The sequence below is a fragment of the Lipophrys pholis genome, assembly GCF_963383615.2.
Source record: "Lipophrys pholis genome assembly, chromosome: 10".
NCBI classification, from domain to species: Eukaryota; Metazoa; Chordata; class Actinopteri; order Blenniiformes; family Blenniidae; genus Lipophrys; species Lipophrys pholis.
This window is the reverse complement of record NC_137640.1, coordinates 15,802,660-15,911,679: the sequence shown is the minus strand read 5'-3', so window position 1 is coordinate 15,911,679 and position 109,020 is coordinate 15,802,660. Positions and strand designations below refer to the sequence as shown.

Below are 109,020 nucleotides of genomic sequence, written 5' to 3'. Positions count from 1 at the left end.
TTTTTTGAATGACTTTCATAAACTATTTTAAGTATTTCAGTTACTTCTTTTTACTATGCTTGGAGCCGCTATTAGGCAAGGACATGAATAAAGTGGGAGCAGTTAAGGTGAATCAAGTGAAAGAAAAGGCAGGCTGAGGATGCATGAGAAGAAAGTGTAATGGAGAAAACAGAAAGATAAACAGGATGTGCCAGAATAAGGTCCGTGTCACCACCATAACTGGCTTGGCTGCCATCTGGGGTCAGAAGGTGGTTTCTTACGTATATGATGATCACATGCATTGTCCTACACATTGAGTACTTCTTCATGTTTACTTTTGTTTAAATGTGACTTACAGGTGTGTGGCCAGGAAGAGGAGAAGAGGAAGAGGAGAAGACTGCTTCAGAAGAGGAAGAAATTATTCTAGGAATGGTGAGTAAAGCCGGCACTCAATTTTGCTAATGGCCTTGAATTGTTTAACTGGAAAAGCTGAGTCTCACAAATGTTCCGCAGAAATCTCTGCTGATGCCACGAAGGTTTGTGCATTAAACAGAAGCATTCATTATACTTTACCCACTAGGGGGCGCTGGTTAAACCCACACGTAATGAAATGTCAGCCACACGAACAGCAGGAGTTTATAGTGAGGGGGGCTTTTTGTGTTTTTTTTAGATATACAGTTATTTCAGTTCTATCAGATAATCCAATAGACAATGGGCTTATGTTCAAACAGTAATTTATATTGTGATGACTGAAGGAGGCTTTAGTTTTTATTAGTTTTTCTTTCCTTGTTTTAATGGTTTATTAGCTTGATCATTGGAGGCTGGAGGAGGATCCCACCCAATGCTGCTCGTCAGATGTGTGAGGAGCAGGAACGCATCTTTGAAAAAAATCCATAAAAGCTCCCTCAAGCATTTATTTGAACGCGTCACCTGTTCAAGTCAGCAAACTGGCAAACACATATTAGTTTATCATCAGATTATTTAAGAAAAAAACTGGGCAGAAAAGAAGATGGCATGTCAACACTGGCTTTCTTAAAGAAACAGCTTTCTCTCTCAGCCAGGATCCCATCAGGCCACATCAGTCTTACATATGCAATAAGTACAACCAGTTCTGTGACAATTTATAGAAAGTTAACAATTTCATCAAAATATAATTTAAACAATTTGGCTGAACGGGACCTCAGGTCAGGGAACTGAATACAGGAGGAGTCAATGTGTTGATGAAAACGGATAAGTTTAGATTTTCTGAAACATTTTAAGGCACACACAAGATGAGCCAAGGACAATCCTCGCCTTCTCCTACTTGATACCAACAGGACCCAATTGTCCGTTGATGGGATAAATTATTCTAAACAGAATTTGAATATAACATTATTGTTATTAAATCTGAGTACTCTGGGAGCACTGGGCTGCTACTGGGAGTCAGTCGGATTAAAAAACTAAAAAACTAAAAACAAAAACATTCTTCTGTAAATCCATACAGCCCATAGCCCATAGAACCCTCACCAGGTAGAACAGCATCTTCAGTAAAATAATAGAAAATAAAAAAAGAATTATTTGCATACATTTAAGATAACTTAGATTTTAGTTTTTTGTGCATGCTTTTTAGTTATTGAAAGACATTGCTGCCAACTGGATGAAGAATCCATCAAAAGAGTGAAAGAAAAGAAGAAAAAAGAAAGGAAAACTATGGAGAAATTGTGTGGAGGCAAGGTAAACTAAATATATATATACATATAAGGTAAAATAAAATGTTCCTGACAGTCATAAACCACAGAACTAGGGCACAAGTTGGATTTTACAGAAACAGGATTTTTTTTACTGTTTAGATAAATGTAATTCTTCTCTGAGTCCCAAAAAGAGGAGGAAGATTTTGGAAGTTGATGCTGACTGTTTTTCTGACCGATTTAGAAAGCGCAACACAAAGACAAGAGTGATCGAAGCGGAGCGTTGAGTGTGGCGCAGGCTGAAAGGCACAAAGCAAAGCAACATATAATCGTGGAGTTTTGTGTGATTTAGAAAACCTGCTTCTCACGGTGCACGTGGGAGCCTCCACTAATCTGCTGCGTTCCAGATGGATGAACAGATGAGACAAGAACATGAATATGTTGTAAATTCATTGGGGGTTGAGACAAAGGTGGCTGAAAAAATAAGCAAACACCAAAGTATTTAATTGAAAATCATTCTCACAATTCACGTTAAATGTAAACAGCTCTTTCCCAAATATAACCATGGTTTCCCACAGAAGATGAAAAGATCTAAAAGTGGGAAATGAGAAAGTGGAAACAGATCTGAAAGTCATGAAGGTGAGGCCACGCGTTGATGACGATTGACATGATGATCAGGACAGAATGAGGAACCAATTTATGAATGAAATGTCTGGGGGTGAAAAACAAGTCAGTGGAGAATCTTTCAGAAATCTTTAGTAAATCCTTGATTTGCTTTTTGCTGATTAATTGTTGGTTGATTGTGGAACAAAACAACATAAAGTCTAAACTTTATCAGGGGAGCGCCTATTAAATCATTGAATTGTGATGTACTGCCCTCTTCTGGTTTATAATGGCCACCACCACACTAATATCTGCTCTCACATGATGGTAAATGCAACGCTTCTGCCTTCATCTTTAGGTATTTGAATAACATTGTGCAGTCGATATCCCGCGGTGAGAATATTCCGGGTGTGTCTGAGCTTGAGGCTCTTCTGTGTGGGTTTTGCATGTTCCCATTGTGTGCCATAATCCTCCCTGTTAAGGTCAGACTTTATCTTCTCTGGGAAAAGTTTGTCTCTGCATTTGATCCATCCTAGAGACCAGGAGTGGTGAGCGGCCATTGCAGTGCTCGGGTAAGACGAGGGGCCCACGGTGATGATCAGCCTGCTGTGGGACTCAAACCAGCGACACTCATGTCCCAAGTCTGCGTCTCTAACCTATAGATCACCACTGGTCACCATGTACATGTGTTAATATTCCTCCAAGTACTCTGGCTCCTGATGGTTAGACTCTAGGTCACATGGCGAAGGCAATCCAGAGAGTTGTCACCCAGTTGAAGACCCCGGAGCAGGAAAACAGACTTCCTGGAGCTGAATTTGAGGTCTCATTTTCAGAGTTTCAGGTGTTTGATAATTAGGGTAAGGATTGTGTGAGTTTTATACTCTAGAACACTGATCCTTTCTGAACTATTTACCTTGACTACAAAACAAACAAAAAAAGTGCTATGTTGGATTAAAACCTCAAATAAATGCTAAACTCAGTCACTGGTGGCTAAAATTATTATCATTATAATTTCAAAAGACACATTCTATCCTGCATAGCAAGACTGTCCATTGCATGTTCAAGCCAAAAGGCATCTAATCTCATTATACTGTACTATTTCCATAGCTATAAATATACTTCAGGAATGTTTTCAACACATATAACGTCCACATTATAGTGCTGCACAGAGAAGTACCTGAATGGAATTTCATCGGAGGTAATCTGGTGTGGTCAAGCTGGTCAGACACTTTGTGATTCGGTCTGTACCTCTACATGAAGTTGCTCTATTGTGACCGCTGTCAGGTGTAGAAAGTCTCAGGAGTAATGTGAAACACAGGAGGGGGAGTGTTTCCAAACATGGACCCAGAGGCTTAGGTGGAGTGTTCAGCTGTTTTGTCGAGTTCTAAATTCACTCAGCGGTTCCTCATATTGCCTTGGTTCCTTTAACATTGCTCTATTTTTAGAGATTGCACTCCATCAGTAGGATGCTGCATGCACAAGGGTCCACATTTTAAGACGTTTATTTGACCCGTTAACCACCGTCACTGTCAGAGAACTTGATTTGAAGGAAAAGACACCCGATTTAGAAGCGAACACCTGAGACACTGTTCGATTATGCTGTCATCTTCTCTTCGATTCCTTTGAAAACCGAATAAAGTCTTGCGAGGCACAGGTGACTGAAGATCTGTAAAGTGAGAACCTTTTGCCTCAGTGGGTCACTGTTGTCCTTTCAGTGACGACAAGTTGTTTGTCGTACGACAGCAGGGCCGCACAGAGATTATCCCGTCGATAGAGTTTCACCGGACTTAACAGTGCTCCGTGGCACATGGGGCTGTCTATCAAACTGAGCTGCACACAATGCTGATGTGCCTCTGGGGGGGGCGGGGTACCTCTCAAACTTAAAAGTGTGCAATAATCATGGTTCTACAAGCCAAGAAACCCAGCTGGTTCACACTGGTCATTTCTGTGTAGAATGAAAAGTGCCATTGCATGGCGACCCGCTCGTGTCTTTTGAGCCGTTGTGAGTCAGTGAAAGTGTATTACCGACATGTGGACAGACTGACTCACTGCTTGCTCTGTTGCCCTAAAAAAAATGACATCACAGTAATGTATTGAAGAGGGACTTTGTGTGACCCATTTGTAAAGGTTTTCATATGTGGACTCACGATCAGTGACCCAGTGAAATTGGAGCTTTGTATTGCTTAATCTTGTGTGACCTTTCAGCTCTGGCAGTGCTGGAAACTCCCTTTGGACCTCCACAGACTTTGGTCTTATTAGCCTGAGCTTCAGGACCCTGACGGATGTGAGACAGTGTTGATGAAAAGGATGTGATTAAACAAATTATTCCTTATAACATGTCCAATTCTTAATCGCTGATCATTATTTCATTTCATTTCAGTCATTTTGTAGGAAGTTGAAATGTTGCAAGCGTTTTTATGTTTTACAGCGACGACGTGGTGAATATTCATCGGAATATTTTGTTCTTCTTGCAACTACCTTTCAAGCATGTGGATTAATGATAAATCAAACTTTGTGCATTTGTTCACTTGCTTATCGTGTTTATTTGTTTTTTGTAAGACTTCACTACTGTCGGTGTTTCTTCACATTCGAAATAAAGATCTCAATCGATCAGGCGTGAACTTCACTTCCACTCGCACCGTCAGTCACACTGATAAAACCATCACGCACACTAAGCTTGTTGTGTCCATCTTGATCGTTTCAGATCATTCTATCGATGCCGAACACGAGTTCCCTCACACGATTAGAGTCAAAGCTATCTTTGCCCTCATACTGACAGAGGGCTATTTTGGAGGGTAGTATGTGAGGAGAGATATGTCAGCTGTTCAACACCACGCTCCATCACAGAGAGGAAAAAAGAGAAAGCATTATAGTCAATGTCTCGGACTGGGATGCAGCTTGCAAACCTAGACACTCTCTTTGTTGGCTGAGCATTGGTTGATAATCTTAAAGGCTTTATGAGAAACAAGATAATACTGAGACAGATCTGTTACCAGTGTGGAAGCTTCAGCCTGATTTTTTTTTTGTCATCTTTTTTTTTCAGGTGAAGGATTTTTTTTTTTTTTTTGTAACTGCAACGACAGGAGCACAAACATGGATGTATTCTTTCTAGAAAGCTCTGTTTTAAGTTAAAGGTAGGTGCACCGCTGCAGGTGATTCAATCGGGCTCTCTTTTATGATTGTCATTATCAATCTGCTGAGGTTTTGGGTCATTATTTGTCTTTTTTTTACAACCATGCAAAAGTCAACGTTAAAGTGTTGAAGACAATTTTCATGTAGTTATCTTGATTGCTCTTATTATTCTGTGCAATGTGGAGCTTTAACAGGTGAATAAAGTCTCATCTGGCACAGTAATGTCAAGAGTTGTCTAAAGAGATGTTTGCAGCATTCTATCCTCTCCAGTGGTAATTTTGCTTTGCAAAACAGGGTTTTTAATGTTGTGCCTTGGTGTCGTGTTGGATAGATTTATTGAATTGAGCACAACATATTCGGCCTCTATTAGTATTCCTAATAACTGTTCGGAGAGACAAAGTCATTGAGTGACGCATCATTAAATTGCTATTTTAGCTGATGAGACTGACGGAGTCCATTCTATGCATTGCTCAAGAGCACCGTGGCCTGACAGGAGCAAGCTCTTAACTATTTTATAACCGCAATATCTTATCATACATTGTACAGTGATTTGTGCAATTATTCTTTTGCCCTTTTTGTTTCTTGGTGTAAAAACTTCCCCCTTCTGGGCTGACTACAGACGAACCGATAGAGGTGGCATCACAGCTGAGTTTATATTGGTGGTGCTGAGCTCAGTCAAGTGAAGTGACAAAGATTACTCTGCTATTCATTACTTAGACAGGCTGGCATGCCATCATGTGAAAGAGTGATACCATGTGTATACATTTTAATGGGCCGGAGTTGCCATTTTGAAAGGGATAGTTTATATCTTTATTAGCTGCAGAAGAATTTGTTTGGTTTTTGAAATGTAAGGTGCCCAAAGTACTACAGAGGCGGATACAGTCGTAAAAAGGACACTTGTAAAAGTAAGTACCAAATCATTTTCTAAAGAGACAGAAAAAATTACTGGAACTAAAGTGAAAAGGATTTTTTTTTTTTCACTTCATTTAAACACAATGCTCTTTTATTTACACACGCCCACACGTTCTGACTATTTAATTGGATTACTGTTTGGTAGCATTGATACACCAGCTTAATCATTAGTAATGACACGTATTATTAAACTTATATCAAAGTTTTCAGCAAGGAAGGACACTATTTTCAAAACCAATAAAAACACAATGAAGAACCTGGCCGATCAATGCAACATCTTAGCATCATACAACTTTTATTTGGAAAGGAAACTCCTGATCCCAAGTCCACTTCTCTAACCTGGAGGCCACCACTGCCCTCCTCTGTTGCACAGTAAAGATACTCTACTCTGTTACTTGGCACCTCTGCAATGCACACAATGGCACAAGGTGGTACCAAAACGTTACAGGATGGTACCTAAACACCATGACAGAAAGCTAAAACAAAACATAGAAGGATTCATACAAATTTAGCCACACCATTGATTTGATATATGTCCTTATCACATATTTGTTGCAGACCTTCTGCGGCTGGCAAAAGCAAAAGTTTCCCAATCATTCTGAGATAAAAAAGCAAGGCCATGGGAGACAACAGGCCTGCAGGGATAGTAGCAGCAGCCAGTAAGTCTTCTTCCTCAAAGCAATCATACTTCAGTACTATACTTCACTGCTACGTTTATAGCGGGATTCTTTCTGGTCTCTGATGTTGAGCATGTGCTGGTCTGCCAGAGAACCGTCTGCAGGTGGTGAAGGGCCTGGAGGATGTGGAGGTGTCTGAGTGTGAGAGCTGCTCCTTCGACGTGACTCTCAACCTTGCTTACATTGAGGGCGTGTGGACCAAAGATGGGATGCAGCTTAAGTCCAAACCCAACTGTCGCATCAGCACACATGGAAAGAAACACTCTCTCACGCTGAACAGGGTGGCTCTGGGAGATGCCGGTTTGTTCTCCTTCGAGGCAAACGGCATTCAGACATCAGGCCGACTCTGTGTCAGAGGTAAGGCGACATTGTCTACTGAGCTTTCTCCATCATGCCACCAGTCTTGTTTTATTGGAGGTTCTCTCCTGGTGGAAAGGCCACGTTTTAGACCAGATGCTGAGTGAACCACCTGTCAGCAGTGGGTTTCAAACTAGCAAACCCCTGGTCACATGCTTGTTACTGTAACCTCTAGGTCACCACTGTTCATTTCCATGCAGGCACAAGTCAAATTCCAAATACTTTGGGGCGAGGTATTAAATGTAAATATAAAGCTCTTTCTGTTCACAATATAAGACTCACATGGCTTGTGAGATATTGGCCATTAGACAATTGACTATTTCATGTGAAATAAAGGCTCATTTTGAATTTAATAGCAGTGACACTTCCTTTAACGCTGGTCTGAGGTTTAACAGTTGAAGGTCTATTTTACCAGTTTAGCTTGAGTTTTTATAAAAAATATCTTCTCCTGTTCCTGTCTAATACAGGACTTTGCTATGCCTAACATTCAACGTCTACTCTGCTGGAGTTGTGATGCTATGCCTAACATTCAACGTCTACTCTGCTGGAGTTGTGATTTTATGACACTATGAATGTGATGAAAGGTCTGAACTACAAGCAGACCAGTTGAGAACGTTTACACTTAAATACGTACGGCCATTTCATGATGAAGTTTTAACTTTCACAAGTGGACTGCACCTGTGAGTCCATTCAGTGGTTTTCCAATCAGTAATCTGTACTTGATGCGACGCTGACTAATGGCCTTAACATTAACAGTATCCAATATTGGCTGTATGCAGGAGTGATGTGAGTCCTCACATCGTTTAATTAAAGTGGCACAAAACGGATGTGTAAAGAGTGGACTTCTTTAAAAGAGGATCGGATAAAAATGAGCATGTTTAACATAAAATGGATGAATTCAAGATGTTAAAGAGCGCTTAGTAAAATATCTAGAAGGAAGTGGCTTTTAAAAACCACATTGGGGTACCATCAGATGGGCATGTGGTGGATTTAGCATATGCAACAATGCATTCAAGAGTTCAGACCGAGATAGCTGAAAGGTTGCTCAGAGTTTGACACTAAGGGAAGGAGTCTGCATCACCTTTTACAATATCTGTTTTTTTTAGAGTGCGTGAATATTTGCAATATTGACAGAGTAGGTAGGAAACTTCACAGATATGTCCTTTAGGGGTTTGGTCAGATATAATAAGCTGATCAATGCTTCCGGCTTCCATTGACAAAAAGCTTTGTGTATCATCTACACAGCAATGGAAATGAAAAATGTTCTTTCGAAGGACATTTCCAGCAGGAGTGAATGTGAAAAGTATCAGTACTAAATGTCTATGCATATTCTCATTCATCCAGGTAGGAGGCATCTCAGAGTAAATTGAAGACATTTTGCCCCATATCTAAGCACCTTCTTCAGAGTGGTTTATGCCACATCTATTGTTCAATTCATTCTTCTCTGCTAAAAAAAATAAAAAAATAAAAAAATAAAAAATCAATAATCTAGCTTCCAAGGGCCAAGGTCAATCACAAATGACCTCCTCTGAACTCCATGGGACATCATGTGATTCCATTGGATGCAAAGGATTCCTGCAGGTGTTTACTTATTCCCTTTTTTTTTGCCATGCTGTAAAGACTTGTTGCACAAGTGTCACATCCATTAAACTGAAACTAATAATCTGGCATATCCTCCCTGCCTGCTTGGAAATGAGATTATATTCAAGGTGGTTATGTGAATCAGACAATTACAGTGTCTTTGACCCAGACCTGAGATTGAAATTATGGGAACCAGTAAAAATATTGTGGAACTTTTTAATTTACATACTTCAACATGAGCCGTTTGCCCATTAAACGTATTTATCTGTATGACCTGTTCTCAGTCTCTGAATGCATTCAGATCTTTTTGTTCTGAGTTTAGAATAGCTTGAATATCTTCTGCCAGCCAGGGAAATCTACATTGTGAAAGAGTTGGAGGATGTAGACACGATGGAGCGTCAGCCCGTCAACTTCTTGTGTGAGGTCAATCAGGTGGATGCGGATGGCCGCTGGTACAGAGATGACTGTAGGATCCGGCCTGGGGAAAGCGTCAAGATCAGGCATCAAGGTGGGAGATTAGCCCTTTTACTACTTGTTGTTTTGATTTTTAAATCAGCGCCTGGATTGTAAATCACAGTTGAGAATGCCAAATTTGTCCTTAATCAATTATCTTTTTTTTAATTTGTCGACTGTAAAATGTTTCCAGGTAAAAGTCACTGCTTGTCCTTCAAGTCAGTCAGGTCAGAACATGCAGGAGAGATCCGATTCACTGCTGAGCGTGTCTCATCTTATGCAACTCTCACGGTAAAAGGTGTGACCACCAGACTCAAAGACTGTTCCCAGTCTAATGCTCAAATAGAGTCAATAAATACTTGATGGATCTCAGATCCTACTATTTCGTGATCAAGCTCACTCAGTGAACGCTTTTTGTTTTCATTCTTATATTAGAGCTCCCAGTCCAAATAATACGTCCACTGAGGGTCAAGATAGCTATGTATCGTCACCGAGGTCTGCTTGAGTGCCAGGTATCACGACCAAATGCCCAGGTCAGGTGGTACAAGAACAGAAAGGAGCTCCTGCCCAGTAAGAAGTACCAACTAATCAGCCAAGACATCTACAGGCAGCTGACCATCGATGACGTCTGCTCCTCAGACGAAGACACATACACCTGCGATGCAGTGGATGACAAAACATCTTGTCAGCTTTTGGTGGAGGGTGAGATGCTTACGGTCACAGTAATCACATCACAATGTTTACTTTCTTTTGCCTGCAAATTGTTGAGAATTTGCATTGATTTGAACCTTAATTGCAGGTTGATATTTATCTTTAAAAAAAAAAGTTAACTTATCGGTTTATATGTATTTTTCCTTTGACTATAACACACATTGTGATAATATGAGCAATGACTTGTGCAGTGGTAGTGATGTGTGTTGTTGCTACACATGCAGAGCAGGCAATCACCATAGTGCGGGGGATGAAATCAGTAGAGGTGATGGAGCCGGAGCCCGCACTGTTCCAGGTAGAAACCAGCCTGAAGTCAGGGCGGCCCCCTCGATGGACTCTGAATAAAGAGGTTCTGGAGCCATGTGCAGCAGTAAACATTGACAGAGAGGGCACCCTCCACAGCCTTTGTCTCACCGCTACAGAAAGCTCCATGTCAGGCCCTGTTGAGTTTGTGGCTGGCAAAAGTCGCTCCACTGCTGAGCTCACTGTGAAAGGTGCGGGTCAAAGATTTGTGTGAATAAAAAAGCAAATCAAAGTATTATGTTTTTATTATTTTATCAGGTTTTATCTAATTCTTGAGAATGGCTCTACATATTTATCCTCTAGAGCGACCGCTTGAGGTCCTGCACCATTTAAAAGACGTGGAAGCAAAGGAGAACAGCTCTGTGACCCTGCGTTGTGAGTTTGCCCCTTCTCCCAGAGTGGTGCGTTGGTTTAAAGGCCGTACAGCTCTGAAGACCTCTAACAAGTACAGCATGAGGAGAGAAGGGAAACGGACCGAGCTGATCATCCATGGCCTGACAGGGATGGATGGAGGGCAGTACCGCTGCATGGCGGGGGGCTCACAGAGCACAGCGCATGTTAAAGTGGAAGGTAGGTAACACTTCACCTGATGCTTTCTCAAAAAAAAAAATAAAAAAATTTACTTTTAATGTAAAATTCATTTTCTGTATCTTTTTGTAGTGCGAACGTTGAAGTTAGTCAAACACCTTGAGCCAGTGGAAATCGAGGAGGATGGCGTTGCCTCTTTCTCATGTGAGCTCAACTACGTGGTTGCCAACGTCGAATGGCTCCTCAACAACGTGCGCCTGTACTCTAACGCCATCAACAGGATTCAACACATGGGCACAATGCACAGCCTCATAATCAAGAAGCCACGACCCCAGCAGAGCAGAGTCACCTTTAAAGCAGGGCTTCTTAATGAGACAACGACCTTAAAGGTCAAAGGTCAGTCATGGGATATTTAAATTGTCCAAGTTTCTCTGATTAGACAATAGGCAAAACTACTCACGGTCTCTGTTCAGGCAGATGTAGATAACAGTAAAAATGTTATAATAAAAGTTGAAGTACTGAAGTAAAGGTAAAGTACTGATTCTGATAAGTACATAAGTGCAAAGGAAAAACGTATTCTATTGTGAAGGTCTAATCTATAGAGATTAAATGAAGTAACAAGCCAGTTTGGAAAATGTAAACACTACGAAGAACAAATATGTGAGTTCAAAATGTGGAGGGTTCAGAACATCATGAGAAAAATTATCAAATACAAAACAGGCATGAGAAAAAAAAACTATGTATTGTACGTCTTTTCTGAGGTCTGCATTCAGGTTTAGTTTGAGACGTTTGGAGGTTCTTAACCAAAATGTCATAATGCTGCTTCAGAACACCCTGCAGTGTTCCTGAGATCTCTGGAGGACGTCGCTGGAGAGGAGCAAGGGGAGGTGTGCCTTCAATGTGAAATTTCCAAAGAGACAGTGACCCCTGTTTGGAGGAAGGACGGTATGGTTCTCACAGCTGATGATAAACATGAGCTCCTACAGTTGGGAAAATCCATGGCACTGATCATCCATGCACTGAGGAAGGATGATGCTGGGCATTACACCTGTGACTTGGGCACCAGTCAGACCAAGGCTAAAGTAACAGTACATGGTGAGCAGCTGGACAGTTCTGATTGAACCAGAAGTATTTGTATTTATACTGTTTGTATCGTATTTATACAAACAGTACAAATACTAAAATGCTAAAATATATTTTCATTTTCAGACTTACACATTACCATCATGCAACGTATGAGGACAACCTCTCTTCTGGAGGGTGAAAACTGTACTTTTGAGTGTCAACTCTCTCACGATCTCGATGGTGACCCTTCTTGGGCAATAAATGGCCAGGTGGTTGTGACGGACAAACGTATTCAAGTCATCAACAATGGTCGCAAGTATAAGCTGGCCATTAAAGGTACCATGCTGACTGATGCCGGAGATGTCGTCTTCACAATTAATGACTTAAGTTGCAGAACCATGCTCTTCGTTCAAGGTAAAAAAAAAACGAAACTATTGCACGTTCTGAGAATGTTGTTTTAAGTTGTTGGGTATGAACATAAGTGAATAAGGATTGTCTTTGTGTGTTTCCCTTAATTTAGAGAAGCCAGTGCACATTTTCAGGGAGCTGTTGAATGTCAAGGCGGTGCCTGGAGAGGATGCAGAGCTGAGCTGTGAAATCACCAAACTAGAGGTCACCATCCGTTGGTTGAAAAATGGGCACGTGCTCAGGTCAAGCCCTAAATACGAGATGAGTGTGGAGAAGCATCTAGCACGACTGGTGATAAAGAATACCACCATCAGAGACTCTGGAGAGTACTGCTGTGAGGCCGACGGCATTGCCTCACGTGCCAAATTGGAGATCCGAGGTAGATTTCATTCAAAGGTTTCATAATCCTGTAGTATGTGAGCAAAAATACAGCTGATGTATGGCCAACCAGAAACTTGAAAAATACATGCTATGGCTAAACTGCCCAAGTGGTTAAAGCTCATTCTGGGCTAAGAGGCCTTTCTGTGGGGAGTTTGCATATTCTTCCTGAGCAGCCATAGTTTCTGGTTAGTATGATTTCCAGCCACATTAAAAGACATGTATAATATGTGAACTGATGTCTGTAAACTCATTAGAGGTGCAAATGTATACAGATGATTGTTTCAGTTTGCCATGTGATGGCAGCTTAGGATATCCCTCCTTCTGTGTATAGTCAGGAGGGATCAGCTCCAGCTGCCTGCAATCATAAACTGGACAAAGTAGTATTCAATGAAAGTTATGGCTTAAATATGCTTTACATACTATACATACACTGATTATACTGCATACTGATTTATGCATCCAAATTGTTGAAAAACAATACTCATGAAAAAGTGCGTTAAAGCTTGTTGTACTGAAATTCATTTGGTCTGATGATGACCTAACTCACACACCTTTAGACAGGTCAGTGACCCAGAGGTAATGGAGCAGTCGGTTCAGAAAGGAAATGTTAAAAATAACTTCAACTGAACTGAAACAAACAGAATGCATTTATGTTCATTCATTTCAATCTTTACGTTCAGCAGTGTGAAAAAAGCCGCTGGTATAACTTCTCATTTTGCTATGTTTTTCAGAACTCCAGCACACATTTGCCAGAGAGCTGAGGGACACTCGCGCAGAGGAAAAGGGTAAAGTGACCCTTGAATGTGAGACCAGGCGGCCGGCCAAGCGCGTGACCTGGTTGAAGGGCATGGTGGAGCTGAGGTCTGGTAGGAAGTATGTCATCAGACAGAAGGGCGTGGTGTTGTCCCTAACAATCGCTGGCCTGGAGAAATCGGATACCGATATTTACACGTGTGACGTTGGTACCATGCAGAGCCGCGCACAGCTGACTGTGCAGGGTGAGGTCATTGTGTGGCGAGGGTGGAGTGTTGCATTACGGTATTTTTTAGGAGTTCAATTGAATTCTGAAACTTGTGTTCAGCGTACGCATGAAGTAAATAAACACAATGAATGGTCAAACTGATTAAACGTTTTCTCTATTTGAACTCTAAACGAATGCGCTCGTTAAAACTTCTTTTTGTATTCTACTCACCTACAGGACATGATGTTTATCATTTTAACATCCTCTTTTCTTTTAGATCAAAAGGTGTTGATCCTGGATGATTTAGAAGATGTTGAGTGCCTCGAGGGTGATACAGTCACGTTCAGGTGTCGGATTTGTCCCAGCGACTACATGGGGGTCAAGTGGTATTTGGACGAGACCCTGCTTTATACCAATGAGCTGAATGAGATCCAGATGGTTGCAGGAGGATATCACACCCTCACATTTAGACAGCTTGCCCGAAAAGACACTGGCACCATTTCATTTTCATCAGGAGACAAACGATCCTATGCCTCACTGTTGGTCAGAGGTGAGGTGTTTGATCTTCATGTGAAGAATGTAGACCCTCCTCTCACTTTTCATTGAATATTGATTCAGTGTCATTTCTCCGTGTTGTCAGAGAGGCGTCCCACCATTATCAAGACCCTGACGGACTGTGAGGCCATTGAAGGAGGTGGTTTGGTTTTATCTTGCATGACTTCCAAGCCATGCCACATCCTGTGGTACAAAGATGGTTGCCTGATGTGGAACTCCTCAAGATATTTTGCCAGCCGGAATGGCTGTGAGGCTCGGCTGACCATTCGGGAGGTCAGCAGCAGTGACGCAGGCGTGTACGAGTGCAGTGCTGGGTCTGTTACAACCAGGGCTGTTGTCACTGTCAAAGGTACGAAAAGAAGCATATAAAGTAAAAGGTGGAAAGTCACCAACAGGTGGACCTCAATAGAAAACTAGACCCTGTCCTTTCCGAACCCCGAGCCAGACCCAGAACTGACATTTTATGAGGGTTTCTTCAGTTTTAGCAGAGATTACATTTAGACTCGCAGCTCTTTTCTAACTGTGGTCTTGTATCTCCACTTAGTGTTTGTTAGGGTAAGAAATGTTGAGTTCTTTGAAGGCGGTCAGGTTGACTGTGAAACAAGTTAAGTCTGGGTACCTCTGCACGTACTGCAGTCAAGTTATCATTTCCTAGTTTTCCTTGAAATGTGAAGACTCATACATGATACAAGTAATTACTGACTACCCCAGAAATAAAGACCCTCCTTTGCAAAAGAAGGTTTTCTTTTCAATCTGACATTTCTGTCAACATAAATTAAACTGAAAGTTGTCACAGATTATGTTCAATGATTAAACTGAGCAATCATTTCCCCTTTCGCTATTTCTTTTAGCCATCCCTGCAGAGTTCACTCAGCTTCTGAAGGACATAGAGGCCAAAGAGGGAGAAGTTGTCACCCTCACCTGTGAGTACTCTCTCCCTGGGGTCCAGTTCCACTGGAGGAAAGGTTTTGAGAGTATCCGGCCCGGAGACAAGTATGTGATGAAACAGAAGAAGACAATCAACACTCTGACCATCAAAGCCCTGAAGCCCGAGGACTCAGGAAGATATACTTGCCAGTGCAGGGACCACCATACATCCGCAAGCCTCAAAATTCATGGTAAGAGTTTTGCAGAAATGTTAGGAACAAAACTATTGGAGAAAGTATTGTTTTATTTACATCGGCTGTAACCTTTTGGGAGTGTAAAAGGAGCCGTGATTATTTTATTTTGAACAAACTTGTGCTTACTTTGATAAAATACTGAATTATAAACTGTATAACATGTCTTTAAATATGGACGTTGGGTTTCTTATATCACAGTAATCCATGTAAATGAATTACTTTAAACTAACAACTTGACTATTTTTTACATTTTTAATTCAATGAAATTAAATAAAACCATATAGATCTTTCATTCCGGTGACAATGTATGTTTTCACATTTTCACCAGACTAATCATGGTAATTTGTTCTCTGCATTATATCTGCTTTGTCTTCCAGCCATTCCTATTACGTTCATACAACAGCTGAGGAACATGCAAGCAGAGGAGGGCAGCAGCGTCATACTGCGCTGTGAAATTTCCAAATCTGGGGTGCCGGTGGAATGGAGGAGAGAAGAAGAGCTGCTGAGGAATGGATTCAAGTTCCAGATAAGGAAAAGGGAGACCACTCTGGAGCTGCTGATATGGAAACCTGTGCCCGAGGACAGTGGGATCTACAGCTGTGTGTGTGCGGACCAGACGACATCAGCCACCGTCACAATCACTGGTAGGAAATGACATCAAGTGACTTTAAAGATAAATTCAGTTCCAACAAAGACTCTGTAGTTATACAAAAGCTATTTGTCTAACTTATGGTCGTACATGATCCTCCAGCTCTACCAGTCACCTTCAAGCAGAAGCTGAGAAATGTAACGATCGAGGAGGGCAACACGGCAACGTTACGCTGCGAGCTGTCTAAGTCAGGCCACACTGCAGAGTGGACAAAAAGTGGGGATGTCCTCATCAGAAACGGAGAGAAATATCAAATTCGACAGAGAGACATGCTTATTGAATTGCGGATCTTTGATGTGATGCCTGAGGACAGTGACATCTACACGTGCATCTGTGGCAGCATAGAGACCACGGCTACCCTGACTGTGAATGGTAACGTTATACTTTTCAATTAACTGAGTAAAACTACTTGAACGAGGCTTTTCATCGACTAACAACCTATTATCTCACATGAATGTGATGGAAAAAAAAAAAAAAAACTACAGTCGTGCACCAAGTGAGGTTGTGATGTTTTGCACTCGCACCTTCAAGCACTGTCTTTCATTAGCTTGATCTTCTCACTTTGCTTTGTCTTGGTAAACTAGCTCTCCCAGTTACCTTCAAGCAAAAGCTGAGGAACCTGCAGGTTGGGGAAGGACACAACATCACGCTGTCCTGTGAGATTTCAAAAGCTGGTGTCCCGGTGGAGTGGAGGCTTGGCGGAGAAGAGCTGGAGAATGGAGAGAAGTACCAGATAAAGCAGAGAGACTCAGTACAGGAGTTGATCATCAAAGATGCTGAACCAGAGGACAGTGGTGTCTACACCTGTGTATGTCGAGAGCAGAAGACAAAAGCAACTGTTAAAGTTATTGGTATGTTTTTGTGTTATATAGATAATTTTAGGCTTTTTCAATCCACTGATCCACATAGAAGTGCATGACTCCAGTTCCTTGAAAGTCTTGTTCTTTTCACGTGTTTTCTATGTGTTCATAAAGTGTGTTCTTGTTCCATCAGCCGTTCCTGCCACATTTCAAACAAGCCTGAAGAGCCAGGATGCTGAGGAAGGGAATAACTTTACATTACATTGTGAGCTGTCAAAGAAAGGAGTCCCAGTTCAGTGGCAAAAAGACGGTCACCTGCTGTCTGAGCAGATATCTCGTGGAAAGTACCAGATGACGCTTGAAGGAAAGATCGCACAGATGACCATATTCAATATCCGACAGGAGGATGCCGGGAAGTACAGCTGCATCACAGGAGATGAGAAAACCACTGCCGAAATCAAAGTCAAATGTAAGTTTGATGGTATAACCCCTGAGTCCATTTTAGACCTGTCACGACATAAACCCTATTTTGCATATGCACAGTGACCGAGTAATAATGTTAAAATCTCAATTATTTAAGCTAAATAACACTTTTAACTAATAATGTAATCAGGATGGAGCCTATAACATTTGAAATACATGTGTACATCATACACACATACTTGATTTTATATCAACAACTACTGAATGACTGTTTTCTTTTATACACTCAACAGCCCCCCCTGTCACATTCAAACGAGACATCCAGCACGTGGTGGTGAAGGAAGGGGAAAGTGGAATTTTCTCCTGTGAGCTCTCCAAACCTGGAGCTCCAGTGGACTGGAAGAAAGGCAGAGTCATCCTAAAACCAGGGGAGAAATATCAAATGAAGCAGGAAGGACGCTTCACAAAACTAATCATCAACAACGCGGAGGAAAATGATGCTGGGAAGTATATATGCAAGACCAAAGACAGTCAGTCAACTGCTCAGCTCACCGTTGAAGGTAAAACAAAACTTGCAAATACCCATTCTCAAAACATGTGGCGTGTGATTGTTAAAGTACATTTACCACCTTTGAAGTTTTTTTATTTACTATGTATTCAACAGCATCCTCTGAGCGCAGACGTCAAAGAGGTCAGCCTCAAATTAGTGACTAGAAATGAAACAGACCCAGTTAATCGCACTGTGTGAGCTCCATCACGTAGTCGGTTCAGTAGTTTCAGAAATCATTTTTAATTTGTCATTAATCTTTTTTTCCCATTTGCGGTTTAATGTTACAGTACTTTGTGTGTACTGTACATTAGTTTTCAAGTGCTGGGAAAAATTAGATGGAGATGCAGAGCAATATTCAGGCCAGAGGCCTCCTTCATTTAGCAGCACTTGTACAAACCTTTAGTTTTCTCATGGGAGTCATATTAACATCTCATATACACATTTTCTTTTTTAATCATTTGTCATTTTTTTCTTTTTCACGTGAGCTAGTTGATAATTAACTCACCACTTGAGTGGCGAGTTAATTTGGAATATCATTTATTCTATTAAAAGTGGATAGTAAGAAATTCACTTAGAACTATAGAGGTAAATGATTATTAGCTTTCATGTCATTAAATCAACTTCCATGTAACATCCATGGATTTCATGTTACATGACACACTGGACACTTCTGTCTTGTGTCTTATTGTCACCGCATCGATTCCTAAGTTGTTCTATAGTAGTAGGCCATTGCCTGCATAATTTCCCATTTATTTGTGGATGTTTTGTTTGTCAATAGATCATTTACATCAACCTATTTTACCCCTTCTTAAGCTGTACCATTAAACTGATGTTTCTTATTATTGCGGGAACTTTATCTTCTTCTTTATAATTTGAATGTGTTAGATTTGATGAAGATTGGTTTTAGAGTTGCTGTGTTCTTTCTGACGTTTGGTTGGTTTCTTGGACGCTATCAGAATTGCCACCGAGTTTCAAGCGACCCCTGGTTAACCAAGAGGCAACAGAGGGGAACAGTGTGGTTCTGCGCTGCGAACTCAACAAGCCCGCTCCATCGGTGGAGTGGAGGAGAGGAGGGGAGACGCTCAGGAATGGAGATAAATATCAGCTGAGGAAAAAAGACCTACAGGTAGAAATTAAGATTTCAGACCTCAGTTTGGAGGACACTGGAGATTATAGCTGTGTATGCGGAGAACAGAGGACTACAGCCACCATCACAGTGAATGGTGAGTCATCTGTACTCAGTTTTGATTTTAATCCTAAATACATAGGCATATCAAAATATAAGCTCTGAACATGGTGGACTTCATATGACCAAAATGATCTAAAAAAATATTTATTACTTCCTACTTCCAGTTTTTTTGACTACTAGCAAACAGATTTTTTTCCCCCTTTCCAACTCCAAGCTTTTCCTAATGTTGTTGGGATATAACTGTAAAGAACATTTATGTGGAGTAGAAATTCACAGAAATTCACTCCCAATAACATTTTTGGTGATTGAAGCTTTTGTTTTGCAATTCTTCTAGAGCGGCCGATCAAATTCCTCCAGGAACTAAAGAATATTCAGGTTCAGGAGGGCAATGCTGTGACACTCAGCTGTGAGCTCTCCAAACCTGGTGTGGCAGTCCAGTGGACGAAGGGCGACAAAGTGCTGACCAATGGAGAGAAATACCAGTTGAAGCAGAGTGGCTCCACTCAGGAGCTGCTCATCAGGAAAAGCCTTCCTGAGGACAGTGGCACATACACCTGTGTTTGTGACGACATGAAAACTACTGCCACCATCATCATTACAGGTGAAATATGCTGCATGTTACTGAAAGACTCATTAATTCTACAAGAATGTTTTTTTTTTAGCAATGACTCTGACCGTCCCTCCACAGCGATCCCAGTGACTTTCAAGCAGAAGCTGAAAAACCAGGAAGCTGTGGAGGAGGGTTATGTGACGTTACGCTGCGAGCTTTCAAAGTCCGGAGTCCCAGTGGAGTGGAGGAAAGATGCTCAACTCCTGAAGGAGGGAGAAAAATATCAAATAAAGCAAGAGGGCCGGGTGGCCGAGATGCTGATCAGAAATTTAAGCATGGCAGACGCGGGAGAGTACAGCTGTTTTGTTGGAACTGTTGAAACTTTGGCAGACATCAAAGTAAGAGGTATGTTTTATTCTGGACATGAAGGGAAACTGTACACATTTAAAGAGCCTCAATATTGGGTTCCAAATAAACAAAGCACACGCTTTTAAAATTATATGTAAAAACACGGTGTTGACAAATGCTGCTTTGCAAGTTCAAATTACTTGTTGTTTTGTTTGTTTTTCCCCTCCAGCACTTCCTATAACGTTCAACAAAGAAGTTGAAAATTTGGAAATAAAGGAAGGTGACAGTGGGGCTTTCTGCTGCGAGCTCTCCAAACCTGGAGCTCCAGTGGACTGGAGGAAAGGCAGAGTCATCCTGAAGCCAGGATACAAATATGAGATGAAGCAGGAGGGACATCTCACCAAACTCATCATCAACAACGTGGAGGAGAGTGATGCAGGGAAATATACCTGCAAAACTAAAGACAGCCAATCCACTGCTGAGCTCACGGTCAAAGGTAAATTATTGTTGCATGGAAAACGGGAAGGACAAATCTCTGAACTTTCTTGGATAAATGGATTGTCAATCTGGAATCTTTAACAAATAAATAATAATAAAAAAAAAAAGGATCATAAAAAAAAAGATGAAATAAAGGTAAAATAAATAAAAAAACAATAGAAAATAACACTTTGGTCACTCACCTTGCAGCTCCGCCTGTCACATTCAAGACAAAGTTAAAAAACCAGCAGATAGAGGAGGAAAACAGCATATCATTGAGCTGCGAGCTGTCTAAGCCCGGCCTTGCTGTGCAATGGAGGAAAGGAGAAGAGCTATTGAAGAATGATTTCAAGTATCAAATAAAAAGTCGAAACAACATCATGGAGCTTACTATTAAAAATGCACAACTGGAGGACAGCGGACTTTACAGTTGTCTCTTCGGAGACGTCAAGACCACAGCCAATGTCACAGTTACACGTAAGGGAAGCCTGCTAATGCAAACGTGTTGTTGAGCTATTGCTTTTTGTTTTTGCTTTTTTAACATTCATAGTCTCAGGAAATTAATTCATATTTGTCGCTGGCAAGTATGAAAGTCATGAAGTTCATCACGTATTCTTGAACTTAAAGAGACACTACAGCATTATTTATTTTCATGATTTGAATAAAAATGTTTTATTGCTTGAAATTTAAATGCTGGCTTTTTGCTTTATGTCTTGTCATTTTTTTTTTTTACATCATAAAAAATAAATGTAGACGTTAAAAAAAACTGTAAAGTCTGTATTAGGAGGAAGTCTGATGTTCTGTCTAATACATTTACAGCTATTCCACTCACTTTCAAAGTGGGTCTGAAGAACCAGGAGGCCCCAGAAGGAGGCAGCGTGTCCCTGCGCTGTGAATTGTCCAGGACCGGGGTCCCTGTGCAGTGGTGGAAGGGAGACGATCAGCTCTATCACGGAGCGAGGTATCACATGACACTGAAAGGCAATGTGGCTGAGATGACCGTCAAAAATGTCCAGCCTGAGGATGTTGGAGAGTACAGCTGCGTCTTCGGAGAGCAGAAGACAACAGCCGAAGTCAACGTTAGAGGTATTTGGAAAACTCTTATTCTGCTTGGTATGATTAAAAAACAAAAACTGTCTCACATGAATTTTATTTGTGGATTAAACTGCAATTGCACTTGCCAAAGCCTCCCTAATTTCAGTAATGAAAAGTGTAGTATTTCCCTTAGTGATCCCAGTGTTTCTGTTATTGAATATATATTGCTTAAACTTTGAGCTCTGTCAACATAATGCCCCTTTTCTTTACATCCAGCTGCTGCATCTGTATTCTTTGAAAAGGAGTTGGAGAACCAAGTCATAACAGAGGGGAAATCTGTGCTGTTTACCTGTGAAGTTTCCAGTGCAAATGTCCCTGTCACGTGGAAGAAGGGCAATACCACAGTGACAGAAGGAGACCGTTATATTGTAAAGAAACAAGGCCCCACACACACTCTGGAGATCAGAAAATTGCTTCTGGACGATGCGGGAGAATATTGCTGTATTACCAGAGGCAAAAAGACCATAGCCAAGCTTATTGTTAAGGGTAGGTGGATTTTGTGATAGAATGTCATTTACTTTTCATTGATAAATGTTGTAACTAATTAGAATAGATGCAAATCTGAGCATTGTCCCTTCAGAAGCTGTGTATATGCCAAAACCCACTCTAAAAATCCAGCACTTTCTATTTCCTTTGGAATTGACAGAGCGTGTTAGGATTGTCAAAGGGCTGCAAGACATAAAGGTGACAGCAGGCGAGGACGCAGTGTTTGTCTGTGAGCTGAGCCATGCAGACGTAAGTGAGGGGGTATGGTGGCTTGGCGCTAGTCCTCTGCAGAAGAACGAGATGAACCAGATGACATGCAGTGGCCGTCAGCACCGGCTGGTGCTCACCATGACAACACCTGATGAGACGGGCACCGTGGCATTTGTGATTGGGGAGGACAGGACGTCTGCAAGTCTGCTAGTTCTTCCCAAGTCCAAAGGTGAGCAGACACATAAGCAATGTACACCATGCATTTAATTTTGTTTCCTAAAATAGCTTTTTCCTCCAATATGAAATACACTCAAGTAGGACTTTTCTTTTCAATTTCTAGTTTTGTTTGAGGAAAAGCCTAAAGACACTGCAGTCATGGAAGGAGAGACAGCTACTTTGTGTTGTACCATCTCTGACTTCAACACCCCTATTACATGGAAACGCAACCATATTCCCCTCCAAAATGGTAATAAATACGAGATGCGTAAGGAGGGAAAAGTCAACCTGCTGCTCATCCATGACGTGGACCCTCTGGATACTGGCACATACTCCTGTGACACAGGAGACGTACAAAGCAGTGCAAAACTCACTGTGACAGGTAATTAACTAAATGAATACCTGATATAATTAAAAAAACAGTTATATGAGTTGAAATGTACAACCGAGAATTGTCATCATCCCAAATATTGTTAACTCCTTACCTCTCATTTTCCCAGAGCTTCCTCCATTTTTCCAGGAGGAATTACAGAGTGTGGAGGCTGAAGAAGGAGGTTCAGTCTCATTGTACTGTGAGCTGTCTAAACTGGGAGTTCCAGTTCAGTGGAAGCAGAACAGGCAGCTGCTGAGAGCCGGCAGGAAATACGAGATGAAACAGGATGGCTGCTTCCTCCAGCTTCACATCAGGGACCTCAAACCGGAGGATAGTGGTAACTACTCATGTCAAGCTGGGAGTGCGGAGACTTCTGCAGCCGTTACTGTGAAAGGTGCGGGAATCTAGATATATAAAGGACAGCTGTTTTTTTTTTTTGTTTTTTTTTAAGAATTGATATAAAATCCATTTTATCCGCCCTTCCCAATATTTTCCTCAGAGCTTCCTCCGGTCTTCAGTAGAGAATTAAGGAGTGTGGAGGGTGAGGAAGGAGGTTCAGCCTCTCTACACTGTGAATTATCTAAACCTGGAGTTACAGTGCAATGGAAGAAGAACAGACTACCTCTGAGAGCCAGCAAGAAGTATGAGGTGAAACAGGAGGGCTGTCTCCACAAGCTCCAAATCAACGAGCTCAAACCAGAAGACAGTGGCAGCTACACATGTCAAGCAGGAAATGAGGAAACCACAGCAAATGTGGTAGTGAAAGGTGGGCCGACAACATCTGACATTTTCCAGGAATGCAATGACAATATAGAGAGCAAATAACCAAAATTAGTAAACTTCCTAATCATATGATCATTTCTAACATTATGTATTATGTGTTTGTGTCCATTCTCTTTTGTTCTCCAGAGCTCCCTCCAGTTTTCAAAACAAAACTACAGAACACGAAGGTAGATGAGGGGGGAACCGCCTCCCTGTGCTGCGAGGTGTCTAAACCTGGGGTCTCCGTGCAGTGGAAGAAGGACAAGACACTACTGAAGGCTGGCAGCAAGTATAACATGGAGCAGGATGGCTGCTTGCTCCAGCTCCATATCGCAGAGCTCAAACTTGAGGACAGCGGTACCTACATGTGTCAAGCAGGAGCTGCAGAGACCACTTCAAATCTCACAGTGAAAGGTGTGTGCATGTATGGTATATTCTGCCTCTATCGCCTCAAGGTCTTGTCTTGTCTCTCCAAGACAATAAGTATACTCACTGAACTTAATACAAATCATTTATTAGATGATCATTACCAGGTATGCTGTTCTTGCATTGCATGAATGACATTTTCAAAAACTTCCATGTATCAGTGACAGATTTGTGAATTTTGGAAATCAGCCTTTCCCTCAAAAACTACTTTCAAATAATTCCCTTTTATTATCTTAACCTGCTTCAGCTTTTGACCCTCTTTATTATTATGTCTGAAGTTCTAACGTAAGATAATCTACCTGTTTTCTTCTCAAATTGTTTTGTTTGCCAGAGCTGCCACCATTTTTCACAGAAGACTTGGAAAGTACAGAGGCCGAAGAGGGAGAGACAGCCTCCCTGTATTGTGAGCTGTCTAAGCCTGGACTGTCAGTACAATGGAAAAAGAACAAGCTGCCACTGAGAGCTGGCAGAAAGTATGAAATGAAACAAGATGGCTGCCTCTTCCAGCTGGATATTAAGGACCTCAAACCCGAGGACAGAGGCAGCTACTCATGCCACGCAGGGGCTGCAGAAACCACTGCAAGGCTGTCAGTAATAGGTCAGTCCTTTTGGTAGAAACTGCAACATGCATTCCATTGCTACCATACAAAATCACACGCATAATTTGAATCACTCTTTAAAGATTGTTGGAACATTTTAGTATTTGATATGCTGTTTATGATATTTCACATCCTACACTGTGGGTCATGACAGTGTATGTCTGCCTCGAGATATGCCAAAAGCAATTTCTACTACTAAAAGTGACACTGTTGTTTTTTCAATATTTATTCACTAATATATTCAGAGCTACCGATCTTCAAGAGAGACCTGAAAAGTGTGGATGCTGAGGAGGGAGGCACAGCCTCGCTGTGCTGTGAGCTGTCTAAGCCTGGGCTCTCGGTACAGTGGAAAAAGAACAGGCTGCCACTGAGACCAGGTACCAAATATCAGATGAAGCAGGATGGATGCATCATCCAGTTGCACATTAAGGATCTCCAACCCGAGGACAGTGGCACCTACTTATGTCAAGTTGGAGATGCAGACACTTCTGCAACTGTGACTGTGAAAGGTGTGTATATCTTGACTGTGTGAATAGTCTCAAATGATCCTGGAATTGTTCCTTACCTTTCTAAATGATAAGAAAATAACATAAGTTTGAATGTATTTATTTTTTGCAGAGCTTCCTCTATACTTCCAAAAAGACTTAGTGAGTGTCGAGGCAGAGGAGGGAGAAAGAGCTATACTGTACTGTGAACTGTCCAAACCTGGGGTGTCAGTCCAGTGGAAGAAAAACAGGCTGTCACTGAGAGCCAACAGGAAGTATGAAATGAAGCAAGATGGCTGCATCATACAGCTCCATATCAAGGACCTCAAACTTGAAGACAGTGGCAGCTACTCCTGTCAAGTAGGAGCTGCAGAGACCTCTACAACAGTGACAGTGAAAGGTGTGACCACCTGAATACTTATTAATGTAGTATCACTCCTACATGGGGAATAAGCTTCTACTACTCTGATGATTTTGTCAATTTTATATTATAATTCCACCTACGTACATCTTGACCTTTTTCCAGAAACCTGTCCACTCTTTAAGAAAGACTTAGCCAGTGTGGAGGCTGAGGAGGGTGGGACAGCTTCCTTGTACTGTGAACTATCCAAACCTGGGGTATCCGTCCAGTGGAAGAGGAACAGGCTTCCACTGAGAGCAAACAATAAGTATGAGATGCAGCAGGACGGCTGCATCGTCCAGCTCCATATCAAGGATCTTAAGATGGAGGACAGTGGCAGTTACTCCTGTCAAGCAGGAGCTGAAGAGACCACAGCAAATGTATCAGTGAAAGGTCAGTAAACTGGTAAACAGGTTTAGAAAAAAAAATTAATAAAGAAAATAAGGCTATTGGCTGACCTCAAAACATAAGTGTGAGAGAAATAATACTGTAGTCATTATTTATACAAAGTTTCCTGACCTTCTTTATTCATATAAATGTATTTAAAAGTCTAGTTTTGGTCTATATCAGTGATTTTAACTGTGATTTAAATCAGGACGAAGGATTTCTTTTAACCTTTTCTTGCCTACTTTGTATGATATTGTTTGGTAGAGCTCCCACCATTCTTCAAGAAAGAATTACAAAATGTGGACACTGAAGAAGAAGGTGTAGCTTCTCTGCTCTGTGAGCTGTCCAAACCCGGGGTGTCAGTCCAGTGGAAGAAAAACAGACTGCCACTGAGAGCCAGTAAGAAGTATGAGATGCAGCAGGACGGCTGCATCGTCCAGCTCCATATCAAGGACCTTAAGATGGAGGACAGTGGCAGTTACTCCTGTCAAGCAGGAGCCAAAGAGACCACAGCAACTGTATCAGTGAAAGGTCAGTGAACTGGTCAACAGGTTATGAAAAAAAAAGAAAATTGTATGGCTAACTTCCAAACGTTAGAATGTTCTCAGTGATTAAAAAAAATTAAATTAAATACTGTTGTCATTATTTGTATAAGGTTTCTTGAGCTAATTTAAATGACTTTTCATACTCAATGTGTAAACATGTAGCTGAGTCTAACAGACGCAATAAATGTATTTAGCAGTCTGGTTTTGGTCAATATCTGTGGTTTTGATAGTGATTTACCTATGATATTGTTTGGTAGAGCTCCCACCATTCTTCAAGAAGGAATTACAAAATGTGGACACTGAAGAAGGAGGTGAGGCGTCTCTGCTCTGTGAGCTGTCCAAACCCGGGGTGTCAGTCCAGTGGAAGAAAAACAGACTGCCACTGAGAGCCAGTAAGAAGTATGAGATGAAGCAGGACGGCTGCATCGTCCAGCTCCACATTCAGGATCTCAAACTTGAAGACTCTGGCAGCTACTCGTGTCACGCTGGAAGTGTACAGACAACTGGAGCTGTGACAGTGAGAGGTTTGTTGGGTGAAGTTTTAAAATTGAGTTTCATTAATGTATGCAAATGTTGACGGAATAAACCTTGCTCAGTACCTGAAAATGTATAAATGAATATTAAAAAGTTGGAACTCACATGTTCAATTTTAGCTGGCTGAACAATTGAGATCCCAAATCATTTTATTGTGGCCCCCGAGATTTTCATATCACACTAAATATACCGGTTAATATTTGTCTATTGGTTCCATTTTTCTTAGAGCTCCCACAAGTTTTCAAGAAAAGTTTACAAAATGTTGAGGCCAAGGAGGGATGCACAGCCTCCCTGTACTGTGAGCTGGCTAAGCCTGCAGTGCAGGTACAGTGGAAGAAGAACAAGCAGCCACTGAGGGCGAATACAAAGTACGAGATAAAACAGGGTGGCTGCCACCATCACCTGTTTATTAAAGAGCTCAAAGCTGAAGACAGTGGCAGCTACACATGTCAAGCAGGAAGTGCAGAGTCCACGGCAACTGTAACAGTGCAAGGTGAGTACTTGGAGGCAGTAGAGATTCATGAGGGCAGTATTTTGTCATTGCATCTCTCAACTTTTCTACACTGGAAAACTAACAGTGTAAAGTGCTTTGGTGGCTTTGGGAGCCAAGTGTCTCATTTAGGCAAAACCCAAATTGCGAAAATAGTTTTAAAAACAGTCTTTTTTTCTCTCATTGAATCATTTTTTGTGTGCCGTATCCCGTTTCACCTAGAGCTCAATCCCTTCTTCGTCAAATTATTAAAAAATATGGAGTTTGAGGCAGGAGCTACAGCCTCCATGCACTGTGAGCTGTCTAAGCCAGGGATGTCTGCACAGTGGAAGAGGAATGGGATATCACTGAGAGCCAGTGGGAAATATGAGATGAAGCATGATGGCTGCTTCCATCAGCTCAACATCAAGGAGCTCACGCCTGAGGACAGCGGCAGCTACGCTTGTCAGGCAGGAAGTGCAGAGACCTCTGCAACTATTCAAATAAAAGGTATGGGCCACTTGATTCAAAAGGTTTCGCTGAATAAATAATTCATTAATGTTAATTAATTCTTCATTCACCCTTAAAGCACCACAACCATCTGAGCCCAAGGCAGAACCTCCATCAGTAATGCCCCGAGGAAAAGGCACCATTTCCAAACGATCTCCTACTCCCGACAAAGAAATTCTTGATCACTCAGAGACCAAACCGTTGCCCCCCGAGCCCAAAAAGAGAACAAGAAAAGCATCTATTACAGTTTCAGACAGTGATGGAGAGACAGCTTTGGACAAAAAGACACCAGTGTTCAGAGAGAATAATGAAAAGCAAAAGCATGTCCAACCTGCAGGGTCTGTGGACAAAGACTTGAATGTTTCAATAAAGGTACAAAAAGAAGACAAGAATGAAGACAGGATCAGTGAGGTGTACAAGAAAGCTGATAAGCCAGTAGGACTGCCAGAGTATGATTATCAGATCAATAAGAATGTAAAAGAGCAAGAAAAGCCTTCAGAAGCAGAGACTGTTGCTCCGGAAATAAGAAAACCAGGAAACAAACTTGAAGAATTAGTAAAAGTTAACAATGAAGTGAGTCAGCCAGACAAGGACTTAAGGACGCCTGTAGTTGAGCTTCAGACACAAAAGGAAAAAGGAATTGAACGCAGTTCAAAACAACCAGGAAAGCCTTCACAGAAAGTAGGTGAAATGGAAAAGAAAGTAGAACTGCCACGGTCAGAACAACGGAAGAGCAATGACGATGAAAGACACCGCATGAAACCACCGGAAAAGATGATCAGGAAAGAAACAACTGAACAAGATGTGAAAACAAGAGGAAGTGAAGATGAAGTAGGAGAGGAGGTTATGAAACCGCCAATGCGATCCAAAGGAAAGGCGACAGAGGGGAAGCAACCGGTCCAGTGCGTTCCAAAAGAAAGTGAAGAGATCATTCCAAAGGTGTTTAAAACTACTTTGAATGGCTCTGAGCCGGACCATAAACCTGGACAATATATGAGTGAGCAAATGTCCGCAGAGAGAGAAACTGAGAAAAGTGCCCTGAAACAAACTCTGAGTCAGTTGGACAAAGAGCCTGTGTTGAAACCAGAAAAATCAGTGGATAGAGAGCCTGAGTTTGTTCCTCCAAAACCACCCATGAGGACAAAAACTAAAACAAAGGGTGGGATTGAAAAACAAGTATCAAGGGACACAGAGACAGACCAAGATGAACAACTTCCAACAAGGAGTGTGAGAACAACTGAAGAGCAGCCGATAAACCAAAGAATACAGCCGGTGAGGAAGGACGAGAAGCCAGGATTAGAGGTGAACCAGTCAGTAACAACTGACAACAAGGTTCTTGAGAACTTGCAACAGCCTACAAGAGATTCAGAGAAAGAAACTAAACAGCCAATTAAACAGCCTGTAAAACCCCTTAGAAAAGAATCTGAAGTGAATCGTGAAATTAAACTGGCAGTCGAGCCAATGAGAAGACAGGAAGAGCAAGTTACAAAATTGGCCCAGGCCATTCCTCTTGTCTACATTTCTGAAGATGAAACTTTTTCAGAGGCTTTGTCCGAGATGCCAGCAGACCATAATATTTTCCGGCCTACCGGCTCTTTGATTGAGGGAGCCTCAAAAGAGACATTTCTCCAGCAGACCCAGTCAGGTACAGATGCTCTGCCAGAAACTGACATCAGCTTTGAAGATGAGCCAGAGATGCAAGAGGCTGCAGTTAAAATCCAGGCGGCTTTCAAAGGCTACAAAACCCGAAGAGACATGCGGCCGGTCTTTAAACAAGTGTTTAAGAACCAGGGTGCAGAGCTTCATGGTACCCTCTCGCTGATGTGTGTTGTAGAGGGGAAACCCACCAAAGTGCGCTGGCTGAAAAATGGCCAAGAAATCACAATTGACCAGCGATGCCGCTTCAAGACTGCAGACAGTGGAGAATGCAGCCTGGTTATCAGAAACCTGGTAAATAGTGACAGTGGAATTTATACCTGTGAGGCCATGAATAAGTTTGGCGTGACCTCTTACAATGGAAACATAACAGTAGTAGAGAATTTGCAGCTGGCTCCTTTAGTCCAGAAGCCTGTGCACCCGCCACTTGCAGCCATAACTCCTTTACAGCTTGCTCCACAAGAGCCCGAGAGTGAAAACTACCCTGAAAGTCAAGAACCAGGGCCCACCTCTGCTGGAGACGCCGCAAACTATGTAGAAAACATGAGTGTCTCCCTGTGGGAAGCCTACAACTTGACAACGCAAGACGCCCAGATTAGCCCTGATGACAGAAGACGATTGTCACTGGTTGCAGCCAGCTCCAGTGAGTAACATAAGTGTGCTTCAGTATTAAAGTCAAAATAATACTGTCACTAAGTATTCTATTTGTAATGATGATTTTCATTTTTCTCACTACTTTCAACAGTGTCGAGTCCCTCTGACTATGACACAGCTCCAGATATTATGGAACCTGTTGAGACGGTGCAAGTCATACCAAGGTTCGTACAATACAGACAAAATATCAAGTTTTATTTCCCCACATTATTGCTCGTCTGGAAATATTTTGCTCGTAAAGTCGTTGAGAAACATTTTGGAATTTTGTCACAGAAAAATGCAGAAACCATCGGACCAAGCGACTGGAAGGGACGATAAAGAAGAGATGGCTGCTTCACAACCTTCTACAAATCTACTAAAAGTGAAAGGTCAGCGATGCTTCATTTTACTTAATTATGTTTGTGAATCCATATGGTTTCACTAACTATTCTTTTTCACAACCCCAAGCAGCTATACTAAGACCTGTCTTTTACTGTCCTTTCTAGGGGCCCATGATAGTAAACTGAGGACGCCATCTCCAAAGCACCATCGCGCCCACACACCCTTAACAAGCACTATATCTGCATCAGAATCAGAGGGAGAGGAAGACAGGCAGGAGGTATATTCACATCCATATAACTTATTTCTGGATGTGATGTATTATATTCTTGTTTGGGCTTTACAAGCACCTGTATGACCAAAAGAACTCACTACATTACAAAGTTATTGTGTGAGCCACAAAGGTCCTGATGTATTTACTCTTTTCCTTGCTCAGATATTTGAAATGTACGTGGCTCGAGCAGACTGCAGTCCTGACAGTGGAAATAAGGACAGTTTTGTTCTGAAGGAGGGCCAGTTTGTAGAGGTCCTGGACTCTGTTCACCCTGACAGATGGCTTGTGAGGACCAAACCCACCAAGACCAACCCTGCTAGACAGGGATGGTTGTGTCCTGCCTACCTGGAGAAGAAGAGGAAGGTAAGACGGTCCTAAAGAAACTTCAGTTTGGGGTTCAACTATAAAGGTAATGCTACAAAAACCCAACTCCCATTGACAGTAACTTACCAGTAAGTGATTACTTTTATGAAAATAATAACACAGTTTAAATGAGTGAATTTGTCTGAGTTAGTTTCTCATCATTTTTGCCAGAGATGAAAACAGTTGGAAAACCAGTTTTTCGGTCTGACTGCCTAAAATAGTAAAATAGCATTATTTTGTAAATCTGTTTCAACAGAGCTCTGAAAGGTAAGAAGGTTGGAATGAAAATGCATGATTACTATTTTCAACAGGAGACATTCACCCAACTGAGAGCACCTCAAGAGGATCTTGATGGGATTGGGTCAACAGGAGAAGAGTACAGGAGAGCGTTGAGGTCTGTTCTCCTGCTTTTTCATACCGACGTGGTAGATAATTGGGGGGGGGGGGGGGGGTATGAATTGGTGATTATCATATTTGCATGCCAGAGTGATAATTATACTGAATGGAAAAAAATATATATTCTAAATATACTATGCTTTTGTTGTGATACAGATTTGTTTGGTTTGTAATAATACATCCTAAATGTGAACCAATAACATAAATTCTGATGCGTTTCATCCAGTCCTGCTTTATATTTTCCTCTATCTTTAGTCAACTAGTCCAAGGCCTGATTGCTGGAGAAGAGGAGTTTGTGAAAGAGATGAAGACATTCGTCTCTCAGCAATTAAATCGACTGGAATCCAGCCGCAACGTCCCCATAAACATCCTCAATAAGAAAGAAGTCATTTTCAGGAATGTCAAGGACATAGTCTTTTTACATGAGCGGTAATAATCACACACACGCACTTGAATAAAACATGTTTTATATATTAGTCATGTAATTCCTGTATAAATGTTGTCCGTCTTCAGAGTAGTTATGGTTTTTGTGTGTTTATTGTGAAGCCCAGTGCTGCATTGTAATATTTGTCTCCAGATCCATTCTCCCTGGTCTGAGAGAGTGTGCCACCGACGACGATGTGGCCATGCATCTGATCAAACATACTGAAGATTTTGAGAAATACCTTCACTACATGGTGGGACAAGCACAAGCAGAGGCCTGCACCACTGACAAGGCCGTGCAGCAATATTTCAAAGTACTTCATCTCTTCCATTTAAATATATGTTTAAGCTCAGCTCCAAGGAGTACAAAGTCTGTCTAATTTTTATTATTTTTTTGTTGCTTATGACTTTTCAGGAGTTACCTGAACCTGGTAAGACTGATGCTCCAGTCATGGATGTTCTCACTTTCCTTCAGCAGCCAGCAGAGAGGATTCAAACCTACCAGGCTTTACTCAAGGTCAGAATACAGTTTTACTTTGAAAATAGTCAGAGAGAGAGAGAGAGAGAGAGAGAGAGAGAGAGAGAGAGAGAGAGAGTCTTAAGATATAAAGCCTGCAATGCATCTAGTTCACATTCAGAGAGAGAGATTATACATGAAATGTATGAATCACACAAAATAGTGCATTTTGCAGAGTATTTAACGTTGCTTGCAAATCAATAGTATGTTGCGGAGCAATGTAGCTCAGGCTGCTGTTGCACAGATTATAATTGATCCTTGTCTACCTGAGATGTAAAATAACTATGTGATCGGCAGGAGTTGATCAAGAACAAAGCGAAGAGTGGGCAGAGCTGTTACCTGATGGAGGATGCCTTCTCTGTAGTTTCCTGCCTGCCCTGGAGGTCTGAGAACCTGCACCAGGTGTCCCTCATTGAGAACTACCCTGCTCCTCTGACGGCCCTGGGTGAGCCTGTAAGGCAGGTGAGCAAAGATGGCTGACTTGTTTTTATTACACTCACTTTAAAAAAAAAAAAAAAGATTGCATTTCACAATACAGTCTAAATAGGATATGCCAGTGAAACAAACCCTGAAGACCTAAAAGTAGAACAAAGAAGAAGAAGCATTCTTACCCAGTGCTGTCCTCGTTTGGCATGATCTTTTTATGCTCTTTGTTCACTTCAGGGAGTCTTCACAGTGTGGGAGGAATCTCCAGAAATCAAAACAGCCCCTAGAGGGCATCAGCGACAAGTATTTCTCTTTAAGGACAGCGTTGTGCTGTGCAAGTTGAAAAAAGACACCAGCATGACCCGAGACACCTACACCTTCAAGAACAAGATGAAGGTAATTTCCTCATAACTCAACCAAGTCTGGTTCTTCAGCCCTCCTTCACCCATGTTATCCTCCTGACATCTTTTAATCTGTCCAGCTGAATGACGTGGAAATAAAAGAGAATTTGGGAGGAGATGAAAAGTCTTGGGTGGTGTGTCACGAGCACAGGGGCTCCATAAGGAGGTACACCCTGCAGGGCCACTCCACCCTGGTTAAACTCTCCTGGCTGAAAGATCTGAGGGAGCTCCAGCAGAGGTCCAGCCTGGTCACCAACAGTAAGACTGGCTTTGTTCACATTATCCATGACTGGCACAAAGGGAAATAAGTAAACGTGAATCTAAAAACGTTAGTGTTCAAATATCTATCATTGCTATCATTTTGCCTCTGATGGACGTGCTTCCTTCATCCAACTAAAGCAAAAAAAAAAAGAAAAAAAAAAAAAAAAGCCCAGACTGTTTTTAAAACAAAACTGTTTGGATTGCATTGAAATGCTAAATGTTTTGCCGTATGAGTTTGTATGTTTGTCTCTGACAACAGGTCCTCCAGTGTTTGAGTTACTGTTGGCTGACTGCACCACAAAGACAGGACAGACCATTAAACTGACCTGCAAAGTGTCCGGATCTCCAAAACCAGTCATCAACTGGCTGAAAGGTGTGAAATATTCATCAGCGCATCTAGTATGTGCATTATGATTAGTTGAATTAAGAAAAAATTGCATTTAATTAAAATGTACAGGCTTGAAAATGCTCCCCTTTTTTAATTTTTGATCTCGTGTTCGTGAGCGTCTTGCTGAGTATTTTATTCATGAACCTGAATATGGAAATAAGATCAACTATGTAAAAGTTTATCTTTCAGACATAAATGAGTGAAACTAATCGTAATTTAATGAATTTGAGAGTCTTTCTGCAATTACTTTTGAGATATCTACATGCTCCTCTTACTTAAGGATAATTTCATCCCATATAAAACTCACTCCATTATTTTATTTTATTTTTTATCTTTTTATCTTTTTGCTGTTGTTAATTGTTGTGTTGCCAAACAACCTGACTCAGTTGTTTGTCAGCTTTTATGTTTCAGTCTCCGGGCTGATTTTGCCATTTAAAAATGTACACACCGATATTTGCCATAATGACTGTTCATCCATTCATTCTTCCACCTACTTAACCTGCTTCATACAAGTTAGTACCGAAGAGACCGGAGCCTTTCCCAGCTGCTATTGGGTGAAAGACAGCGATTACACTCAATAAAGAGTCAGACTATTGCTGTTAACCTTCTCAGAGAAAATTTTTTTTTTTTACTACTTTATGTAAGATGTCATTTTGCATAAAAATGCATTAATTAATGGGTACATCTGTGTATTTATTATTTTGTCTTTTTTAATCTTGCCTCTAGAAAAGCAAAGACGTTTGAGGACAATTTTAAACCAATCTCAGTTAGTTCAATGTAAAACATTTTGTCGGCTGGTCACTTTTGCACGTGTGCATTGTTTGGTTTCTCCACAATGTCCTCAGTTTAAATTCCTGACGTCTATCACCCAGATGGCCTTCCTTTGGAGGATGACCCCCGTCACATCATAACAGCAGACCGGTCCGGCAACTGCAGCCTCATCCTGGACAGCCTCTCTGCAGAGGACTCTGGACAGTATGCCTGCTATGCCACCAGCTCAATGGGAAGTGCTGGCACTCTGGCCAAGGTGGTGGTGCAGGGTGAGTTTGGGGTACAACAGTGTTGCTATATGGAGAAGAGTGTTTGTAAATGAACACAGTTGGTGCTTTGATTGAACTCCATTGATTATTAATATCTGGGTGTCACATATCCAGGACATTTCAGCGGTTTGCCTACTTATTGATACTACTATTATCACTGTGTTCATCTTTCCTAATAAATATAATTACAGTACAACTTCATCACTTCTATTACCAATACTTATCTATCGAATACTACTACTAACTGTTTTACTCAGTAGCACCACTCTACTTGTGCTTCATTGCTGATGTTACATTTGTTTTTATGATTATCTCTTTAATAGGATTTTCTATTCTACTGACCCATTTCTCATCTTTATAACCACTGACTACTGATAGTACTGGAAATCAATGTTGTTATTGTTACCAACCACTGTTGTTCAATTTCTAAACACATGACACAGCAATATCTGACTTTTTGTGTTTCTTCTTGTGTGCAGCCCCACCGAGGTTCGTGAGTCGACTGGAGAGTGCTTGTCTCATAGAAGGCGAGGATATCCAGTTTGTTTGCTCCACACTCACCACTCCGTTACCAAGAATCGGGTATGGAGGCACAGAACTCATGTCAGCACAGCAGCCGTTGAATGTTTTTGTCACCAGCCATGCTAAATGCATGACCGTTTGGCTTTTCCAGGTGGCTGAAGGATAGCAGAGAGCTGACTGATCCGCAGAAATACTCTATTGTGAACGACGCTCGCAGTGGGATCTTGTCTCTGACAGTCATGGGGGCAACTGTTGAAGACATTGGACAGTATGAGTGTGAGGTATCAAACTCAGATTTGTTATGTGTCCAATTTATCAAGAAAACCAGAATAATTAACATCAGAAACTTTAAGATACATAAAATGAAGTATTTTGTTTTTCTTTAGCTTTGGAATGATCTTGGCTGCGTTAAGTGCAAGGCAGGTCTTTGTCCTGTCTATGTGCCACCGACCGACATTGCGGGTGACCAGCCTCAGGACTTGCCTCCTAAAGGTACGACAATCAGAGCTGCTGAGGTAAATATCCTGCACACAGAATGGGAACCCATAGGGGGGTTCTCGCGTGGCCGATACGCGGTTTTCACTCCTTCATGTGTGTATGTGAAGGGACGAAGCACATGCCATTGTCCAGTTCTCACCTCAAATCCCATCAACATCATGTCATATCTTTTCACTTGACAAAAATAAAACCAAAAAAAACTGCAACAATATTGATCAGTTTCCCCATTCATCCATTTTATAAAATTGTCATCATGTCGAGACTTTACTTACATTTTCCCTTCCTTCAAAACTCATGTCATAAGTAGTTTCAATGACCATCGCAACTGCTGCTAGATTCCCAGACATTATGGCACAAAGTGCATGCTGCACCCCAGTGCCAAGGAATGATAACTCAAAAAGAATTAAAAAAAAGAAAAAGCTTTATAACAGATTGAAGCGACGTCATCTGTCGTTAATTGTATTATATGATAGATGCCATCAAAAGCTGTACCTCATATAATTTCTCACATTGCCATTTTATTGAAATTGCTCAACTAACCTACAGGTCTGCATGTAAACACAAATGTGTTCTTTGTAGAATTGTACTGTAATGTACTTTTTTTTCAAAACAATAGTTTCAGCAACAATTAACGTAAATGTAATCATATTAAACCATATTACCAACCTTGACATTTTGGTCTTGAATCGATGTTACGGCTCACTTCGCATATTATCCTAATGAACTATGAGCACTAGATTTTCATTTAAACCTTTGCATGTAATTTACACATGAAAGCCTATTAAAGTTGCATGGAAACTAACCATAACAATTCATGATGCCATAATGAATGGAATCTAGCAGCTAACATTCAACATCAACGCCATCCTGAACTCCCTACCATCCTGTTCTTTGAAAAGACATTGATACATCTGCTGTATATAATGTTTTTTTGTGTTTTCACCATGTTTTCATCTTCATAAGACAGCATGGATTGAAACAGACTCCATTTATTCCCATGAGACTCATGTTATCAGACAAAACTCATGACAACCAGTCCAGAGGTGCCATAAATGTATACTATTACCAAACGGTAATAGTAATGCCAATGATAATAATAAGCAAATAAATTGCAAGTAGCTGTTATTTTCATGTTCTCGTGATTTTCCAAACTGTTTCTTACAAAAAGTTTAAGTAGTGGAAGTAATTCAGGCCAGATCATTCCAACCTTTGATGTTCTATGAAAAATAGTAAGTTTTGCACATGATATACCAGGACTATTGATTATTATTTTTATTATTATTATTACTTTTTGACACCATGTTTTTGTGTGTGTCCATTTTCCATAACCTACATGTTTTTCCATCCTTCTGATACTCGTCCTAAAGCAGGAGATTCCTCGCATGGATCCTTCCATGTAAGTCATCATTGTCACGATAACCCATAACCACTCAACATTACCCTCTCTCCTTCTGCCAACGCATGCCCAGCTAACTCTTCACTCCAACGATCACAAGATGGTCATGTGCTGGGCAAGTGTTCCCTTTGCGTCTGTGCAAGAGTGGGCATGTGCCCGTGTCTTGTTGATGTGGTGGGCTAGTGGGGTCAAACCCATCAGTTCTCAGGTAAGAAATACAGTACGTACTGTTTACTGTTGGTGGACTGTGAGGTAAAGTACTTTTTGAGATTTCCCTTTTCAATGGAATATCATCACTATAATTCATTACAATTTGAAAATAGGTGCTTACTTTCAGTCTTGTGTTTGGGATTTTACAGACGCTGACTCGGAGGGCTGGTCCACTGCTCTTGTGAAAAAATGGTTGCAGGCTGATTTTAGCACTACGTCTATTGCCAAGACGATTTTTACTCCTGAAAATCCTGAACAGTAAGATTTGTGAAACTTTCGTGTAATGACTTCTTTTTCTTTATTTTCGTTTGTGACAATGTTTTCTTTTCTTAAATTCATTTGGTTTAGTTTCAAATAGAACATTTGTAAAATTAGATCCTCGTGATAAAATATGATTATTGTGATTTCAAGGTTAGAGAGTTGTGAATAATATTTCCTTGAAATCTTTTTTTTCCCCCGACTATATCATGTCCGCTTCATATCAACTTCTCTTGTCCTGTGCCCTGAATGTAGAGTTGAGGTGGATGTCCACACTGCTGCATTAGCAAATCAGACCATCCAGCAGCTGCCGTGTTACCAGGAGGAAGAGGAGGAGATCTACATCTCAGAACAAATGCAGGAAATTACGGACGGTATTTTATGTCTCATGTTAACCCAAGAGCAAGACATTTCTCATAGATTTAACGTTGATTCATCACTATTTCCTGTATGTTATTTGTCAGCTCCACCATTCATCCAGGTTGCCACTGAGGATTTGTATGTTGAGCCTGGCCAGACATGTACATTCACAGCCATCATCACAGGAAGACCTACTCCTGAAATAGAGTGGTACAAGGTATGAGCGCTGAGTCTGAGTGATTAATTTCTGCTTGTTTGCACTCGGGCAGTTTGCAACAGTGATATTTTTGTCTAACCATATCTAGTTGTTGTTTGCATGTGTTTATATCCTTTTCCCAACAATTACAAATTTTCAGTCTTGGTCTCCTCTTGCTTTCTGCTGAGTACACTTTTATTCTTTGAAATTCCAATGTCATAAGTGATAGTTATCTGCCTCCCATTGTTTTAAGAGGTCTTAGTCCAAGAGGTTTACCCACAGTGCATTGATCCATGAACCAAAAACAGTTTGTGATAAAAGTATATTATTCTGCGATTGGAGGACGGGGAGGAGCTCACAGCTAATGAGAACGTGAAGATTGGTCAACATGGTGCCCGCTGCTCGGTGACCATCGTGTGCCCAGAGGGGGAGGACAGTGGCATATACACCTGCTTTGCTTACAACGACTCCGGCCATGCCTCGTGCCAGGCCCAGCTGACCGTGGAGGAAGGTTAGAAAACAACGATGTGCACAATTTTGGGGGTGATTTCTAGGAATTAATTTAGCAAAAAAAATTGTTTTAAAGGTAAAATATACCCCAATGTTCTATGGCCAGAAAAAAGTAGGCAAATATTATGTGATTGGTGTGCATGTGATATGATATTAAAGCTTTTCTGTTCATGTTGGTGTATTATCTTCAGGTCCAATGGAATGTCAGGAGAGAGAGGTGGAGCTGGGCAAAAGAAGGAAGTTATTCTCTGTCTATGACATCCACGAGGAAATTGGAAGGTGAACCCCCTCTTCATACTGAGGAAGTTGAAGCTGCACTTCATATCTTTCATGCCGCTCAAAATCATTGCTCTTTGTTTTAGGGGAACGTTTGGAGTTGTGAAGCGTGTAATCCACAGAAGGACAGGGGAAGTCTTTGCTGCCAAGTTCTTGCCTCTGCGGAGCAGCACTCGGACCAGGGCCTTCCAGGAGAGAGACCTGCTGTCTCGTCTAGCTCACCCAAGAGTGGCCTGTCTGCTGGATTTCTTCTGCACCAGACGCACATTGGTGTTAATCACAGAAATGTATCTTTCTCATTGCATGCTACTGCATACAGACTTGTTTGTTCTCAGCATGAGATTTACTCTGGCATTTTACGTAAGAAACCTTCTTTAAGTTCTTTAACATCATGTATAGCTGTTGTTCTCATGGACTTGTGGACCATTTAATGCTCAGAGGATCCGTCTCAGAAAAAGAGGTACCAGCTCATAGTTTGTTTTTCTGATTTATTGTTTGTGTCGATACATTTAAAAAAATGGTTTTTTTTACAGGTTCAGTCATACATCCAGCAAGTTCTTGAGGGCGTTGGCCATATTCACAGCTTGAACATCCTGCATCTGGATATTAAAGTGAGATTTCTGGTTCAGCTAACTAGGCATTATTCGACAATGGTGTATTATATTCAGTTAATGATATTCTCTTTTTTATTTGTACGTCTATTAGCCTGACAACCTCCTGATGGTGTATCCACCAAGAGATGAAATCAAGATCTGTGACTTTGGCTTCTGCCAGGAAATAGACACATCCAGACACCAGTACAGCTTGTTTGGCACACCTGAGTTTGTTGCACCGGAAATTGTTCATCAGGAACCCGTCACTGTGGCCACTGATATTTGGTACGTTTAACTCCTGATCTAGCTAATAGAAATGTACATATGACACTGTCGAGTATCTCTGTTCTTGTTGAGTAAAAGTATTATTTGAAGACCTAACTCTGTGGGATTAAAAGTTGTTGATAGATCAAATGGTTTGTTGTTATTATTTTGCTTAAATGTAAAACAGGAAGTAATATTAAACCTTTCTTGTTCTTCCTGGCAGGGCTGTGGGTGTTGTGGCTTACTTGTGGTATGTATCGAAACCTATAATGTACAGAAATATGTGTGCGGTATATTTGTTTGCATTTTTGTTTTGTTTCATTTCATTTCCAAATCTTGCTTTATTTCTAAATTGACAGTTTGGTGTGCCGATGCCCTTTTGTGGGCGAGACTGATCGGGGCACACTGCTCAGGGTCGGGGAGGGGACTCTCAACTGGGATGCCCCTGATGTCATGTACCGGAGTCCTGAAGCAGTCAATTTTCTGCGTATGGTCCTTCAGTCAGATCCAGAGTATGGAGGCATTTTTTATTTCTAATTATTCTGCTTCGTATTACTTAAATTCACAACACTTCAGAACGATTGTCCATAGTAAATGTGTACGCATGTCAAACTCCTATTTTTCTGAACCCAGGAGGCGTCCATCTGCCTTTGAGTGCTTGAGTGATGAATGGTTCCAGGTGAGATGAAAAAAAGGACGTCATTTTTTATTGGAGCTCTGCTGTAAGACACACGTGTAACCTATTCACACTCAATTTCTTTAACCAAACTTTGATGACTGTGATCAGGATGAACATGCCGGTGAAGATACAGAAGACATCAACTCAAGGAGTTTGAAAGTGTACATCTCTAAGAGGAAATGGCAGGTACATGTTTTTGTAGACAGATTTGTGTTTTCCCTACGTGAGTGTTTTTCAGTCTCTGCATTGTTTTAGCTGCCCAGCTACACAAACACATCTGGTTCAAAAACAATAGGACAACAACGTCTAGTCAAACAGTATAATGTCCTCATATACAGTACTTGAGTCTTGAGCGTTGGAGTAAAGAATACATGCAGTTGAGAGATTACTGTAATACCAGTATGAAGAATCACTACTACAAATCTTCTAAAGTTATAAAGGCCACCATTCCTAAAAATATGATTTTATCAATATTGTTTTTCTGATCTGTCTGTGCAGCGTTCTTTGACATGCATCGGTTCAGTGTTGACACTGAGGCCCATTCCCGAACTCCTCGATGCTCCTCTCAGAGTGACTGCCGTGACAGTTTCCCGTGAGCCTCAGGAGCACAGCAGCTCCTCTCCGAGCAGTGGCTCCTCTTCGGAGTATGACGAAGCAGATTCTCGGGACTTTTTTCAGCACTACAGCCAGACCGAGGAGGAAGAGGAAACAGAGGAAGACTATGATCCTCTAATGGAAAGAGCACAGATCCCTGAGCCTTTTACCAAACTCCATGTAGATGGGGACGATGAAGAGGATTTGACACTGGGGGAGGAGGAGGATGCGGAGCTGCTTGGCAGGAGGAGTGTGTTAGAGCGGAGTATCAGCCGCCAGTCAGTTGTATCATCAGAAGTGTCATTCCAACAAACGCCTCAAAGGGAACGGAAGTTCAGCAAGGACAGCAGTCCCTCACTCTGCCTTTCAGAAGGAGATGAGGGTTCAGGAAGTGATGGAGGCCGCATCCCTCGTGGGAGTGTCATTCGAAGCACTTTCTATAGCTCCTCTCATCAGCTGTCACCAATGTCTGCCAGACACATGACATTACGAGACAAATTCCAGGCCAAAAAGCAGGAGAGAGGGCGTAAGCCACTTCGGAGGAGCTTTTCGGGTCGCCTCAATGAGCCTCTCATTGAATATGTGGAGGATGAAACAGAGAAAGACCGTGGACAAAGACGAGGATCCGTTCAGCCTACCATGCAGAAAGCTTGCTCCTTTGACAGTGGAGTGGGCCTTGCTCACGCCAATGTCCCCCCTCACAGAAGGAGCAGGTCTCTTGATGAGTATTCGCGTCGCTCTCCAAGCTCACCGCATCGTGAAAAGCTGAGCGAAGAAGAAGCTTCTCAGAGTATGAAGGAGGAATTTACAGATGATGAAGTAGCAGGGAGAAGATTTCTGACCATCCCAAACTTAAAGCAAGCCCCAAAAAGAAGAGGCTCAGGGGCTCCAGTTCAAGGGAGGCGCACATTTAGCAGCTCATCTGCTTCCTCAGATGTGTCTGTCCGAGACCGAATGAGCTACAGGCAGGATCAGGAGCAGACAGAAGGAAATCTCTTTGCTGGGTCCCAAGTCTCTCTGTCTGAGTCATTTGTCTTAGAACAGGGTGGGTCTGAGTCGTCAAGTAGACTCGGCTCCTCGGAAGAGCTGAGTCATGGTCATCTCGGAGGAAGATACAGGTCAGGAGAGAGTGAAGGATATGATGACCAGGGTGAGCCATTAATTTCACAATCCCGACGACCATTTCAAGAGGTCAAGCCTAGAAGCTCATTTCCCCAGGCACCGCCACGTAATCGCACTCGCTCCAATCCCAATTTATCAATGAGCACCAGAGGTCAGCTGTCGATGTCTTCATTGCCAAGCCCCAGCCCCAGCCTCTCATCTCTGCAAGCTCCAGAGAGGCCTCCCAGAGCCAAAGACAAGAAAGAGGGCTATGGCCTCCAGAGGCATGCATCCGCTCCTGCGCTCGAAATCCGGCCACCAACAGGAAAGTCGCCCAAACTAGGACTGCTGAGCATCTTTCGCAGACAGTCCTGGTCCAGCAATTCCTACTCTCAGCTGGATGATGCAGAGTTAGGACCCACGTTAGGAGAGATCATGAAGCCTGACACACCCACTATGTCTCTGAGGAAAAAAATGAGAGCGTCAGCGTCTAGCCTGACCAAACTGTTTTCTCGGTCTTCCAGTAAGGAGGACGTGAGTAAAGGTGAGCTATGGCTAACCTATTCCTCATTTTGTTCGACACAATAAGTCATTATTAGAAAGTGAAAATTGCATATTGTTGTGCAGTGATGAGTATATGTCTGACATTGTCTTGGGAAGTTTTTAGTTTTTTTTAGATCTGCTATGTGTTTATAACAGGGCCAATTGTGAAAGGATCATCTCCGGTCCCTCCTGAGAGGCATCGCAGTAAAGGCCTTGAGAGTACCAAAAAGAAAACCTCCAAACTCCTACCATCTTTCAAAATACCCGCCTTCAAAAAGACAAAAGGTAACTTTTTTTTTCAGCTGCATAGTAACTGTTTTACATCATATTAATTATTTACTTGTTGTCGTTTTACTTTGTCTCTGTATTTATTTGTGGCAGTGTGTCCCAGCAAACCTGAAGTGATGCAGTTGGATGGAGGTGGAGTCTTGCTGGTGTGGAAACCAGTTCAGTCAAGTGATCCCATCACCTACTGTGTGCAGTACTGTACAGACGGTGTGTTCACAGATACGGCAACACAGAAATTATTTCATTGTTGAAGTGGTGGTTTGTGTTTATTTGTTTATTTTACTGAATTACAATCTGAAAAAAAAATGGAGGTCTTCACAAATCCTCAGTTTCATGTTATCAATAAAATTGTCTTTAGTTGAAGGCAAGAGTTTTCCAAACTGGTGACTCTCTGGGATCCAAACTCCCATGGCGAGGGGGGATGAGAGGAGGAGAAAAAGAGTAAAAATTGGGCAGCGGTATCTGAACATAGTGAAAAGACACATTCTTTTGGTTGATTTTAATTTGGAAAAATAAATTCACAGAATTATTAGGAATTTTACTCGACCATCTGGTGACCCAAAAAAAATCTGTCCATGACCTACTGTGAGTCTTGAACCATAAACATAGGTTTTAGAGCATCATTGGTAGGTTTAAAGTTACATTTACTGCTATAGAGTAATCTATGAGGGCATAGATATACACTATCTGTATGCTTAACATTTGGATTTCTTATGTCTGTCATTTAGTGAAGTATTTTTAAAATGTCTCACTGAAATCATTGTTCTTCCTGATGGTTTGGAACATGAATAAAATGGACAGAACTTGTACCTCATGAGTCTTGTGTCACTTCAGGCGGGGACTGGACAGTCCTGTCAGACGAAGTGACAGAGAGCTGCTATGTGGCGAAGGACTTACCCAGAGGAGCGTCTTACGTGTTCAGGGTGGGCTGCGTCACAAAGACAGGAGCAGGACCTTTCAGTGACGCTTCAGCTCCAGTTGTCCTATCCACTCATCCTGAAGGCGAGAAACACACTGTTGCTTGCTTGTTTTGTATTTCTCAAATACCAACAGCGATGCCACAAAGAGTTACCATCTGTTTTAGTCTGTATTCGTTTTGTTTTACAGACATTCACATTCCTCTTATTCAGACCGAGACACTGGGTTCAAAGGTGACTGGATCAGAACAACAAGGAACACACAAGTCCTTTAACTTTCTCTCAGAGATCAACAGGTGGGTCTCTTTATTTTGTCTGTTGTTTTGTTATCAATATTTTTTTATGAACACATTGATTTGAATTAAACCTGTATTTAATTGTTCATATTTAAAAAAAAAAAAAAGGCTTTCTATACTACTTTGCATAAAATCAAAGACATTCAGGTTCACAGTCGATCAGAACTATTACCACGCAGACTGTTTAGTGATGAAATCAAAACTTCCTCTCTCACTGATTTTCTGTGTTTCAGAGGTCGATTCAGCATAGTGACCTTGTGTAGGAATGTAGAAACCAGCCAAGTGTTTGCAGCCAAGATCACTCCTTACCAGCCAGAGCAGAGGCAGCTGGTGCTGCGGGAGTACCAGCTTCTGAAGAGGCTTCATCACCCCCACCTGGTTGACCTGCACACCGCCTACATCACCCCGTCCCACCTTGTGTTAGTGGAGGAGCTCTGCCCAGGCAAAGAGCTGCTCTACAGTCTGGCTGCAAGGTAAACAAAGGCTTTGAAAACATCAGCTAAAGACCAGCCATCATTACCATGATTTTTAGTGATGACTGCTTTACAATACTGAGAACAGCAAACCTAAACTTCTGCTCATACGTAGTGTGTTCACAGTGAAGAAGCCCTCATAATGTTATTTTGATCAAATTTTGTAGTTGGGACATATAATACAAATACTTTAGGCATAACCAAAAGCAGTATGTAGTTACATAAATACATTTTCCCGGGTCGAGTTTTCTCCCACAGTCTAAATTTCTCGATGGTGTGAATGTGAGTGAGTGTGAGTGACTGCCTATGTCTCTGTGTTCACACCTGTGATGGACTGGAGACCTGTCCATCAACATGCTGTACGTGTGTGTGTTTGTGTCCCTCAGGGATCTGTACTCTGAAACCCATGTGGCAGAGTTGCTGGTTCAGATTCTGGGTGCAGTGGACTACCTTCACAGCCGTCGTGTTATCCACCTGGACCTGAAGTCTGACAACATGTTGGTAGATGATTGTAACCACCTGAAGATTGTGGATTTAGGTTCAGCTCAGTCTTTTACACCTGGACAGCCGCTGCAGATCGAGCACATCCAGGGTCTGTCAGACAGCAAAGGTAAAGACTGTTTCTCAGTTAAACTGTAGGAAAACTAAAGCGGGTCAGATCTTAATGCTTGCACTCCTGTAGATTCTTCTAATGTACTAAACCTTTGACTGTCGTGGCCTTCCAACAGACTGCCGCTGCAAAGGTACAGATTCTTTAAGGGAGGACGGATTGATGGATGGAAATAACTTGACCTAACTTCACCCACCTCAACTACCATTACCTAACAAATCCAAGTCTATGTTTTTGATCATTTACTTTTTTATCATTTGAACATTTTTCGGAAATAATACAATTTTGCATGTGAATATACATTACCATGAATGCAAGCGCACTTCTCTTTACAAACATTATCCTGTGTCTGTCTGTTTTGTCAGTTTATATTGTCCTTCCTAAAGCTCCGGAGATCCTGGAAGGTCAGGGTGTCGGACCCGAAACTGACATTTGGGCTGTTGGAGTCCTGTCATTCATCATGTAAGAAAAGAGAACAATTTACATTTTATAAAGGTTTCACAAGGGTTTACTGTTGGCATTTGGTAATGTAATGATAATAAAATCATATATACACTATATCACAAACATATTGTGTGGACAATGCAATTTTATTAAAGTTGTTAGTTTTATTTCCTAAGGGTGTTTATTAGTGAGGGTATATGAAAGAAATATGGTATTTCTTGATAAAATACATTGTGCTGTTCAATTAGAAGTTATGGTTCTCAGTCAGCGTTAATATCAAACACTTCTCTGCCTGTAAACACCAATCTGGACTTGTTACAAGGTCCTTAAAACAGTATATGTGGCCAGCGTCTTTGCTGTAGGATGTCCAAAACTTGTTTTGTTACTGCAATTCCAGCTTTTAAAGTGAATAGCCTCACAGTAGTAGTAATACGTTTGGTCAAATCTAAAAATAGAATACAACGGTTACTGTTATCTGTGTGTCTGTTGACAAGAGTTTTGGGAGGGTTTGTTTCTATTCAGCATGTGTTTCTATTAATGGGTCCATATACTGAAAAAAAAATTTGGGGTTTCTTTGGTTTTTGTGTCTTTCCAATGTACACGGACCTGAGTTTTACACAATGATGTACACACACTTACCACAACATTAGGCTCACCTTAGTAACAGGTACACAAACCTGTGATTGGCTGATGAGATATTTGAGCCTATGAACAGAAGGACATGTTGGGGTCTGTGAGTGTATTTAATATTACACATATTGTGGACAGTAAATGTGTGGGATTCTCTCACTAGGTTGAGTGCTGACAGTCCATTTCAAGCAGAGCTTGGCTTTGACCAAGACAGAAACATCAAGAAAGGGAAGATCCAGTTTGGACAATGTTACCCTGGTCTGTCAGAAGGAGCCTTAACCTTCATGAAGAGCAGCCTCAATAATAAATCCTGGTGAGTGACGCGCTCAGAATGTTTACTGAAATTCTTATTCAAGTAGAGCTACTGCTAATGTCGCCTATTTGGTTGCTTAAACCATTATTTGCATTTGATTCAATTTATGTGTGTAAGATGTTTTTTCTCTGATGATGTTTGCAGGGAAAATCACACTGTGGTAAACAGATGGGGACAGTAAGCAGCAATGTCCCAGTCACAAAAAAAAAAAAAAGAAAAGTGAATGAATGGTTTTGATATTCAAATTGTACGTATTTTCGGAAATGACTTCATCATTTTTGGAGGAGCACAATAGCTCATATTGTGTAAGTTGTACTTAAGTTAGAATAAAATGACATACAATATTGGTCCAAATATAAGATGACCCTGGTTATAACTCTTAGAAGGATCAAACATGAGCCCTTGACTAGATCTTGTTTTCATAAAACATGAACAGCATTTATGTATAATTAAAAAGAAGACATATAAGAAACACATGGAATTAAACAGCTGTAATAAACACTTTTATATACCTCTCATGGAACACTGACAAGCACACACACACACACACACACACACACACACACACACACACACACACACACACACACACACAGTAACCTTGCAGAACTTGTCAGATGTTTTCTCCTTTCATACAGTTTTAATACCATCAACAGTCTCTGGTCTCTGCAGTCTATTACTCACACAGATCTCCTACCTCACTGGTTTCTCTCCAGTTATGCTCCAGTTCCACCTGCTGCCCCGACAGTGCATCATTCTCACTGCCATCCAAAGCATTTCAGATACAACATCATAAAAACTATGGCTTGTTAATAAGAACAGAATGTCGCTGACTCTTCCTCCTCCTGGTTTGCTCATGAAGTGACTGTTCATTACGAGAACCTGATATTGGTCCTTTTCCCAACCTCTTTTCACTTTTCAGGGGGGGGGGCTTATTTTCAGACCAATACAGACCTAAAAATAAATTCAAATGACCCCAAAATAATAATTATTGACAGTTGTGAGTATTTGTGATTCATTACTTTCAGACTTGGTAACTGGTTATATGAAATATCTATAATGTGCTCAATTTATCTATTCTTCATGCAAATGGTATGAAAGATTATTAGTGTCGGAATCTTTTTTATTTTTTGCAAAGTACAAGCATAATTGTATTTCTTATCCTACTTTGTTGTTATGTAAATGTGTAGGGGAAGACCCACTGCAGCCGAGTGTCTCCAGAACCCGTGGCTTCGAGCCCATCGCGCCCCACACAAAGTCCGGCCCTCCAAAGTGTGTTTCTCCACCGACAAGCTGAAAGCTTACCTCCAGCAGAAAGAAGAGAAACGAGATCAGGTGCGCACAAAGCTGCAGGGAACCGCCTCTCAGTGAGGCGACACTGCCAATAAAGAGGAATTTCTTTCATTTGCAGCATGCAGCCTCACGACATTTCATGTTTTGTGTGTGTGTGTGTGTGTGTGTGTGTGTGTGTGTGTGTGTGTGTGTGTGTGTGTGTGTGTGTGTGTGTGTGTGTGTGTGTGTGTGTGTGTGTGTGTGTGTGTGTGTGTGTGTGTGTGTGTGTGCGCGTGCGTGCGTGTCGGGGGTGTGGGGGGGTTCGATTTAAAATATCATTTTGGTGTACCAATTTTTGAAGAATGTGATGTGTCTTAAATTGTGTGCTGTACCGATATATCACATTGCGTCTGTGCGTGTGCTGCCTCCTTTGTGCTTTGCTTTATATGAAAACCTATCAGGGATAAAACTTCTACTCAGTATTTAGTGTGCAGTGTGTCGTGAGTAGTAAAGTTTTGATTTGGAAACCGTTGTTGTGCTGTGCTTCACATTAAAGCAAAAACCCTAACCTGTGAACTGCAGAAAGCAGACAAATATGCAGTATTTTATTTAAAACGTTAAATGATGTGCCTTAAGGTTGCAATGTAAAAATGATTAATTGATAAACTTGTAGATTCTATTGGACATGTCAGTATTTCATAATGAGGGTGTGTTGGAATGAACTTCCTGCCCAAAACAGTTAATAAGTAAAGTATTAAATGACACAAAAGAGTTAAATCATTGTCCTCAATTATTTATTGTGTCTGATTTGTGTACAAACATGCATACATATGACAAATAGCACACCAGTGTTTACATCTAATTTGTGCAGTGATTTTAAGTCATATAACTCAGATTGACTTCTGTGATCTTTAAAATATATGTTTTTTATACATAATATTTATCCTGTATACAAACGGCATAGTTTTTTGTTTCTTAATTACTACACAGTTACACGCAATTTGGTTGCTAATTTTCTGCAGAATTTAACAAAAAACAAATATATAATGTTGAACCTTTAAACTACTTGGTCAGTGCCCAAACTGGACTTAATCACCAAATGTTGCACTGGATTTGGCAGTTTTAGAGTTGTTTCCTTTTACATGCCAGCTAAGCCAGCAGGCAGAAATGTCTGGATTATGGTTATTTTTAATCTATTAAAAAACATTCAATTCACTAAATCTAATACAACCTCTGATGCACAAAGCAGAGAACATAAACATTTCAGTCCAGGGGTCCTTTGTTTCTATGTGTGCGTCAGACTGAGTGAACCGTTGACTGAGTATACAGAGGAAAAGGGAAAAATACACCTTTCTCCAGGCGAGAGTTTATTTCAATGTTTGAAGTTGTCATTCGGTTCAGAATCGCAGGTGTTGGTTCTTCTGTCCAGAAGAAGTAAAGCCGGATTGTTGTTTCCTTGTTATGATTTGGCCTCCTGAACCTTTTGAATTTCCTGCAGGGTAAGAGATCATAAATACGTATACTACTGTTGTTCAGAGTTTTTATGATCCAAAAAAGAAAAAGAAAGAAAGAAAGGAAAAAAAAAGGCATTTTGAAGCTACGTACGTCATTGAGGATATCTTTTAATTCCTCATAGGCCCTCTCCAAGTCATCATTGACGATAACGATGTCAAACACCCCGGGCTCCTTGCCTGAAAATGAGAGTTCAATCAGTTTCAGGGATCTTTATTCTGCATTATGTACCAGCAGCAACACAAACTTACTGAGCTCCATGTCCATTCGTGCTGCCTCCAGGCGTTTCTGTAAACTCTCCTCCGTCTCCGTCTGTCTGTCCCTCAGACGTTTTTCCTGAGAAAGAGAACATGCGCTGCTATTGGCATACGAGCTGTACGATGAAAACAGAAGAAACCACATCTAAACCAACGTAATGTCAGAATTTACATGAGACACTAACACAGTCGCCTCTATAAAAGCAAACATAACTCTCCCATATAGTATGTAACTACACAACCAAACATGGAATATTTTATAATATGAGTGTATTTTTGAGCATTCACCAGTATCTCCATGGAAGGAGGCTGGATGGAGATGTAGATGGGGTTCAGATCAGTCTCTTTAATCCTTTTCACGCCCTGAATGTCCACGTCCAGGATGCAGATAAGATTCTTAGCTTGCACATCTTCAATAGCGGCTTTACTAAATAAAACAAAAGAAAGGGGGGTTTTAAACAGATAAATGTATACTTGTGAACAGAGCAGGTGTGTGTGTGTGTGTGTGTGTGTGGGAGACAGTGCCTATGGTTATACAAACTGTAAATGCGCAACACTGTGCTCGCTCATGTGTAGTGATGAAAGTAAGAGGATCGCAGCATTGATCCCAGCTGCTCAGACTTAGCGAGTGAGTGTTATCTTCAGAATAAGAGGAAGAGATTAAATGTGGCACACAAGGTGGTGAGCTGCAGTGTTGCTCTTTGTGACCTAATGGCCATTTAAGCTCCATCTGTCACCAGACTATTATATATCCTCTTCGTCCTTGTTAGTCAGAGGTGTTTCCTACAAGGCACCCGTCTTTACATCTATTGATTTGGGTTCAATCAATATTGATGTCACTGGCACACTGATGATCTATAGTATCTTCTGATTCGAGAAATCAAAATTAAACCATTGATGGCACATTTTAGCACCTTGTTCGTGCAGTACACGTATACTAAAGTGTGATCGAAAATAGTTTACTTTCATTGGAATCATGTATAATTAAGATATCGATACTCTTAGTGCGTAGCAGTAGTGTTTACCTTGTTCCATACAAGTTTCCAGAGAACTCTGCACTCTCAATGAACTCTCCATTGTCAATGCCCTTCTGCACGATCTCTCTCGTGGAAAAGTGGTAATCTGAAAGATGCAACACTTCCAGTCAATCAAAAATGACACAAGCCAGAGGATGTGAGTCAGACAGCAGTGCACTATAATTCAGTGAAAGATGGCCCCAGTGTTATCGTAGTGAATAATAAAACTCACACACACATTAAAGAAAGTCCACGCATAAAGGCAATCCCAACTTTGACGTGCACACGTCTCCATAGCTTGCAATATGTTTTTTCTAAATTATGTTCCCACTGAGAAAAGAAATGTGAACTGTTGTTGCAAAAGAAGAGGGAAATAGCCAGAAATGAATGCAATTTTGTACGGGAAGCACATGCAAAGATTAGAAATGTATAAGTTTTTATTTTGTTTTTTTTTGTTAAGATGTCATTAGTACCAACATAGTTACAGAACATATATCATCCATACCCCATCCACAGGCCTAAATCTTCCAAACATCAAAACCTCGGAGGATCTAAAACAGCAGAGTTTCAGAGGCAAACACATTACTACCACTACTACGGCCACTAATGACCACTAGGACAGCATACACTCATTAGCATGGCAACACGGAGAAATGTACTTGGAAAACTCTGGTCTCTGCTGTAAACAAATAGATAACACGTCTGCAAACAGTATTGGGAGGATATTAAAGTGATCTTGGGCCAAATGCAGAAAATGTCATATGTTTTTTTTTCCAGTTTTTTTTTTAAGGATAAAAGGCCATACAAACGTCTGATTTGCACTAAACGTATAAAGCACAGACAGAGCAGAAGTCTTGGAAAGGTCATCCCGTGTATATTTTCTATCTCTAATGGTCAGATGCAAACCATTGATGCTCTATCAGCCACAAGGGGAAATGGGTCCGTTTTGTTTCTCCATTCTATAGGGGCTAAAAACCTTTCGGGACAGGAAGCGGGATTTACTACTGAGGCATCACAGGGGGCTATTTTCAAAAGCTCTTTACTCCAAAGTGTAGACTGTCTTTATCTGATTCCTGAAATCTGTCTTTTTTTTCGTTTCTTTTTTTTTCATTGTTGTTATTTTGTTTTCAGGATGATGAAAGTAACCCCCATCCCTCTGATATATATATATATATATATATATATATATATATATATATATATATATATATAAAAAAAAAAAACTGTGATCAGGAATCACACTGAGATCACCTTCATCTGTGGTTTCTGATTCGTTTGGACACGAAAATGAGGTTGACATTTCTAAGTCTTCTGAAGATAAGGCGTCTGCTACGGGCAGTAAAGTAGCCCCCAGAAGCATGGGGAGTATGTTCAGCCCTATGGAGAAAGCAAAAAAGGCACACAGACAGTGGTTTATCCCTTTTTTCTGAAGGGAGCTATACAGGGTGACACTTGGGAGTTAAGAAGTGCTGTGGGTATCATTGTTGACTAGAGGCAGGGAGGGGAGATCGGGATGTGTGGCTCACAAACAAGAGTGTGTTTTTCAAATTCCCCGCACTACGAGATGTGTGTTTAACACAGTTCTACAGGGTTCGAATCCAAGTTCATGGCAGCTGCATGGTGTAAAACAGCCATCTGGAACTTGGACGTTGTAAGGACACTACAACATCTACAATTCAAGTAAAGAGTGTCGCCAACAGACCCATTTCAAGCCAGAAATACTCTACCTTTGCCATCTTCCTCTCCTGGTCGAGGGTTTCTTGTTGTGTCTGTGAGGAATAAGGTTTTCCATTAACAATCTGACAGGTGTATCAGACGGTGAAAAACGTCAGCTTCATAAGTCTTCCTGCACAAAATCTGCTCCCCCCCCCCCCCCCCCCCACCCTGTGCAGATTTAGGCCCTGTGGTCCTACATTCCCTCTTCAGCGGGTTGTACCAGAAATGCAAACGTACGTGACACACTGAATCCAAACACGCCTTCGTGATCCTTCATCAACCTCTTCATCAGGGTACTCTTCCCCGCGCCGGAGGGGCCGCTCAGCACCACAGGCCTCGGTCCTGGCATGGTTCTGGGTCAGACGGCGAGACAGAGGTAGAGAGAGAGCGATGGGCACAGAGTGAGTCTGGGTTTGTGCCAGAAGCAGATTAAATTCACTCCAGCCAGTGGAAATCCAGTGTTAGGATTGATGCTGCTACTTACCCAAGAAGATAGAATAATTACATGTTTTACAACTAAAACATGAATTCTACTCTCTGTGGAGTATTTTGCAAAGCAGACCTGTTTCAATTTGTGTAAACTTTTCCTGCACTGGCAGCAAAGCTCCTCAGCTCACCGGTAAACTAATCTGAAGTAGATCTCACCCTTTCGTCTCGACTTCCTAGAATCATCCCACAGAACGAAAAAAACATCCCAGCACACGGGGCGTTAAAGGAGACCTTCGCTCCTCTGTTATTGCAGCTGTGATCTCTACTAATGGTGAATTGACACTAACTATTGTTTACTTCCTATTTCCTTAATTAATCTACTAATATAGGTCTGTGTCCTAATTGCTGACTCGTCAGACAGCCAGCGGCCTGGAGGCCAATGCTAAGAATGCCAGTTAATGAAGTCATGACGGGTCAGTCAGCAAGATTAATTGGATCTCGACCAAGCGGCGCTCTGGGTCCGAGACAGGTGACCCATTTACCTGCTGCGCTACAGACAGGTCGATGTTTTAGAGATACTGCTGAGTCAATACACAGAAAAACAATTACTTAATATCACACAAGTCTGCCACAACAAGATAAGAGGTTTATTCAGGTGTGTTAAGTTTCAGTGCGCTAGTTCATGGCTTCACTCTCTCCACTCATAAACTCTGCAGGACATGATGCACACGCCTGTCAGATACAATTAGCACTTATTGTTACATGTTATATAACTGAAAACATACATAAAGGGGGAGTGTATATTTTTGTAAATCTCAGTAAGCAGTTTAGACATTACAATAATAATCATCCACAATGTGTATGTTTATAACAATGGAATTAGATAATCAATTGAGCAGCGGTGATACTTTTATTTTTGACTCTAATTCCATCCAAGAAGCATAAAACAATAACTTTCACTCTGTGCTTTCAGGAAAAACATCAATAACACCACCACCGATCATTATTTGCCCATTTGTCATATTTCTTTCGTGTTTAATCCTCCATAGGAGACTAATAGTTGTGTGAAGTGTAACCCCAACCTGTTTGAGTATATTTTTATACTTCAGGACTATAAATGAACATGAGACTACACCGTCACCATTACACATGACGTATTCAATCAAATTGCAAAGAGACAGAAAACTCCCCAAATTTACACATATTTCTTGTTTTCAGTATTTTTAGTGAACAATTTCGTGAAGGGGATGTAGCCTGCCACAAATATTGGTTTCACACTATTTAGTACGACATTCATCCAATAAAATGTTACTTCCAAAAAAAGTACATTCAAAATGACTTTCCAGACATACCTGTATTTGGTTCGTTTGAAAATGCAGCAGTTTCCTTGTACACTGCATATGTTCGAGCAGTTTTTCCACCTTTTTCATATTTTTAGGTTAATTCATTTAATTGCAAAAATAGCTCTATCTCAATAATGAATTAACAACTACTTACACGTATAGTATTTTATTTAATGTATTGTTGTTGGTTTAGAAAAAAAACTAAATGTGGCAAAATTTACCAAATATTCTTACTAGATCTCCCCAATGGAATGTAAGAATTAATCAAAATGTCTTTGCCCAGCAGTAATGTATGTTAAAGTTGTTGGTTTTTTCGTTTTTGTTCTTACAAAAAGAAGCTGTATTGGTTTATTTTTTCAAATATAATCTCTGATATAATGCAAATGTACAGAGAGATTTTCTTCTACTTATATATATGATATGAGGCTCACTGAAAAATCAAGGGACTAAAAAGTCAGTCTTACCTTTCTCACAGTGCCTGAGTCGTCTGTGTTGTGGAGACCTTCAATAACAGATGATTCTTCAACCAGGCTTCTTAATGGACTGTGTGTGTGTGTGTGTGTGTGTGTGTGTGTGTGTGTGTGTGTGTGTGTGTGTGTGTGTGTGTGTGTGTGTGTGTGTGTGTGTGTGTGTGTGTGTGTGTGTGTGTGTGATTCACTGAAGTAGCTGTCAGCTCTAATTACCACCACCTCCCTTCAGCTCACAGACCAATCAGACGTGTGCGTGCTGGCTTGTTTGTATCCGCAGCGTCCACACCGGTAAACGCTTGTGCAGGTCACAGGACAAGAGGTTTGTCAATAAAAGATCATGTCAATGAGCCAATATTCTGTAAGGACAGAAACAATAGTTATGTATTTCTTAAAATAAATGCAAAATAAATGTTTTATGGTTGCAACGATTCAAACTTGGCCTTTTTACGTATCCAAGCAAATCTCCTACAAAAGGAAGCTGCCGCTGTACATTGAGCCCACTGAGCAGCTGGGCGAGATGCTTAAGAGGTTTAAGTCCTTGCTCAAGGGCACAAAAGTGGTAGAAATTGGAGCCATCTGGCCCTGCTGACGCTTTCCACACATACGCAGGTACATTACCTGGTTTCGGCAAAATTCAGTTGTAAACTTGACCTGCTGTTCTCCACTCTGAGCGATGGTTGGAGCTGTAAGTGTCAGGGCCTGAGTGGCCTCACAGTAAAGGCTCAGAATAGCAGGGTTTAGTGTCCTTCAACTCCACATGAGCTGTGATGGGCTCTGTCTGGCTTATCCTGCACTGACCCACTTCTCGAAAGGCGAATACGCCACACAAGATTTATCATAACACAGATACAGGCAATCTCTCTCTTCACTCATTACCTCAACCAATTGTTTTTCAAGCAAATATCCATAAGGCAAAAATGGTGAGAAGATTTTGTGAGAAAACAACAACAACAACCTTTAAACACACATTTTATTGTTGTAATGTTGATAAAGTCAGATTGAATGATTCTATACAAAGAAATACACCAACAAGAGACTAAATGAGGCAAAATGTGATGAGATTATTGTTAACGTTTCCAACTTACAGGCGCTAAACAAATATTAGGTGATCTAAGCAAAGACAATCTGTGTACAGTAGATACAGCTGACCTCTTCTGCTAGCCATCATATACACACACACCACGCCAAACATACACATACAAACTATGTACATGTGCTTTGCAGTTCAATTTAATTCAACTTTTGTTTCTCATAAAACAGACAAAACGGATTATAAAATCGATAAATATTGTCCCAAAGTGTTTTTTCTGCTTGTTTTTTCAGTGCCTGAGCTCGCAGTTTCTTCCAGTCTGGTTGAAGAATTTACAGAACGGTGTAAAATGTACAATTCAGAGGTCGCACATGCCTGACTCCAGACGGTCTGGGGTTAGTGGACGTTAGGTGTACACTGGTAAAACAGGTAGGGATTGAGAGGACGAGGAAGAGGAGGGTTAATAAGGTGGCGTATGACAGGCCAGCTGTCCACACTTCTTCCACCCATGATTGGCTAAAAACAGAAGAAATCCCTCCGCCCTTCGTGGGAGCTGTGGAGTCACAAGTAAACCCGCCGCAGGTCACCGGGTGAAGTGATGGTGTTGCACTGAGGACACAACTTCTTTGCACCCTGAAAGAGTGAATGTAAAACTTTTAATACACATCATCTGCTGCACTTGGACTTTTTAAGCTTTTGAATGCAGCTTTTGTTGTAACGCACATTTTAATCCGTTAACAAAGTCCAGAAAAGACATAAAGAAACTTTTGGGAGTCGAATCGTACTGAACTACAATAGAAAGTAAAAAAGGACATCAGATACCACAGGGACAGCTGAAGGGCAGGATAAAATCATTACTTTCTTTTCAGAGAGTGAATAGCAATAAGTAAATCTGCACCTTTGGAAAAAAAAAACAATCAGAGCAGTCTGAAGCGTTGGTATGTGTTGCTCAGACTTTATTGCACGTCTGTGCTTGAACACTTGAGTAAAGTCATGTGAATGTAACCTAGGTGCATCTTAAAAGTGTGAATATCATTAATAAACCACTTGTTTTATTTCTACAGTCATATAAACTAAAAAGTTTGAAACTTCACCCAAAAACTAAACTACATTAAAAGTTTATTTTTAATTGTTATCAATGCAATATAGAAAGGCAATCTCCTCACACCTAGACTCAAACAAAAGACTATGAAATGGAAATGTGGGGAAGACGAGCCACACAGATGATGTCTGAGTAGTTAAGTTTAAGTTACATGAACATGTAACAGTCTTAATAAAAGTTTGTTGTTGATTTTTACCAGAGTTCGAAGCCAACACTCCTCACAGTGAACATGCCAGCACTGGATGGACGTGAGCGGGGTGGTGTATGTATCCTGCCAACACAGACACAACACAGTTGTAGTACCGCAGGCTGCCACTAGATGTCTGCACAGAGTTTCAGCAGAAACACAACCGGAGATGCAACTTTTAAAGTAACTTTTTTAGGACCATTTATTCTTTAATTACGTTATATTACATCAACCGGTGTGGTTCAGGCAGTCCTTTGTGTAACTTCAGGTTTGCATCAACACAAAGTCCATCACAAAAAAGAAAAAATCCTCCCCATTTTTTACTCTTCAGAATATTCATATGTTAGTATATTTACTCGAGTGTGTTGTTAAGTTTCAGTCCGCTATTTCAGGACTTCACTCTCTTAAGTTGTGTCAAGCTCTGTCTGAGTTTGACACAGCTTAATTATTGTATATATAAAGAAGCTTCACTTTAAAATTGCATATAAAAAAAGTAGTGACTGTTTTACTTTGTGAATTTTAGCAGCAGTCGTTGTGAACTTGCTTCTTCACAGCTAGAACACAAAAAGAGGGCTGATTTAAAAAAAAAAAATTTAAAAGCTGCTCCATTTGGATCTATTACAGGTTCAGTGAATTGCTCAAGACTCTTAAAGGACATAAGGACAGAGTGAGATGACGGATCAAACCAATAACCTCGCAATTGGAAGACCGCCCACTCTGAGCCAAAGCCAGTCTCTGACTAAATTCAAATTTTTGTTGCTTCAAAAAATGCGTGCTTCTACAAACAGTCCTAATAAAGTTAATAAATTAAGCATAAAGGCACTAAATTCACAGAAATTATCACATACAATTTTTACATTGAAGTAAATCATTAATTATTAACATTATTGACTAATCCCACCATGGATCAAGTCAAAAAATTATTGATCTAAGTTATAATAAGAAAAATGATTTATTTTGCACAATTGGCCTTTTTATTCATTCAGAAATTATGAATTAAACTAGTTCATGTAGCTGAAGACAATCAGTGAAACTGATCAGTAAAACTGCAATTTAGGCAGGATAAACACTATTTTTCTCAAGGTTTCAAAAGAAATTAAAGAATTTGTCACCTCTGTTAGTAAAAACATATCTATCTGCACCTGCAGAACACATTGCCATACAAACATCAAATATATATTCTCCAAGTAGACTATGGGAATAATATCACTAATTTACACATTTTTCTACTCTTTTCTGTGTGTGCTCTAATAAATTACATCCTCGAGTAGGTTTTCATTGCTGTTGGTTGGTTTGTTCTTTTTATTTTCTTGGTTTGTCAACAGGATAACAAAAAAAAGGGTGGATCAATTTTTCTGCAAAAAAAACAACAAAAAAGACTGGCTGTGAAATAATTAAGATAAGGAAGAGGAGATTACATTTTCGGAGAGATCTAGATCATGTTCTGGCCAGTCGGAGGTGTGAGTATGTTCCTGTTAAATGTGTCCTCGTACTCACCATGCAGATGAGACATTTAAATCGGTCTCCTTTAGACAGCTGTTTCTCCAAATCTCGTATTCGAGCTTTAAGTGCTTCCAATGTTGTCAGCGTGGAATCTTCTGAGAGCCTACACACACACACACACACACACACACACACACACACACACACACACACACACACACACACACACACACACACACACACACACACACACACACACACACACACACACACACACACACACACACACACACACACACACACACACCCACACACACACACGTGAGAACGAGGGAGACACTGGAGAGTCATTTATAAATGGAAGACAGATTAAATTGTTCGCCGGCCAACATGGACACTGAGCATGAAATTTAGCGGCAATCACATTGCCTGCATCCGCTGTCTCATTTATCATAGACGAGGGGAGGGGGTTGTCAGGTTCCTCACAGTTATAGACCTACACACGCACAAAAAAAATACTAGATAGACTATATGTGCAAACATGCTGTACAACGATACAATGCATTAAGTATGATGCATTGGTATGGTATGATGCCTGCTATGACCTTGATTGATGATATCATCGCATCGATACAGTATTGTATATCACACTGGTGGGAGCAGGGGCAGGTAGTCTGAACTGAGGGTGGGACCTGTACTTTACAGAAAAGTGATTGGCTGACACACAAATAAACATGCAGATGTTTCCTCCCTCCATCAACTCACAAATAGTAAAACTTTAATGTGGCAGGTGATCATTTTTCTTTTGACTTTTGAATGATTGCAGCTCGTGTTTTATTTTCCAGTTCAAATTTTTTATAATGAGTCATCAACAAGACTCACAAACAGATTGTACAGAAAGGACAATTTCACCTCTCCAAAGTTAGATATGTTATGTCAGAATCTTTACTGATCACAAGACCAAATGTATTGTACCATAATGATAATGAAATCATCTTTCTACCTCTGTCCTCTGGGTTCTCATGGAGGATCTTGATTCAGATTCCCTTCCTGATGCCCACACACTAACAAGCTTGCTGCTCTAATGCATTAGTATTTTACCATAATAACATGAATTTAAAATGTATTTGTCTAGCCATTATTTTAAAACCTCACCTTTACAAATGCAGTATATCATTATCTTATGAAGACAGCCTATTAGCAGGGGGATACCACAGCGATGCAGTACCACCTCACAACAACAATTTTCTGTGTCCGAACTCTTCAAGGCTTCAATGTTCTCCCTGGAACATGGATTTTCTCAAGGCAAACATAATACCTAAATGTGTGGCATATAATTTAGTTTTGAAAAGGCAAACAAATAAGAGTACCTACATGTTGACCAAGTTTCTGACCTCATAGATACATAGATTTCAGAGTCCCTGTGCACTAGGTCAAGTCCATGCTGGATTTTTCCAACAGGTGGTTCAAAGTGTATTTATTCTCTTAACAAGACCTGAAGTTAGCCCGTCCAGGGTGCATCATGCCGTTCGCCTTGTTTCTAGCTGCAGACCTCAGTCTAGTAGGTATAGAACACTAATGAATTTATGAATACAAACGGGATCCAAGCTGACAATAATGTTTAAACGCTATTCACAGAGTTGGGAATACATTTCCTGAGAAATGCCAACTGACGGGATACAAACTTACATCTCTATCTCAGTGTTTTTGCAGCTTTTGGGGAGACCAGCTGTGTTGACGTCCAGTTTTTCCCCACTGCTTGTTGATGGACTCCCTGTAGGAACAAAACAATTAAATGAGAGTCACATAAGCAAGCAAACTCCATTTCTTTCTATGAAATTATTTTAAGAAGTTTATTTACTTCTAACTGTTGAATAAAATAGTACATTCAAAGTTGGTTTAACTCACCATCATTTGACCACTTGGGCAAATCGATGCTTAATCTGGAGTCAGGCAGCATGCTGCTGCTGCTACTGCTGCTGCTGCAAACACAACAAAGCACACAGTTTGAAAGCCTCCCTAAAACATTTCTGTAAAATAGAATACAATTTTAAATTCCTCTGTTAACTCATAATGCTCACAACCAGGCTCCTTCATCCCTCATGTTCAGTTAGGGAAGTTAATACAGTCTCTACTTTTTAATGTTATTTGCGAGACAGGACAAGGACTATTCTGTGTCAATAAGCAATTATGAATCTACGAAAAACACCTGTGAAGTTCCTCAAGGCTCCATCCTTGGGCCTCTTTCATTTAATATCTCCAGGCTCTCTCTGTCGCGAATCATGGAACATTGCAACATCTCCTGCCATAATTAGGCAGATGACACACAGCTCTCTATATCAGCTCGAATAGTGTCCAGTAAACTTGCTGAGTAACTGCATATATAAAATTAATGAGTGGATGCACAAGAATTTATTACAACTTTCCCAATTGAATTTGAATTAAAGATAATAAATTCCCCATTTCATTATTTCAGATCAAAGTTGAGTAATCTTATGGTTGGATGTCAGTGGGTTGGATACATACTTCACCGTCATCTCTTTGGAGCTCTCTCCTGAACAAGGAATCACATCTGTGTCTGTGTATCTGCAAAATCAGGTCAGGAAAAAGAAAATAACAAAAAAAGGGAACAAAAACCATTTTTCCCACTGCTAAAAATCTAAGACAATTTTGTGCACTTGTTCTTTACTCTTATTCCCAGTGTATCATTTATCTTTTGCAAAACTCTCACAATGTGCTGACTATGAAAGTTCTACTTCACTCAGTTCACGATGAAAAGAATCTTAATTCGACACATGCTAAGCTTGAGCCAGTTTGTATGAGAGAGAGAGAGAGAGAGCGAGAGAGAGAGACTTCATATATGAAGCATGGAGGATACTGCACTCTGCCATACTCCAGAGTGTCGTCTCCATCCACGTCCAGATCTGCATCACTGTCTCGACACTCCTTAGAGGTTGTGCTCACCAACAGTGCACCTGATCCCCCAAAAAAAACAAAAGAAGAAGAAGAAATGTACATGAAAACAAAGAAACTGTTAGAGGAAGACACAAAGACACTTGTGAACCAGCTGAAGCACACAGCTGAACATTTAGGTCCAAATGAAGTGTCACGTTGTCCATCTCTCTGCCCCTCAGCCTGTTTCTGTCAGTCTGTGTGTAACAAGTTTGCAGGTCAGAGTTTCCTTCTCGGTTAAAGGAAACCGTTACTTTTAAGTTAACCTTCAAGGCATCCAGCTCGGCTGTAATCTGGACTGAAAAGTTCAGTGGTTTTTCGACTGCCACTCAGTCACATTTTTCACCCTCCACTGAGCAAGATCACACACATGGGTTCCTCGGGCACGCACACACGTGCATGCACACCATGATTTGTGCTTACCTTTAAAGCCAATAGACGTCATCTGTATCCTTCTCCTCTCGTTCCACTTGTCCTCAAGTGGCAGCGGGTCAGCTGAAGCCTCCTAACACACAGACACACTCGAGTAAACATACGAATGAAACACACAACTGCACTGTCTGTATGAATATGTCTATATATCCTCAATAGCCTCAAGCTGTGTATCTGCCTCTTCATTTTTATAGCTGCGAACTAACGCCGGCAGTGTTTTCACATGGATACACAGCGCGCTGACAGTGATCGTGATGTTACGTGAACAAAGCCTGTCAACAATATTTCGGGGTTTGGACCAGCGACATTCTCTGTACCGCAGCTCAGTTTGATTCATTCACCTCAGATTACAATAAAAATGAAAGGGAAATAAATGCTGAAAAGATTAAAAGTGTACCTGTCCATCCTCTGGTTTCCTTCTCTTCAGCTTTCCAATTCTGACTGTCAACAGAAAGAAACACAGGAAAACAAAAAGTGACTTCATGTTGGTTTTCAGTTCTCTATAGAAATTATAGAAAGTAACAAAGTTGGTTAAAGTTACATTGGATTTGTGAACTCTAAGGGATACGTTGCTTCATATATACCTGACAGATGGACTGCGCAACGGGTTTCAATGAAAACTTTTGTTTTTGTGACGTGCTTAAGTGTTTCATCAGGCTAACTCAGGATATGAACAGCGATGAACAGCAAAGTTATTGCAATAACTGAATTAAAAAAGTTATTTCATTTGTGGTGCATTAATAGAGGAAGCCTAATATAAAAAAGAGTTCAGAGGACTAGATAAAAAGTACCGTGTCAAAAAATGTATTTTTCATCTTACGACATATAATTTATACTGATGCATCATCTTCCTATAAACTCTAGGCCTCATCACTTTAATGTTGCTTTTAACATTTCTGTCATTTAAACAATTCTAATGCACATTTCGTCTTCATTCATGTTCATCATTACAGCGATCCAAACTAGTGAAAACATGTTAAAAGAAAGTTTTATTTATTTTTGAATATGGTTTTTTTTCTAAAACTGTTCAGAAAGAAATATAACATTCAATAGTAGAACCACTCAATAGAAATATAAGTGAACTAGCGAGGGCACACTTATACCCAGTTTAAAAACAATGATCAAATACTACAAGACTTTCATTGTCGTGATCATCAGGGCATTACAAAAATTATCACTTGTGTAAATAGGATTAGGGTTAGGGTACTCACGCAATTGTTTAATTACTCGCAGTGACTAATCAAAAAAATCTTCATTTTTTTCAAATTGGTATCATTATAATGACTCAGAAAAATAAAATACTACTGACTTAAATACAGTGAGTAGAAATAGCACTTTATTTTGCATTGATGATGTATTGATTTACCCTTTTTTTTTTTTTTTTTTGACTTTTATAAGTTCATGTGGAGCAGGAAAGGTGTGGCCGTGAGGGAGTTCTGTAGAGCCACATCAGATTAAACAAAGTGATGCACCTCTGAAAATGACCACGTTCTCCTCCTGACTGTGGTCATTCCACAAAGTGTATAAAGCAAATGCTCTCACATACAGATCCTTAAGAGTAAGGAAAGCCAAATATGAGTATTGCATACACTTTTTTTTTCAGCACTGGATGCAAACCGTTGCTTCCATCCCCATCCTGTCATCTCACTGTCCTCCCCCACTTTCCCCTCTGAAGACATAAAAGTTAACATGGCAGAACACCAACTGCTCCTCCTCTCTCACTGTGACCTGACTGACTGTAGATTGCATAAGGGGACATTAAGTTTTAGGACCCTCTAATTCTCGTTGGATGACAGTGGCCCCCTGAGAAGGCTTGGAGACGGGGGCACAGAGAGAGAGAGAGTTGGTGGCCGTGACCCGAGTGCCGCCATCCCAGCGAACATAATGAGGGTTAAAGAGATGGTCAAAGATGAGCAAGAGCTCATCAAACAAAGAAGAAAGCAAATGAGCGCAAGAGAGCAAGAGAGAGAGAGAGAGAGAGAGAGAGAGAGAGAGAGAGAGAGAGAGAGAGAGAGAGAGAGAGGTTGATTAATCAACAGAGGACCTCCTCCCTCCTCCTCCTCCTCCCTTCTCCTCCTCCTTCTTTCTCTTCCCTGGCGTGTATTTAGAAGCTCATTATGCTGTCCTGTTATAAGGACCAATAAAGGCTAACAGACCTCGACAGCACTGGCAGTTTGAAGAGTCAGCTAAGAGCAGGGGGATCTCAGTGGAAATAATAACGGCAGCAGAAAGTGTGCGGTGTCAGGAGGCTCAGTGAGCCCTCGTGTCTGCCAGCGCTCACACACTGGCTGATTACTTCACAGATTTATCACGTCAACTAGTACAAGTTTTTCCCATAAAGCCCTCCGCACTAGTGTCCACAAGTGCTATTTACTTATCTACTTTATTCACAGTTCAATGACTTATCAGCGGCGTATCAATTATTTACTGATGCTTTACAGAGGATAATGGCAATGAGAACCAAACAACACCTGTATAACTGAAACCCTGTATGAAGTTGGGGTTTTTTTTCAAAATAAAAGCTTCTTTTCAATTTAACTGATAAGATGGAAGCTACTTTATGATCAACTGCACTTTCACTGGGAAAACCATAAACAGTCATCAACCTAATTGTAATATAATATACATCAATCATTTTCTGGAAAATAGCGAAAAACTCCTCCTGTGGGAAAGTCAGCGTTTTCAATTTAAACAAAACAAATATTACCTTCCCTTTTGAAAAGCTGGTGTGGAAAAATAATTAGCTTTTTTAAAAATACCTTAAGTAAACCCATTAAATAATAGAAACTGAGGAGCTCTCAATCAATCATATGATTTTTGTTCCAATGCTTAAGTTGATTTGAAAGACAGAAGTGGGATGCAGAAAGAGTTTTCAGGATAAACAACAAAAGTAAAAACATTTTCCCGTGAGTGTGTCTTAAAACCTACCTCAGATCAACTGGATGACATGACAGCGAAACATGAAGGTGGGAAAGAGAAAAGTGCTTCTCAGTGTTTCTTACCAGCTTGTATGCAGTCTAGGTGGGCTCCTGCGCTGTGGGGGCGTAATGGGGCAGATTTGACGTAGCACCTGCACCAGCAGAGGTCATCAACTGTTAACATATCGAGAGGTCAAAGTTGAAAGGTTATTAGCTCCTCTGCTCGTGTGGGCGCTAGGCCGGTGTAGATGGTGTGGGAACGGGGGGGGGGGGGGGGGGGGGGTATCTGAACGACTGGTGAGGGAGGGGTTTGGACGAAACACATAACTGGGTGCATTAGTGCAAACAAAGGAAACCAAAACGTTGTTGGGTTTTTTTCTTGGTTATTTTAAAAGAAAGAAAAGCTGTGACAGAGTCGGCTGAGGTGAACTCTCTGTCAACGACAAACTGACTTGGCAGCGATGAAAAACAACATTTCGCTCAGTCAGCATGTGTCAACGTACCATTTAATCTGGTGTGCCTGTTGGCCCGCACACGAAGGAACGTCTGCAACAAACACAAGACAAACACAAAAATGTGGCTTTATTTACTTTTGTGAGTGAGACTTGAAACGCATAAAATTCCATTCAAATGTTTTTTTCTTTTATTTCAGGCAAGATCATTTTAAGCTTAAAAGATTTTTTCTAAAACTAGAAAATGTACAACCACCAGTGGAATTATTGTTTTTCTTCCTCATTGACTTATTATGATTGATGTACTTCTTTTGAGTTGTGATTATTTTCCCTGTTCAGGCCTTTGACACTTTGTATCTTTGAGAGTTTCTAGTCTTTAAGTAGTTGTTTTTTGTTTAATGATATGAGTCAAAGTCTGTAAATCCTTCTGAGTCAAAATTGTCTTTTTAACTGCACAAAAAACCCTGACTTGATTTGATTCCTGATGAATGTGTTTCTTTTAAGTGAGGCGCTGAATATGAGGCAGTCTTTCAATGAGGCCAGCCCATAATAATGGTGTCATTGGCATCAAAACAGTCCTTAACTTTTGTATTTATTTACTAAAGTGCACTATTACTAGTGTACCTTTGGTACACTAAATCAGTAGTGACTGCGCAGAAAACAAACAGTGAAAGAAGTCATGGAAGTACAATAAATCTGAGCCATAGTGGAAATATGAACGTATGCACAATCAAGCAAGTGTTGAGATTCAAACCATCCAACCCTGGTTGTATTACTCTGGTGAACCAACCTGGTATCGGTCTGAGTGGACTTCTTCAGGTGGTTGAGGGGGTGAGTTGGGAGACCCTCCTTCACGCTTGATGTGCAGAGAAAGTGAGAGTGACTGAGAGATGAAAAAGAGAAGCAAAAGCCAGACATTCAGTCGAAAGCATACAAGACCCTGCGTGACTAGGTGTGGTTAAAATCTTGGGTGGTGCAAAGTCGTCCCTAGGCACCGCCCTACTGTTCCCTATTGTGGAGTGATGTAAGGTGAGGTAAGGCAGAGAGGGTTCTGAGGGAGGGTGTCCCCCCGTCGCTAGGACCATGGCCCAGCTGGACCCCCCGCGCTGCCCCACCCCACCCCCGAGCGGCCAGCTTAGGACCCGGGGAACAACCCCCCCCCCCAACAAGGCGCCGTAAGGGGACCCGGGTAGGGAGCCCCCATCCCACCCAACGGCCAGACAGCAGAGTCTAAGACCCGCAGGGCCCAGTGCGAGCACACACACACACACAGACACACACACACACACACACACACACACACACACACACACACACACACACACACACACACACACTCTCTCTTTGTCCCCGTGGGCCAAGTTCAATTTGAAACCATTACTGTCCACGGAGCGGTCGTTAAGCAGATTTGGAGTGTAATGTCTTTATTGGAAGAATCATTCTTCGGGTGTAAGCAGCAGGTAACGCGCGTGTGTGTGTGTGTGTGTGTGTGTGTGTGTGTGTGTGTGTGTGTGTGTGTGTGTGTGTGTGTGTGTGTGTGTGTGTGTGTGTGTGTGTGTGTGTGTGTGTCAAAGCAGCCATTAGCAGGACATTATCCGTCCTCTGTATGAGTTGTCGCCTGGAGGCCGCGGGCTGTAATATGAAATATGTAGGGAACAATGAGGCAGCTTGTAAACACAGTACACAGGTGAGGAAAAAGACAGGAGATACTGAGGGGGGGGACAATAGAGGATACAGAATCTGTCAGCATTAATTATCATCTGAACATTGAATAGAAAATCTGGGACAAAGAAATAAAATGATGAATGGATAAACAGTCAAAACGTCAGCATAGTTAGAAGGAAGAGATGAAGACGTGTTCCCCAATGACGCTATTTGGATATCTGTTGGTAAAAAAAAAACGAAAAAAAAAAAACTTTATTGGCACTGTTTTTAATGTTTTTTCTGTGTGACCACTTTTGTCTCCAGGCAAATAGCTGTTTTTACTGATTTCATCAGAAGTGGAATCAGCTCAGAGAAGTCCCAGAGATTGGCTGTTGGGTCAGGGGGTCAGGGAGTGTGTGTTTGGTTTTTTTGCTTGTGGACTGGATTTGGTAAATTTGTGGTTTTTCCTCTTGCAAAATGGGATAAGGTAGCATCTCCATTTGAGTTATTTATGCTCGATAGTTGTTCCTGTGAGGTTTTCACTTGATTTTTAAGTAGTTTCGTTAATTGTCCTTTCCTTTCAATTACATTTAGTTTATTATTAAAATCTCTTTTTTCTGTTATCGCACTACCTTCTTTCCATCACATTTATCTTTGCTTTGTTGCAAACCTCATATAATTACCCCCGAACCACCTGTAGGATGTCATAACGGTATAGAGAAATGAAGATGAAGACAAAATATAAGGAATCTTTTATTTTGATCACAGCAAAATCAATCGACAGAGTAAAAGTGATACCTGATCTGCAGCTGGGCGAGTTTCGATAATTCTTGCTCCATGTGCTCCTGCAGCTCTCCTGGTCGCAGGATGGCCTGGCAGACTGGACACACGGGGGCCTGAGCATCATAGAGACACTTCACCTTGCCTGAAAAGGTACAAACAAAACCAGGCACTTTATGACACAGTGTGTCCTGCATTCTCATATTGGTCTGGTATTTAAACACGCAACAAGAAAAAAAACAAACCTCTTAGGTTTACTATGAAGAAGTGTTGTGTTGCATTTTTTCCTTTGCTCATTGGCTGTGCATTTATGGAAAATTAGTTAATGCTTACATCTTCAATATATTTATTTAATAGCCATAATCTTAATAATTAAGACCCTTTGTAGATCGTATAATTCTGTAAAATCTATTGATACATGTATTTTTAATTTTTTGACAGAAAGGTATGAAGTTAAAATATTAATTCATTCAAGGATATTGACTGATTAGATATTGAGTGATTTCACTCGGTTTTGCAAAAAGAACATTTGTTAAACTCTTCATCTACATAACAAAAATACAGGATCTGAAAAAAACATGGTTGGACAATATTGATGTGTAATAAATAACAATAAGGGGCACATAAAAACTTCACTTTATGCAATTAAAAACATAAAGGGACACAATTGTGCCAGTTTCAGTTCAATTTGGGAAAAAAATTCAATCTCAATGAATCTGAAAACAAAATTTTGCCTGAACTTGTATTTTACCCAAATTTTACCCCAGAAAAAGTATAAAAAAAAGACACTTCACCTGATTTTTTCTATTATGCAGCAGAAGCACTTTTTGGCACATACATTTATTGAAGTAACAGCTAAAGTCACAGTTTGAATGGCTAAAGTAGAACTAAATGGAATGATGTGAATGAAGTGAGAAAAAAACTTTAGAAAATATATGCAGTAATTTTGCAGTGCTGCTGCTAGTTAATACATGTATTCAGAGGCTGAGGCCAGTCCTGTATGTGAGTGTGTAGGTGGGTGTGTGTGTGTGTTCAGTGGACCTGTCTGCACTATTGACAGACAGTGTTAGTGAGAGTAAAATAAGGTTGCACACACTCACACAGACACACCACTGTGGCCCCCTGCTGTCAGCGTGCTGACATCATAGGCTGTCAATAGGAACATTACCCAGGAGGGCCACTCGGCCCATTGGGCCCCACTGATGGATTACTGCCATAAGCAGCCAGCTGGGAGCCTGAGGAGCTCTACTATATCAAGATTTTACCTAGTAGATGAGGTGATTTACTCCTGAAAGCCATCAATCATACGGACTGGGCTAGTAGGCAAGATGCACCTAATTTCCCCGTCTCCACACAGTCAAGGGGAAAAGAAATGACATCTTCTGGCAATCACAATTTAAGTCTTTTTGAGTAAAAAATTACAAAGTTTGTCATCTTCTCACACCCAATGTGGAGCACAGTGGACGGAACTTCCTCTAGGACCCTATTATCCAAGCGTTGGACACACACTATACCTGTTTCCGACTCCCAATGACCTGTGTGCCACATGACAAGCTTGTCTGTCGGCGAGAGCCGTCCCCTGACATCAGTTGAGCTATGAGACCCTATAATGAGGAACCAAATAGGACAAAATGGCCTCTAAATAAAACATGGGGTAGAAAATAGAAAGCAGAGTCAGGTGTCCTTGGGAGAGTGACAGCTCTCCTGGTTTCACACCCCTTCTCCCATCAACCCTCTTGTCTTTTTTGCATCCCCTTGCGGAAGGCTAAATGAGTTTTCCCGACACGCACTGAGCGTTCCCGAGCTTTCTGCGCTCTGCCGTCTGGAACATGCAGGCATCAGTAAACAATGAAATCTGTGGGCTGAAATTGAATTTATAACCACATTACCTGCACAGATAACGTCTCTGAATGGCGCCGCGATAAGAGCAATGGGATTTGATTTTCAAGTGTTTTATTGGTCCACTTTTTGGGTAAGCCCCCCTCCTCCTCCTGCGGCCGGCCGCTCACTCCTCACCTCTGCTCCACACAGACATCACATTTAATGGTGTGGGAGCGGACAGGTTCAAATGTACAAATGAACATTTGTGTGTTCTTGTGTATGTGTGGGTGAGCATGCGTGCGTGCATCTGTGTGTGCGCGTGTGTATGCGTGTGTGTTGGATACTTGTGCTGCACCCTCGTAAGTGACAGTTGTTGGCTCATGAGCACCTTTTTACACGTCTCCAAACCCCCACACACACCCCCCCCCGCACCCACCCTGCTGCCCTCCGCCCCTACCCACATAAACCCTGTCAGTATCAGTCAGCCTCAGCCCCTCTTCAGCCTGGGGGGTCTACGACACACAACAGGGGCTGTAAAACCTGCCTGTGGGGCTTGTTAACCGTTCCCTCACTACGGCAACTGGCTCAGATGGATCGGCCCCCTCTCGCCACACTGTGCAGAGTTTGACTGGCTCATCTCTTAATGGATTCACTGTCTCTCCGTCTGTGATTGTTTCCTTTTTCTTTCTTTGTGTCTCGCCTGTTCAGGACCTCCTGTCCTGACTGTCTAGCCTTTGGCCTGATTCCATTGTCATCCTTTACATGTAGAGTCCCGATGGGCGCACTCTTCTTTAGCTGTATTTGAGAGTGATGTCCATGAAAGCAAAATGTGTCGACTGCGACAGCACACATTCTGATTCATATATTACTTTGTGTCACTATTTTTTCAATATTCTTACCTAAAATTACAGTCAAAATTTGTCAAAATAAAAATGTCACATAATTTGGCAAAACCAAACATGTGACAACCAGAAAATATCTCTTAATTTGAAAGGAAACCAGCTCATGTGCAAAGGCCCCATACTAACACAGATTTATGTCTTCATCCACACAATCTAGAGCATCACGCAAACATCAAAGTTCATCTTTTGAAATCATAAATACGTTTCTGTCTTCTTTCTCATCATACATGATTGAGAGACAGATCTGACTCCTGCTGTTCTGCATCAGTGCGAACTGGGACTCTCCTGAGCTTAACACTCACCACCGAAACAGAGAGATCAGAATCTTGCTGACAAACAATTCTGAAAACATCAAGACCCCCTGAGGGCCCGGGTAATGGCCGATGCCAGCGTCCATATGACGGCTGCCAGTTCTGCTGATGCAGACAGAGCGAAGATGCCTAACGTGACCTTTAGTGAATGCCACATCACATCAGGCCTGCATGTCACCCACTGACATTATGCTGGGGCATGAAAAGGCTGTTCTGCAGGGAAGACACGGTGACAAACGTCCCCCTGGTGACAAACCTGTAGACGTGGTGTAATTCTGATTGACATGCCCAGGATTGGAAGTTTTTGAATGACAGGGAACATACGAACATGCATCCAGGGGAGGATGTGGAGGAAATAGAGCTTGTTTTGCTCAGACTGGGCCTGTTTTTCTGTGTCCACTGGTGATAAAGTGCTGAGACAACTCACTCCAAATGGCATCATTATCCCAATCATCAAACAATTCCCTAAGCACATCAGAAATCCTTCCATAAAGCCGTAACAAGCATAGACTCTATATAACCAGTAAGCGTAGAGATTGGTGGGGGGAGTGAAGTTAACGCTTGGCGGCTAACTCTGCAGTGGTGGGTTGTGTAGGCAGGACCTTGGCACACTTTCAGAGGAGATGGAGGGCTATAAAAGCCATTGGCTCCTGCCACACCTGAACCCCACCCTATCCCGCGGCCTGCTTCCTATTTAAAAGCTTCACATGCAGGATATTAGTCAGGGTTTTTTGCCGTCTGTGAGGTAGAGCTAACCTCTGAAGCGGAGGGGGGAGAAGGGAAAGTATGCAGGCCGCCGTTTGTTTTTTATTGGGGAAATAATGGCCTATTGAGAGGTTGGGTATTTAATGAGCAACATAATAGGCCCTGTAGTAACACATCTGCTATGAGCAGAGTCATTTCCTCAGCTTTCAAAGGCTGCTGCTCTAGCCTTTGAAACAGCGAGTCCAGTTCCCTTTGACTGAGTACTTCTAGATATCTGCTTCTTATTAATTGCGGAATTGCTACAGCGGCAATACATAAAAGACAAATGCCCTGCTCGCCTCTGTGTTCAATCCTAACCACATTCAGTGGCCGATGAAGGTACACTTGCTCTGCTGGCTTGACCTCAAATCGCTCACTGTCCAATCTAATTCTAGCATCCTTCAAAATATCCCTACGACTGTGCAATCAATTGTGTTTAATGTATTAAAGACACTCACCACAACCACCGCAACCTTTGGCCCTTACACAAATCAATGCCTCGTTAGACCACTAATGATCATTCATTGACTAATAAGATCTGAATCAACCTCTTGTAGAACATTGATTGGCCTTTGGCCTTAGTAGTGCTCTGTGCATTACATAGACGGGAGATGGCTGCTGTAAGTCCTGGGGAGTCAGATGATGAAAAAGCTCCTGGTGGGAGTGGACAGGAATCCTAAACCCCAAATAGACTCATTCTGAAGCACCTCAGGCCAAAGCCCTTTTCTTCTGCCCTACAGATCAATGGACATAACCCCTCTGACCACAGGTCAATCAGCACACAAACTCTGAATTCCTCTCCCTCTCCCTCTTGTTCGCCGTCTCCCTCATCGTCTCCATTAGTCACTACAATTGTTCCATCAGGCACAGGCGTGGCTCAGCATCTATGTGTCCAATCATCTTGTTGATGGAGACTAGACTGGGTTGCTCAGCCACTGTGTCCCTGTGACCATATTTCCCTTTTCAGGACCTTAGGGCAAAGATCGAACCCTGCCTCTGCTCTGTTCCAGCCAATCAATCTGCCCCCTCATTGAGATGCATGGCTCAATGATCTTTGATAGTGACTTCCTGATTGGCGAGAGAGAAAGGAAGTCAGAGGGAAAGTTAGCTCTGTCCTTGGGTATTTGCAATATATGAGGCTACTTACAAGCCACCTCACAGGAAAACAACATTAATCAATTCAAAGAGTTTTGTTCTGAAATCTGTAGCTTTGACCTTAATTTCCAAAGAGGTTTTTTTTTAGATGATACAGATTATATATTTTTTGTTCAATCCTTCTGCTAAAGCATCTTCCCAGTGCAGTTTCATTTGGTGTTTTTCAGTTGTATTTTGCATTTGTCTCATATGACTACAGCCAGAGCTTTTCTTGTCCTCATAAACATGTTGTACACTTACTGAAACCCATTGATACCATCACTAAGAGGACAATTCCCAATGTTTGAGTGGATCCCAGTAAATTCAGGTGTTATCATGAGGCGTATCTTGATTATCACGGGAGAAATACACAGTTTTAATAGAAATTCAATTCAATGACTTCCTTGACACTTCATTGACACCGGTGAGTGAATTCCTCTTGAAAGTCAAAAAAGCGTAACTACCTCTTTCCTCTCTAATTGGGTAACTGAATAATCCCTATTATGAACCGACTTTATATTGTCTTGGTCTTTTTCTTGATTGACTCTGATTCTCGAGGAGTTCCAAGGCTGTAGACTAACGACAGTCTTCTTTAGTATATTTCACTCCAAAGGTTATGCTTTTGGAAAAACGTTTTACAATAAAACTCAAAGATTAGAATCTTAAAGGTACTGAGCCAACACCCTGGCCGAGAAATGGAGAATTCAGACCGACATCGATTTGCTGACTGCTGTCTGTCAAAGTCACCACATTCACATTGGATCAAGAAGCCACTGGCAGCGGACAGCAATAGAGCTGTTCACCGGTGGGCTGTCGCTCAGTATGATGGCATGAACCTGCGCCAACAAGACAGGCTAAAGCAAACAGATACGTAACTCTGTCACATCTTATCACACTGTCAAGACGTGACCTGCTCAAACACACAGTAGATTTTCATAAATGGCCTACTGTAGGTTTAACAGAGGAAATGAGAATAGGAATTTCATTGGATGAGCAAGTATTTCTAAAAACGGACAAATACAAATTGGGGTTGATCAAAATCACTGTTATTCAACTGAGTCAAAGGTCTCATCTTTCCTCAACAATGTCAAAATCAAAAGCTATTTCTCAAACACTCAGTTAAAATATGACTTCAAATACAGGTCATATTGTCATACTTTTGTTGTGACCATCGTGTGTATATAGGCAAAAGTAAACATATGAACACGCATGAGCACAAATTATTTCTCTTCTATGTGTCTGAACTATCTGTGAATGTGCTCGCATGGGCATGTGTGTACATGGCTAAGTGGGAGAGTGACAGAGACATCAAGGAGCTAATAGACAGATCACAATCCCTCATTAGAGGGAAATTAGATTGGCTCCAAAAATACAGATCACTATTACCCGGACCACTGATTAATACACATTAATACTGTGTGTGTGTGTCACTCTCTTATTATTCCATCGTCTCCTCATCACATCGTTCTTGTTTTTTTTTCTTCACTCGGTCTTTCTCTCAATTAGTGGTTAATAAGGAGAAAATGAGGAGATCGCTCTGTTGGTTGCAAGTACTCAACTTTTCTAAACAGTCCTGAACAAACACTGTGTCACTGTGTGAGTGGAAGTCACTGAAGAGTTTAATTACACTGGCAATCACCACTGACACACAAACAACAGCCTTACAGCCTGGGCTTGCAGAATATTCCTATAGTTGTTTGTAAACAGGAAAACGACCACTTTAGATTTCTATTATTACCTCAGACTGCCTTCAGTTTCCCCCCCAAAAAAACACATTGCAGAGAAACAATCCATCCATCTTATGCCCTGTTTACAAGACAATGAAAACAAATGAAACCATAAAGATGTTGGCACGTTTTGGGAGTCCATTGGGCGTCCATTGGGTGTCCATTGGGTGTCAATTGGGTGCCCACGACGGTAACCATTACCTTTTCAAACCGGCTGCCAAACTGGAACTTCTCTTTGATACTCCCGACTCCGCCCCCGGCAGAGACAGCTGGAGGTTACGAAGCGCTTTTACTGTGCATGCGCACCACCGCATTGGTAAATAGTTCTTCTGCTCACGAGCAAGTAACACACATAGTGACCTTCATCCAGAGTGGCATGACTCCCAGTCCCTATTCTAGTTTTATAGGTGATATTAGTAGTTTTATAGTTGAGATTCTTCTCTAATAGCATCCAATTCGTCATCTGTCCATACGAATGTGAAGCACTCACGATTGTGTTAATGCCTAAAGTGTATTGTTCAATGTACGAATGGCTGTGTGGATTCCTAACAAAAACAACCAGTAGCACCACCTTGTGGCCTTGCATGCTAACTACATCAGTTTCAGCGTTTCTGCCATTGCTGTGTAAATGCCAAACATTCCTGAAACAAACAAGGTGTTGTCACTTGGACGGTTTCATGTAAACAAGGTTTAAGAGGCAAACCTTGAGAGGTGAAAAATCACACATACGCGTCACACATCCAAGTAATGAAAAAAAATAAATAAATGCAAACTCCAGAGATAATGGACTGGTCCTGATTCAAACAGACGATATTTTAGACGTGTGTAAACTTCTGGAAAGTTAGGAGAGCATTTGCTGAAGTTTTCAATCCTTTTTGTGGCAGAATTATGGCTGTTCAACAGTACTGCTCCTTTATTGAAGGATTTTTTGTTGGTTTTTTATTATGTTCCAAATTATGTCTTCTGTTGAAAGGTTCAGGCTACTACAGGTAGGTGAGGTCAGCACACACCCTCCTTGACTGTGAATCTACAGTATGCTGTTGCAATGAATGCAGGTTCAATAAGTGGTTTTAACTTAGTCTTGCTGAAATATTGTGGCTCTGAAGAAGACATTGTGTAGACAGGAGCATCAGTGGCTAAAACCTCAGTGTACATTGATGATGGTTCTCAGATGTGTGAGCTGCCCATGCCATAAGCACGAATACAACTCCATGAAATTAGAGATGCAATATTTGAAGCTGTGTGCTGATAACAAATGTATGATCTGTGTCCTGTGAACTAAAGAGGAGATAAATCATAAATCATTTTGAATGTTGGTTACTCTCACGTCAGAACAGTTTTCCATTTTGCCATTTAAAATTTGCTTTGGCTCAGAAACACAGCAGTAGCTTTTCCTTATTGAGTTTTCATATGGCTTCTTACACGTATGCTTTTAAGGATACATCTGCCTTCCAGCATCCTCACCACTTGAAGGGGATGATTGCAATGATTATGTCATTGCCGATTGGTGAACATGTTCCCATCTGTGCCACTCTGAAATACCTTGTTTCTGACCTGTTGCCAACTGGTCCGTCAGTTGTTTTTAACTTTTGGCAATACTTTTCCTGGTTTTGTTGGCCCTGTTCAAACTTTTTTCAAAGGTGTTGCTGCCTTCAAACTCAAAATGAGCTCATATTTTCCATCAAATGGTAAAATGTTCCAGTCTCAACGAGTGATATCTTGGTAATGATCCATTGAATACTTCAAAAATGCATTCATCAGATGTATGAATTATTGTATTCTGTTTTTATTCACATTTCAGAGCTTTCCCATGTTTCTGGAAATGGTCTGAAATTGGAGTCTAAAGTAAGTGCGAAGAACAACTCTGGCATTCTTAGCAATGTATACGCAGAACTGACTCATGCTCCTTCATCAACAAAACAAGTATCACCTCACGATCCAGTCACTTTAAAATGGTTTGATTCACAGGAATGTGGCGGCACATCCACCAACAGTCTTTGCATTTTGTGAATGTGTAGGAGGAAAGTATTCGAGTAACTTCATTCTTACTGCTGCTATCAGGTAAATGAGGCAAGCTCTGAAAATACGGATAAGGTCCCCAGATGGTGCAAGGTTAAGTTATAAAAACATTCAAGAAGGACTTTACCTAACTGTTCAACTAAAGTCCCATTATTACAGCTCCAGATGAATTTGCTAGTAATCAGAAGGAGAATGAAGAAAAGTGAACAATTATTAAAGTTGGCTTAAGCATTTGAAAATGTAAAGATTCATCAAAACACTCAGTTCTGCAATATTGATTATATCTAACAAAAACTGTGTTTATGTGAGCATTCCATAGATTATGATAGGACAAAAAAAGAAAGCTGAGAGTCTCCAGAACAAATGATTGTTCTCACGGCATTCAAATCCTTTTTTTTGAAAATATAGACACTCTTGCAGTTCTTTAAATAATGGGTAAAAGTTAAAAGGTCATTAAAATCTCTAATGAGCACAATGCACGGGAAACTAATGTAAATGTGTAGGTAAAATATATTTATTAGAAATAAGTTTCATTTTGTGTTTCGAACAACTGTTGACAGAAATTGCACGATTTATTAAGTTTTGCACCATCAAATGTTTCATAAAGTCAATCTTCTATTTGATGCATTCACTTCAGGCAGCAGACAGCAGACAGAAATGCATTAACTGTCTATCTTTACCAAAAATAAAAACACACCTATCTGCTTTCTCCTCACACACCTGTCCCACATGCACTTTGTGCACCACAGATGAACAGCAGAAATCTTAACCGTAAGAAGCACCGCAGGAAGACTGACAGCTGGCATTACACTTCAAACAAAACCTGAACTGTTGTGCTCCTGCAGGTAATATGGTAATTATGTGAGCAATAAAGGCCCCGCATCACAACTCGATCACAGTGTGTGTAAAAAGTTTTTTTCAGACACCGCCCCGCAGCATCCTCATCCTTTCTCCTCGATAAGCCACATCCCTCACACCTTGCCTTCAGATAACATCTGATACTGTCAGAAACACAGAGCCACAAGCACCTGGCACTCCGGGATACACCTGTGTTTGGGTTAGTCATGTTTCCTCAAGGCTGTTATTGTGTCTGCCTGGATGAGCAAAGAAGTAAGACAGATGACGATGGTTTTATCTGCAAATGCTTTTAAGACACAGGCGATTGAGCCACTTATCTTTAGTAACCCACAAACACAAAGGAACAGAGGAATCAGGAGGACTTTATGCACTGATCATCAGTGATAATAGAATTTGATGTGCATGAAAATCCAGACAGCAAAGGAAATATTGTAGAAGCAACTGTATTATTATTAATAATGATGTGTAACTATTAGATAGTTTTGTTATATTTTGAAAGTTTTACATAAAAAGAAACCCCACTACTGTTTGAAATGCCCATGAAAATAAATGTCAGCAGCAATTGATACTCTTATAGGTATTATTGTCTTTTATCTATAAACCTCTGCTTTGTGTGAAGCAAGGCAACATCACTTGGACTGTGCTCTAAAATTCCTGATTCAGCACATGTGGATAACGCCTCTGAAAACAAACTAAACAGAACAAAAAATATGTCTGTAATTTGTTTAAACTATTTTGCGTGCGTGCGTGCGTGCATTTCGACATTCACAGGCACCACAGTGTAGCCCAGGAGAGTTCAGTGTAGTGTGAGCCTCTTGTTGATACGCCCCTCCGATCCCCCGTGTCAGCAAACAAGGAAGAACAAAGAGTCCAATGGCAGCGCCAGCGGTTATAGATCTTCTCCCCTGTGTTCTCGCTCAGCGGGGTCACACAGGCGCTGCACAGTTCAATCTCCTCTACTTGACTGGTCAGGAGCTTTGAGTCACAATGAGACTGGACCCTCTCCAGTTGGCTCGTCTCTGAAGCGGCCCACCCAGAACAGGGTCCACAGGGCCAATCAGAGGAAAACACAATTAAAACTAATCAACAGTGACTATGAATCTTATTTCAAGAAGATATTCTGATGGTTAGTATATTTCATATCACTTTTACAGTGAAATAAGTAAGAAATTGGAAGCTTAGAAAATATGTACTTTAAGCTTTTAGATTTAAATAAAAAATGTAAAAACATACACACACAACAACAAAGAAACTTAGGACTTTGGTGATATGAATCACTTCATTTTGATAATTTTTAAACATTTTTTAAAGCAGATGTCATTGTTATTGAATTTTAATTCTTATTAACACATTACACTCCTGAATTAAATATCAATTGCGTGCAATAACATAACTGGATAATCTCAAAATACTTCAACCAATAGAATCAGTTATAAAAAACATTTTAATGTGTGACCCTGATCAAAAAAGGCAGAAGACAGATGTATTATTTTAAGTCTAACAAACCTATTGTTAATAACACCGATTTTAACATGATTAAAAATAAATTAACAAATCCATAGTCTTTACTAAGTTATTTTTTATCATGAAGAGGAACTTAAACAAATTGCTTCATTAAAACTTGCTACTAAATAATACCCAATGTTCACAATAGGTAAATCATATATTTCCCTGGACATCATTAACTTGCTCGAAACTGTGTCAGTGTGGTAGATAATGTCAAATAAAGTAAGGTTGTTTTATGACTTCTACTGTAGCTGAGACTCATATAAGCAGAACAACCACTCAAAAAGGCAACAAAGGTACCATTTGCATTAAAACAATCCACATCTTGTATCCCATAATCATTCAGTGATTGATTTGTGATTGCACTAATAGGGTCACGAGTGAGACAATAGGATGTGTAAAGAGTCTCTTCTCTCAGTCTCACAGACTCACAGTAGGCCCGCTGAGCACTGCCTGTGTGGTCTATGGGGACAATTAGTACAATCTCCATACTAATGGCAGCCTGTAATGGACACTGCTGAGCCTGCCAGCACATGTGTGTGCGCCAGTGTGTTTGCATATGCATGTATATGTGAGGGAATGTTTGCATACACGCATATCCTTCAGTGTGAGTGCTTTCCTGAAAGTGCCCTCTGTTGTGCGTACCAAAATTCATGTTTATGTATTAGTGAGTGTGTGTGTGTGTGTGTGTGTGTGTGTGTGTGTGTGTGTGTGTGTGTGTGTGTGTGTGTGTGTGTGTGTGTGTGTGTGTGTGAGTGTGTGTGTGTGTGTGTGTGTGTGTGTGTGTGTGTGTGTGTGCTTGTAGCCAGTAGTGCATGTTTTACTAAGGTGGACCCCTTCCCACCCCCCCGGCCCCCCACCCACCTCCTCGCTCGCTGCTCTAACCCTGATCCACGGCCACTCATTAGCACCATAATAAAGAGTTGAGACGACACGTAAAAGGTTATATACTGCTGGACTGCTGTTTTCCTACCAATTATCAGACCTGTGATTTATGGCTCAGAACTAATGCTATTCTCTGAGGAGAATTGGGGGAGTGTTTACACCCAACACAGCAGGGTGAGGGGTCAATCCTGGCAAACTATGACCTTTAAGAGGTGCACAGAAAGCGATGGGAGTTTGGCGAACAGTTAAGCACCAGTGGAAGGAACTTAATCAATCAGAGGGTCCTCAGGATGCACGTCTAAATAATCTGTTGTTGTGTCCTTTAACATGCTTCAATGGTTCCCCACAGAAAGTTCTATAAGCCATTGTTTTCTGTGTATAAATTAACTATTAACTGATGTGTTTATGTCCTGTTTGCAAGTGCATCATTTACAGATTCAAAATGTTCACATTGGAGTTTAAATTAAGACTGGCATTCAGACGGTTTCTGCCATATAGAAACTTCACACTCTGAAGCCGTCAAAATGCCTCATGCTTTTATTCAAATTTGTATTTTATTCAAATATTTTAAAACAAATGGAACATTTGATAATGAACAATGGATATGAATCTTACTGTCGAGGGCAGCAAATGGTGTCAGGAAGTCATGTATATTTTGAGCATAAAACTATCATGCATGCCTTGCCTTTTGACGTATCGGCTTTTGTCAAGCTTCTCCACAGCTGGGAGACTTGCAACAAGCACAATTGACATGCTGTAATGAGGGCAGTGTGTGACACAAGGAAGACACACATAGGATATATATATATATATATATATATATATATATATATATATAGAGAGAGAGAGAGAGAGAGCGAGAGAGAGAGAGAGAGAGGTGTGTGTGTGTGTGTGTGTGTGTGTGTGTGTGTGTGTGTGTGTGTGTGTGTGTGTGTGTGTGTGTGTGTGTGTGTGTGTGTGTGTGTGTGTGTGTGTGTGTGTGTGGGTTCCCGGCTGCTAACCAAGCATGCAGGATTGGATTGGTGTGATCTTGGTGTCTTGGTGGTGCTCCTCAGCAGCATGTGTTTAACCCCAGAATTTGGCCTTTCAGCCCCCCTCCCCTATCTGCCTGACAGATTTATTTTGCTCTGGGGACAGCCCAGAGGATGGAAGCTTGTCGGTGATGCATGCATCCATGCGTGTGTGTGTGTGGGTGTGTGTGTGTGTGTGGGTGTATGCAAGTGCGCGTGAACATACATATGCACATGCACATGCACACACATACAAACACATGAACATGACACGCACACACAAACCAGGTCTTTGATGTGAGATCAGAGGCAGCTATGATGCAGGTCGATCAGGTGCGCAGAGAGAAAAGTAGAAAGGGGGAAATGGAGAGAAGGGAAGAAGGAAAGATAGCCGCCGTTAAAATAAGGCTGTTGTTTCAACAACCCCTGGGGCATGCACTCATTATCTCTCTCTCTCTCTCTGTACTTGAGCCTTACTCTCTCACTGTATACACCGCGCTGTTCGTATGGGCCGACCACAGTAGGAGACAGAGGCAGATGCTGTGACTACAAGATGTGTTATGACTCATGTTTCAGTAGAATATTGTTTGGACCGTCTAACAGGTGCTGATGGTCACCACAAAGAGACCCCCCCGCACACACACACATATATTCCCCCCTGCTACTGTAAATGTTGACTGCCAGACTTATAGAAATCCTGTCTGTGTCTGACAAGCCGTGTGGTCCAATGTGTAACACTCTTCAACTTTTGAAAGTACATCGCTGTGCATGGAGGAAATGCACACACAGATGCAAACACTGGACTCCCGTAGCACTCACAAATACACAAGCACCCACAAGACCACACAGTCGACGTAAAAATCAAAATATCCACTGTAAAACTTCCACATTTGCTGTTTCCAGCTCTAATAAGATGGAGGGAAGGAGCTAAAAAGCTGAGAAGACTTTCCCCTCCTGCCAGGATGAAAGCCTCTTTTACTTGGGATAACATTAGGAGAACAAACTACCATCACAACAGGAGGGGGAACAGTCAACCACGGCTTGCTCTCACATCAAACACAACCACCGTTAATATTATAATGCTTCCTCCCAGAGTGTTTAAAATCAAGACTACAAGTGTGGTCACTGTGAGTCGGTTACAGATGGCACTTTATTTGAGATGAAGCTGCTTTAAAACCACGGCGCACATTGCTGAGGCTGCACTATGCGCGGCAGTCAGGTGAAACTTCTATTTTAGCTTTTAAATTTGTTTTCTCCTTTTCGTTGATCAAATGGGCTCATTCGGCTTTTTTTATTGCCTGTCAAGCCAAAATGTATGACAGGTTTGTTAATTCTTTGCTTGATATATTTATTAAATTCTCTGTCCTTTTCTCTTGAAAAGGTTTTTAAAATTTTACTTTTAAACTAAACTGAGCTTTAAAGTCACTTTCAAAGATATTTTTGAAGTTTAGAGTGTTTGATTAGATTGAACAATTAATATTATTGTAACAACGACTTACCTTATTTGTAAACACTGTCATAGACATATATTATATATCTTAGCTGGGAACTCTGCAACTTCTCTTTTGAGAAGAGCGTATATATATAAAATTAGGATTATTATAAACAGTAGCACCTGCGTCATTCATGTTTGCACCTTCTTATCAATGCTTTCGAATAAACACGGTCCGCGACGGATTACGCAAATGCAAAATCACTACAAAAAAGGTGCATGGGCAAGGAGACAAAGCATGAGGTGAGTGCAAGTGTTGATGCGTGGAGTGCACATGGCAGCCCTCCTGATAAGGGGTATACACATTGGGAATATTAGCAGGCAGCAGATACTATATGTGTATGCATGAGCATTGAGTGGTGGCTATTGATCTCCTGCAGTCTGCTAGGGGGATGTAAACACTGTGTCTTTCAACAGGAAGCGCCACTCGATACGCAAAGCCGTCAACGGCAGCTCCACACAAAACACAGCACATATACCCTCCCTTAAACAAATCGGCACACACGCCAAGCACATACAACATCGCAGCAGATGTGAATAAACAATGCAAGTTACACAAGAACTTCCAATGGAAAATATGCAAGAAACGTGCATTGCAGGTAGGAGTAAAACTATGATGTTTTGGGTTTTTTTTTAATGATGGTTAAGGACTTCATGACTAATGGTAAAACAAGCAAAATGTTAAGCTTGCGAAAACATCCTTTTCCCCCCCAACACAGCAGTGATATAAAATACAAAAATGGATAAAAAATATTAATAATATACATAATAGAACTACTCTAGTCCACACTTTCTCTTACACACACGACAAACCCATGTAAGCTGTATCTGAAGCACCTCTTCAAACCTCAGCACAGAGATAATCCACATGCCAAATCGGAGATGAATCTGTGTTATATTGATCCTTTTCAAGCTGCACTTGTGCTCTAATAACCCATGAATAACCGACCATGGAGGACACTCGTGCTTCTGGCGGGGAATCCTCAGTGAGTGTTTGTTCCGCTTAAATGTTTCCCTTCTATTGACTTGGCATGGGATTACTTTACACGTGTGGATATATGGTCAGTCTCTGGGAGCCTTTTTTGTGACGATCCTGGACTTATCCAGAGTGATGACTAATTCTGTTTATTCAGAAACTTTTCTCCGACTAGACTATCTCAAGCGACATTAAATATGTCTGGAAACCATGCTCGATTTAAACGATCAGGCTCCACCTTACAGATTTAGACACACAAGCTCGAAGGTGATACAAGGATAACTCTTAGCTGAGCATGCACAATATATTGTGATTTTATGTTGCTGAATTGGCTTTTTTTTGAGTTTTTACTTTTTTATGGGGAAGGCAATGTTAGGGAGTCTTTTGTAATATGAAATAATTTCCCTTCTTGATTTCAATGTGCTTTAGCAATTCATACTAAAGTTTCTTTTTCAGCACACATCTTACAGCATGTCACAGAGGTTTCCCTCCGAGCAAGTTTGTTTGAAAGCAGTGCTTAATAATCACAAACAAGGCAGTTAAGAGAGAGAGAGAGAGAGAGAGAGAGAGAGAGAGAGAGAGAGAGAGAGAGAGAGAGAGAGAGAAAAGAAAAAAACTGTTTTATAGAAGAAGTACAAATTGTACTCAGTAACAAACTACTGGATTACTGTGTGCCACTGACGGCTGGACAATAGAGGACTAAGTTTTCAAATATGTAATTGCAATTTCTTAAGTTTTCGCTGTTCAGAGTCAGGTCATCTATGAGCTGGACGCTGAGGTGTTGCATCGCAGCACAGGGGCTCTCAAACATCTGGCTCCAGTTATCACAGCTCTCACTTAGCTTTGCCACCACTGTGAAACACACACACACGCGCACACACACACACACACACACACACACACACACACACACACACACACACACACACACACACACACACACACACACACACACACACACACACACACACACACACACACACACACACACACACACACACACACACACAGTCTGGCCACTCCACTCCTCTGGTTTCCCAACTCATGTTTCTGGTAAAGGACCATTTTAGTTCCAGCTCTGGCCTGCGGCGGAAAGCATCTCCCTGAGGAAAATAAGCATGACTCGCTCCGGTGAAGACATCTGCCCTTTGAAAGCGAGCGTGGCTGTTTGAACAGCTGTCAGAGCACATTGTGCATCTCAGACCTTCCCTGATAAAACAGAGGCAAGTCAGTGAGGGAAAATCCACGGAAGAAACACAGTTATCGGACAGTAGGAGACCACCACTGACACACAAGACAAACAAGACGAGATGCCCAGTACCTGCTCGCTGTGGGAACTGACAGGGTGGCATGAAAAGAACTGCAGCACATGGTCACCTGTGCACAACGCTGCAGAGTGTGCCAGAAATTCCTACAGATCCATGTGAAGACTGCCAACACGAGACAGGAGAAAGACTGCAATTTTCAAGGGATTTGGATCAGTTTAATGTTGTAACAAAAAAAGAAAGCATGCTTTACCCCAAATATTACATTTATTCCAAGAAAATCCGACACTGAGTTAAAGTTTATTAATGCCATCTATTGCCATATTTAAGACCTCAGTGCCGCCACATTATGCAGAGCCCAGGAACTGAATCCACTTCAGAGGGATGATGCTTTAGTTAAGGGCAGCATTGGGAATATTTCTAGCAGGTGGGAGTCGGAGACATAATAGGAAAGAGAAAACACACTTGGACACACTGAAGAAATGTGAAGGCCAAAGGTTCAGTCATGTCACAAATAAATAAAACTTTAGAAAGAAATGCAGTATGTTTTTATGGTTGACTTTGCAGTTGTATGAGAATCTGACTCTGCAGGCAGCAGCGACTCTCACAGTGAAAGGAGATTTGAAGCTTAACACTTAAGACTTTTGGTCCTGAAGTGAGTGTCTGTTGCCCAGTCAAGAGGAACAAGTGTATGTCAGACTTAGAAAAGTGTTGGGAGCTCAATTGCATTAAAGCTCTTAGTTTGCCTGAGCTCTAATCTAATTGGATAAAGCCAGAAAAGCAGCTTCCAATGTGCGGGAATCCATTTTCCCCGATTTTCTTTTTTTTTTTTTTTTTTGGAGGAGGAGGAGGAGAGTTGCTCCCCGTGTTCTTTGCCAACCCATCTTTTGTCCTTGTCAACATTCCCCAAATGAGATTCCCAAAATCAGGAGGTGAGTACACACGCACGAGTGCACAGAGCAAACATTGTCAGACAGACACACCTCTCACACCAGCACGCTGGCTGGCATCACTTCTTTTCCTGTCCTTATTAAAATTCCATATTGAGATTCCTTCCTGCCACTCCGCCTCCCTGGCCCTGTCACTCAGCCACCAACCGGCGACAAAATCAGCAAGTTTCAACAAAGAGACACACACATATGCATGGAGGCACACACGGCACACAATCCAAACTTTTCTTAAGACAACTCGTCCCTGCTCTCACCCTTTATGTGTGGGATGAAAGTTTCCTTTAGGTGATATGTATGAGCGCGTGTATCAGCGTCTCCCCCTCCTGCCTGCGCCCAGAGCCATGTCTGCCCCCCCTTCTCATTGTCATTATTTCGATGGTGTCCCCCTCTGATCTGCCGAGCCTTTGGGTGCTCTCTTTCCTCTCTCTCTGTCTTTCTCCGGTCCCTTTCATCTGTCAGGCGCTCCCCTTGGCGACCGCCACTGAGGGGGTTTGATTTCCCATCATGCCTAGCATTGCCTCCCTGACTCTGGCACCCTCACTCCCTCCCCTCTACCTCTGAGGCGACTGTTGTGCCCCCGCGCCGTTGGGCAATTATCCCTAGGAGTAATGAGGAGCGTCTCTCCCTCCGCAGCGCACTGACTGACACCTCTCCCACTCATTTGTCAACAAATCAGACGGCTGGTGTGGGCGGCCATATTGAGCTGAGGGTTGTCGCTGGGAAGCTCAGGCTGAGGCGCATCGCTGCATCTCTCTCTCTCTCCCTCTCTCTCTCTCTTTCTCTCTATCCTCCTCCATCCCTTCCTCTCTATCTCTGCCACCTCGTTATCTCTGACAGGGTGTCATTCGTTCCAACTCTCACTCCTCCTGTGTCAACCCTCCATACGCTTCAATGTATTTGCGTTCCTCAGCCACCAGGAAAAGTCTGACTTCCAATAGGCCTAATGGTCATGTGTGGCTAATGATCACTAAGCTGAATAAGTGACACTATTCAATTTATTTGTGTCAAAGTCAGTCACCGCCAGCCGCTGTAAACACTTTGCCCAACCAGACGATAGAGTGTAAAAAACTAAAGTATTTTCAGATGTGGGTTCACACTCGGAAAAATCCTTTCAATTTGTCACCTTTCGTTGATGCAGCGACACGGGATATGTTAATCATACTGGACATACGTTGGCAAGAGCAAAGGCTTCATGTGTGCTTGTTAAACTGAGCACAAATTCAAGCATACATTAAAGTTGTGAGATGAGTGCGTGTGTCGAAGCTTTCAATGTGAACGAGAAGATTTGTGTTGGTTTATGTACATACACATGCATACTGTAACTGTTCAGGCAAATTATTGTAAGTCCAGTATGTACTCACTGTGGTCTTTGCGCTCCTCTGGGCTGGATGAAGCCTCGCCGTCAGACAGCAGGCCAGACATGGAGAACAGCTTCCTGCCCGAGTCTTCGCCAGCCTTGAGCGACGCTCCCAATGACCCAAAGTCAAACTCCTTCCCCTCCAGATCCGGAAAGCAGCTCTTCAGTCTCTTGGCCGGGGTGAAGGCTGACTGGTAAACCCCTGATTCCCTGTCTTCTTGTGGGGAGGAGAAAGGTCTGAAGGCACCCACCCCACTGTGATTGAGCATGCCCAGGGTGGAACAGTCCAGGTTTGGCGGGGTAAATTGAGGGTGCAGGTGGAGCAGGGACGCTGGGAAGTCTCTGGCTTGAAAGGTGCCAGACATGGGGCCCTGGCGCTGATACATGGAGGTGAAAGTGTAGGAGGCTGATGGAAAGGGGAGGTGGAGGTCCTTCTCCACCGAGGCAGGGATGCCAAAGGGCCTGGGTGCCTGGCAGGGGACGGAGGCGTCTCGACCTGCCTCGGCAGTGGAGGCCAGGACCATCAGGGCAGGGGAGGCCAGTGGAGCCGGCAGGTAGGAGGGACTGTCCATCTTGAAGGGCCGGTGGAGGTCCATTCACCTCCCTTCAGAAGATCTTCAGAAGAGGAGGACAGAGAGAGAGGGAGGAGAGTGGTCAGGTGCAGCAAAAATGATGGCCAGATATGATAGGCACTTTCACACAGTATATTTATACGAAATATTGCTTATATTTTAATGCCCTCAGAAAGAAAAAACCTTTTTGATTAAAAGAGAATATTTCCTTGAGTTTAGTGAAAAGGATCCCAACCCCAAACGCCAAAATCTGCATTGCTTCATTTTCTAAAACACACCCAGTCACATTTTTGGAGGCATTTTTTCAATTCAGTTTTGGAGCCACTTCAACAGAAAAGCGTTCGAGGCCTACTGTGCCTGTAAATAATTACCACGGAATAAATTGCCAATAAAACACACAAGTTGTCGGAGCCTAAAAAAGAGACATTAAATAGTGAGGTCGAAGCGATTAGATTAGGGGAAATTACATAACCGCATATAGGAGGGGAAAAAGGCCGATTCCTGCTTTCTTCTCACTGAAATGACTAATGTTCAGTAAAAACACGTCGGAATATCAGTAAGCGCTTTGATAAAGAACTTTAACAATAGCTTTGTCTTAAAATTTGTCCTAAAACTTACACACTAATAGAAATAATTACTTGACTGCCTTCTCGTTAAAATAATGCAAACGTTTTAACAAGGATAGACATTATTTAAAATAAAAAAAATAAAAAAAAGACTCCCTTCATTAGTTTCTTTCTGTTTTTCTATTTTTAATTAAATAGAGAAAAACAATCCATAATCAGTGATAGAGGTTTACATAAGGTTTTTGAAACTTTTTTTTGTTTAAGTTACCGAATTAAAGTAATATAGCTTCGTAATATATCCGATTTAAAAAAAAAAAGTTTTGGCACTGATGACAGAATCTCAAAGTAAATAGAAACGCGTTGTAGGCTATAAACTAAAACAAAAACTAATATTTTAGCAATACCGTTACTTTTCACTCACATATAAAAATCGAAAGATGACCAAACGGACTCTGTGCAAATGTTATATTTATGGGGATATCACAAAGTCTTCACATTACTGTCTTTCGATACTAATCGCACTTTTTTTTTTTTTTTTTTTTTTTTTTTTCAAAAAAGAAAAATGCTTGAGTCTAGGAAGAAAAAGTACTAAGCCTCTCCAGCCCGCCAAACACATGGCAATCAAATAACCAATTAAACCAATTAAGCTGTAATCACTTACATGCCTCTACTTACCGTGGTGAAGTACTCAAAGAGAGATTTATTTCGCCGCCAACTCTCGCACCCTGCGTCTCAACTTCGACTTAATTTCTAAGCCGCGGCACTTTCTCTTCGGCGCGCAGGAAAGCGAGAAAAATAAATAAAGAATGTTAAGCGACGCGCTGTCGGTCCTCCTCCGGATGATGCGGCTGTTAGTGGAGTTCCAGCGGGAGACGTGAGGAGTTTGGAGACGTGCGAGTCGCTGCGTTTGCGCGCAGGACCGAGGCGCCAGTGAGTGGACTGGCTGCAGGTCGGCGCGTCTCAGTTGGTCTGTCTTCACCGTGTGACAGTCTACCCCCCCCACCACCACCCCCCATTTCTGCCTCTACCCTGCCCTCTCCCTCTGTAGCATCCCCCCACGTCCCCCTGCCCTCCCCCGAGACGCGCTGCCTGCGACGGACACATCCCATTTCTTAACGGTGAGAAATTGAGTCAAAAGAAAGATACGGGGAGTGTTACCGGGCTGGAAAAACAACTGCGGAACTTGTGAAAAAAGTTGGGGAAAAAGAACACTTTTTTTGACATGAAGCTGTGAAATTATAAATGTGAATATGTGTCAAAGATCGATAAAAACCGACATCCCACTGTAACACAGAAGACTTAATTCACATCTGTACTTAGATGTGTGCAGGCATGCACTGATCAGATGTCAGCTCTTCCATGCATGCTGTAAAATGAAACTTTTCACCATAAAAGGCTGGATTTGAGTGTATTAGGTAAATATACAAGTTTGCCCACTCAAGTTGTCACTTTCTATGGGTGTGTGCTGGTGTCAGTCTTTTGAATGGCAGGTGAATGAGTTATCTCCTCCTCTCTGCCTCACTGAGCCTGTACAGACGCAAATGCCCGTGATTGACACATGGGAATATTCCCTTTTTATGAAACACAATGCAAACCAATGGCATTATTTGTCACAGATAATCTGCTTTCAAGTCCAACATATTACACACAGTGTAATATCTTCATAATTCATATCTGATTTCTAGCACATTGTAACAATGCACAGCTCAGAGCGCCCCAAATCAACCCAAATCACTCTTAATTTGTTTTTATCGGTATTGGTATTGCTTAAAGACTTTTTGAAATAATGTAATTGAAATAATTCCTTATTCCCCGGAGCCAATCCAGAGGCTTTACACCGCTAATCTAATGTGACACGCAATTTCCGTCTCTCAGACGATTGCTTCCCCTCAGGTCCCTGTCTGTAATGAACAGCCATTTGGCTGTGTGTGTGTGTGTGTGTGTGTGTGTGTGTGTGTGTGTGTGTGTGTGTGTGTGTGTGTGTGTGTGTGTGTGTGTGTGTGTGTGTGTGTGTGTGTGTGTGTGTGTGTGTGTGTGTGTGTGTGTGTGTGTGTGTGTGTAACCAGACAGCAACACATAGTCCTGAGATAGGAAATGAGAGAATTGGGAATATCACAGTCAAGAAGACTCAAGGAAGTGTTTGGGCAGCTGCATAGCTGGAAATCAGTGTGTTCACTGCACTAATTTAGCTCGGAAACACACCAAATAATTGGGATTTAAAAATAAATATTGGCTCTTGTCTACATTACCTTAGACTAAGAGAGCCACAATTTTGCCGGGACAGTTCATCTGTTCCTCACGTCCTTAAAGTGCTGCCGGAGATGAAGCTTTCCATGTGTGCTGCTTCCTTTCACACCCAAAGACAGCCGGGCAGTGAAGTGGTGGAAGGCCAGACAGCAGATGCAGACCTTTAAATGGACAAATAAACCTGGGTCCAGACTGACTCGAACGGTGTTGCCCAGAGACCAATATGGAAGTGTGTAACACATGTCTTCCCTGTGACAAGGCAAGGTCATTACTGTACTTAGTGAGGAGTTTTGGGGGTGAGACAGTCACATGCCATCACACACCCACACAAACAGAGAGACCTACAGGCCAGGGATTGGCAAAAAATTAACGAACATGTGGCTGAATTCCCAAGTCAAATCTGCTCCGGGGATGGATAACCTCTACATTATTACAAATCGGTAATCAAAAGTAATCTTTCGACAGGGAAAGGTTTTTGTGGGGTTTTTTCTGTGAGATGTCAGACATATCCTAATTTGCCACCTGATCAGGGAGCCCACTCAATACAAGTGGCTTCATTGACATTGTGATTATTATTTTTTTCCCTGTTTCTCCAATTTGCCCTGTATGGTAGTGGCTGGTGGGTGGTGTATAGTCGATGATGGGTGTGTGTCCTGCAGGCCCAGTGAAGTGTTAATGATGTCCCCGCTGCCTCAGCCAGGTTATGGCACAGGGGCCGTTAGCCGCCCAGGGTAAACTGCACGGCTCCCAGAATAAATTGCCACCCGAAGCCACGCAGGCTGGTCAGCCAGCCAATTACAAGCCTGCCCGCTCAGCTGAGGATGATGGGATGCGATGTTAATTGTATGCTTTCATTTTCTGGCAGGAGGTGAGTCACTTGGCTGTCTTTTGACTGCCTTATACAGACCCATGCAGACTCAGAGCATAGCATGCATGCAGTCTATGCGTTGGTTTAATCTCTGTTTATCTTTTCCTGGCTCATCTGGACATATTCCTCTGCCTTCTGCCACACAACTTTGTTTGACTTGACAATAAATTCAGTCTTGAATCATTTTCAAGAATTTTGACTCCTAAATCAAGTTCACGGCCTATTTGTTCTCATGTGAAATGTAGTTCCCAACAAATAAAGAGTTGAGAGGAATTAAGTCAGCGGGCTGAGAGTTCTTTACTTCTTTTATTAAGATGCCAGAGGTCATCTGTGGAGTCTTTTAACTTCTGCAATGTGTAATTGGAAGCATATATAATCATGAATTTATTCTTCATACTCCTCCTTTCATTTCAAGCTATTTTGTTCTGGGGCATGAAATAAACTAAATTACTGCTGTGATCATTTTCACAGACCAATTAGTGATAATAACTTTTTTGCTGTAAGTCTCACAATGTTCAATTATTCCAGAGTGCCACATTAAACAAGATGCAACAAGTAATTTGTTTATTTATTTTTAAGTTTGTTTTTGTTTTGGGGGGGGGCACAGAAGATAGGAGGTGTTTTCAAAATTTCAGTGTACCAACCTTTGCCCTGCCAGGATCCTCTCACAGTGGCAGTATAGATGAAGAGCGCTCGGTTCTCTGGAGTCAGTTGGGTAGTAGTTGTGCAGCGGAGTGCTAAACTCTCCTCAGTATATCAACCTAGAGACTGTCTGGTAGCACTGCTATGGAGAGAGAGGTTAGATACTATATTAACATAGGGAGAGACAGCGCCAGAGCAGAGCAGTCTGCCAACGACTAAGCAGTGGAAGTGAGACAGAGAGAGGCCATCGACCAGACAGCTACAAGATGGAGTGGAAGGGAACGTGTGAGAGATGAGCTGTCGAACATGTGACATTGTGTGTGCGCGTGTGTGCGCGTGTGTGTTTGTGTTTGTGTGTGTGTGTGTGTGTGCGTGCGTGCGTGTGAGACAGCTCCCCAAAGCAGCCAGTGAGCGTGAATGTGAGGACGAATACAGAGAGGTGCATTATGGTCTCAATCATTGATCGCTTCCTCCCAAGGGGACAGTGAGTGCCCCCTACCACACACACCCAAAGAGACACATACGTACACTAAGTATTCTGCATGTTTTCACATTCACTGCACATCATTGTTGGGAAGCTCATACTGTTTGCACGTGGTGAACTTTGTCTCTTTTCCCACTGACGCGAATGTCACTCAACCAGAACCCCGTGTGTTGAAGGAGGAAAGTCACCCGTACAAAGTGTGAGCCTTCTCAGAACCGAAATAGTCCCATTTCAAACAAATTCCAAGTTTTTCAATACACCGTTTGTGTTTAAGTCAACTTTTTTTAGTAAATGTTTTAGATATTCCTTAGCACAAACAAACTTGACTCAAATGGACAAGTCATAAAGGTTTTTATCACAGAAATTGATGATGATCAGCTACAAATCAAGTAGGTGATTCCAGGAAAATATATATGTGCGCACGTGCAATCTCTACACAGAAAGGCCCCCAGCCGGGACTTGAACCCAGACCTTCCCGCTTCTCGAGAGCACTAACCACTGCACCACCCTGCAGGCCCTTGGTGAGTTTCTTTGCTGGATGGGAGTGTGTGGTTTGGTACCTTTGAACTCGTTTGCCAACCCATGTACCAATGTGGCTGTTTGGTTTGCATGGGCCCATTGGGATGGGTACCGACTCTAGACCCCTGTGATTCTTCCCTTAGCATGTCTACCTATGCTCACAAGGATCTTTCAACTGACCAAACTTTTTGGGGGGCCATTTAAAGGCGGCAGTATACCCTAATAGAGGGGTGTGTCATTCTTTTCACTGTGCCCATTGCTTTCCTCCCACTGCCTGTTTTGAATCCTTTCTTCTGTTGGACCACAGTCTGTTGGTGGGCCTCCCGTGTCTCAGATGACTGGTGCGATGGCTTCTTCTTCACTGTACACTTGTTTGTCTGTCTTGTATATGTAGGTATTGTTCAGCCACCCCTGGCATTATCACTTTGCAACAACAACAAAAAGCCATCAGTGAAGATCACTTCTTGCAGGTAAATGTAATTTTTAGGAGACGTGAAACCGACCTCGTTTAGACAGAAAAGTTGTCATAGAAAATGTGTGACGTATCATACATTGAAATATGTGCCATATTGGGTGACAAGCAATCAACCCACTATGTTGTAATGTCGTCAAAAAAAAGTTTTGTTTTTGCAATTAGGAATTAATATATTTTGGAGGTCATTTAAATTATGGTTTGTTTGTTTATTTAATAATTAGAGAAGGAATGGATGATTTGTGTGATTATCTCTGGAGATCTGCGACAATCGTTTTTTCTTTTTCTTTTTTTTTTCAGTGGAACAAATAAAAATGGCAATTCTCTGCAGTTTTATCATTTAAGACAAATGTTCATTTAGGGCTTCAGTGTTGGTACATAACAGACACAGATGTGAACAGCCGTAGGAAAACTCTACACAAATTCCTTTCCCTCTGCTCACTTTCATCTTTAATCTTTAGTCGCATGTAGCCACGAGGCATATAGTGCAGAGTAGTGACAGCCTATGTCCTCAGCCCACTGCCACCACTTCAGTCTACACACATAAATACAACACTGCCCACCATCGAACATCACACCCTCTCCTCCCCCCTCCCCTCGCCCCCTGCCTCACCCATGCAGCCAGCCAGGGCCCCGGTCCTCGCTCCTCTCTCACCGCCATGAGGCTGACACTAATGTGACACTCTGGAAAATAATTACCAACAAACGCACTGCTGACTGCAAACAGCTCGCTCCCCTCAGTGGACTGTCACTAGTCATTAGTCTGAACCCTGGGAGAGGACAGGACCACCGAAAAAGGGGCCGGCAAGAAGGAACGTAGATGATGAGGAGGAACATACCATCTGTAGGAGAAAGAAAAAAATATACAACAGGAAGAAAGATCTGACAGGTAAGACACAAATAAATAGCTTTGCACTTGTAAAACATGATAATGAAAAAAAAGGTGTTGTGGTGTTGCACTTGTGGATGTGGTGGAGAATCCAGTTTTCATCACCAGCCCCCTCTTGTGGTTTACATTATATTAACTCTGATACTTTAATATCTTGACGAATTCCAGTGTGTTGGTTACTAGTCTCTCCTGTGTCCTTGTGTTCTCCAGTCTCGATTAAGGGATTCCAAGATGAACTGGGTTGTGCACTGAAAAGCGAGAAGGAACTGAAATCCAATACTGACAAAAGAAAAAACAGAAAATTTGTGTTTCAGATATAAGCGACAAGGTTAAATAAAGAAAGGGTGCTCAGCTGAAAACTGTTCAAGGTGGCAGCAATTCCAACACAATTATCCAAATGCCACAGGCTACATCAATTCTTTGAACACCAGCCCCCCTTCTGAAGACTGTTATTTAAGTTGCCTTAGGGGGCAGCTGTGCCAGTGAGAGATTAAAATTTTTAGAGCTCCCACAATGGCCAATATTAAAATGTCTCAATACATCTGCCGAGCTATTTTGATTGGTAACTTAACCCCTGACTCCTGAGCAAAAAACCCCTATCTGTGTGCTATTGTCAGTGGGCTGGAGTCTAATTCTTGTATGATTCGGGCTAATGAGCTGGTAATAGGTCCTGTGCCTCTGTGTGTGGATGAGGAGGTTATTACAGTGTAGTGGAGAGAAAGAAAGGGGGTGGGGGGCAACGGTGAAGAGGGGATGGAGGGTTCCCATTGTTCCATAATTGAAGAGTGCAGAGTTTAATCTGTGAGCAAAAAGTGGTTTCCATGCTTTAAAATAAAACCAAGGTTGTCATTGATAGTCTGTCTCCTCACAAACCAGCAAACTTGACTGAAATAAATGTTCACGATTCTCATTCTGAGGTCAAGACAGCAACACAGACTGAGAAACAAGGAGTTAGAGAGAAAGAGAAATTGTGTCTGTCTGTGTGTCATCCAGCCAATGGCTTCATCCAGCCTTATCCTGAACCATGAAACCATAGTGCATGACACCCTTCTATGCTCTGCACAGATATGGCTATTCACTGTTAGCACAGAGATTTGACAAGCCAGACTGCGCTCACTCAACAGCCTGGGTCAAATGGATGACTGTCACAATCTTTTTATCTTCCTCTCTCGTCCTCCCCCCTTCTCTATTCCACTCTGTGCGCCCCCCTGTTACTCCCCACTTGCTGCCAATCTCCCAACTTTCCCTGTTCAAATTGACAAACTCAACCAGCTACAGAAGAATAAATGAAAGAGAGTGAAGAGACCCTGAAGGGGATAATCTTTGCAGGGGAAAAGATGTGGTTGACTGGAAGAAAGGTGAACATAATCATCTGTTATTCAAAATGCAAACATGCAGGAGTAAATGTTTTTTAAACAGTACAAACTGTCAAAAGTAAAAGAAAGTGTATTGTCTAAACAATAGCTACACACTTTGTTTTTAAATAAAAAATGTATTCTGAATTCTTTGTTTTTGTTAACTTGAGGAAAAGACGATCTTAGTATTTTCTACAGATGTGACTTCCGGCCACAAGTCAACAGGGGAGTTAAACGTCCCTGCAAAAATGTCTGTCAGGAAAACCCAACGACATCAAATTTAAAAAACCAATGACATGTCAGCAAACAAAGCACTTGACTTATTTGAATGTGAATGAAAGCATCGGTGGTGGAGGAAGCAATCCAGTCAAATGACTTGCTACATCATCTTGACATTGTTCTCACACAGTGTTTTTGGGCTCACTGTGTTCAGTTTACAATCAGACAATCAGAATTGTTACTAACCTCATATATCTTCATGTGAATACACATCCTTTAATTCCTTCCATATTTTCTAAATATTTGTATCTATTTATTACAGATTACGGATTTGCAACGTAATGGGTCCCTGTCAGGACTCACTCAAAATGTCTTGTTTATTTTAATGTTTGAACATGTGAATTCAAAATAAAATGTGACAATTAGAGTAAATGTAATTAATTACTGTTTAATACTGATTAGAGGAGAATAATATACAATCTTTGTAATGAAATAACATAAACATTTTGAAAAAATTTGAAAAAATCTTGTACTTATGTTGTGCCCACCTTTTTTTTTCATCCTTTCTCGTGTTAAGTGACATCTTCTGCATTAATGTACGACTTACGTTGGTTTTACCCTTGTCTATACCACCTCTGCTGTAGCGTGTCACGACTGTGTATGTCTATCTACCGCTAAACCCCATGAGGCTGTTTCATGGGTTTTGTGTGTCAAAATCCTAATCACCACAGTCTTCAGCCCACACACACACACACACACACACACACACACACACACACACACACACACACACACACACACACACACACACACACACACACACACACACACACACACACACACACACACACACACACACACACACACACACACACACACACACACACACAGTCTATCGGTGTTCAGTCAGGAAAAGGTCTCTCAGTCGTGCTCTGTGAGTGGCCTCTGCTCAAACAGATCAATAGACACTGGCACGTCCCTCCACCAACCAAGAGAAAACAATTAAAAGCCATCGATCCTATGCCAGGCTTCTCCATGAATATGCATGTGTCCTTGACCTTCCCTTGTAAAGGGAAAAAGAGAGAGACAGACTGACAGACAGGTATGGGAACGCTTTCCTCTTCCCTCTCGGTCATATTGTTATAACGCGGTTGTGATTATTCTTTTCGCCCCGTATTGCTGTTGAGGGATTAGCTCACTTCAAAACTCACACATGTAATGCAATATATCATCTCATTAAGGCTTGTGAGACCAGTTGCTCTTTTCTAAGGCTGTTTTCAGGCAAAAGATTGCTCTTTTCTGAGCCTTGAGCAGAGATCAAGTGGTCCCACAACAACTGTCCCCTCCAGCCCTCCCACTGCCTGCCTTCTTTCTAATTACAGATGTGTGACATGCAAATGGGGACGTCTCCATGTTAGCACATCACTGTGCCTGTCCTGACACATCCTGTGGTCACAGCATCGGGTGCTGCAGGGGACAGCATTGCCCTGTCCCCCGTCACAGGGGATTAGCATTAGCATGCTAACAGGACCCCTAGGGGAGCATCACGCTATGGGTCATGCAGACGACTGTCAACAGCCTGCTTTAATTAGCTGAGTCTGGTCATCAAGGAGGTGACGGTATAATAAAATAAGCATTGAGTACTTTTATACAAAAATATTTATTGGTTGTAACAGAAAGAATTCAAGCATGACCGGTATTTCGTCTCTACTTTAAAAATAAAAACTGTGTCCCAAGCATCACCACTAATCCATCATTCATCCTCAACTCCCATATCCCCATGACCCGCTCTCCTTTGTGTTTGCTCTAATATTGAACATCAGGAGTCAACAGGGTAAGTGCTAACATGTCACACCAACTGGCTCCCAACCTGACAGTATCAAGTCGACGTTGTCATAGGCCTGCAGACGAGGTGAGAAGCAGAGTATGAGAGAGGTAGAGTGTATCGTCAGTCAGACAGTGCATTATCCAGCTGTTCTGTGGCTGTCTACCTTTTTTTGTGCAAGGGTAATGGGAGTGTCACACACTAGCAGACAGTTGGAGTCTCACTATTCAGCTGAGAGGCCACATCCATATACACTGCCTTCTAACAGACTGCCAAAGCTGCCGAGACTGTCCTGTCTGCACCACAATGACTGTCAGTGGCAACCTGGGGGCTGGCTGGCGTGACTGTCAGAGACTGGTCGCAAGCATTTACCTGGTGACAGAATTGCAATTAGTCTAGAGAATGTTGTTACTGGGAGAAAGAAAAAGAGAGACAGAGGGGAGCCAGTGGGGGGGGGGGGGGGGAGGGGGAGTGGGAGGGATAGGAGGGACAGGACACATTGATGGAGAGTGAGAGGTGCGTAGATAAAGAGGACTGAAGGCGTGTTTGGGGGAGGCTGAGAAGCAATGTGGAGACAGCAGTGATGGGGAGTGAGGGGTGAGAAAATAGAGGAAGGGGATTGTGAGACGTTTGATCTCTGAAGCATCCCTCGCTGTATGTTGTGCAGGAGATTGGCGTGTGGCATCAGCGGAGAGGTGTATGTCTGTCAGAGTCTCAGGCCAACATGTGTTTACTCAGTGACACAATCCTAATGAATCTCCCCAGTCATATCTTTCCCCAGCACCCACACAGGGCCGCCACCGATGACCCCCATGAAAGAACCATCGAGAAGCAGCCATTACCTCACAAACAGGGAGAAAGATCACTTGGCTTTTTGTGTCTGGGCTTTTTTTGTTGTTGTTGTTCATTTCATAATGAGCCTGTCTTTATCATTGTATAGTAGATCTTTTAGTGGACTTTATTATAACCCAGTTTGTCTTGCACTGCAGCAATTGGCAGTAGCCACTGGAAGTTGTATGACAACAAAGCAGACTGTGCCCTCGCAGAAAACCAGAGCTGAGCTGCTTTCTTCAAGTCTGGAACTCATCACCATCCACTAATGACCTTTCTCCCTTTCACTGCAAGCCAGCAATGGTCCTTTCTTGCCTTTCACTCCAAATCTCTCTCCATCCCACACACTCCTTGTGTGTGTGTGCTTTCTGCCTGATAAGAGAGTGGCAGGGGCTCCTCCTTGGCCCCTAAGGGACAGACAGAGCGTGACCGAAACTGTAGTCCCAAACCAAACACAAGTGGAAATTGGTCCGTGGGTCAGGATCAATAGTGAATTAGCCAGTACGCTGGTTCTATGGAGGGCTGCTCCGCCCTGATCTGATGATCCATAGTAAAAGGCCGCAAGTGGAGATCTGAGACGAGTGCAGAGGCAGAGAAGACTTTGGGCTGGTAAAGATGGGGTCTGCTATCCAGCACTGACCCACTCAAACTAAAGTGTCTCCTCTACAACTTTATGTAAAGAAATGCAACTCTCCAAAGGGATCAACAGCAAAGGTTGTCAACTTCTTCAACACTTGAGCCACAATGAATATTCATATTTACACTTGATCAAGTGTGAAGAACATCTGATCACTTTCGATACATTGTTAATTCAAATTAAACAATAAACTGGCTAATTAATGGACAAAGTCACATAGTCTTTATGAGAGGAAGGTCATGGTGAAGGTTTATGTGGATATGCACTATAATCTCCTTCCATGTATCTGTTATGCTGTGATGTGAACCATTATGGATGTGAACTTAGAATTAGTCAAAAAAAAGCATGTTTATGATGTTTATGTGTGCAACACGTATATAAGTATAAGAAGCACTGTTGATCTGATGAAGATGTTCTGAGGATCAAAACATTGTCAGTATATATTTTGGAGACTTAGCTATATGTATGCCAGCAATCTTCCATGATATATATTCAACTGTCAAATTGCTCTTTTTTTAGAATTAAAATAATTTTACCATCGCTTCCATTATGTTCGCTTTTCTCTTATTTGTATCATCAATCGTGCCTTTTATATATATTGTCAAAGTGGGTGCACGTCACATAACTTTGACTTAAGTTTGTACTGAAGATAAAAAAAAAAAACAACAACTAATAAATAAATGGCAGAGGAGTGCACAACATTTGAGGGTGGAGGGTGGACGTTATTTGGTGATCAAAGTGACAAGAGTGTGACAGGAAAGTGCAAACTGTGCCAGGAAGCTGAACCTTGTTTCTGCTGTGACAGTTTTCTTTTTCGGATGTTTTTGTGGGTTTTTTTTTTTTTTTGTTTGTTTGGGTTTTTTGTTTTTTTACAAGTTTTTGCTGCCAGATCTGTTGCATAAAAGAAAACGTTGTTCTACTTTGGACAGTGGATTGGAGCTATTTGGTGTGGATAAAGATTGTTTAAATGTTCATACATCCCAGGAGATGATTAAAAGTGATACACAAATATTGCACAAGCAGTATAACAAAATAACATTTACTACATATGACTCAGCAGAAATGCATTTTTTATATGAATTAATAAGTAAAATACTTTATATTATAGAAATGAGACCCCCTAGTATCTTCATTTTGTAAAATGTATTTTCGTAAGTCTATTTGTTGTGATAACATAACCAGTGCTTTACTTTAGTGATATTTGGAGAGCATAGGGTGGTATAAGGTTTTCCTTGCATCTCGGGGTATGGACACCATTAAAATATGGTTTTAATTACACTTTTCATGAGTATTTAGCTTTAGTAACAGCGAGAACAAGGATATAAGTCTTGTTCAGACATGAATCTGCCTAACCTGGACTGTCACCCATCACTGGAGCAGACCTAATGGTTTTGTTTATCAGCAAGCACCTGGTTGCGGGGTAGGCGACATGTACAGGGCGGACTGAGCCTAAAAAAAAGCTATATAGGAAGCCAACTTGGACCACGAGTCATAGAATCCAACTTAATGCTCATGCTGTATGAGAGGATGTTGAGCAAGCAAACATTGTGGGCCCGAGCAGCAGAAATGAGCTCCGGCTTAAAGACAAAATTATCAAAATATATGCTGCATAGGTTGGGATATGATAAGTTCAGATAATGTAAATTGTTTTGGGGCTATTTTTAAATCTCAGAAGAAAGTTCTAACCCAATTTTGAGATAATAATTGGAAATCGGCTTTCAGGTGCATATACATCCATCCATCTTCTTTCCCGCTTATCCAGTTCAGGGTCGCGGGAGCCAATCCCAGCCCAGTGGGTGAGGGTAGGGTACACCCTGGACAGGTCACCAGTCTGTCACAGGGCAAACACGTATAGACAAACAACCACACACACTCACATTCACACTCGGTGCAATTTCGCATCACCAATTGACCTCGCATACATGTTTTTGGACAGTGGGAGAGGAAGCCCAGAGGAAACACATGCACACAGGGTCATACTTGAACCCACGACGTTCTCGCTGTGAGGCGTGAGCGCAAATCATACATATGCATTGTAATCATTTTTAACCAATCCATCTGATATACCACCTTTTATACCGCTTTATCCTGTTCAGGGTTGTCGGGTGCTGCAGCCAATCCCAGCTGACTATGGGTACACAAGGACACCAGGATAGGTGACCAGTCCATCACAGGGTAAACATATTCACAACTTTGGGTCGCCAGTTCGCCTCATATGCATGTTTTTGGACCGTGGAAGAAAACTAGAGTACCAGGAGGAAACCCTCACACAGTTGGGAAGAATACACAACTCCACACAGAAAGGTCCGGCCAGTATATGAACCGAAAGCTAACCACTGTACCACTGTGTAGCCTACTTTGACAGTCAGTAAACACAATCATAATACTGAATGAGTGCATCATTTCTGACATTATAATTTTTTTTCTGTTCGTTAGTCCTGGAAGTAGAAACAAAATTGTTGCCATCACTCCGAAAAGCATCACTGTTATGCAGATGCTGACCGTGAGGTTTTCTGAGGCCATGATCATGTCTGCTGTGTCATCCAGAGCAGACTCTCTCTGTGGTGCAGGTGCTACTGCCCCACTGAACTAACCCCACTGTTCATCACTGCCTGCCCTGTTCCCAAAGGGCTCTGTGTGTGTGTGTGTGTGTGTGTGTGTGTGTGTGTGTGTGTGTGTGTGTGTGTGTGTGTGTGTGTGTGTGTGTGTGTGTGTGTGTGTGTGTGTGTGTGTGTGTGTGTGTGTGTGTGTGTGTGTGTGTGTGTGTGTGTGTGTGTGTGTGTGTGTGTGTGGTGATTAATGAGTAGCAAGACCTGATGGATTATCCTGATCACAAAAGGGACATTGTCTTGAGAAAACACACACACACACACACACACACACACACACACACACACACACACACACACACACACACACACACACACACACACACACACACACACACACACACACACACACACTTGTTTGTACACCTTCCACGCCAGTAGAGAGATGTCTGACATCGATTGGAAGAACGTTATATGGAAGCAGTCCTGTCAACCAGTGTGGGGATACTTTGAAGTTTACTTTAGAATAATATTCAATGGAGTCACAGAAATAAATGTGACAGCCAAAGTTAATCATGCAATCATAACAGTACACACAATTATAATCATGTGTGGGATGGTTGTTTTTCAGTAATCTGTTTGATGGCGACTCTAATGAAGGCTCTGGGCCAAAATGGTCTGGTAAATTAGAAAGGTTGAATATCATAACCTCTTTCACTTTTTTTGACCTATTTGGTTGTTTTCTTTGTTCATGCACATTTGAAGTAGTTGAATTTGTCCCAGGATTCTTCAATAATCTTAGAATATCAGCTGGTGACCTCTCCATGTCAGCTTTCTTGACAATGGCAGAGATTTCAAGAGGTCAATATAGGCTCTTTCATCACCTCCGACTTGAAGGTTAAATTGAGATGCGATCATAAGTTGAGAGTTATCTGCATGAATGACTTATAAGAACATAAATAGACACACACACACACACACACACACACACACACACACACACACACACACACACACACACACACACACACACACACACACACACACACACACACACACCAGGAAATGTATGAAATGTGCTTCTGTCAGTTTCTGTCTTTGGTAAACTGGGTTTCTGTCCTCTGAATCCATTTTGCACTGCTTACCATTTGACTGAGTTCGAAAGGTGATTTACATCGATAAAGTTGGGTTTTCTTGAATCCAATGAATCGCATTTGCAATATCCCATTTTGCAATACAAACACATGCAAAAGGTGTGAATGCATAGACACACATTCACACACACATATACGCACATACATGTTTGCCCCCGGGCAGTCTGATAAGGTTGTCTTATCAGAAGAGAAAGGGGAGAGAGGACGAGGGGGGTGGTTGCTGTGTGATAATGGCTTTCACCAAATCCCTCCTCTGTCACAGATTAAAATTCCTGCTTGGAGAGCATTAGCAATCTTTCTTTTCATCTGTCTCCTCATTTTTTTCCTCTGTTGGTGAGTGCCATTGGATTTCTGGGCCAATCTATTGTCACAGGCCTGCCACACATACCAGGAGAAGTCAACCTCAATCTGATAGGCCATTGTCTTATTCTCCCCATCGCTGATTCCTGCTCTTGGTATTGATCGCAAAGCTGCCCTCCTCACATCTCATCACATCTCTCTGGGTGAGGATGTGTATTTCTGCCCGTGTCAGTCAGTCTGATGGAAGATGTGGACAGTGTCCCTGTGGAAGAATCTTTCCATTGGAAGAAAATGCCCAAATTATACTTCTTTTTTTTGTAATTACACAGATCTATATGTGGTCAAGTCAGATGTTAGAACCACATGGAATTGAACCTGGCCAATTTCTCAGCTCGCCCGGTCACTCCAGGCATCAGGAGATCACAGAAGTGGAGAAAAGAAGCCACTCCAAACTGTGACACTGCTCAGCCACCTTCTCTGTAACCCCCTCCCACCATCGCCTCTTCCTCACTCGAGCGCCTCCTCCACCACCATGCCTCACAGGCCCGTCTGTCACCCCTCTATAATTATGAGGAGTGAGAGTAATGTGTTGCAGTATGAATAGGATTGTCGACCTGATTGTGATGTATAGGCTTTCATTACCATGTCCAGGCCTGTGCCCTTCGCCATGTAGGAAATCCTATTTAGGCCCTAATTTGGGAGCCTCCCCGACCATCCCGCCTGATAGCAATCACACACAGTAATTGTGTGCTGGGGCAAGTGACAAGAGTGGAAGCAGACATGGAGAGAGAAAGAAAGAGGAATAGGAGGAGGAGAGAGGAAGTCCTGACAGTGATATATCTGCATAGTTTGGTACATTATTCAAGTCATCCTCCGCAGAATATGTATGTTTAAGTCTGTGTTTATATATATATATATATATATATATATATATATATATATATATATATATATATATATATATATATATATATATATATATATATATATATATATATATATATATATATATATGCGTGTGTGTGTGTGTGTGTGTGTGTGTGTGTGTGTGTGTGTGTGTGTGTGTGTGTGCAAACAATGATCTCATAGACACAGCTTTATTTGAATTTCAGAACAGTCAATTGGAGAAATTCCTCCTTTCCTCTGCTATCTTATTGGGCTTTAACAATGCTACACAGCTAATTGGAAAGAGAGATCACGGTAACTCAATAATTATGATTTATGAGACAATCTCCCATGGATATCATGCATTCTCCCCTGATTTGATGGCAACATGTAACCAGCCCTCAAGCAATCAATATTTGTACATTTTCCTTGTCTAACTTGTTAACTTTGAAAATATTTCATTAATTCCCATTCAGAGTCTTTTCCCTGCACTAACATTTATGCAGATCTGACTCCACTCATACGCTTGTAGATAATGAATGTCTAATTGACTCATTTAAATACTGTTTGCCTGCAGGAGGCCCTTTGCATTAAATGTTTGATTGCCCTCATATTAACTGTCATTAATCCCCTCTGTTTTCAATGAGGACTTTATGAGGCCTTCTTAAAACTTCTCATCTACCTCACCATTTCTTTTGCATAATTAAGTAGAATATTCAAAAATATGGAAATGAAGGAGCTCTCAAGATTTGACTAATGGTTTTTGTGGCGCCAATTTCTAATTATAGGCCAACCTTTGCATTTTTCTCTCCTGCACTGGGCCACAGTTCATTAGCTTGGGTCAGTGTGGGTTGATACAGTTAACGCCTCTATTTAATGTCCAACTTGAGCCCACTTTCCATGCCACTGGCAGCATTTTTCAGTGAGGATAAAAGTTCCTGCACCTGTTGTGTTTTCTGACACGACAGATGACACATTCACGAATCCAAGTGTCCTTTAAAAGAAGATGTACAGCACCCGGCGAACTTTTGACAGCCATTACAAACTGTCACTATGCCAGAGTGGGTGAGGGACACAAACTTGTCTGTGTTTATAGCTTAACTGATCCTCTTATTCCTGCTACTCCTCCAGTCTCTCAGCTCTGCCCTAATCTCTTCAGGGGTCTTACTGGCCCAGGATGACAAATGGGAAGAAGAGGCCAGCCAAGCGTGGGCTGTGTGGAGAGGCTCAGGCTGGGGGTCTCACTAAGCCCCCCTCAGCTCCGCCCTGGATCATCCCTGACATGGCCCGCACTAACCCCAAGAATGGAGAGGCCACACACATTACACACAACTTCAGGTGTTTGCTCAGGATGTGCAACGACACATATATCGCTCACAATGTGTGGACATACACAGAAAAAAAACCCAAGAGAAGAGATCAAATTCTGACCAGAACGCTGCACCAGATTGATCTTTCTCATTGAAATCTTAACCTGCTGCTGATACCTCACATGTGCTCACATACATACACATTCCATGCAGCAATCGAGGGTAGGTTTCTGAACGTCAGCTCAGAGCTGGTGTCATGAATATGAATAATAAATGAAAAAAACTTTAGAAAAAAAACTCAGTTGGCTCTATTTCAGTATACACAGTCCAACTCAATAAGAGCATGTACTAAATGACTGCAATGTAATGAGTGGCTGTACTCAGAGCTGTGACACTGACAGCACATGAGAATGTAATGCGTTGAAGCCTGCTCTTCCCCCCTTCTCTGGCACGCTCCATGCTCTTCTGCGCCCCACTGCCTCTCAGCCACGGGATCAGCTGCAGGCGCTAATGAAACGTCAGTCAGGTAATTGAGGCTCTGGTGGTGGCGGGCCGGCCAGGCAAGTAGTCAGCCTCTATGGGTGATGACACAAGCTACTGTATCCCTCCAACCCCCTATGGATCATCACAGGAAGTGCTCCAGGACCAGGCTCAGTGGAAAACATTGCCTTTATGCTGACATTTCCTTGTGTCCTCCTGTTTGTGTTCTGGAGAATTTCGAGCAGTAAGGTGTAGAACGGTGTGTTGAGTCGTCAACTCAACTGGAGATTGTTAACCAGGACATTGAAAGTGGTTGCTACAGAGGAGGATGTTCTGCCAGCACCGTTTGAGAACAAGTCATAGGTTAAAATCCTTTGTTATTGTACCCCAGAGTGATGTTGCTGTGTTGCCATGCCTTCCATCCCCTGACCTGCTTAGCACCCCCAGTGAGTTATGGGTAATGTTTAATTCCCCTACTGTGACAGCTGTGGATACGCATGGTAAATTGGATTTTTTTTTTCTCTCCCTTTGTTAGAATTGTGTCAGTGCAGGTAAAGATGGAGCAAGGCATTCACTGTACTGCTGTGGGGAAATAAATCTCTCACATATTGTTCAGGGCCGTCCCTATTCCTCACTGACAAATCAAACCAAACTGGTTCGTTTCTCGAAACTGATTGGAGAGCAGTGCCGAGTTGATCTGTCCATCCCGGCCTTGTTTGTTGTTAGCATGTAATCACAACTCATGTTCCTTAATAGACAATGAAATAAAATGGCCAATGCAAATATAAAGACGGTCGGATTCAAACCTCTTTCTATAAACTTACTCACTCTAGGTTTAGACCTATAACAGACATATGCAATTATATGGTTGACTTTGTCACAGTGGAACAGTGGTTCGTGTGCTCGCCCCACAGTCAGGATGTCATAAGATCAAATACCAGGCAGGCTTTTCGATATGGAGTTTGCGTGTTCTCCATGCGCATGCGTGTGTTTCCTCCAGGCGCCCCATAGTCCAAAAACATGTGACACTAAATTGTCCATTGGTGTGAATATGAGTCAAAGTGGTTGTCTGTCTGTTGCAAAAAATATTCATACCCCTTGAACTTTGTCACATTACAAATGTAAACGTATTTAATTGGGATTTTATGTGATAGAGCAACGCAATGTGCCACATGATCATAAAGTGGAAGGAAGATTATACTTGTTTTATTATTTAAATTATTTACAAAAAGAAACAAAAAACACACCTGTCATGTGCAAAAGTATTCACACCCCTTTCTTTGGATACCTCCAAATAAAAGCCAGTGCCTTGAGAAATCACCTAATTAGTAATGAGAGTACAACTTTGTGCAGTGTAATCTCAGTTTAAATACAGCAAATGGGCCCCATGGTGGCACAGAGGCAACTGCTCTTCCCTCACAGCAAGAAGGTCCAAGTTCAAACACACACACACACACACACACACACACACACACACACACACACACACACACACACACACACACACACACACACACACACACACACACACACACACACACACACACACACACACACACACCGGAGTGACAAAAACAAGGTTGAGCTCCACAACTTATGCTTGGGTTCTGATATCGATTGGGTTAATCGTTAATAACAGACTTATGCTTGAAATGCTAAATAAAATGAATATATACATTCCAAGACTTTAAATTGATTTTTCAAACATAACCTTTTCCCCTCCACTATGTAAGGAGGCTTTTCATACCAGTTGTTGAATCATAGCTATGTAATCAAACAAGAAAAGATGTGAAACATTTGGAGGGATAGAACACCAAGATGAAGCCAATTGAAATGTACCTACAACAAAATCTAAACGGATTATTTTCCCCATAAAGTGTCCGTAACCACACACGTAGAAGATATATCAAATTACTATAATGGAGCCTTAACCTTAGTGTTTTTATTAGATTAGTACAACAATTGATCAAAATGTTTATCTCAATTTACCTGGTGGGTCCAATTTATTCTGATGACAACATAGGTAAAAGCTTTCTCACTAAAATGGCGTCTTACAGCCAATCCTTGTCAGGCCATGTACTTTCTCTTCAAGGTAGGACACCTTGAAAGACAACATCTGACTGGAGATGTTCCCCGGAGCAGCACAGTGCCAGTGAATGGGAAGTCTACATTTAGTCCTGCACTCTGCTCTACTCCACTCCAGTCTCTTCTGCCTCCCCGGGGCTTTAATGTGGAGTGGACAGTGGGGTTAATGCCTAGCTGTAAGCACTGCTTAGCACAAGTGATTGGGTTTCAGTCGTAGCACCGCCCCCCCTCCCAGCAAAAATATCCAGTGGAAATTACTTCTACTGTGCAGGCCTGAGGGCACTTTATTTTCCAACCTGCGGTTTCAGCTCCCCACCTCTTTGTTGCTACCTGAGGTCCCAGCGGGCACAGGTGAATTTGATGTGGAGCAATGATTAAAAGTTTTCTCCCTCAAGGTGACCTGGATACTGGAGAAGGTGAAAGTCAAACTGACATATGTGGAGATGAGAGAGCCCCGCAGAGGTGAGACTCTGTACAACAATCTGACCAACATATCTTCAGGAATTAACATGAATTCAAAGTCTAGAATCGAAACGATGTGCCCCATCTCCCCCCCACCCCCACCCCACACACACACACACCGTCCTGATCTCAACACCAAGAAGCCTCTTTGTGGTTACACGAAGAAATAAGCATGTCAGACCTTTGTCCACAAATTTCAGATTCTGAAAGGTGTTGACAAATGTCCTGCAGAAATACACACTTAGCAGTGTTAGTTGATAAACCTATCAATATATATTTTTTGCTCGTTCTTACTTTTACATTGTCATGACTTACATTTTTTCACGCCACACAAAAAAAAACAACTTAAAAAACTTGTCAAAACTTAAAAGTCCTTACCCCATCTTCAAGCTGCCAACATGAGTCGTGCCTCTTCACATTGCAGTAATCAGTGACTGTGTGTGACATGATGGTTATAGAGCACCGTGCCACAAAAAGGAGGCATCAACAATCTAATCATTGTCACATCGGCGATTACCTCAAGGCGTGATTTATTTGAACGCTGTTCTATCACATCTGCCATTACCGGTCTCTTCCTGCCTTATGTACCTAAATACACATCTTTTCTCTTAACTGTGTGTTCAATCACCACCACCACCGGCTCGCCTGCTGGTGCGGCCCAGCAACCGCTCGACAGTGACGTATGTCAGCGATTAGCCTGGATACAGTTCAATTATGATAAAAAGCCAGCACACCTCTTAGGCCGTGATTAAAGCTTCAGTCTGGCTTTGATAAAGAGATCCCATCTCTATG

General features: G+C 41.7%; 3 protein-coding genes across 6 annotated transcripts; 1 reads left to right on the top strand and 2 right to left on the bottom strand.

Annotated features, from left to right (window-relative positions):
* Positions 1-6,912: 6,912 nt before the first annotated feature.
* On the top strand, positions 6,913-49,011 carry obscna (obscurin, cytoskeletal calmodulin and titin-interacting RhoGEF a; the record flags this gene model as incomplete). The annotated part of the gene is made up of 81 exons (XM_080473092.1): positions 6,913-6,952; positions 7,061-7,327; positions 9,255-9,416; positions 9,555-9,659; positions 9,797-10,063; positions 10,297-10,566; positions 10,679-10,945; positions 11,036-11,299; positions 11,732-11,998; positions 12,113-12,382; positions 12,489-12,755; positions 13,489-13,755; positions 13,996-14,268; positions 14,359-14,622; positions 15,125-15,391; positions 15,772-16,038; positions 16,146-16,415; positions 16,628-16,894; positions 17,037-17,312; positions 17,560-17,826; positions 18,773-19,039; positions 19,340-19,606; positions 19,694-19,960; positions 20,133-20,399; positions 20,591-20,857; positions 21,200-21,466; positions 21,692-21,961; positions 22,122-22,400; positions 22,512-22,769; positions 22,888-23,154; positions 23,260-23,526; positions 23,670-23,936; positions 24,280-24,546; positions 24,793-25,056; positions 25,166-25,432; positions 25,559-25,825; positions 26,084-26,350; positions 26,622-26,888; positions 27,125-27,391; positions 27,611-27,877; positions 27,957-30,176; positions 30,279-30,351; positions 30,461-30,555; positions 30,673-30,785; positions 30,942-31,142; positions 31,454-31,536; positions 31,794-31,967; positions 32,116-32,275; positions 32,377-32,478; positions 32,776-32,940; positions 33,142-33,300; positions 33,386-33,563; positions 33,826-33,939; positions 34,827-34,994; positions 35,474-35,576; positions 35,668-35,797; positions 35,903-36,008; positions 37,770-37,878; positions 38,134-38,252; positions 38,343-38,455; positions 38,777-38,945; positions 39,136-39,223; positions 39,307-39,507; positions 39,620-39,680; positions 39,754-39,831; positions 39,926-40,098; positions 40,301-40,327; positions 40,437-40,589; positions 40,711-40,756; positions 40,865-40,942; positions 41,255-42,995; positions 43,151-43,279; positions 43,376-43,489; positions 44,117-44,284; positions 44,390-44,495; positions 44,729-44,968; positions 45,355-45,578; positions 45,697-45,711; positions 45,944-46,040; positions 46,816-46,965; positions 48,156-49,011. The coding sequence occupies 81 exons, from the start codon at positions 6,913-6,915 to the stop codon at positions 48,334-48,336; spliced, it is 19,131 nt and encodes a 6,376-aa protein (XP_080329218.1). The 3' UTR covers positions 48,337-49,011.
* guk1b (guanylate kinase 1b) lies at positions 49,012-55,702 on the bottom strand. Of its 4 annotated transcripts, XM_080473260.1 has the most exons (10): positions 55,599-55,702; positions 54,975-55,336; positions 52,976-53,091; positions 52,750-52,791; positions 52,274-52,399; positions 51,032-51,128; positions 50,295-50,433; positions 50,001-50,085; positions 49,843-49,928; positions 49,012-49,729 (listed from the first exon to the last, which is right to left on the bottom strand). In XM_080473260.1, exons 3-10 carry the CDS (start codon positions 53,085-53,087, stop codon positions 49,697-49,699), a joined length of 720 nt encoding a protein of 239 aa, XP_080329386.1. In that variant the 5' UTR covers positions 53,088-53,091; positions 54,975-55,336; positions 55,599-55,702; the 3' UTR covers positions 49,012-49,696. The 4 variants fall into 4 exon arrangements, with proteins under 4 accessions (XP_080329386.1, XP_080329388.1, XP_080329387.1 ...); XM_080473262.1 differs by lacking the exon at positions 52,274-52,399 and having other exon boundaries at positions 55,599-55,696; XM_080473261.1 differs by lacking the exons at positions 54,975-55,336; positions 55,599-55,702 and adding an exon at positions 53,223-53,620.
* Positions 55,703-55,932: 230 nt separating this feature from the next.
* On the bottom strand, positions 55,933-88,785 carry rnf220b (ring finger protein 220b). Its single transcript, XM_080473253.1, is given in 16 exon segments — positions 55,933-56,643; positions 57,309-57,383; positions 58,797-58,905; positions 60,432-60,516; positions 60,651-60,724; positions 61,269-61,328; positions 61,621-61,717; positions 62,118-62,199; positions 62,524-62,567; positions 65,129-65,218; positions 65,548-65,590; positions 66,287-66,379; positions 67,907-67,939; positions 67,941-68,065; positions 86,882-87,492; positions 88,691-88,785. Coding segments are annotated over 15 exon segments (1,674 nt in total). The 5' UTR covers positions 87,474-87,492; positions 88,691-88,785; the 3' UTR covers positions 55,933-56,571.
* Between the last annotated feature and the right edge of the window lie 20,235 nt (positions 88,786-109,020).

Bases quoted from the DNA above. Each gene is read 5' to 3' on its own strand.
- guk1b (XM_080473260.1), bottom strand. From the start codon at position 53,087: ATGCCAGGACCGAGGCCTGTGGTGCTGAGCGGCCCCTCCGGCGCGGGG. The intron at 49,929-50,000 runs GTAAGTTTGTGT...TCTCATTTTCAG, and splicing joins ACGAATGGACATGGAGCTCA to GCAAGGAGCCCGGGGTGTTT. The intron at 49,730-49,842 runs GTACGTAGCTTC...CTTACCCTGCAG, and splicing joins TAAAAGATATCCTCAATGAC to GAAATTCAAAAGGTTCAGGA.